This window comes from Coptis chinensis, chromosome 2 (genome assembly GCF_015680905.1).
Source record: "Coptis chinensis isolate HL-2020 chromosome 2, ASM1568090v1, whole genome shotgun sequence".
NCBI classification, from domain to species: domain Eukaryota; kingdom Viridiplantae; phylum Streptophyta; class Magnoliopsida; order Ranunculales; family Ranunculaceae; genus Coptis; species Coptis chinensis.
The window spans coordinates 97,703,441-97,847,619 of NC_141457.1; the positions used below are offsets into that span (position 1 = coordinate 97,703,441).

A 144,179-nucleotide genomic window follows, 5' to 3' on the forward strand; every position below is an offset into this window, starting at 1 on the left:
TCCCCAAGATGGAATGTCTGTGTGGCAATGCCTTTTCCTAGTTTTTTAGTATTTTCTAGGCTTCACAAAATCAAAACAAAAATTCAAAGGACAATGCTTTTATTATAGGAAATTTTTAATTCTTCTTGCAGATAACAATACAAAACTTAAGAAAAAAATTAAGTGACTAGCCCTGCGCTTCTCTAGTGAATGGTTTTAATGGTTCCAATATATGTGCTTTTCTGACAATATTCGACCCTTCTATTGGAGGCCAAGAATCCTACATACAAAGAAAAGGATTTTTGTGGTAGTCCTAGCTTTTTTGATGCTTTGAATAGCTGATCCCTAGAGGGCTTGTGCGAATCACTCTGCCATGGCACGATCCCCTTCACATGGGTTACGAGGGATTGACTTTCTAGAGGTGCTGAATTCCACTTAGTACTTACCCAATACTCACAATCTCACAGACTCAACTAGGTCCATAGTTTAGTGCTTAGCCCATATCCATACAAGTAACCTAAATATTTACAGCATTCGGATTTCACTGAAAGCAAATGTGTAGCCTAAACCGAAATAACAAGCCTTAACAATAACTGTTGGACTAAAGCCCATGTCTTGCCTTCCTGAGCTTCATTCTAAATTTTCATGGCAAGTACAACAGAATAAGTACAATGGTGGTTACCTACTTACTTGGATCTAACTAAGTAGATGTGTAATGTGTTGTCTCTATACGCACTGAAAAGTGAAACATAAACCGAGTGGTTTTGAGGTTATATGCAGGATGCAGTATGCTACACCAATTTTCTAGTTGAAAAGATGAAGGTTTCAAAGCATTTGTAGAATGTAGGTAACTTGGTATGCAAAGAAGATGATAAACTGGCGATTCTTTTGGTAGTCAATGACAATGTACAGTAACTACCACCTATACTCACAAAATTACTACAGACAGTTCACAGTTGTACCTACCAACATTAGTAGGTCAAGTACTCAAAATACAATCAAAGACCTAAGTACGGAAGGAGTAACTTGGCTTGAAATGGACGTATAGTCTTGTGAATATAATGTAGATGAACTGATGGCCTGGTCCATTTTTTATGTCTATTTTCCACCTTTGTGCTCATTTGGTTCTACCAAAACCATTATCGATCTACAATGCACCAGCCCATGTACTGTCTTGAGCAGATAGATGAAAGTGGACTTTGTTTTCCTTCTTACCAGAGCTTGATAAAACTTGTACAGTTAGGGGATCTTGCTAACCAAAAAATCCTTTGGTTGATACTAAACTTGTAAAAGAGGTGGGGTGGGGGGAATGTAAATATACTCAGTTATTAGAATCACTAAGTTATTCCTAGTAGGCTAGTACTTTCAATTGAATCACCTTAAGAAAATCGTTATTGTTTGTCAGAACTCCAGAAGGATTTGAACGAATCAGTCGAATAGATTTTGTATCACACTGTTTGCCGTGTCTTTAGTGCTTTTCTTCCCCCAATATAGTAGGTGCATTGATCAGGTGTTTGCATTCCTCAAATTATGATTCACTGAACTGCTTGGGGATATTTTTCATTGAATTCCATGTGAGGTCCCAAAATTATATGAAATCCCATAGCACTGTCTCGATGCATCAAAATGTGGTCCAATGAAAGGTTTAGCAAGGTTTTAGCTCTCACCAAATACTTGCCTTTTAGTAGCCTGGTAAAACTTGTAATGGCCTGGTTATGGCATGTAGTTGCCTATATAGTGGCCTGGCAGTTACAATTTTTCTTAGTGGCTTAATGTGTTTGACTAAAATAATAAGATATGGAGACTGTTCTCGTACATAAACTGGTTTTAGAAATTTATGCATGTTGTTTTATTTTTAGTTTACAAGTTTGCTTATTGTTAATTGATATATTTGCCTAGTGATGGCATGTAGTTGCTTGTATAGTGGCCTGGTAGTTCATGTTTACGGTTTTTGTTAGTGGCTTAAGGTGTTTGACTGAATGAGTAAGAGATGGAGACTGTTCTCGTACATAAACTGATTTTAGAAGCTCTTATGCCTGTTGTTTTACTATTAGTTTGCAAGTTTGCTTATTGTTGATTGATATATTGGGCAGGAACGCCTGGCTGATCATGATTTGAGCTGACAAATAGATAAACACTCAACGGTAAAAAGATTACTAGCTTTCAATTTGTTGATTGTGTGTGTGTGTGTGTTTCTTTTGCAAAAGTTAGGGTACTAAATATTATGATTGCTAGGAATTTCTAATATCAAGACCCCAATCTTAATGCGACACTTAACTATTTCATTTTAGTTTACCAAGTATCTAGGTGGCTGCACCGAGCACAAGTAAGGAAAGTAGGAATTTCCCCATTCATACGCCTAAATCCATTCCCACGCTACACTTTTGGCACCTTAGGTTGATTAGTGCATGGTTATACTGTATGTTTGTATTTGCTTTAACCACCAGGTTGAGCCAAAATCTATGAATTGCTTGATTTTATCTTGCTTAATCACCTTTTTTTTTCATGTGTATGTAGTACTTGTGTATTGAATTTCTGACATTGAGTATGGATAAGCCTTGGATGACTATGGATAAACTTGCTGATGAATATGAGGAAGGGGTCAAGTATTTTATAAAATGTGCTGGAGAGCATGCAAACCCAGACAATCTTAATTTCATAAGATGCCCATGCCTGAAAGAAACAACACTAATATTCCTAATTAAGTATATATCATAAACTTTTTATGTATATTTTTTATTTATTTTGATTTTTTTTTGATTTTTTTTTACTAAAAAAATAAGTGCATATTGTACATATCTATATCCTAACAGGTGCCTTAAATTACGCGTGTTTCTATCCCCCCAAACAAAAGCATGCTTTGTTCTCAAAGTATTAAAATAATAAGGGTAGGAGAATATCATGGAAACGCGTGAAATTTTGGAACATCTGCAAAACAAAGTTAAAACATACTAATATAGATAAATAAAACAGACACAACTCTATATGAGTTCCACCCGTTATGGGGTTAACAAAGATCAAATTGCTTGGGACATAAGCATACACGAACAAAAACAAAACTAAACTTACCTCATATCCAGCATTTAGGCATCATCATCCTCTTCTACATAGAAGCGAGGTTCTTTTGCGTCCTGCCACGCCATGATAACTTGCCAAGCCTCTCTCCATGTATCATCAACCCGTGCTAACCTGTTAAGTGTTACTCGGTCTGATCAGGTGTAAGGAGCAACCTATTGAGGTTGTACCCTCCATCCCGCCAAGTCATAACACTAAAGCGAGCGAACAACGCGCAATTGGTGGGTCTCATAATTTCAACCCCAACCCAATCCGTGTAGCGGGTACATAAATCAGGGAAAAAACAGCACATGATACGACAAACCAAAACAGACATAAGAAGGTACTTATGCCTCATACTATGACCTCTAGCTAGACTAGCCACTAAAACCCTGGGAATGTCATATATGAAACGTCCCTCAGCTAAAGCAAGGAAAACATCACCAATGGTATTATGCACAGAAGTAAACTGCCAATCCCCTAAAATATTCATCATAATGAAGAACATGGTAAGGCCTACTTCAGGGATAGGCTACCAAGGACTATGTTATACTGCCCTCGGTCCATAACACGAAAAACCCCTCCCCCATAAATCTCATGAAAATACTCATAGTTATAAAGATATGCATTATTAGTCAGATATCCTCATGAGTTTGTAGGAACAGGCATAGGCATAGGCATAGGCATTCCCACAACAAAAGCAATAAAAAACTTGCTAAAATCCATTGTCGATCGTATCATTAACTACAACAGAGAATATTTGTTCTCCATCTGGTTGACAAAAGAATTTTGAATTATTATAGAAATATTCAGTAAGTTGAGGTGAATATGAGTCATCAGGAAGTAGATGTTGCCATCTTGATTACACGATTCTATCGCGGAATCATCCTCCATAGGTGTCGCTTCGGAACAAATCTTCAAAAGATTGCTCCGGTATGAGTGTAGGAGAGTTCATTTCAACAAATACACTCTACGACTGTTGGAAACAACCTCGAAAAAATCCACAAAAAATCGGAAGTGAAATTGACTGCAAAGGCTAAGGCGCGGGACGTGCTCTTGAATGGTTGTGGAAGGGCGCGGGGCGCGCTCTTGTCTTACTCGACTTCCAGGCACTTTAGCGCGGGGTGCGCGCTTGGAATTTGCCTATGAATGGCGCGGGGTGCGCTCTTGTCTTGGACGATCTCCAGGCACTTGAGGGCGTGGCGTGCTCAGGAATAGGCAAGCTAGGGCGCGTGGCGCACTTCGTGTACCTTGAGTGCTCTGACTTGAAAAGTGGAAAAGAAAAATGAGAGATAACAATAAGAGGTGCAAGGTGAGAGGTGTGGTATGGAGTGTAGAGTGAACTAAGGTTTTATAGAAGTTTAGTTTCTTAATCGAGTTCCACAAGTTGCCCAGATTGTTAAGGCAACTTGATGGAAACAGAATATTTCTAAAACCAAAATAGAAACAAACCAGATTCATTATTCCAAAAACAAACCTAATAGTTTAATGGTTTGAACTTAAAATAGCAACTTTCCAATTCCATTCCTCAAAATTTTCACCACTACACACTAGCTAATCCTAGCTACACCAATTTAGTAACATTCTCACATAATCATATTCTCACAAACTTGCAACAAATACTTCCAAAATGGTGGATAGAAGAAACAAAACAATGTTGAACAGTTAATGCCACCCCCAAATAGATCGGGAAGGTGGGATTCATAAAAAAAAACAACAGCATGCCTGGATAAAAATTTAATTAAACTTAAAATTATACTAACAACCAACTATTCAACAACAATTACATAATTCAAAATGAACTACTTAACTAAACAACTAAAAATAAAATTCTACTAAAAACAGAGAAAAATTCCTAAACACAAAATTCCTAAACTACGAGCCACGAGATGAGGATGGTTCCGAGTCATCAGTCTTGCATCGACGATGCTCATGCCTCTCAGACTCGTCAGAAGTAGAACTCTGATAGGGTGGCAAACATCGTAGAACTTCCACTTGAAACTTCCGACTCTCTAGATATGCGTTTGTGGATTCCTCACGCTCCTTATCACGCTGGACTAGGATCTCCATGGTAGCCTAGAGCTTTCGGTTACTAGCACTGAGCCCCTCAAAATTCTAATGGATGTTCACTTGCCTAGTCTGCAGATCCACACAAATGGTATTAAGAGAATGCATGCCACGATGAAGCAATGCCGTGCGTTCTCCATCAGAAGTAGCCTCCTCCATGGTATCGGCCTCAAAACATGCCGTATCTTCCTCATCATCATCCGAATAAACAACCCTATCCTCAGGCAACCGCCACGTTTTCTGAACACATTCCGAATAAATCTTTACATCTAAATGCAATTTCAACATAATCCACTAAGATTTCAGTTTATCTCCAAAATACAACATGATCTTAGTAATCAAAACAGGGAACAATGCAAAATGTTCTCTAACGCTTCTAAGCTCAGAAATCAAAAAATCGAGGATGCAGAACTGATACCTCTTCTCCTGAAGAACCCAAAGAACGTGCAGACAAGACGGGCTGATGTCGCTGACCTTCGAGGTGCCGATGATGTTCTTACCAATCCACTGAGGTACAACCAGTTGGTTGGTTCTCAGAGACGACTGTCGAACACAATACGATTTCACATTGTATTGTCCCTCCAAGACAGTCTCTCTCATTGATGCCTCGATCCCACCCCACTGCGATTCCTGCAATGTAACTATGGGGCGGTTGTTTGGCTCAATGCCTAGCAACCTAGACAACATCCCCGTACACACTTCTCTCCTCGCACCATTCACCTTAATAAAAACCTTCCTACCCTCAATTTCCCGCTTCTTGTAAAAATTCAAAACCAAATCCGGGTGGTAAAAATCATTCTTCCTATACCACAACATCCGCCAACTCCTATGCCTCATCTCATCATTATAAAATGGTGCAAAATGGTCCGATGTAAAAACTTGTTCCGAGAGAATTTTTCGTTTTTGGGCCATTTTTTTTTGTTTTTGATTTTGAAAATGGGGTTAGGGTAAGGTGGAGGAGAGTTATTGAAACAAGGAATTGAATTGTGGTTTGAAGGCATGGGGGTGCGCGATGGATGTTGGGTTTTTGGTGGCTTAATGGAGGTTTTTATTTATAAGAATCGGTGGTTTTTATTTATTTATTTATTTTTTGGTTTGGTGTTTCGTTAATGGAGGCTGATGGAGCCGTGAAGAAGATGAACGGAGGGTTTCACTCTCTCTTTTGGGTTTTTGGAGACCTACGTGCAAGGCACGTGACCGCGAGGTTTTGGGCCCAAGCCCAACCAAATTCGAAAAATACCCATTTTGTCCTTATGCGTGCAAAATTAAATGAAATTCTCGATTTGTTAACGGTCTAATTTTTTTTTGAATGAGCTACTAAAATCGACAGCAAAGATAGTACAATCCAATGATCCATAAAAAACTCAAATCTAACCGTGGTTGACATATCAGAAAATGGAAAACGCTTCAAAGTGCGTGCATGACATAAGTTATGTGATCAAATGAAATCTAAATTTATAGATATTGTCAATCCGAATCAAAATACGACTAAACGGCATAAACAACAAGAATAGAAAGTTGGGAGATCAAGAAACGGAAAGACCAAACACCCCACCCCAAACAAATGTTAGACACCATGGATTAACAAATTTGTTTAAAAACGTGGGTCTTTTAACGTCAGATTCCCGAGACTTGCCAAATTACTATTTTTATGGTTTTCTTTATTTTTTTACTTTTTATGAATACAAATTAATATAAGGGAAAACAATAAAGCAATAAAGACATAATTCACACCATAGAGAAACATGACTCAAAAACCGAGAAAATATGCAAGAGTGGGAAACGTGAATTATATTAAATGTGGACTTGGCATCTTGTACTTACAGCCACACACTCCAGAGGGAGGGCCCAGTTACCTGAATGGTGCCCTTACCAAAATATAAGATTGGAATGGAGTACACCGAAGGATAAAATGAGTCTTTTATACCCATCATAACGCTAACATGTCATTCATGACACATTCAATGAATACCTTGGGTCATTCCCGCCACATTCAAAGAATACTCATACCTACATTCCCGTACACTAAAGGAATACAGCCCACCCGCGCAAGGTGAATGCCTTAGTTCCTCTTTAAGGCGGCTTTTCACATGACATCATTAGTCATAAATATTTCTTTTCATCAAAGAGGCGTGGAGAGATCTAAAGATGTGGGTGACACATTAAATTTTCACCGGACACTTTTACACCAGATTTTAACACTCAAGAGTTCTCATTTATTATAATATTTTCATTACAAAACAAACATCGTCTCAAACAATAATTCATTACTAAAGATTTCAAACACAATAACTAATAAACTCACCTCATTATCAATTATATAAATCATAGATATCAAAAGGTTCAATTTGGAATAACGCATTAGTTAAATGTCTCGTGAATACATTTTAAACAACTACAATCACGTACACAATTAAGTACTAATATTTTTCACATATAGTTATTACAATAACTAATAACTAATAACTAATATATAATATAGTGTAGTGTAGTGGCTGCACTTTTGCTCAAAGCTGCCTACGTATCTAAATCTTTTAAGATTAGAATAAAGCCTTAGTAGTTCTTATCAGCCACATTGTCAAAGTCAAAGAACAATAAGAATTCATGTTTTAAGGTTGCACACTTCATTTCCCTTTCATTCCTCATTTGTATATATATTAAACACAAACTTTAATATAATATGTCACGTGAGATAACAGAAATCTATATTAATATTTAGTGTATATGCAACAATTTTACTTAGAATATAATACAAATGTAAAATTAAGCAATCAAGATTCAAGACACTCGTATGTCTAAGTAAAATCATTTATCTCATTACAATAAGAAAAAATAGGTATAATTTACAATCAGTTATCTCAACAATTGTACCCCACTTGATTATTTGAAAACTAGGATAGATATACTTACTTTTTCATGTAGAACTCAAAGTCCCAATATCATTCTATTTTGGAGTAAAAATAGTTCAAACTTGGTAAAAATCCTAATTTTCAGCAAATTAGATTTCTGATGGACTATCTTCTTAATGACACAACGCTTTTCACAGATGTCCAAATCTATCGAGGCTTTTTGCGTTGAAAAGCTAACACATAGAATTTACTTTCTTATGTTTTACAAAAATACTCAATCTCATTCTAAATGTGCCAAAATTAGGCTCGAACACAGTACACAGAAGCTGATTTCTAATGCACTATTTTCTGCCAGTCAAACTTCCAGACGTCATAATTAATTCCACGGGTCTTCAAATGAGATGAGGCCAATTGGAATGGAAAGAAGACTTCCAGATCTTACTCTTTTATGTTTTATAAGAATTCTAACTCTCAACCTAACTATTTTAAAACTGGACTTGAACACAGTGCACAGAAACTGATTTCTGATGCACTGTTTTCTGTCAACCAAACTTCTAGACATTATATCTATCTCCACAGACCTCAGAATGAGACGAGACCAATTGGGTTGGAAAGAAGACTCATAAAACTCGTTTTTTAATGTTTTGGCAAGAGTTTGAATCTGACCCTAACTATGTGAAAACTCGATTCCAAAACAGACACACACTGGATTACTGCAGTCAGAAAATTCTGACTTGCCAACTTCCGAAGGGTGTAACTCCTACATAAACCGAAATGCTATAAGGCTTTTTGAGTTTGAAAGAGGGCAGATAACACTTACTTAACGTGCTTTAAAGAAAACCAAAATCAATCTCTAAACACACTGAAATTCGTCTCCAAATTAGACAAAATTCATGACATGAACATGAGCAAAACACACTAGTTTTGCAACAAAGTGTACACCTATATATGAGTAGTTATCTAATTTAACAGAAGAGTTCATTACTCAGGTAAGACCTTTATACTAAAGAAAATCAAGAGATAAGTTTAAAACCAATGTGGAGGTTAGGCTTATAGCCTTGTATAAGTCTGACTTGTAGGTTCATTCAAAACCAATATATATAAAGGTTACACTAAATCTGACACTAATAGTTTTGTATAATTATTAAGCGGCAACAAGTTAAGGGTGTATCATGCATACCTCCTGTATAATCAAAATCGTACCCTTTCTAGAGTTTCATTATAATTCCATCCATAGACGTCATGCGTTATAACTTCTTATATTTTGAATATTCAACTTCACAATTTCAAATAACCAATTCTTAGCAATGCAAATAAAATCAACCAATATAATACAAAGTCTAACCACCAAGTAAGCATATCAATACATATACACATAAATTTAGCTAACAGGATACCAGCGTGGAATACCGACATTAATTTCTACCCGTGAAAACCATATCAAGAAATACTCACACCACATGTTATAATCACTACTTTGTGACTATCACAAGAACAAAACCTAGGTGTGAATGTATCTGAATAAGAAATAAATAAAAATAAACCACTCACTAATGTAGTTAATTTATGTGAAAATCTAACTAAGTTAGGTCCACTCACCTTTGTTGTGTTTACGAGCGGCGTGAAGTAATAAAAACTTGAGAATGAATAACGCCCGTAACAATCGTCAGAAAGCAATTATAATAATCTTTGCCGTTTTTTTTTTTTTTTTTCACTCTGTGTAAAACTCTCTCTCTTCATGTTTAAAACTCTCCGTGTAAACTCTTGTGTAAAACCTTTTTTTTTTTTCAAAAACCCCTTAAAAATAGGGAATGGGGTTGATCTTCTTTATCTTATCTCTTTCTAATCTTTCTAATCTTTTATCTTTATTTTTATTTTATTTTATTTATTATTATTATTAATATAAATCATATATTATAAAAATAATAAATAGAAATACTTGGGTGTTATACAAAGAGACATAGAAATAGTGGAAGAGGAGAGTGACAGTGGTGGCAGTTGTGGAAGTGGCAGTGGAGGAGCACTCCATACTAAAAATTTATTTTCAATTATTTTTTCAGTTTTTTGTGGTGTTTTAATTTTCCTAGAGGAAAGAGATAGATTATGAGTTAAAAATAAAATTAAATGTGTCAATAACTGTTTGGGGTGCTATGTGGCTCAATAGTGGCCTGGGTGATTCTACTAGCAGTACCCGCTGGTGAAATTTTCGAACTCTTCGAAGATAATGATATTGATTTGGACTTTTCTCCTTTGAAAATGTTGCTCGATCAAATGGCTCAATAAAGACAGTGACAGTCCGTTTGAATTCAACAATGAGATCAGTATGTCGAATGCTCCTCAATTTTCAGTTATTAGTTTGTTCGCACTTCGCAACTTAGCCACCTCATCTGGCCCCAATAATGGGGGACTTTAATGGGCTACAGAACTATGGCTCTCATACTCTCGGAAAAAAAAATGGTTAATTTGAGATATCCTTTGTTTGATAAGTTTGTTTTTTTTAGATACCCCCTATTTTTAAATTCATCTGAGATAACCCCCCTAACATTTTCCGTCGGTGAAGTATTTTACATTGAGCAAAACACCCCTCTAAAAACTATTTGAGATACCCCCTAGTGATTGAAAAATATATATTTACATAGTATTTTACATATGAAAATAAATATTTACATATGCATATTTAAATTTATTTTCACATGAAAATGTATTTATTTACATACGAAAAATGTATGTTTACATAGAACAAGTTTGTAAATTAAGCTAACCTATGATAATATATATTTATATAGATCCATATATAACACTTTTTATACAATAATTTATACAACACTATTTTCTAAGTTGAACTAAGGGCTAATACTTTGTAGATATGATCCACAAAATTTCAAAGTCTCAAGCCCTTACAAAAACTAATTTAAAAATATGAGTTTATTTTAACAGTCAAAATTTAAAATTTTGCAACCTTTTTTTGACATCTTTAGAAATTTAAAGGAGCTCATTTTTTGTATTAATATTATCCATGGTAGAAAGATGACATCTACAAAAAAATCAAGTCGTAAATAAGCTTGTAGAGAAATGAAGGCCATTGTATGAATTGTTGTATAAAAAAATATTGTAAATGGATCCTGTCACTTTACATAGTAGTTTAACTATGACTTTTTATATTCACATATGAAAATATGTATTTACAAAGTAGTTAACATTTGCAGATGTATATTTGCATATGAAAATTAACTTTTTTCAATTACTAGTGGGGGTATCTCAAATAGTTTTTAGAAGGGTGTTTTGGTCAGTGTAAAATACTCTATTTATAGAAAACGTTAGTTAGGGGGGTATCTCCAATGATTTTCAAAACATGGGGCTATTTCAAAAAAAAAAAAAACTTATCAAACAGGGGGTATCTCAAATTAAAAAAAAACACAAGTAATTGGGTTGAGCCCAATTATCAAATTTTTTTTTGCCTCAAGTCCACCCTAAATTTTAATTATGGATTTAAGACAAAAACATGGGCTGACGTCAACAATGTAACGATAGAATTTCATTAATATGAATTTAAATCGTGAATTTAAATTTATACAAAACAATTATGTAAATATAATTTTACATACTTATTCAATTACGAAAAATATTGTGTAAATTTAAATTTCCCATATAAATGTACATTGTCATATGTAAAATACTGTGTAAATGTACATTTTCATATGCAAATTTGAATTTACATGGGTAAAGAAAATTGTGTAAATTTACATAGTCATATATAAATACAAATTTACATATGATGACGTCAGCCCAGTTTATCTTAAAACTGAAATTATTAATGAAGATTTGTCATAATAAAATCAAAATTATTAATAAAGATTGTTGAGGTCAGCTCGATTTTGACCTTCGACCGAAATTCAGTTTGGTCTTAGACTTATTGCGAAACTATTGTTGAGCTTTGTCCTTGGTCTGTAATCCCTGGAAAAAAAATGGATATCAATCACATACCAAAAAAAAAAAAAACTTATCAAACAGGGGGTATCTCAAATTAACCCAAAAAAAACACAAGTAATTGGGTTGAGCCCAATTATCCAATTTTTTTTCGCCTCAAGTCCACCCTAAATTTTAATTATGGATTTAAGACAAAAACATGGCTGACGTCAACAATGTAACAGTAAATTTACGTACGTAACTGTAAATTTATATTTACACAAAACAATTATGTAAATATAATTTTACATACTTCTTCAATTACGAAAAATATTGTGTAAATTTAAATTTCCCATATAAATGTACATTGTCATATGTAAAATACTGTGTAAATGTACATTTTCATATGCAAATTTGAATTTACATGGGTAAAGAAAATTGTGTAAATTTACATAGTCATATATAAATACAAATTTACATATGATGACGTCAGCCCAGTTTATCTTAAAACTGAAATTATTAATGAAGATTTGTCATAATAAAATCAAAATTATTAATAAAGATTGTTGAGGTCAGCTCGATTTTGACCTTCGACCGAAATTCAGTTTGGTCTTGGACTTATTGCGAAACTATTGTTGAGCTTTGTCCTTGGGCTGTAATCCCTGGAAAAAAAATGGATATCAATCACATACCACCCATGTTATGGATTTTGTCTAACATTTCCTAAAACGAAAAATTGGACTATAGTGATTTTTTTCAAACTTAGAAACATTTTGAACTTCTCAGCTAAAATTGGTAATAACCTTGTGTCAAATTTTCCTCAAGTGATATCAATAGACCACAAATAGGCCCCAAGATAACAAGAATCACTTGAGGAAAATGGCTATTGGCCAACCTACTTTCATAAGGAGAGTAAGTATATAAGGATTTCTCCCCTCCCCATTTCAAGACATTACATGAAGAATTTTTCCAAAAGTGTTTTCTCAGTGTCTTCCATAAGTAATTTTCCCACCAAAATAGTCTTCATTCCATGTAATAGAGATTTATCTAAACAATGTGTTTCTCAAGGGATTCGTATGTGAAATCAAACACATATAGGTGTCCAAAGTCCAAACTCCAAAGGAACACTAAGTCTAGACTTCATCAATATTTGATACTCAAGCACCAAATGTGTTGGATTTTTTTCTCTATATATCTCAACAATATAAAAAAAAAAGTCTGGGGTGCGAACAACAATAGATTCTGTTTCTGCACGGTGACAGAAGTGTAATTTTGCAGTTTGTTTTGGTTTGTTTTATTTATTTTTATTTTTTTGAGTTTTTAAGGACAGAAATGTAATTTTGCAATTCTAAAATTTGTTTTTATTTGTCAAACGTGTCCCGTCAGTGGGCCCCTGTGTCGGTAGAAAAGCTTACCCATGATAATTTCAAAATTTTAATATCATTAATTGTAAGGGCAAAGTTGTAAGTCTATTTCTAAAAAAAAGTTTGTCAATCTATGGGCTCCGCTCCACTCAACATTAAAAAACGTGCCACGTGCACAAAGCTGATTTTTGTGCACGTCGGGGGTTGGCTACGTCGACATACAGAAATGACATACGCAATCCTACCTACCTACATAATGAACTAAAAGCTGATTTTATGGGGATGTGATCTCCACAAAAAATCAGCTCCTTCGAACATTTCTAACTCTACCAAAATTTGAGTTCAAAATTTATCTGACGGTCCAGAATTTTAACACTCTTTCGACAAGACTAGACCTATCCAATAAATGGGGATACGTTGGGCCCTCACGGAAATGGCTCCTTTTCATGGATGGATAGTGGGCAATGGCAAGGATATAAGCATATGGAGGGACAACTGGCTACTGAGGAAACCTATCTGCGATTTCTTCCAGGAGGACAGAAAGGAGATTATGAAGCTTCAAGCTACTCTGGCTGATTGCATACATGAAGAGAATTGACATTTTTCTAACAACATGGCTCAAGTGCTAAATCACATTGGCATGGAAGAGGCAGAAATTCAGCAGCCACATAGCACCCGAGAAGATGAAAGAATATGGATATCAACGCATAATGGACAATTCACAAGCCCGTATGGTGTAACTTCATATGGAGTGCACATATCTTACCAAGGACGCAAGGAATAGCGTGGAAGTTGGCTCATGGTGCCGCGAAGAAACGGATGAACGACTAAAAAGAAGAAAATTCGGTGGCCTCGCGATGTAGCATAGCATCTGTAGGGAACAAGAGGAAACTTTGGATCACCTTCTATTCCATTGCGACCCGCAAAGCGGGTGTGGCAAGATGCAGGGGTGCCGATCTCACCTGAGCATGGAATCTCGAACGATATTCAGCAGCAAGGTAAGCACTATAGCTCATTGATTCGGATATGTGGAAGGCATGCTCCCGACCCGGCCCTAGTGAGTCTATGGAAGAATCGCAACAAGGTAATGTATGACGACAAGAGTTCCAACTTCGAGAGAAATCGCTTCTTGTTTGAAGCGGCAACAATAAGGGCTTATCATAAGTCCTCGGGACACATGAAGAACTCGATGAGAGATTTGAAGGTACTTCGAGCTTTCAAACTCAGCCACAAACTTCAAAAATCTCCAAAAATCTTCGAATGTTACTGGAATCTTCCCCCGCCTGGAGTATTAAAGATGAATGCAGATGGAAGTTCTAGGGGTAATCCAGGTATCTCAGGGTGGGGTGCTGTTTATAGAGATCATAATGGGGCTTTCCTTGGGGCTGCAGCGGGGGGATTAGGAGTTTCTACCAACTACATGGCGGAGACATATGCGATTGTGGAAGGAGTCACAAAAAAGCTATAGAAATGGGATGGAGGCATATATGGGTGGAATCGGACTCTTTCCGATAGTCCAAGCTTTCCAACAAGGTAATATGCCTTTGGAGAGTCGTGGCACGATGGCAGCTATTGCAAGCGCAAGCAACATGGATTAATATCACCTCAATCTGGAGGGAAACTAATTTAGGAGCAGATTGTTGTGCTAGACATGGAGCAGGGCTAACTAAAGGGCAAAGTGTATGGTGGCAGTCTTGACCTCCATTCGTGAGACATCTTGAGAACCAGAATACTACGTACTTTAGATTTACTCACTAAGAACTATTGTAGTGAGAAGGGTACATGGTTGTTTTATCCTTCTTAGTCCAGTCATATTAGAATGTTCTTATTTTTTCTTCTTGTAACCTTTATTCTTTTAAGTTAATCAATTACCTTTTAGCAAAAAAAAAAGACCTATCCGATTGAGCTGATTTTTTGTGGAGATGCTATCCATTGTAAGGAGATAATATCTACCAAAAATCATCTCTTAGAGCAATGTGCAAGTCTGCTTTTGGATTGCGTATGTCGACGTAGCCAGTCCGTTTATATATATATATATGTCAAGCAGACCCACACCGGCTACATTGAAGGACCTTTGTAACGCCCGTATTTAAAATACATATTTATTTATTTATTAATTTAATTATTTATTTAATATTTGATTGGATTGGATTTGAGATATGTGGGCCTGGTTTCTGGGCCCGAGTCTGTGTTGGGCTTGGGTTTCAAACCCAAGTATATAATCACATTGTTCTAGAGAATAGGGTTTTGAGAGAATAAAAAAATAATAAAAATGGAGGCAGAGATAGAAGTAGGATTTGTGGAGCTTGGGATTAAGGTGAGTAGTTATTTTTACTATTTCACTAAATCTACAGTTTTTCGTGTCTCGGTGTATACGGACATTTTCTCTGTCGAAGGTTTATGTCTGTTATTACTACTAAATTTCCTGTTTTTATTTGGCGTTTTGTGTATTGGGTAAATTTGGTTGGAGTGTTAAACTGTGGAATACTTAATAGAACTGTTGAAGCTTTGACAAGCGGTAATGGCGTCGCCAAACTGAAATAGAGAAAACGTCCTGATTGTTGGTTTACTGGGCTGTTGGAAGCTTGAACCACTGTGTTAATGGCGACCAGAAATCGCCCATTTTAAATTAAACTTTGTTGTTTGGGTTTTGTTTGGGTATTTGAATGGGTTGTTGGTAATGGGGGCGCCAGTCTAGAGAACAGAGAAATCATCTCTGCCTACTGTTTGAACTTGTATTGTGTTTATTAGGTTGTTATGTTGGTTGGATGTTTGATTGGGTCGCGGTAGTAGTGTGGTGGTGTTCTTTGAAGCTCTGGAGGAGAAGCGCCAATGGTGGCGCCGCACGCCCTTCCTTAGTAAATAATTCGAACTGTTTTTGGAGGGATTGTGTTAGTTGATTTAGGATGGGTTGAAGGGGGGTGTGTTTGAGTGGGTGAGGGCGGTCGAATAGGGGCTGTTGGAAGCTTGAAAGAAGCCATTAATGGCGGCGAGAAACTTCCAGATATAGTTTGGTTGAAGAATTCAGAATGTAAGAATTAGAGTTTTTGGTTTTGTTAAAGTTGTAAGGGTTTCTATGAGGATTAAAATCGGTGGGTTTGTGTAGTGTGGTGTGTGGAGGTTGTGGTGGCCGGCGTGCGAGCTGGTGGTGGAGGCTGCTGGTGAGGGAGATGACGAATTGGGCTTCGGCCTGGGTTGGTTTCTTTGGGTCGGACCACACCAGTTTCAATTGTTTTGGTTGGGCCCGATTTTGTTTTAAGTTGTTGGGCCGGACCAGTTCACTTAAGTTTTGGACCAATTTGGTTTAGTTCAATGGGCCGGTTTGTTTTGTTTTGATTGGGCCCGGTTTTGTTTTAAAGTTTTTGGGCAAATTTCTAATATTGTTTAGGCCAGTCCTTAGGACTTAAAATAGAGATCCAAATGGGTCTTTCAACATTTAGACTTTCGGGTTCTAAGGTTTGGGCTTGGCCAGTTGGGTCCGAACCATTACCTTGGTTATGAGCCCATGAGCCATGCACCTTTGCCCTTAGCCATGAACCATGGCTATGACTCTGAACCTGTTGAACATATAAATGACAGTTTGACTTCGACCATGATGTGTTGACTTTGACCATGACGTGTTGACTTTGACCGTTGACCGTTGACTTTGACCTTTGACCGTTGACTATGGAAGGTTGACTTTTTCCAGATTTTCACATATTTAAGAATATGGACAAATGTAGCAGTAAAATATTATCGAAATTGTATAACCTTGGTTGGTCATTATCTAATTAAGATTTGATGTGAGTAATGTGTAAAGCATATAATATATTGGCACATAACAAGCGGAGAATTTTTAATAAGACTTTGATATATATGTTTTTATGAGTATTAAATTATATACGGATTTAGATTCATGGACTTTGATTGTGGACTGTTGATTGTTTAATCGTGTTATGTTTTTATATATTAAATTGTATGGACAAATCAAATGCTAAAATACTATGGAAGCTTGTATAAATTTGGTTGTCATTATCTAATTAAGATTTGACGTTGATATTGTGACATTATATAATATGTTGGGATATATATATTAAAGGCAATAGTTTTGGAGAAATAAATGTATAGACACTCCATTATTTTATCTATGAGATGCTAGTAGAGTATTTGTGGATATTTTCCACGGGAGTGTGGCGTAGTGCAATAATATATTGGCACGTGAAAGAATGAAAGTGGTTATGAGATATAATTGAGATATTTCTAAATATTGTGGCGTAGTGCAATAATATATTGGCACGTGAAAGAATGAAAGTGGTTACGATATATAATTAAGATATTTCTAAATATTGTGGCTAAGTACAATAAGGTATTTGACCTGCACGTGATATAGTGGAATTATTATGAGTCATAAATGGATGACACCTGAATAAATTACGTAACGAAAATCCTAGAACCTGACTACCACAACTCATGTGATTTGCTCTGTATGGGCGTATGTGATATGATTGGCCCTTGTGTATGGTGTATATATATGAGATGTTGATTGACCCATGTGTTGGGAAATCGTAGCCGAATAGTGGCTTGATTATTCCGTTCGCAAAATTAGAACGAGACGCGCGATATTTTATGCCGAATAGTGGCAGTACTTGCATAATGGCTTTCGTGTGAGGGTTACCTGGTGTGCGGCATCCTGCTCAGGGTAGTTTCGCACGGAGTGGTTCATTATGTGAGGGGAGGAATGTGAATGTACATGTTCGGCGTTGGGAAGCGATTGTGGTAGACTAGGAAACTATGTAAGATATAGATACGACGTGATTTTAGGAACACACAAAGAAAGCCTTGATTAACATAATTATGGTAATATGTTGATTAATGATATATCTTTAGATAGATGATTGTATATGGTTTGGCAGAAGGGTGGGTTAAACTAATTACTTGTGCAGAGACGACTCACTCTGTAATTGAGCATGAAATGAGGTAAGTATGGAATATGTTTGGCTGGTTATAGTTTAGCTAGAACCTAAGGCGCCTCGTGGAGGAACTAAATGCCTTTTTATTATGCGCATGGTTTGTTGTGTGGATAGTGGAAAGTTAAGGCGCCTTCGTGGAGGAACTACCTGCTTTACTTAGTGTAGTTAAGAATGTCGTATTAGTTGTTAGAAGTTAAGGCGCCTCCGTGGAGGAACTACCTGCCTTACTTATTGTAGTTAAGAATGTTGTATTATTCGTTGGATGTTAAGGCGCCTCGGTGGAGGAACTAACTGCCTTATTTAGTGTTTATATATATGTATAAGTATATATTATATTTTTGAGCTACTCACACTAGCATTTTTATAATGCTAACCCGATTTGCATGTCTGCTTATCGGGTGTGTTCATTAAATGAACATAGTTGATAAGTCCTGACAGGTTTAGTGTTGAAGAAGATTGGTTGCTGCTTGTAGTTTGCGTTAGCGACGTATTTCAAGATAGGCTTTGTTTTCCTTTGAGGTGATATAGATTTTCCGTTGAGATAAGATTATTTGCATTTTCATTTGTTAATTTTTGTAATGAAGAGGATTTTTGTTTAAGTTAAAATTTTTATTGGTTTTTAATTATCCGCATATTTAAACTGTTTATGGGTTTTTGGAAGTGGAGAGTGTGTCACATCTCGGAGATCGAAGAGTCGGGAACAAATAATGTTTTTCCGAATTCTATCGAAATTCGGGGTGTGACAACCTTAGTCCGAAGGCTTACATTGCCCAAGGGCTCATCAAGCCCGAAGGCTTACCAACCCCAAAGAAAACCTAGCCTGTATGCTCTCGCAAATGTGTCATTTTGAGTAGGCTCAACCGCCTCTACTTTATCCATAAAGACTTGCTTTCTCTCCTCGGTCCACCCATCGTAGTAGCACCATATCTATAGCCCGAAGGCTCTCTTGGCCCAAAGGCCCATCACACAATTACACAAGAAAGAAATCTTAACTAACACTTAGTGGGATTCGAACTTACAACTTCTCCCATGAAGAGAACGGTACACAACCAATTGAGCTAAAAACATAACCAAATATAAAAAACATCTTAGGCCCAATACTTTTTTGTTTGTTTATTTTCTCTCTCTTTTTCAAACATACAAAATGCTTATTCAGATAATCATAGCTAACTTCAGATGTCAATACTAAATTTTATGTTAGATCCAGTCCAATGTATGCCTGACTTTGTTAGCCCACATTCCCAAATGTTATGAATTAACGCATTAACTATACTCGTTGCCTATAGCTTCATGGGCTTAGACAAATGATCTATTGTTGTCCCATAATGAGCATGAAGTAATTAAAATTTTATTAAATATGATTTTGGATCCTATTGTGGACGGAAGATTGAGCCCGATTTTTAGTATCTTTAGAGCATCTTTAGGTGAGATATTATCATAGCATCAAAACACCAAATTTTCAAAAATTTGGTATTTTTTTCATCTTCAGGAGAGACACATGTTGATGAAAACACAAAAAACCAAACACCAAACCGGCCAAAATTTGGTTCCAGCTTTGGTGTTATATTAAATCTCTCTCGCGGTTTTTTTAACACCGCATGGGCTTGGGCTAGAGTGTGGGCTTCAATCACGCAGTTTTGCGAAAACCGTGCTAGAGATTTGGAAGGAGAAAAAAAAAAGAAAGTTGATGTGCGACATATCACGCGGTTTATGGAAAACCGCATAGGCTTGGGCTTTTAAGATGAGTTTCAATGGCGCGATTTTGAGAAAGTCGCGTGGGATATATGGCGCGGTTTATCCAAAACCGTGTCATTTGATGTCAAATATTTAATGTTTCTCCTGAAGTTGGTTGGTGTTTTTTTGGTTTGGTGTTTGATTTGGTTAAAAAATTTGGTGTTTTTTTGGTTTCTCTCATAAAGATGCTCTTAGGTGAGACACTATCCTAGCATCAAAAACCAAATTTTCAATAATTTGGTGTTTTTTCATATTTAGGAGAGACACATGTTAATGAAAACACCAAAAAAACATCAAAGCAAACACCAAATCGGCCAAAATTTGGTATTTGCTTTGGTGCTGTATCAAATCTCTCTCGTGGTTTTGGAAAAACCGCGTGGTTTTTTGAATATCGCATGGGCTTGGGCTAGAGTGTGGGCTTCAATCACACGATTTTGCAAAAACCGCGCGAGAGATTTGAAAAGAAAAGAAAGAAGAAAGTTGATGTGCGACACATTGCGCAGATTTTGGAAAACCGTGTGGGCTTGGGCTTCTGTGGCGCGGTTTTGCGAAAGCTACGTGGGTTATACGGCGCGGTTTATCCAAAACTGTGTCATTTGATGTCGACTATTTGAAATCGCTCGTGAAGTTGGTTGGTGTTTTTTTGGTTTGATATTTGGTTTTGTTTAAATATTTGGTGTTTTCTTGGTTTTTCTCCAAAGATGCTCTAATCAGCTATGGTTTATTGTTTTTCGATAATATCATATATATCAAACTTCTTTAAAGATAAGACTAAAATACTACAAAGGGAAATGTAATATGTGCAGTTAACCAATTGGAACAATGTACTATTTTTTGGACCAATTTATGCAATGTACTATCTCAATTGGGGTAATTGACACAATGACTCTATTTCAGGCCAAATTAGATTGTCGGAGTGATGACGTGTCAGGTGAAGAAAAAACCTTAAATTGAAATTGACAAGAAATTCAAGATCACTTCAGCATCAAGTGAAGTAATTGACAACGACTCTAATTCAGGCCAAATTAGACTATCGGAGTGATGATATGTCAGGTGAAAAAAAACCCTAAATTGAAATTGACAAGAAATTCAAGATCACTTCAGCATCAATTGAAGTAAGTTTTGACATTTTCATTGTATTCAAAACTTATTTGACCTCTCTTTACAATTTTGTGTTTTAATTTAGAGTTTTTTTAATTTAAGGTTTTTTCTTCACCTGACACGTCATCACTCCGACAATCTAATTTGGCCTGAATTAGAGTCGATGTGTCAATTGCTCAAATTGAGATAGTGCATTGTATAAATTGGTCCAAAAAATAGTACATTGTTCAAATTGGTTAACTGCACATAGTACATTGCCCTTTGTAGTATTTTAGTCTAAAGATAACTGCTCGAGTTACAAGGTTGCCAAGAATTTTATGTTTCCAATTTTAGCCTGACACATTTCCTAATATTACAAGCAAAAAAACAAGTTCCAATAGGTGAATAGCAAATAAACAGAAGGCACAACCGTATTTTAAGTTTCTTTTTCTAGAAATACCCCTGTTCAATTTTCTCATTACAAAGCATGCCTAACTTTTGTTTCCTACTTTAACCTTAATGTTTTTTTCATATTACTTTATTCAATACACAATGACATTGAGTAAATTGGATAGAAGAGAAGGGCAAAATGATATCACCACTTGGTAGATGTTGGGTTTACACATTGGGGTGTTGGGTTAAGAAAAGGTAACACCTTTTTTATGTAAGAGCATTTGCAATGCAGGTGACTATTCCCCCCCCCCCCCTTATCACCGCCACCTCAGCACTTATTCACCCCATTTTCACCAAATCGGTGAAAACCAAGGTGAAAGTTGTGCAATGCAGAGGTGAATAAAACATCTCGGATGGGATGTTAGATTCCATTTGGAGGTTTTTGATTGAGACGGAATGTAACATCCTGTCTGGTAACTCAATATGAACAAACGCGAACAGGCTCCATTTTCACTTTCTTCCCAGCCTCCATTGTGATTTTAAAGCCTCCATTAACAACCTTTCTTAATGACTTCTCTACCCCCCCCAATGCATCCCCACCAACCTCACCACACGAAGAGCGTAGTAGATGGTTTGGAAGTTTTAAAATTTCCAAAAAAAGGGGCAAAAGGTTAGTTCGCTGCTTAACTTAAAAAAATGGGTGAGGGAGACCTAAATTGAACTTAGGTTCAATTTTCCACCGCGTTGGGAAATTGAGGAACACCCACCATTAGCATCAACTTCGGTCCGACACGTAGCCAATCGAGTGGCGGAGTCTCAAGTAAGTTTTAGAATTTTTTTATGTTAATTATTATTATTTAGGTTAGTTTATATCAAGTTTGTTGTTGTGTAATTAGTTTGAATTTGTCGCATTGTTTGAAAAAAAATTTAGTTGTAATTATATCGTATTGCGTGTTGGTTGATTGTAGGAAGTACACCTATGGAAAGTGTGTTGTGCACTTTCAAATGTTGTGTCGTGGTGGTGTTGTATGAAGTAAAAAACGGATCCTAATTTTGTCACGGTTACCAATATTATAGTCGCCACACCATTTGGGAATTTTTTGAATTCTAATTTGGGACAAAGTGATCAAGCGTTATTGTTTGGGATAGTTGGCGGTGGTGGCAAACTACCCACACATTTCATTTCCCATGGGGTGAGCTTGGGATTACCCTCTTGATTTCATAATGCTTACGGGTATCCCAATTGGTTATGGAGATGTCGTTCCTTCTGATGATAGTTTAGAGGTTTTTACTACGGCGATGAATTTCTTTGAAGGTTTTGATTTGGATGAAGATGATAAGGAAGACGGGTTTTGAGATTATCGGCTGAGCAGTTTAAGGGAGGAGCTATAAATATGAGTTGGTTTACTTCGAGATATTTGAATAGACTCAAGGAGAAGCCGAAAGACTATCATATTGGTGAGGAGTCGATCCACGAGTATGTACGTGCCTTCCTCTTCTACTTTGTTGGCGCAGTATTATTTGGATATGCTGATAGTTATTTACGTATGGGTGGATGACCGCTGTCTCAGACGTAGAGAGGATGTGGGATTATGACTGGGTCAATCCATCTTGGCATACCTTTACCGCTGGCTAGACCTCGCAGTTGAGATGAAAGCCGCTAAAGGCAATTTGGGCAGCTTTATTTGGATTATACCGGTAGGTCTTATTTATTAAGTTATTGTTTCATTTCATTTATTTATCTAATTGTTAATGTTGAGATGTTTATGTTGATATTGATATTGTATTTATTCTATTGATTTAGTTTTGGTGGTACGAACATTTTCGTGTGATGCATCCTGTGTTGAAGAGGTTGGAAGAGGATGAGACTCATGACCTGATTCCACGTATTCAAGCATGGGGGCTTCATCGTAGGCAGAAGGGTTATGGGGATCTATCGCATAATATTCACAACACTCGTCAGCAGATTGAGCTTTTAGGAGCTACCCGCATTGAGTGGCAACCCTGGGCCGAGTCCTTCATATTTCAGACCCCTTATGCGGATATTCTAGATGTTCCCGAGAACACTGAGTACCGTAGACTATCCTATATATGTCATAGAGCAAGGTTTCTTCTCAGTGGCGAATGATACTTGTAGGGTCAGTAACTGCATGGTACCTTGGGGACAAATGTTGGTGGCAAGTATCTGGAGAGATTGCTATACCTTACCCACCACCGATAGATATGACAACCTCTGATATTTTTCCTATTGCTCTTTCACACTATAGAGCAAACCCAAATGATTGGCTAGACGCATTAGCTTTCATTTTTACGGGAGACTATGACTTGTATTGGAAGAGGGTTGGTCGAGGTCTCTTGCTAGGTGCATTGTACCGGGGTACCAATTTTGAAGGGGTTACTTCTGAAGCATTGAGGCCCGACATTCATTTCCCAGAAAGAGTGGAGTTTCCACAGTCACAGCCCAGGGTATTTCATGATATTCACATGCCGCAAAGAACTCCACAGATATTTGATGAGGATGACCTTTAGCACTGGAGCATGATTACTTCTCAGGGGCAAGATATGAGCACACCTATTCCACCAGTAGATGCCACAGTGGTAGCAGATTTGTCAATAGAGTTTGAGCAGTTAGCCGAGGTTAGTATGATTTGAATTTATTAATGATTTATTATTATTATTATTCACTATAACCCCTAACATGCATTTGTTTTGTTAAACAGGATGAAGTAAGGTCGGAGCTCCTCAACTACAGCTCTCTTAGTTATGCCATGCGTGCGTCCTTCATGGAGTCCTCTTGTCGCAGTTTTGAGTGCTTACAAGAAGAGCGGAATAGAACTTTGCAGTTTAGATACGTGTGCAAGAGTTGGAGAATGCTGCAAGTGCCACACCTCAAACTCAACCTCAACTAGAGAGGCGACAACGATGTAGGGGGGAGAGCTCTTCGACCGAGCCTTCTCGTAGGGGGAGGAGGTCTCAGTAGATATTTTTTTGTAGTTTGTAATAACTGTGCGCCATTACTTGTCTTATGGCGTTTGGGATTGTTGTTTGTAACGACTATTGATTTAGCAGGTTGTTTTTTTGATGAGTTTTGGATATGAATATGTCATTAAACAAAGGAGGTTATGTCCAAAAATTTTTAGAAATTATAAGTTAGTTTTTTTACCGAGTTTCTGTGTTAGACTTGGGTGTTGTTTATGATTGTTGTTTGTCTTATTTATAATTTCCAAAGTATATTAGCAGGTTTTGGATATGAATATGTCAATAAAACAAATGAGGTTATGGCAAAAAAAATTCAGAAAATTATAAGTTCGTATGTTTCCAAAGTATAAGTTTGTATGTTTCCAAAAATTTCACATTCGTTTAACTCATTTCACTCATTTCACTCGTTCCAACAGTTCGTAGGTTAGGCTAGACCTTGCATTTAACTCATTTCCTATGTTTTGGTTGAAATAGAAAATTTTGATGGAATATCACTCATTTTTGCAGGTGGTTTGGTCCTGACAGGTTCTGACAGAATAGTGTATAGTGTAGACCGAGACGGAATGTAACATCCCGTCTGGTAGTTTTAGATCGAGACGGGATGTGTCGATGTTCATGGTTCCTTCCCACTGCGCCTTTTACTATTCCATACATTGGATTTCTGAATGGTGGGCTATAAATTGGAATTATTGAGGACACATTTGGATAGACATTTGGATATAATGTGTTGTCACTTGGAGAGTGAAAAAAAATCTGATAAAATGCGTTGTCAATTGGAGAGTGGACCAAAATCGAACTATCACATGTGACCTTACCTTTCATATTTTAGATCAAACAAACAAACATCTATCTTCTTCCCCACAATCAAGCTAAAAATAGAAAAAATGTTAAGAGAAGAAAGAATTGCATTTAACCAAAGGTTATGGGGAGGATCTAGTAGTAATAGTTTGTCTTCTGGTTTTACCGGGTCGTCTTCTGGTACTTCCGCTGAAGATGACTACATGGAAAGAGTAAGAGATGAGCATAATGATATGATGAGGCGAAGGAGGAGGAGGAGGTTGTAGTTATTATCCACTGTTGGGGCATTAATGACTCAAGCAACCATTGAACTTGAAGATGTGGATACAGACAAACGCGGTAGATCTGTGAAGGGTAGAGAGTACACGTTTAGAGATGGTGGTGATTTCAGTAAACAAAAGATAATGAGGGATTACTTCACAACACCATGTAGATGGCCTCCTCATAGGTTTAGACGAAGGTACAGGATGACAAGAGAGCTTTTTATGTATATGTTGAAAACTATTGCATCATTCGATGATTACTTTAAAGACAAGGTGGATGGATTGGGTCGGCAAGCAATTTCCAAAATACGGGTTACAAAGGGACTGGATATTTTATAGTTTCGCAGCTTGCACAATTAGCAACTAGTTGTTCTTTTGATTCAACGGATGAGTATTTACAAATTGGAGATTCCACAGCAAATGTATCTATGAAGCGTTGGTGCAAGGCAATAATCACGGCGTTTGAAGAAGAGTACTCGGAGGCGATTAACCGAGGCGCATTAATCGCTAGTACATTAGCTGAAAATGTGGCAAGGGGTTTTATAGGAATGCTTGGATCAATCGACTGTATGTATTGGGTGTGGAAGAATTGTCCAAGTGGATGGGCTGGAACACATGTAAGGTACAAGAAGGAACCAACTTTGGTACTTAAAGCCGTTGCAAACAAACACTGTTGGATTTGGCATTGCTTCTTCGGATTACCAGGTTCGCATAATGACATTAATGTGCTTCATCGTTCTCATGTTTTTGAATCATTAGAGCAAGGTGAGGCTCCTGCTGTTGCATTTAATGTGAATGGTAATGACTACGATATGGGATATTATCTTGCTGATGGTATTTACCCAAAATAGGGCACATTTGTTCAAGCCATTCGTTATCCAAAAAATAAGCATGAAAAGATCTTTACTCAACGTCAAGAAGCTGCAAGAAAGGATGTTGAGAGGACGTTTGAAGTTTTGCAGGCACGATGGCATATTGTTAAGGCTTCTGCGTGTTGTCATAGTGTTGTTCTTGGAGACATAATGAAGGCATGCATTATAATGCATAATATGATTGTTGAGAATGAACGTGAAAGTGGAGCTTGGAATTGGAAATGTCAGAGGAAAGAAGCAATACCTGATCTCTTTCTGGAAGAGGATGGTTTTCATTTTGTCTATCAGATGACTGAAGCAAGAAATAAGAACAGAAATGAAGTTACACATACTAATCTTCAAAAGGACTTAGTTGAGCATGTTTTTAATTGAACTGGCATTGAAGAAATAGAAGATCCGGTACCAATTTATGATCCAAATTGGTTGGATCCAGAGGAGAGAGAAGGAGGCGAAAATTAAAATGGAAATGAAAGTGTATTTCATATGTATTCCCTATGTATTTCTTAACATGAACTATGAAGTTCCAAAGTATTTCCTATGCATTTCCTAATGTGAACTATTAAGTTCCAACGTATTTCCTATGTATTTTCTATGTAATTCCAATAAGTTCTTATGTGTTTAATGAGTTGTATTTTTATCTCACTGTTTTTAATTGTATTTCTATAAAAATAATTATATTGGAAAGAACATACATAGTGCATTAATTAAAATCAACAGTGATATAAAAATACATAGTTCATTAATTAAAAATACAATGAAATAAGAATACATAGTGCATTAATTAAAAAGACAGTGAAATTAAATACATAATGCATTAATTAAAATACATAGTGCTGTAATTAAAATAAAATACTAGATATTACATACGCTTAGTTAGAGCTAGAACCACCTCTAGCCCTTGCCCATTCAGCACGTATTTCAGCTTGTTGTTGCTCGATTAAAAAAGTGGTATCGAGATGGAGGACACTTGTATCGGTCGCTAAAATCTTAGCTTCATATTGCATCTTAATTTAGAAACCGGTTTTTTTCCAATTGAACTTGATTTTTTTTCCATTTAAATCCGATTTTTTTCTTCTCTTGCCATCAAAGTTCTTTGACCATATGCAAGTTCCCTTTCCCTAAGTTCTAAGCATTTTTGTGTTTCATTTGCATCCTGTGAAAATGTATCCTCTAAACGTGTAAAGTAACCCTCCAACATACCAACTGATTTTTCTTGGTTCCTCTTGGACTTGGCTTTTTCTTCGATCCAAGAGGATGCTCCATTTCTTGAGGACGCTCTATTTCTTGAGAACCCTCCAATTCAACTCCACCAACACTTGGTGAATTAGAAGTTGAATCTTCATTATCATTTTTGTGACCTTTTTCCTTTGTGGGGCGGCTTGACCTTGCCTCAAAAATATTACTCCACTTTGGATTATCCTTGAGTATAACGTAACACTGATCAAGTGAAAAAGCCGTTTTTTCTTGTAGTTGGTACGTCATTCTTGCATCGGACAACTAAAAAATAAAATAGAAATAATTAGACTAAAATAATCACTAAAATAAGACTAAGATAATTAAACTAAAATAATAATTAGACTAAGATAATAATTAGACTAAAACTAAAATGGAAATAATTAATACACTAAGATAATTAGACTAAGACGGAAATAATTAGACTAAGACTAAGATAATCAATAAATTCCAAATTGACAACGTTGTAATTACCCGACTTTGTATTGTTGTACCACTTGCATGTCGAGCCTCCACCGTGATTCACAATTGCCACTTAACTTGTTCATCATTTTTGAAATATATTTCCATCTACCACTAATTGAATCGGAAGACCTATCCGACCCACGTGCTTGATTGAACTCGTTTGTTACACGATTCCAAAATCCTTTTGCATTTTGGAAAGCACCAACAATGGAGTCTTCACTAATTTTTATCTAAGCAAGACATAGAGTTTGATCTTCGGACATGCTAAAGTGAGTTTTTGCTTTTGCTTGAGTACTACCACTTGCTTGAGATGCTTGAGTTGATGCAATTTGATATTTTGTTTTTTTTGAAGAACTGATTTTAAGGAAGAAGAAATATGATATATGATTGTTGGAAGTATGAGTTGAAATGAAAGAAATGTTGTATATATACCAAAGTTTTTTATTTTGACTGTTCTGACTTTCTGACCGTTGGTGAACTAGCCATTAGGTCTCCGGACGGGATGTTTGATTCTGTCTGGAAAAAAAGAAATATAGCGAGACGGGATGTTGGATTCCGTCTGATGAGTTATGTAATCCAAACGGAATCCAACATCCCGTCCGAAGTTAACAAGTCAGCCACTATCTCGGTGATGAGTTTCACCTTGAAATCAACTGGGAAAAATATTCACCAGATAATCACCTCTACATTGCATAGCAGTTTTTGGCCAAAGCTGGTGAGTCACAAACCCCTTGCAAATGCTCTAATGAGTCCGAATTTGTTCACCAGTAGATTCTACCAGCACCGTAATTGCTCCACGTGTTAACACTACAGCTGGTTTTTGAAGTAATTTAACTACTTCTTATTAAAATTATTGTATAAATAAAATTTAACAAAAAAAATAGGGTCCTATTACTGACGGACCCCAATTTGTGTTGGGCAGACCCCGAGTTGGGCCGAGTTGGGATGGGGTCTGCCCATTGTGTTGGGCGCAACTCATAAATCATACACCCCCAAACTAAATACCCAAAAACCGGCAAACCGGCAACCCCACAAACACAAACATTCCATTTCGATTTAGCAATTTCTGCTTCAAACCCTCGATTTTGCGCTCGACCAAAACCAACAAACACAAACACTCGATTTTGATTTCGCGATTTCTGCTTCAAACCCTCGATTTCATGCTCGACTAAAAACCACAAACACAAACTCTCGATCTCAATTCAATTAACAAAGTACGGAATTATCTCTTCTCTTCAAACACTCTTTGTAACTGTCATCACTACACCGAGAAACTCAGTTGGTGTCTTTGAAACTATACTACTTATATATCTCTGTTTCAGGTAACTGTTCTATCTTTCTATTTCTATTTTTATTTTTTATAATGTTATGTTTGATTCAATTCTTTTGAATTCTAGACACCCATTTTGTTATATGTTTTGAGCTACTTGTTGCTTTCCTTAGTACGCTTTTTGATAAAATGGTTGAGAAAACTGTGGTTTCTTGGGCAACTATGATTGGTGCAAAAGAACCCCCGAAATGATTTTAACAAGCCCCGAGATGGTGTCTTTACTGTTGTTATCCTTATTGTATGTTTCTGATTACCTTATTAATCTACTTTATTTACAATTATGGGTAGTTATGCTATTGGAAGAATGGCAATTATTTGACTATTTAGAATTTAATATGGTTTTAAGTAATCCCTTTTTGCCTTATACTAGAAGGCAAAAAGGAGGGCTGATCCAATAAATTAGCACCTCCCAAAAAAGCGAAAGATAAATTTAACAACTAGCATGCCACAAAAATCTACCTAAACAATATTAGATCTAGTGAGGTCGACGGAGCTAGGAAGTAAAGACTAAATAGTGAAAAGAAGTGGCAAGTACCTTCGCCAAAGAACTTCTCGCTATCACCGAAAGAAGTCCAATCCTTTAGTATAGTAAAACCCTTCACTTTCCATGAGCTTTAGCTTCAATATACCACCATCATTTACCAGGTCGATCCACTAACCTATTATGCCAATCAAACTTAGGTTCAACATCATGTGAAACGAGGTTATTTTTAATGATGGTTAGTGGTTCCTAAAGGATTGGAACCTTTTGTGAACATATAAAACTTAGAACCATCATTTACCAGGTCCAATCCTTTAGGAACCTATCATTGACGAATCAATCTTCGTTTCATGCTTGGTTTTCTTAAGTCGGAGCAACCTTTATTTTCACAGGTTTGTTTCTTCCATCTTCAACCAAACATTTCACACTCTCTAAACTTTTCACTAAAACTCCTTAAACACACATCTCAAAATTCTCTCCCCAATTCGGGTTCCAAACCATTTATGATTGTAGTTGATAATTGTGATGTAGATTACTTATTTTTTTTTTTTTTTTTTTTTAATGTGTATTCTGCAAAAGATTTGAACTTTTGATGATTTATTAATGTTCACTGTAATGTGTATTGTATAAAATGGACTAGTTTATGGTTTAATTCAACTATTTTCTGTTATAGAATTCTTTGTGTTGTTAAATTGGAATAAGGAGAGTTAACTAGCTATCTTATTATATGGCATGGGTTATTTGATGGAATATTATAATGAATGTATTCAAGCATTCATTCATAAGAGACTTACTATTTTTGGCACTATATACTGGACAATACTATGTGAGTAATTGTAATGTATTACAATACAAACAAACGTACGTACTGACCTGGAAGTGTAGTAGCATATGAGTCCACCTGAATTGGTGGATATTGAGTGAAACCTTATCCAACAAAATAGTTCTTGTAGTTACTTGTGTTACTAGCTAGCATGATAGATTATGTTTATTTAAGACTTCAAAGTCAGTAGGGGATGGGACCAAAATGCATGTGTTTCTGTAAGTAGAACTCCTAGCATGGAAGAATAATTGACTAAAGTGGATGGTTCGTGAGAAATGAATAGTTTTATTGAACCACAAGTATTTGTGCTGTTAATGGAATCAAACCTATTGTTTGTGTTCCTTGGTGGTTGATTTACTTTGTTGGTGTTCTGGTTAATAAATTGTTGAAGTGAATTGACATTGAAACTACTTTTTTTTTAAAGTAAATAGATGAACTTTTGACAAAAACAAGAGTGAAGGCTAGTGAAATTGGGATTCTAGTAGTGAATAGCAGCCTATTTAAAGTAGGGGATGTAGACCTTGCCAAGAATCTCCTAAAAGTAGGTTCCCTTTGAATTTTTCTTTTTTGTTTAAGAATTCCTCTTAATCGCGGAAGCCATCATCATGCATGCATGCATGAGAGGGATATTGTTGTCACAATTGTGCTTCCATGCTTGGTACGGCTTTACCGGCTATATATGAAATTATGGAACAAATAAGTATAGTGAATGCCTCCTATTTTTAACTCCTATTTATTTTGTAGCAATGCCTCGAACAAAGAATGTGAATGTGAAGAATGTAGCAAAAAGTGTTTTCACGGGTGCTAAGAAGTTGTTAGGTGGGGGGAGTAGTAGTTCGGTCATGAGGAGCCCGAGAAAAAAGAGAGAAAGGGCAACAACTACCTCGGCATCAGTCCGTAGAGGGGATCGGAAAGCGGATGATCCCAGTAATGTAGTAAGTGGTGTAGAGTTAGGAAATCAAAAGAGAAGAAAGCAAACAATTATGAGTGATGTAGATTTAGATTTAGATTTAGATTTAGATTTAGATGAAGATGAAGATGTAGATGTAGATGATGTAAATATGGATCGTGGGAAGAGTGTAGATGTAGGTGATGATGAAGAAGATGATAGTGAAGAAGATGACGAAGAGGGTGTTGATGACGCGGAGGATGAGGAGGACGCGGAGGATGAGGAGGAGGAGGATGATGATGACGAGGAAGTCCCTGAAGTCCCTGTACCTGTACCTCTAGTGAATATTATGAGAAAGTCCAACAATGACTTGGAGTTCCAGAGAGGTGTTTATGGAGGTGGCCCTCGTGTGTCACATATGTTATATGACTATGCGGTGCACGTGGCTCGCGATATTTGGGAGGGGCAAGTAATATTATTATATATTGTCTATTAGTATTTAAATTTTGTATTACGAAACCTTGTGCATACATTAATACTAAGTTTTTGTTGTTTTAGGCGGAGCGAGGGGTGTTGAAGTGTCATGGCACCTGAACAAGTTGGTACAATGGGATATCGTCGGAGAGTGTTCAGACTGTTCTAATTTTCATGTGGAGCTTCAAAGGACCGGCTTATGTACTCTGGTCTTAGGTGTATATAAGCATCAGGATCCTGTGTTGGTCTCTGCGTTTGTGGAGAGGTGGCATCCGGAGACCAACACGTTTCATATGCCGTGGGGTGAGATGACAATCACGTTGGACGATGTTTCCTAACTCTTAGGAGTTCCGATCAGAGGCAAAGCAGTGACTGGGGACACTGATTTGACCCTGGAACAGACAAAAAGACTCCTCCACCAAGGTCTTGGCATACCCATGGACAAGATAGATGCGGAGATGAAATCCAATAAGTTCACTTCCAAAGTTAGGATGGATTTCTTGATGAAGCAGTTTGCTGGGAAGGTGACGGATGAAGATTTTACGGGATAAAAATGGGGTTGTTGTGAAGAAAGCGCCAACCCAAAAAGAGTTGCGATTTGTCGTGAGAGCTTATTTGTTGTTTTTCTTTGGATGTACCGCCTTCACCGACATCGCCCGAACTGCAGTTCCCGTTTGTTATCCGAGATCGCTTATGAAATTTGCCGAGATTAGAGACTACGCGTGCAAAGTTTACCGGGCTTACTTGTACAGGGGTTTGGGACTGCCACAAGTGCCAAGGTGAAGGGTGTTTCGTGCTATTTCACTCTCCTACGTGTATTAGTTTTTTTTGTTTTTCTTTTCAATCTCAATTTTATATATCTATTACAATATTAACGGGTGTCTATATTAATCTAGGCATGGATTTATGAGTACTTCCGGTGTTGAGGCCATTCCCAAACGATGACTATCGGGTTGAGCATGTCGCTACACTCATAAATACTCGCCATTTCGGTCTTTTATGCTAGCACAACAGCTGCATTGAAGCATACCCGAGCGATGATTGATAATATGACTTGTACCGATGTAAGCATTTTTGTATATAAATAGTTTTATTTATTAATTGATATTATTAGTATGTGGTTAATGATTAATTTCCTCGATCATATGCTATTTGATAGGTTGAATGGTATCCCTATGCTGAAGTCCGAGCTATCGGCCGGTGGATGAAATAGCATTTTTCGAGGGATTTATATGCTTTCTTGATAATGTCGAAAGCAAAGATAATGTTTCGAGGGTTGTGCGTCAGTTGGGTCATATGCAGTTTGTACCTTCAGATCCCCCAAGACCAAAGACCTCGACGCGAACTACTTCCGGACGCGGGTACGATGTGAAATTTAATGTTGTGTCTTCCTATTGGAGTAAATGGCAGAATCACTTGATACAACTTGAACATCGAGGACCCATTCCGCCTTATCCATGGGAGTGTGTTAGTAGATACATGAGTTGGTAATGCGAAAACAATAGCCATATTCGAATGATAAACCCCGATCATCTTAATCTCTACTCCCTACGAGTCTTCCATACCATAATCTCGGTGAGTTAATACTTTACAACGTTAGTTTTTTTTTTTTTTTGTTTTGTTTTGTTTTGGTATTTTATAAATGTAAATGTATATACTAATGTAGTTTTTCGTTTTAATTTTTTGACAAAGACCCGTCGTTGATGAAATTTTCGCTTGCTCAATCAAGGCCCGCAATTGGGTGGAATTTGCGATTCCGTGACGATGCATGGAACGAAGTTCATGGAGGCATACAATTTGACCGGTGCAAGTTCATTGGCGGACGATATCGTTAAGGAGCATTGGATTTAGCAATGTTGAATTTTGTTAGTTTAGGGTTTTTGTGGTTGAGCATTGGCAGTCTTGTTGGAAGTCTTGTTGGAGTCCGGGGTGGAAATGTGTTATAGAGCTTGAGAGATTGAGTGTCTTTCTTGAGTCCGAAATGTGTTATAGAGCTTGAGCTTGAGTCTAGGGTTTATCAGGTTGTTATCACGATTGACTAACCATTTTTGAAGTTTTAATTTCGCATTATTGTTATGTTTACTTATGCTTTTGTAACAAAGATGCTTATAGAGAAAAATCAAGTGATAACATTTTATTGTTCTTTGAAACTTCGAGATTTTTTGTGGGATATGTGGAATACTTGTTGAATCTAAGTTTGTGTAATCTAAGTTTCATATTTGACTTCGCAGGGTTTTGTTAGTCCGTTTACGAGATTACGGATATGACATTTCTTGTGTTGAGTCCTCCGCCTTTGTTATTGTCAAATTTTTGGAATATCTTCTTCACTTTCTCCACTCTCATTTCTCTTATGCCATGTATAAAACATTGATCAATTGCCAAAACATTAAACATCCATTTTTTGCCAAAACACCTAAAAACACGTTAACATCTAAACTTGAAAAAAAAAAATCCTGTTTTTGCCCTGGACGGTGTGGCGAAGTTTTAAACAACGACATGGCCAACCGCTTGAGACTACTGTCCATCTAAGTGGCCACACCGCAAAAAAATGCAAAAAACAGCAAGTCATATTTTTCCAAGTTTTAGTTTCAACGACATGGCCACACCGTTTGAGACTAAGTCAAAACAGGCCACATCAAATCAAATGCCAAAAAACAGAGAAATTTTTTGCCAAGTTCAAATCTCAAACGACATGGCCACACCGTTTAGTCTCAAACGGTGTGGCCATGTTGAGACTAATTACAACGCGACATGACTACACCGTTTGAGACTAAGTCCAAACGGTGGCACACCTACACCGTCCAAATGCAAAAAAAACAGCAAGTCATATTTTTCCAAGTTTTAGTTTCAAGCGACATGGCCACACCGTTTGAGACTAAGTCCAAACGTGTGTATTGGCTCATTCAAATGCCAAAAACAGAGAATTTTTTTTGCCAAAAGTCATTTTTTCCAAAATCAAACAAACATACATACATCGATACAATTAATTCGACAAAAAAATACCATCAAATTTAAGAAAATTGTATCAAAAACAAAATTACAATTCCAACCACATGAACATTAATTACATAGACTTATTCCTAGTCAACATCTATTATTGGTATTTCGGCCCCATCATTAGTGTGCTCGTCTTCCAATACTAAATTGGGAATGTTCAATGTCGTAAATTGCGCTTTGTCTTGCTTGTAATACAAGATCCCAACTATCGCAATTAAGTGTCGAGCTCTACGCCATCTTCGCGATCGGTTTTGGAACCGGACAATCATCAACAAGTTCAACATGGACAAAATGACATCCCCTCAGACGTAAGCGGTACCCAACACTTTCTTTATTCTCTCGAGATTTGCTTGGGTTCTCAATGGCAAAATAAGATGGCAAGACATACTTCCTAAATGTACGAGGGCGACACATTAAATCTCGAAGCAAATAGATATCCAAAAGGGCATGCTCATCCATTTACGAGGGGTGCCCAACCGCATTCATGGGAAATTGTAGGTTTAATGCACCTAATCTCACCGCGGAGTGTACAATGTACGATTATAGGGGAGGTTGTCATTAAGTTCTTGTAACAACTCATTTCTCATCCACGACCACTCTTCCCGACTTCTTCCTAATGCAATGCACATTGCTCACCAAGAATTGCCATCACCCACGTGGTCATCCACTTTAACAATATATTTGTGCAGTTCTTTTGGAATGTCCAACCCAGAATGTCTCGGCCCCCCCGGGATGCCAATGTCTAACTTTTGAGGTGATTTTTTAGAAGAGTTATTCCGTGGTGTGGTTGTTTTAGGTGGTAAAGGTGATTTTTGAGAAGAGTTATTCCGTGGTGTGGTTGTTTTAGGTGGTAAAGGTGATTTTTGAGAAGAGTTATTCCGTGGTGTGGTTTTTTTTTATGGCAAAGGTGGTTTCGGAGAAGACTTCTCTGCAGGTGGGTTTGGAGTAGCTTGGAATTTATGAGAAGGCTTGGAATTTGGCCTACATTCTGATTGTTGCGACGAGACCCACTCTTCATGCTCACGTTGGGAATGTTCAAAACCAGATGAATCTCGTTTTGAAGAGTTCTCATCCTCAGTTGGAAGCTTTCTCTTGCAGCTACCCTTAGGCCGACCTTTGGTTTTCGCCTCCTCATGAGGTGGTTCTAGCCATGTAGTTTATGGCATAGCAATCTCCATAAGTTTTCTAACCATAACCCTCTGCTCTTCTTCAGAAGCCATTTCATACCTTTTCATAAACATATCCATCGAAGGTCTACAATCGGGACCAACACCCAAACACACACTTGGAAAAAGCAGATGAGTTTTCCAAAAGGGATCGATAGCACTCAAAGATATGGAACGTTCTTGCTTTTGAAGTTCAATGATTTCGTGAGCACATGACAATCCATGAGTGGTGCGCAAATAACACCCACAAATGAACTCAGAGTCTTTAGCAACACGGCTTACACAGGTATCTAGTTCTTCATAAAGCAAGTCCAAACATTTTCTTGAGACCGGGTTTCGAAGTTCACGAAATAAAGGAATCCGGTGGTGGTCTTTGGGTTACAATCGGACTCTTCTCGAACGCATTACTCTAATCTCGGGCATACCGGATCTCTAAAATCGGGTGGATCAAGTAAAACATACTTAGAAAATCATGTCGTTTTTGTGTTTCCTAGAACACGCTTTCACCCGAAAGCATGAGACCCTTCGACTCTATTGGTCGCCAGTACTCCCAAAGTGAATGTGTTGATCCGTCCAACAACATACGAATCGATCCTTGTAAGGCAACCAAGTTTCTCGCAGATAACTAACAAAATTGGAGTACTCAACCCTATAATGTTTTTCCAAAAGCGGCAATTCTACGGTTGAAGATATCCTCGGCCCCTCGATTTCATTACATCGTTCCACGAACCGGCCTTTATCTACTAGTTCTGGTGGGAAAAAATCATTGCATTTCGGAAGGGCGCATACGAGAGATATGTCATCTACGAGATGCTTGTGCGCCGTCGAAACACAATATCAGCGGCAGACCCATCAAGGCCAAGTCCCCTGTCGGACCACGATCGCGGATGGATGGCCTTTCTTCACCCAAAGAAACCGTTAAACCGACGAAAGCCCACTCATAGTCTATCATTTGTTTGATTGGAGCAACACTTGACAGGACCGTGAAAGACTTCTAGGTTAAAGTCACCCCACAAACCGCATAAAAGTCCACCGATACTTATTGGTTTTGTAGATCGCGTCTATGATGAAAACTTTTGGAAAAGTCCGAGCCATTTTAACACCGCCCTGGATGGGCCCATAACAATCCCGTTATCTCATCCGTATTCATATCCTCTCTCACCTCCTCGAAATAATGGTTTTCTCGCTAACAACTCACGCAATCTCGTGATTTTGCGGCGCAATCGTTCATATCCAATGTCCTCACCTTGTGCCCGGCTTTGTAGACTTGATATATGCTAGATAGGTTATCAGGAAACCTATGTCCGATGGACTTCAAAACTTCTTTTAGGCTTAACTCCATTTTGAGTCATCTCGACAAGAACTTCGAATTGTGGAACAATCGGTCGAGTAGCAAATGCATGTCCTTCAAGGGTGTTCGCTAATGGATGGTTTTGAACACCATTAAGAATCGACAATTTTCCAACTATCGACAAGCGTTGGAAAATACATCTTAACTTAAATGGATATCCACGTTTCATGGTTCCCATATTTCTCTTATTAACTTTTTCTCGCTTTTTGTGTGAACGATACGCCCGAACTCTCGCAATCTAAATCCAAACCTTGGTAATTTTCGGTTCCGTTAGCATTCTGCGACTTCCCAATTACCACAACCACATTACATTGTTTTCCCGGCGGTTGCCCAACCAATTACGCCACTACGTGTATGAAATACCTAAAGATATGAAAGAAAACAACAATCAATAAACTAATATAATTTCATTTAGAAAATAAAAACAAGTGAAAACAATGCCTACTATGTACCTCTTCCGTAGTAAATATTTCATTTGTATCCATTGAAAGCGGTTGAACATCATCCACGCCATTCGAAGTTTCGAGTTCTCAAATGCACCGAAGGATCCTAAATAAAGAACAATTGTTAATTGATGTTTGGCTTAAGTACCAAATGCCACAACGACATGGCCACACCGTTTGGACTAGGTCCCAACGGTGTGGTAATATGTCGTTGAGATTTGAACTTGAAAAAAAACTTATGCATTTTTTGCCATTTGAACGGTGTGGCCACACCGTTTGGACTTAGTCTCAAACGACATGGCCACACCGTTCAAGACTAAGTCCAAACGGTGTGGCAACACCATTCAAATGGCAAAAAAACAGACAAATCGTTTTTTCCAAATTCAAATCCCAAACGACATGGCCACATCGTTTTAGACACAGTCCAGACGGTGTGACGAGACCGTTTGGTGTGAAATACAAATGACCTAGCCGCGTTGTTTAATTACTACATGCTTACATGTATAATTATTACATGTATAATCACTGTACACATCAATAATTCCTACATGCAAAATTATTACATGCATAATTACTGCATGCATAATTATTACATGTATAATCACTGTACACATCAATAATTTCTACATGCATAATTATTACATGTATAATTACTACATCCATAATTACATTTAATTTAGATTTACCTTATTCTTATTAAATGCATCATCATCCATTCCTCTATTTTCTTCACTTTGAACTTGTTCTACATTTTCTTTTTGAATGGGGTCACTTGGAACTTGTTCTATATTTTTTTCTTGAATGGGGTCATGATGCATTACATTTTCTTCGTCATCTTCATGTTCTAAAATGGGGTTGGGCTCTTCCATTAGTGTTTAGTGTTAGGGTTTAAGGGTTTATGGTTTTATGGTGGAAGAGAAGAGAATAAGAAGGGGGAAAAGATTACAACAAGTCAAATTCACTTTGGTTTGGGGTCTGCCCAACACAAAACAACTTTTGAGACCAATGGCACATTTGTAATAAGTGTTTTAGTTTTTGGGGTCTGCCCAACACAATATGTAGTCCGGCAGTAACAAGTACCAAAAAATATATCTATGGTTTTCTTACTAATAGTCTACAAAACCTTTGAGCGACTTGCCTCCCTCCCTGGTCTTCTTCTCCGCCAAAACACATCGAAAAAAAAAAAAAGAAACCCACTTTATTCAAGCCCTTTCATCGTCCCCACAGGAAAATCACTTATGTTGGTTTGGATGCTACAACGATTTGATGAAGTTGTCCTCAATGTCGAGGAACTTTAACTTGATATATTAATTCTTGATTGATGTAGGATACAAAGAATAGAAACTTTAACTTGGATACTCAGGCTCCATTGCAACCCTTTAAAAAAAAATAGTGGAAATATGATAAATTTTCTGCTCAAGGGTTGTTAACTCTTTTCTCATAGAAGATTTGAATATGCATGAGGCACTGGAACGTGTGGAATTCTCATTCTAAGACCTACGGTTTCAGTTTTCGCACTGCCGAGTTTGTGGAAACCCGCATGGGTTGATCCGCAAGTATGGTCTCATGTGCTGCAGGCAGTGCTTCTGAGGCAATGCCAAGGAAATTGTCTTTATCAAGTATCGCTAAAGGGTGGAGTACGTCGACGTATTGTGCTGGTGCCTGGTGGAGATTGTTGTGACATTAAAATGTATTTTTAGGGGTGAACTAGGACCTTAATAGATAGACAAAAATTTTGCTTGTAGTTGATTCAGTATGTTTAGATCTTTAGATCTGTCGGACCAAGATTTATATATGACAATCAGTTGTACTAAAGATTCTCAGTAATTCTAGTTTATTATGATTATTGTTCCCATCCTTTTTTTGCTATTACGTTATCCTTCTTCTTCTGGATGTATCAAATAGGATTTTACTGGGTTGATTTGTTGATATTGGCTCATTGATTCATTGAGTGATATAGGTGTAGTAGATTCATCTTAAAAAAAATTGTAGAGTTAAAGATTAGATTTTGCATGGACGACTATAGAATTGAAGGTAGGCCTACAAGGCTGGTTTTGTCGAGAAGAAGATGGAGGAAGTGACATTTCCTTTTGGGTAATTAAATATTTTAATTAGAAAATAATAAAGATGATTTAATAACCAGTTGTAGTGTTAACACTGCATGTGGAGCAATTACGGTGCTGGGAGAATCTACTAGCATAATTGATGGTGAACAAATTCGGACTCTAAACTTTATAGGTTACCCACTTTATAACTCTATACGGAAAACAAATCCCTTTAAATGATTTCGATTCTTTTTGATAGAGATTATAAATTATCAATTTCTAAAATGAACTTAATTTATTTTTTCGAAACTCAACTCAATTCTTTAATTAATTTTGAAAAAAGAAAACACACACACTCTTACAAAACGTTCTCTTTCCTAACGAATTTCTAAGGACATTTCCAATGGGAGGTGTAAAATTACACCTCCACATAGGCTCTATCTAGATGTCATTATGATTTTACAACTCTAATTGCAAATTATTGTATAGTCCATAAATATCCACTCTCTATTGTTTCCAATGGAGAAGTGTAAAAAAGTTTAATTTTAAACTCGGATGACACTTGAAGTGACGTCCCTCTTTAGGGATGACACTCCAAGTGACGTCCAAATATTTATTTTGTTCAGACATGTGTTCAAGTATTGCCCGGGCTATTTATCAACTGATAGCGAGATGGGGAATTCTCAACTAATAGCCTATTACCTACGGTTTAGCACCCCATTAGATAGAGTTTTTTTACACTTGGAGTGTAAACTTTCTACTCCATATGGTTTACACCCCCATTGGAGATGCTCTAAGGGGTTTGATTTGAATGGAGCGTACATATGGGATAGTATATATATATAAAAAAAACTAAAGGACCACAGGCATAATATCTTGTTACAGATTCCAGCATACAATTGGGAAGATTGCACATTGGTAACTGATGGTTAGTCCATCTGGAGCTGATCTCAACCATCTAACCACAATACTAATGTAAGTATGTAACCTCCAAAATCAGTACACCAAAATAAAAAGTACACTTAAAAAGACTTTAAACCATTTAGTAACACACTAGCACCTAGTTGTTTATGCCAATCGGACCAACCTTAACAAAAATACAACTATAGTTTGTTTGACTCACATTTCAGATGTCCCGCACCTATCAATCCAGATAGCTCTATAGAATTTTCTCCAGACCAGAGAAGTTCTTGTCTGAGGCATATTATTACAAGGGATTCCAAATATTCTAGATGATCTTTTAAAGCTACAAAAAGTAAATTGATATCACAATAACCATTCTTTTTGAACTTATAAAAGCTAGTTCCCTGTCACAATGATGTTACTGAGCGCCATTATATGATTCCTTCAATAGTACTGTTGGAGTTTTGAGACTAGAAATGAAAACATTAAAAAACCATAAATTTTTCTGGTATGTATTAGCCATTGAGGTCTCTTAGCCATTAGGCCATAATTATTTTTTTTCTTTTTTTTTTGGTATGCATTAGGCCATAAGAACGTGTCATTGTGTGTACAATGAGTCGTTAATCATTATTGAATGGAAACTTCCTCCAAGAGCCTGTACCTTCGAACCTTACCTCTAAACACTTGCTGTTTTAGCATTCCTGCCTTTATCATCCCTTCGGATTTCGTCCTTCTTAACGACTCCTCGGCATGATAAACACGCTTCTTTCCCTCAATGGATTGATCAGAATGGACTCTTTGTTTCTTAATTGGGCTGTTGACATGTAAAGGAGTATTAGTCACTCTTTTTTGTACCTTCATGGAGGTTACGTGACTACTATTGTTGCCATTATTCCTCTTGATTCTCATCTTGTTCTCCTCCTCCCCTTCGCTGTTGTTTCTTCTATACGTAAAAGAAAGAGAACTTTGTGTTCTTTCTAACTTACTTCCGTCTTTGTTCAAGCACCAATTGCAGACTTCGTATGTTTCGGCTTTCGGGTAAAGATTGCTACAATATCTGCAGCACAACGCCATCTTTAAGCTATATCATTAAGGTGACTAAAACTACAGACAAATTCAAAATAAAGGAGGAGTGTTTTTAATTTTTTTTGTTACCTATGTTGGGATCTGGATAGGCAAATTCGACACCGAAAGAGTTCTTGAGACAAACCATAATCACCGCACATGCAACACTCCAGAGTTGGTGCTGAAACATCGTGATCATGGGCTTCTTTGCTTGTCATCTCTGCTATTGTTGTGTGTGAAAGAGAAATAGAGGGAAGCTGAGAGCAATAGATCGAGCATGAGCATGGATGATGAGCATGGCACACGGCACAACAAACAATGGGACTGGGCTTTCAATATTTAGTTGGATTTCATTTTCAGAGTGGGCCATTTGTGATATGGAATTTAACAATTTTCCTCCATCAATGCCGTGGAAGTGGGACCCTTTAGAGTGACAATTTACACAAACAAATACGTTTCTGGGCTTTCTGCCTTACTCTAACGTATGAATTATAAAAAAACGATTATCACATCGTGCTGCTCACGAAAGTAAAAGGAGAAGAGATTTGCTATTTAGGAAGGAGCGCTCCGACTAAAAAGCATATCAATGGGACCAGCCATTTTGCATATCAAATGAAATTGCAATTGTCTATGGCATAGCTAGTCTCTAGCTAAATTCAAAATGTATGTTCCAACGGTCAAGCATTAATTACATTGCTATGCGATAAAAATGATTGAGATTGGTGCACCTGTACACTATTTTGTTTTGGGTAAATTCTCCAAACTATTATAATGTTAATGTGTTTCCAATTTGACCACAAATAACAACACCATATATTTTATCAGCGACTAGTAGGGATTAAGTCAACAACTTTTTGTACACAATGACTGGATTGAGAACAAAATGACGTTATCATATCGCCGTTTAGGAAATTTACCCTTTTGTTTTTCTGGTAGACGTACAAAATAGTGAAATCACATTGTTCATCCTTTGTTTTTAGTGAGGCGAAAACAAATTTCTTCAACTTGCCCTCGAGCGCTATTTTCGTTGAAAGTTTATTTATTGATTGGGCACATATGTCACAAAATGGTTGGGTTAATTTTTCTTATTGACTTGGTCTAATTGGAAATATCTACGATTCCACACATTTTTTTTTTTTAATTTAGGATCCCACACTTACTGTAAGCCTTATTGCATGTTTATAGTTCGTTCATCACAATCATTCATGTTGTTTGAATGCTTGAAATAGCGTATTATTATACCGTGCAGTGACACTGAGAGAATCTCCTAGTATCATATTGGTGAGGATTGGTTACGAACCTAGGATTAGATTACAGATCACGGTACCCTACCCCATTGATGCTGTCTGGAGACATTCATTTGTTGCTTTGTCTAAAACGTGTTATTACAACTAATTTTTTCCCTTTGGCCCCCATTATGAAATCATGACACCAAGAAACTCAACACGGGCGTACGTACGTAATAAGATACTGTGAAGAGAATTGCACGGCTGTATCAAAAGGTAAAACTGTAGAAGATTAAAACCCAAGCAAAGTTACCTTACAAAGAGTTAGAGAGGTGACATAACTGGTAAATATATGATTTTCGTCTCCGAAATCCAAGAGTTGAACTCAACAATTTGCTACTCTTAACGAAAAAAATACGAGGGTGGGTCGTGTTGGGAACTTAAATACTTAATGATGGAGTTATAGCACTGCTTAATACATTACGAACAAAAATATTATTTCTATGTGATTCTTAATCACATTATTCCCACAATTTTGTAAATTCCATCCACATCAAAATCTAGAGTTGGTGTAATATGATTTGAGCTCCATGCTGCGGTTGAAGTGTCATGACAGTTTAGGAGCATGACTGTAGAAGTTTGGTGTTTATGGAACAACGACCTGATGTTCTGTTTGATAGGGGATGACTGCACTTTTCTTGGGTTAAGAGTTGCCTACGTATCAAGTTTCTTGGAGTAAACTTGAATCAAGTCTTACGTAGTTCATCTCTCTCTACTTATGGATGTTTGAGCTGATTTTCCTTATTTGCTCCAGGCCGTTATAAAGTGTAGATCCACCTTGTATACTATCTTGATGATTCGCCATTACTCTGATGTTACAAAGTAAATGTCTCCTTGATTGTTGCAAAGTAAATATCTCCTTGATTGTTGCGCTGAGTGAGCTCCAGAATTGCGCTAGTTGATTTGCTTCCATAAATGGCTGTAACTAATGCTGGGGATGACTTAGGTTTGGGTCGTTGGTATGCTATGATGGATAGGTACGAGCAGATGGATTTGTACGACCTGGTGTGTGGACACGTGTACTGTAGTGCAAAATGGAGGGTACTTACACAGACCGTTTTTATTTTATCCGTTCTTTGGACATTTGTGGTGTGAAAAAAAGGAAGGGTAAAATACAACTTTAAAACACGTGTTGGACAGCTGGTTGGTTTAATTGGCTTTTGAAAAATATACGGGAACTGTTAGGCTGAATTCGTGGACCCAAAATTGCGGCAGTTTGTGGGCGAGTTATCATTGCATTTGTGGGAATACAATAAGGTTTGTTTTTCTCGAGGTTTGCACAGCCAAAGGGTTTTCGTGTGGGAAAGGCCTTTCAGTTCTTCATTCTACTAGTTTACGTGAAGAAAAAGCAGAGAGAAAAAAAGGAAAAACAAACCAACCTGTCTCGTCTTTTTGTTTTCCAGGTGCGTTTCTTTGAAAAACTTGATCTTTGTTTCTTTTTGATTTCATAATATCTATGACCAGTGATAGTTTGAGTGGGGAAGTGGAGATAGATCAGTGGAGAGAGAGAACGGTAAGTGATGGGGATGATGAGGCTAGAGTTCGTAGTGGAGTTGGGGCTTCATCATCATCTTCAATGAAGATGATGGCTGAGGAGTTGGGGCCTAAGTCGCTTTACACTGATATGAAGGAGGAGTTTGATTGGGTAGATGCCGACCTAGCCATATACGACCTGAGTGGAGAGAGGATGTTGTATAACAGTGAATATGTTCTTCCGGATGGGGGAGTGGTGGTTTGTTATGGGAAGTTGAAGACTGGGATGAGGTCGCCGTTTTCCCGTCTTACTGTTGAGGTTTTGAATTTATGTGGAAAAGCCCCTTGTCAGTTCGTAGAGAATAGTTGGAGGGTGTTCCATGTGTTGGATTTGTTGAGTGAGAGGGGTTATAACATTCATGTAAGAGATGTGTTGGAGCATTTCTCTGTGAAGAGATCGTCTGTACTGAACTTTAGTTTACAGGTCGTAAAGGGGAAGTCTGCTGTGATTGTGGGGGGTAAGTAAAGAGGAATGGGGGGCGTAGGCCATTGTTGGTTGTGGGTAATTACACCCCCTCTGGGTGTGAGCTTAATACCCGCTCTGTAAAGTGGGATAGTAGGTAACTATTTTGTAGGTCGTATGTAAGTATTGTGTTTGATATGTTATACGTTTTGATATTTTTGTTTCCTTTTATGCAGAGGTTTCCATTCGGGGTCATCCTCAGCTAGACGTTATAGAAAAATTTGTTTGTTTGAGTTGGGAGGAGAAATGAGCTATCTTGGGGGAGGTTGCCCACTACTTTAAGAATCGTGGAAGGGAGAAGATCAACCGGAAGAAGGTGGAGCAAAAGAAGAGGGCTCGTAAGCTCATTTTTGACATCTCTGATTCTAGCTCGGACATTGAGATGGAGAGGGAGAGTTAGAAGGTACGACCTATTTTTGGAGTGAGAACGGCTGGAGGAGCTGCTGATAGCCGTTTTGCTCCTAGACGTTTTGAGGGAGGTGATGGTGGTCATGCTGGTGGAAGTGGTAGGGGAGCTGGTGATGCTCCTGCGCCTTTTCGGAGGCCTCAGCTGAAGAGGCGCTCTGAGGTGGCTAAGCCTGAGGGGGTGAAGAGGTCTCGAACTGAGTCTGAGGAATGACCTAGTGCTGGGGAAGATCGTACTTCTTCAGGTCGAGATCCTTTGAAGATGATGAATCTGAAAGAGCTAGAGGTTGATGTGGGGATAGCTGATGCCTGGGGCAAGAAGAAGGCTGGTGAGACTGAGCCAGTTGCCCAAAAGTGCAAGGGATCGGGGAGTGCGGCTCCAAGTGACAAGAGTGGTGATGACGTCTTAGATAGCCTTGTCACCTATGAGGACCCGGTAATTGGGCTGAGGAGGTTTGTGAAGAATAGAGACTATAGTTTTAAGTCTTCCTTGGTTATTGGAGGACTGCTGGAGAGCATTGACTTGGATGGAGATAGGCACCAGCTAGAGACCGGGAAGGATGATAAACCATAAAAATGAATAGTTTACCTTCGAAATGAACGATGAAACTCAAAACGTAAGTAAACTAAAACTATTTTATGAGCCTATATTTTATCAAAGATTCTACTCTCATATCCTATGAGATATAGTGGAGTAAAGTGATTCGTTCCACTCCTAGTCCTTCCGCATGCTGTGTTCTCTACGTATAAGTACTCTTAACTAAAAAGTCTAATGAGAGATTTACGAAATGGCAACTAGACTACGATGCAACTACCCACAAGATGCAACTAGTCGACTATCAGAACAACTATGGGAATGCTACGTTGATTCTATGATAAAGAGTTAGAGGGGGATTGATTCCACCTTAACTCGACTTAATCCTAGTAACGACGAATCGTCGTAATCCAAATTGAACTGCTTCGTAGAACAATATGGTTACTCCTAATCCCTAATTACACATGGCATTTCTACCAATTCATAACTAGTATATGAACGATTAAACCCATTCTCATGGTGAACTAATCGTTTCTAGATTGGAAAGGAAATTACGACGACTCTACGATAATCGGAATCAAGCTTTCATCAAGGCTTCTCAACCCCCTCAATGGAGGTTTAGCCGAGAATCATCACGCTATCATTCCCAATGGAATTCAAACAAGACATGATAGAAAGATTGAAACTTTGCTTGTTTAAACCCAATTCAAAACTACTAATGCAATAATTGAATTAAACTAATAATGACAATTACTTAAATCTATGAATTGAAACTAAACAATTAATGGAAATGAAACTAACTTATGGAGAACACTATTTTATTAATCTAATGAATAATAAAACAATGATCCAAATACTAAATTAATAATCTAACTAATCTAAGTCTAGCTATCTACGTAATAAGGGAATTTAGATCTACACAATTGTAATGACAAGAATCGAAATTGACAAACTAGCTATTTTATTAATCAAACTAATTAAGAATAATGATTCTAAGAGTTTAATCTAAAACAAGAATTGAATTTAAACTAAACTTAATTTTATTACATGAAAACTGGATCTATAATTATCTATAGTTTTAGGTCTAACTAGCTACCATTAACAAAGAGTGAAGCTTTGGTTTTTATACTTTCAGATCCAAAAATCGTGCATGGGCTTGGAGCCATGTTTTGGGCGGAGAATCGGGGCCAAAACCCAATTCTTTTCAAATTCAAAAAGGCCTCTTCAGTGCAGTTGGCTTCAATAGACTTTTGTCCACTTTTGCTCCTTTGATTGGATCGAGGCTTATACCATTGGAAAGATCTTTCCGATCCGGTTGTTTTGACATAAGGTAGGCCCATTTCGAGGTCCGAGTCCAAAATTACGACGCCCGAAGTTCTAATCGACTTGTGTGTTATTTTTACGCGTCGACTTTTCAGCTTTTGATCGGGCTTTAGAAAGGCTTTGTTTTCTTGAATCTTGGCCTTTAATCACGGAACTCCTTAGTAACCGACCTTTGCTCCTTTATTTCGCTAAAGTGGCACATTTACGCACATAATGGACTTTGAAGCCCGAAATGCATAAAAAAAATGTCGGTGTTAACTCTTAATTATTACTCACATAATGGTCTAATAGTATGACTCTTACGGGGTTAAAACTACAGTTTTGGTCTCTTATCAAACCACCCCAAACAGCATTTTGCTTGTCCTCAAGCAAAGATGAGAAATTAGAATAAGTGACCAAAAATGGAGTTCTAACTACTCGTTTCATTTGAGTCGCGATTGCATTGACCATATATCAACAAGGCCTTAAACCACTAGGAATTCCTAGTGGGACGAGTTATAACCTCGTGAGAGTTTTCCGATGAAGGTACTCACAAACTTCATCTATACTACAACGACTAAGAAATAAAACTATTGTTTCCTTATTCATGCTCTAAATTAACTATACCTCTCACTAGCAATGCATATAGAGTAATCAAGTCGAAACCTAAGCTAATATATCCATAATAATCAATCATCTACAATAAACATATATACAATGAGTAATACTATGAAATGCCTAGCATGTTCGTTTCTGAAACTCGGGATAGCGTCCTTAAGGTTCTCACAATAATAGTTAAGATACAACACTCTAATTTTTCCACTCAAGTTCCACTACTCTAGTGTGCAGTGTGCACACTTTACCTTACAATCTCAATGACAACAAGGAAGCCGGAGTCGATCAAACACATCTGCCACTTACTATCACACTAACCTATTCCTAATTGAGCTAGAGGTCTTTATTAGGTGTCAAGGGGATTAGGAGATGGTTTAAGAAGGAAAGAAATGGATATTCAAAAGGACAAGTCCGAGATAATAGAGTCTTCATATTATGTAACTAGAGAAAACCTTGTTATTTTCTTTTGCTTCTATACTTTGTTTCCATCCTTAGCCATTTTTTTCTTTTTCTTTTCTTTGGCTTTTTAACTCCCTTTTATTCTATTTTTGGAGTTTTTATTTTATTTTATTTTTTTTTTTTTCTTTTCTTTGGATGGAAACTTCTTTTATTTATTTTCGGAAGCAATTAACTAACTTTTGTATACACAGGTTTTTCTCTTATTCTTTCTTCCTCATTATATTCTCAGACTTATCTAAATTGGGTAGGTTGAATTTTTTATTTTGTTTTGTTTTGTAACAGGGTAAAGGATTTGTGGTTTATGAAAGGCTAAAGAAAGGTTCAGAGGGGCGACTAGCGAAAAATAATTCATAGGTTTGAATTTTTGGCTATATCGATCCAAAGAGAGCCTAAATTCTCGCTTAGGATATGGTTTAGTGATAAAGCAAGTGGACGTGTGATTTCTCTATCCGGATTTTACTTCTCCCTTGTGTCATTTCTCAAATGTTTCGCTCATATAAGGCTTTAGGCTATATTCTCACAGGATTTGTAGAATAAGTACTCTAGCCTAGATTTTTAAACTTCTCGCTAACAATCATCGATACTCATGTAATATATTTATAGATAGATGCAAAGATTATTACCTATATATTAACCTAAGTTTCTAAAAATTATTCTAATGCAAAATCTATTGAGACTTCTAGATTATTAAGAGTATATAGAGAAGGAAAACAATACCAATATTCCTAAATGTATAGCATGAACTTATTTATTTATATTTTTGAAATTTTGAAATTTTGACTAGAAAACACATGCATATTATACATATCTATATCCTAACAGATGCCTTAATTACACGTGTTTCTATGCCCCCAAACAAGAAGCATGCTTTGTCATCAAAGTATTTTAAATAAAGATGGTAGAAAAAAATACCATTGAAACGCGTGAAATTCGGGGAACATCTACAAAACAAAGTTATAACGCATACTAATATAGGAAATAAAACCGACGCGAACTCTATAATGAAGTTCTACCCATTTGGGGTTAACAAGAATGAAATTGCTTGGGACATAAGCGGACACTAACTAGAATTAAAACTGACCTTATCTCCCGATTACTCATCATCTTCCTCATCCTCTTCTTCTATAAAGAAGTGAGGTTCCTTCGCGATCCCCGCCATGCCATGATAATTTTCCGGGCTTCCCGCCATTTATCATTTATTATTGCTAACCTATTAAGAGCCACTTGGTCCGACGGGGTGTAGGGTGCAACCCGATGAGGTTGTATCCTCCACCCTTTCCAAGTCATTTACGCGGAAAGATCGAATAATACTATTTGTGGGTCTTACAATGTCGGCCGTAATCCAATCCGTGAAACGTGTACAAAAACAGGAAAAGAAACATAGCATAACGGGGAAATTAGAAGGGCATAAGAAGGAACTTATGCCTCATGCTATGGGATCAAGCTAAACTAGACATCAAGGTTCGGGGAAGGTCATGACACATACATTCCGTGGCTAAAGCAAGGAAGACGCTGCAAGTGGCATCATTCACGTAAGAAAAACGCCATTCCCTAAAATGTTTAGCATGATCCAAAATATAACAGTTCCTATGTTCATGGACATGCTACCAAAGCGCGACGTTATATTCCCCTTGGTCCTCGATATCGGAAAATGCTGCGCCATACGACTCATGCAAAACTCATAAGTGTAGACATACATATTATCTACCCAATAACACCATGGGTCTTGTATTTCAATTGGGCATAGCAAGTCCAAGCACAAATGCTAGCAAGAACCTGGTAATTTCCACTTGTTCTCCATCTGGTCTCTCAAAGAAAATGCAGTTATCGTAAAAATAAGATGCTAGTGTTGGAGAATAAAGTGCATTAGGTCTTACCATAAGCGGTTCCCCCGCATTATGTGATGTAATCCGAAACCAAGCACCGTAAGTAGTGCTTTGGAACAAATCTTCGAAAGACTGTTTCGGTATCAATGTAGGAGATGTCATCTCAAAATTATGCTCACGAAATAGCTGCGAATGATCCGGGAACACCCTGCAGAAAAACTGGAATTTTTCTGGTCCATGGAAGTCATGCAGGGCGAGTCGCGCTCTACTTGAAGCTGAGTGCGCTCTGAAGTTTTAGAATTCCAGTGTTTGGAGCGGGTCACGCTCACCTTGAAGCCGAAAAGGCGCTCGACAAAAATTCTGAAAAAATGCGGCGCGAGTGCGCTCCCCGAAGCTTGGCCTCAGGGTCTTCAAGATCGGAAATTGAGGCGAAGCGTGGGAATCGTGGGAGTGAAAGGTGAGTGATGGAGGTTAGGTGTAGTGTGAGTTGTGAGTGTAGAATGAATGAAGTTTATATAGGTTTAAAGTTGCTAAAACGGATCGGGAAGTTGCCAAAAGTTTTCTGGCGGTTTAGGAAATCCTAAACTTTCCAAACCCAAAACGGAAACAACTCATTTCCTTGATTCTAAAACAAACCTAGTATCTTTTAGGTTGAATTTAGGATAGAATCTACCTATTTAATCGAGATTTCATATACTTATTCATAGATTTGCCTAAACGGCCATATTTTCACCTTGACTCATAATAAATTCTAAAACAAGGGTCATATAAAAATCATCTTTGGAATAGATAACACCACCCCAAACAATTTGGGAAGGTGGGATCAATATTAAACAACCATACACAATGAAAATAACCTCATTATATTAAAATTTTCATTCAAGTACATTTCACTACAAAATTCAAATTACGGAATTAAACTTACATTAAAATAAATAACAATAATGAAACTACAAATAAACATCAAACGATACTATCCCTAACCACTTGCATCTTGGTAGAGGGGGGGCACCTTCAAGAGATAGCTCTTGAGCTCCCGATGGGCGGCACCATTCGCCTTTTCGGCGACGGCCTTCGTGCCTCGATGGTGTGTCCTCAAAAAGGAGAATCCCGTGAGGTGGGAATCATGCAAGCATGTCGGCCCGGCGGCACCGAAGCTTCTAGCTCGGCCCTCATCTGTTCCCACCGCTTTGTCCTCCCGGGATCGGATCTCGAAGTTATGATGGATAGTAGCCTGTCGAGTCCGGAGGTCTTCGCAGATAGTGTTAAGTGAACGCGTGCCCGCGATGAATTACGGCCATGCGTTACGCATCCGATCAACACCTCTCCGGGGCATCCGTATCAAAACAAGTCAAGTCCTCCTCATCCTCCCGAGGCATTCTCATTTCCCCATCCTCCTCGGCATTCTCATTTCCACCATCCTCCTCGCCCCTACCCTATCCTCGGGCAACCTCCAAACTCGTTGGACACAATCCTTATAGATGCGAGGATTTGATTGTAGGGTGATGTAAGACCTATCGGACACCGAGTCGCCTCTCAACTTCAACATGATCTTGGTTATAAAACACGACTAGAGGTGCAAATGCCTTCCCTACTCCCCTAATCATGCTAAGTAAAAACTCCAAGATCTGAGAACTTCGTACTTACGCTCCCGGAGTATCCATAAAATGTGGGCAGTTCGGGCCGATGTCGCCGACCTTCTCCTTGCCGGGGCGTTCCGACCCAATCCACCGAGCCGCAGACCCGGCTTGTTGGTTATGAGGGATGCACGGCGAACACAATGCGATCTCGCATTGTAGTTCCCTTCGATGAATCGCCACGCATCAACGGCTCTACCCCATTATATTAGGACTCTGTAACATGACATTCAGATGGATTCTAGGCGGAATGCCTAGAATCTCGCCAACAACCCCGTAGTTACTTCCTTCCTCCTCTTCGCCACCATAACAAAATTCTAGTCCCTCCAACTCCCCCGCGTGTTGTAGAACCGTTGGACTAAGTCATCGTGGTAAAAGGCTTTCGGTCGAAAGTACCACAAGCTATTCCATTCTCATCGATCATTTAGGTCCACCGTAAAAGCGGCGCGTGAAGTGGTCGCCCGATAAAAGCTTGCTCGCAAAATTCGGCGTTGTTGAGCCATTTTAGTGTTTGGAATGTAGTGGGGGTTTAAATGGGATGTGGTGTTGGAATTTGAATCGACCGATCTGAAGCAAAACGGTGGTGGGTGGCGACAGCTTGAATTTGTAAATTTTCGTGGGTTTTGGTGATGTAAGTTGGTGGATTTGGTGGTGGTTTTGGTTTTAGAGGAGATTTGAATTGGATTTTTTGATGGTTGGCGTGGGTTAATTTGGTTTCTTTTTATTTATTTATTTTTTTTTTAGGTTTGGAGCTTTGGTGGTCATTAATGGTGATTTGGAAAGATGAACGCGATTGTTTGGGGAAAGGTAAGGGCGTGGAGAAGCGGCTTGCGGCCGTCTTGCGCTGGTTGGGCCCAAGCCCAATTCGAAATTTTTGAATTTTTCGATTTTTTGTGAAACTTCAAATCAAAATTGCCGCTTCGTTACCGGTCCGATTTTTGCGAATGAGATATGAAAATGATCAAGAGAGAATTTCCAATCCAATGATCCATAAAACACTCTATTCTGACCGTGGATGACATATAAGATAGTGGAAAACGCCTCGAAGTGCGTGCATGGCGTACGTTATGCGAACGACTGAACTCTAAATTAATGATTATGTCAACCCGGATCGAAATACAATTAAACGGCCTAAGAAACTCTAATGGGACATAAAACATTCTAGGACAGAAACACAAACACCCCACCCCCAAACAAATTTTTTACAACAAAGCTTAGAAAATTTGTTTTTAGCGATGGTCTTTTAAAGTCGATTCGAGACTTTCTAGATTACTATGTTTATTCTTTTAATATATATATATATATATATATATATATATATATATATATATATATATATATATATATATATATATATATATATATTTATTTATGTCTTTTCTTGTTTATTGTTTTCATTATAAAAGTAAATATATATATATATATATATATATATATATATATATATATATATATATATATATATATATATATATATATTTCCTTTTATAATGAAAACAATAAACAAGAAAGACATAATTCACCCCATAGAAACATGGAGGATCCCGATTTTACCACACACTCCGTAGGAGGGTTACCTTAATGGTGCACTCACCAATATATAGAAATGAAAGGAAATGCACCAAACACAAAAGTTGAGTCATTTATAGTCAGATACTCGAGACTTTATCTAAACATATGTATGAACATGCAGTTTATCATATATCAACAACCGAAATAGTTGTGGATCATTCCATAAAATAAATATCACAGAAAATATATCCAAACACAATCAAGCACCAAGATTTCCTATGACGCAACCTAGTGAAATGAAAGCGAAGTCGGATAACCCTATTACGTAACCTAGCATGCACCTTCTTTTTCATTTTTGAACGAGAGGGTGTTCTAGTAAATAAGTGTGGAAAAGTGAATGGTTGCGGAGAATATGGTGGATATGGATAAGTTGTAGAAGAAAAGCATGTAAACAATGAGGATGTGGGTTTAGCACAAAACTCATTCATGGTGTGTGTAGGGATTTGTTTCAAGTCTGAAAATGAAGGTGTCAAATGCTTTGTTCTTACAAGTATTTGTTTACTAGGTGGATTTAAAAAATTATGAAGCCTGAAGAAACAAAAGGATCGAGTGCAAACTTCGAGATTCCTTTGAAAGGGTGGAAGGGAGTCGAGGTGGATGTTGTGCAAAGTAGTTCTTGATAGGGTGAATCATCACCTGCTCTAAGAAACTCATCGAATTCCTCATCTAGATTGGTCATATCCACGTTACTATGATAGTCATCTACATCTTTGAGAAAGTCATCTATCTCATCCTCATCCGTAATATGTGTATCGACTAGTGTAGGGATGAAAATGTTGGAGTCTGAACTTCCAAAGGAAAGAAATTTGGGCATATGATTATCAGGGAACGTGTTGTTGAAATAATCTCGAGCAAAGCTCTCGATCATGCTAACCTCTCCTTGCCCAGACGAATCGGGTAACTATGTCTTTGTTTTAAAAACATTGACTTCAACAGCAAGATGGCCAAAAGACATGGACATTGAACCATCGCTGACAATTAATGAGTGCATTGGCGGGTTGCCGGAAAGGGCGCCCTAAGATGATCGGGGACAGAGTCGTTAACAACTTCTCGTATCGAGGATGACAAAATCAGCCCGGATAGTAAAAATCCTGAATTTTACGAACATTTTCGACCACACCCTTAGGATACTTAATAGACCGATTAGCTAATTGCAATGTCATTTTAGTGGGTTGCATCTCGTCTAGACCTATTTGTCTATACAAATAAAAGCGGGAGTAAGTTAACTACTAGCCCCGTGTCTAATAATGCGATCGTCCGTATAGGAATCTCTAAGGTGCATTGTATAATAGGACGACCGTGGTCCTTGTACTTAACAATTCCATTATGTTCGGATAGAGTTGGGAATTGTTACTGTTAAAAAAGCGTCTTTTGGTATATTTGTCTTACGCCTAGTAGTACACAACTCCTTAAGAAACTTAGCATGGTGTGGTAGCTTTTAATAGCCGAGGAAGGGAAGGTTTATAGTTAGATTCTTCAAAACGTCCCCTAATCTCCTCATAATTAGTATCCCTAGTTAACACGGCTAATTTTTTTGTGGAAGCGGTGGTTTCGTCTATATTTAGCAATGGTATCACCGGATGTTTAACCGTGGCTTTCTATTTCTTAGGTTATGTTGTGGCGGGTACCTCTACGGTGGTAGGCTCTTGAGTTTCTATTTCGGTATTTAGTAAAATAGCGGTGTAGGGTTACTCTTGGTGGGGTAACTATAGGCATAGTTACTTTGTTATCAACCACTCTGCGAGCGGAGTGGTGATGGCCTTTAGCTCACCTACATTTTCATATTCATTACTAGTATTATCGGTTACCTCAAAGGCTGTGTTTGTTGTTTTAGGATTAGATATTTCGTGGACGGAAACACACCTTTGGGTTGGGATTTATCTTGGGCCAATTTGTTGGCTTAAATTATTAACGGATTGTAGAAGTTTTGTTAGTTAGATTGAGCCATGGTTTGGAAAAGTTTTTGGCTCACTTGTATGAAGGTGTCAAGACGATCCGGTTGTGTGGGTGTAGTAGTCACGGATGGTGTGAATGGAACTATCTCGTGAATTATTTATGGGCAGATTTTGATAGTTATTATTTCTTAGGAACGATACCTCTATTAAGCGTTATAATTATTATAACTACCTTGACCTTGTACTTGACCTTGTCGAGGTTGCACTTGGTTGTTGTAATTATTAAAATTACCCGACCACAATCGCCCTTGTCGTGGTGGAGCTTGGATAAAAGCGTGCATTGGCTTAACATATTGATTATTGTACCACGGAGGTGTGGCGTGTTGGTTATTTCTCAACTGAAGTTGGGATTTTTTTGTCAAGGGCGTTAGGTTCACTATTAATGGAACAAGCCTGTTCATAGGCTATAGGACGATAGAAGTCGGGATGCTCAAGGCTCCAAGTGAAACTACATGGATTTGAATTTACATTCATGACGGGGATATGCTTTTGTTGAGCGAAATGGCCTCTACCTTTTTAGTGAAAGTGATTCGATTAGAGTTCTAAGCTCGGGATCATGTTTAATTTCAAACATACCGTGACGCCTTAAACTGTATTAGAAGAACTAGCGGGGAATGGTGGATATCGTCACTACCCCCGTTGTTATTTCGCTTAGTTTGATCCTCTAAAAATTTATAAGCCTCCAAGGCTCCCTTTAGAAACTACCCCATTCATTATGTCAAGGACTTCTTTATGGTGGTGTAGAAGTCCTTTGAAAAGGCCGCGAACTAATGTGTCTTTCGCTAAGTTATGATGTGGACACTCTATAAGGAGATCGGTGAACGATTCCAAGCCTCGAAAATGATTCATGAGGATTTTGTCGAAAAGAAATGAATCTTGGAAAGCATCTCATCCGTCTTTAGGGGTGGGTAAAATGTTCCATAAACAATTTGAACAAGTTTAGCCCACGAGTCCACGTAATTAGGCGTTTGGGGAGTTAACCAAGACGCGCCTTATCGGCTAAGGTAAAAGAGAATACCCTTAGTTTAATTTGTTCCGCACCAACCGTAGGATGGTGGAATGTTGTTAGGACTTGTTCAATCCGCACGATGCGATAAAGTTTTTCATGGTCTAATCCATGAAAAGCGGGTAACAAATTAAAAATATTTGGGGGATTGAAAATTTCCTAATCGGTCCGCTAGAACGATGCAAGATTTGGGGCTATATCGCTCAAGGCTTTATAAAACTCGAGAGAGGAGTCTCTCCGCCGTCGGGCATTATGTCGGTGGGTGTGTGTGAAAAGGTAGCTAGAGGTGTAGTAGATGGTATACTAGATAGAATCGTTTGTTGGCGTTGTTGTGTTTTGTTCGACCGGACCTTAATCTCATACAAGGCTAAGACCAAATTTAGCTAAACACATCAACACTCCAAACAATTACGATATACTAGTATAAACCTCTAACAAGAGATCGCGAGGTGTGGAAGAAAGGAATACCGACAAGCGTCCTTGCTTTCGCTTATGAATAGCGTCTTGTTTCTGGCGTGTTAGGTGTATATAACAAGTTAGAACAACGAAAAACTTGAAAAATCAAAGTTGAATCAAAGCGTAGAAATCAGGAAAAATCTAGCTTAGAGCGCTGGCTTCGGCTTAGAGGCATGGTGGTCAGCTCCGTGTAACTTCAAGTTCTGTGATTTAGGGCGGTCAGGCTCCACAGGGGGGCGGTGCTTTCGGTGTTATAGTCTTTTGGTAGTCGCTCCGTTTGGAGCTTGAATTGCTTCGGTGTACTTTTTTCGCGGAACTTTTCAACGCTGAATCGGAAAACCACAGTATGAATCAAACAAGGGTGGGTGGGTGAAATGGGAATTTAAGAAAAGTACTTACACTACGAAATCAATGCAAAAGTGAAATTAAGATGGTAGCGGCGCCATTTGATAAACCATAAAAATGAATAGTTTACCTACGAAATGAACGATGAAACTTAAAACGTAAGTAAACTAAAACTATTTTATGAGCCTATATTTTATCAAAGATTCTACTCTCATATCCTATGAGATATAGTGGAGTAGAGTGATTCGTTCCATTCCTAGTCCTTCCGCATGCTGTGTTCTCTACGTATAAGTACTCTTAACTAAAAAGTCTAATGAGAGATTTACGAAATGGCAACTAGACTACGATGCAACTACCCACAAGATGCAACTAGTCGACTATCAGAACAACTATGGGAATGCTACGTTGATTCTATGATAAGGAGTTAGAGGGGATTGATTCCACCTTAACTTCGACTTAATCCTATTAATCCATTTAATCGTCGTAATCGAATTGAACGCTTGCGAACAATATGGTTACTCCTAATCCCTAATTACACATGGCATTTCTACCAATTCATAACTAGTATGTGAGCGATTAAACCCCATTCTCATGGTGAACTAATCGTTTCTAGATTGGAAAGGAAATTACTTAACGACTCTACGATAATCGGAATCAAGCTTTCATCAAGGCTTTTCAACCCCTCAATGGAGGTTTAGCCGAGAATCATCACGCTTATCATTCCCAATGGAATTCAAACAAGACATGATAGAAAGATTGAAAATTTGCTTGTTTAAACCCAATTCAAAACTACTAATGCAATAATTGAATTAAACTAATAATGACAATTACTTAAATCTACTTAATTGAAACTAAACAATTAATGGAAATGAAACTAACTTATGGAGAATACTATTTTATTAATCTAATGAATAATAAAACAATGATCTAAATACTAAATTAATAATCTAACTAATCTAAGTCTAGCTATCTACGTAATAAGGAAATTTAGATCTACACAATTGTAATGACAAGAATCGAAATTGACAAACTAGCTATTTTATTAATCAAACTAATTAAGAATAATGATTCTAAGAGTTTAATCTAAAACAAAAATTGAATTTAAACTAAACTTAATTTTATTACATGAAAACTAGATCTATAATTATCTATAGTTTTAGGACTAACTAGCTACCATTAACAAATAGTGAAGCTTTGGTTTTTATACTTTCAGATCCAAAAATCGTGCATGGGCTTGGAGCCATGTTTTGGGCCGAAGAATCGCCCAAAACCCCAGTCTTCAAATCAAAAAGGCCTCTTCATTTGTAGTTGGCTTCAACAGACTTTTCATCCACTTCTGCTCCTGTGATTGGATCAAGGCTTATACCATTGGAAATCTTTTCCGAGCCGGTCGTTTTGACATAAGGTAGGCCCCATTCGAAGTCTCGAGTCCAAAGATACGGCCTTCGAAGTTTCACTGACTTGTGTGCTATTTCTACCCGCGTCGACTTTTCAGCTTTTGACCGGGATTTAGAAAGGCTTTGTCTTCTTGAATCTTGGCCTTTAATCACAGAACTCCTTAGTAACCGACCTTTTCTCCTTTATCTAAGCTAAAAGTGGCACATTTCGCACATAATGGACTTTGAAGCTGAAATGCATAAAAACACGTAATCAGTGTTAACTCTTAATTATTACTCACATAATTGGTCTAATAGTATGACTGTTACAGGGTTAAAACTACAGTTTTGGGCTCTTATCAAAGGACTTGGGGGTGAACCTGAGAGATATGGATCACTCCCTTTGCTTTGTAAGTGTCTCTCCAACCTGAGCCTTGTCTTGTTCTTTGATGTTACTGCTTTCTGATTTGCTTGTTGTCAGGTGCTGGCTATGTATAGGAAGCTGAAAGAGATGACCCTTATCTCCGACCTATACAAGAAGGACCTAGATGCTGCCAAGGATGCCTATGACAAGCTTCTGGCTGTGCAACAGGTGGAGAGGGCTAAAGTTGTAGGGTTAAGGGTTCAGGTGCACGAGCTGGCTGGGAATATGACCCTATTGCAACCATCTCTTGATGCTTCAAAGCTGGTGGTTTAACATTGGGGGGTGAATGCAAGAAAGCGCAAGGCGTTGCTGAACGAGCCCAAGCTAAATATAATGACCTGGTTGACTTGGTAGAAAGCGGGAATACTTACATTCTGGTGGATGACTTCTTGGAGCAAGAATGTAAGTACAAGACCCTAAAAAGGTCGGTCGAAAGTGGGGCTGCAACAGTAGTTGTGGATAGTGATGTTGCAGATGTTAGTAGACGACCTGATCTACCATCCGACCTTGGTGCTGCTCCAACCGTTCAGCCAACTGAAGAGGTCTCCACAGAAGTTGTAAATGCAACTGGTAATCCAGCTAGTGGTCTTGTTGGTGAAGAGGGTGGACCACTGGAGCCTTTAAATATGGAGAATCTTTATTGTGTTAATTGATCCTCTTGTCTTTGTTAGCCGTTTTGATGATGGATGAAATATTTGAACAATATTCTATTTCTTGTTGTAGTTGATACTGATACTGATATTGATGACTTTTGATTTTTGATGGGGGTACTGAGGTCGTTTTCTCGAGATAACCTGGGGGCCTTAGTATCTAACCAAATTGTGTAAGTAGTAAAATATTTAAATTACTTACTTGTTCTTCATTGATATTGTCTTTGAATTTTCTTTGAATGTGATTGCATGAATGTGATTGTATGACGACCTGTGCTGCATAGTGGCAGTCTTGACGATTTGTTGGACTATGATAGATCGTCTGATGTTCGAAAGTCGTAATCATTTGGTTCACGACCTGACTAGATGAGCTTAGTCGTCACCTACATCTCCTTGTGTGTGTTGATTGGGTTGTTCCTTTTGGGGGAACTCCTATTGACTCATAACTAGCCTTTGATTGGTAGTTATAGTTGAGCCAAGCTTAACCCTTTTAAAAAGGTCTTAAATTGTCCTTGGGTCCTTTTGGAGGTCCCATATATTTGAATTTGATTGATAATTGCATGGAAATTTCAGTTGAATCATGTTTAACCCTGGCGTTGGTGTTAAGTTGATTTAGAGTCCTTTTGGGGGACCTAGGGTTGGATTTGATTAGTAATTAACCACTGCATGGTAATTGTAGTTGAGTCGTTCTTAACTCCGTCTTTAGTGTACGACCTAACATTATGATGTCCTAGGTCGGGTTGCTAATGCAAGATGTGTGGTACTCATGTAATGCAAATGTGACATTTGTACTCAAAATGCTGATGAAATTTTATTCATATTGACTGATACATCTAGAGAAAGCTTATTGATAAAAACGCTTGAGGAGAGCTGTGTTCCAAGGTCAGGAAAGCACATCACCGAGCTGAGTTTTAATCCAGCATGCTCTATTTCCAATGACTTTGTCAACAATGTAGGGGCCTTCCCATGTTGGGTCGAGCTTGGCTAGAGCTAGTGTCTTTTTGAGGACTAGGTCGCCATCTTAGAAAGATCTTAGGACTACCTTATTGTTGTAAGATCGTTGGATTGTTTGGTGATACCGAGCTAGGGATATTGTAGTTGTTTCCCTTCGCTCTTCTAGGAGTTCGACCTCTTTTGCCAAGATATTGTCATTTTCTCCTGATTCGATAATGTCAGAACATGTGGTTGTGATTGTGAGTTCTGATGGTATAACTGTTTCTATTCCGAAACAAAGTGTGAAAGGAGATTCATTAGTACTGGCTCTGGCTGTTGTTATGTATGCCCATAGAATGTTCTCAAGTTGTTCTGGTCATTGACTTTTCTTGCTCTCCAACTTCTTTTGGAGATTTTCCTTGATTTCCTTGTTGGTAACCTCTGCTTGACCATTGTTTTGTGCATATCTAGGTGTAGAAAATGCTTGAATGATGTGCCATTTTTGTAGAAATGCCTTGACTTGTGAGCCAGCAAATCGAGTTTCGTTGTCCATGACAAAGGTGTGGGGTAGACCAAATCTTGTGATGATATTGGTTCATATGAAGTTGATGACGTGGACTTCTTTGACTTGGACTACTAGTAGGATTGCTTCAACCCATTTGGTGAAGTAATCTGTGGTGCTAGGACGCATTTGAGTCATGTTTTCTTTTGTGGGATGAATGGTCCCATGATATCTAGCCCCTACATATGAAAGGGCTATGGGCTGGCTATGTTGATAAGCTCTCGTGCTAGACTTAATTGGTTATGTCCAAATGTCTGACATTGGTGGCATCTGAGAACGTATTTCTTTGCCTCGATGTGCATGCCTGGCTAATAATACCCTTAGGCGATTGCTTTGTGAGCCAGAGATCTTGCTCCTGCATGGTTGCCACATTCTCCTTTGTGAATCTCGTCAAAGATGAGTTGGCCTTCGCATGAAGTTATGCATCTTAGGTGAAGTCCTCCTGCGGATTTACGAAACAATCGACCGTTGATTACGGTGTATCTAGGAGCTCTAAATTTTATGGCACGAGCATTTTTTGTGTCTGCTGGGAGCTCCCATGTAAGAGAAATTTTAGAAATGGGCTTATCCAAGATTGAGTGATCTCTTCTTCGGATGAAGGTTGAAAATCTGTGAAGATGTTGACACTTTGTTGCTGGTATGAGGGCCTCTCTAGGATGTCAATGTAGACTGTGGTTGGACATGTCTCTTGTGTCTTTCAGGCTAAGAAAGCCATGCTATTTGCATGTCTGTTATCCTCTCGAGGAATGTGTTCCAAGGAGAATGTTTTGAACGAGCTGATGATGTCATTGATGACCTGAGTGTTTTGGCCAGGTTTGCTCCGTTTATTATATACTCTTTGGTGATTTTCTTGACGATTAGTTGTGAGTCACTGTGAGCTTTGAGTTTCTGGACTTGTAGCTGTTGCGCCATGTGGAGGCATGTGATTAATGCTTCATATTCCGCTTCGTTGTTGGATGTTGCAAAATCGACCTTAATTGACTTTTGTAGCTGTGTTCCTTCTGGTGAAGTTAACACAGCCCCTAGTCCACTACTGCTATTGTTGCATGCTCCATCTATATAGAGGTGACATGTGTCTGGGGTTGATGGTTGATGAAATGAAGTGATTGGCTCGGGTTCCCAGTTGATATCTTCGATGGAGAAGTCTGCCAAAAAATCAGCGACGACCTGACCCTTGTGAGACGTTCTAGGAATGAAGTCTATGTGATGCTCTCCGAGTTCTTCAGCCCATATGACCACACAGGCTATTTTGTTGCTAGAACTTAACACCTGTTTGATGGGTACATCTGTGATGACCTTGATAGGTGTTGTGAACTTGGAAGTAAGGTCGGAACTTTCTAGCAGAGTATAGTAGAGACAATATCGTTTTCTCTATCGGAGAGTAATACTTTTCTGAATCTGCCAATGTCTTGCTGGTGAAGTAGACTGGCTTTTCGATTCCCTCGTTCTCATGAAAGAGAACCGAGTTGATAACAAAGTCGGTGGTTGCAAGGTAAAGCCCCAGTGTCTCTCCTTCAGTTGGTTTGGACAGGACGGGCGGAGTTGATAGGTAAGCTTTCAGGTCATTGAAAGCTTTGTGACATTCGTCTATCTATGTGAATATTGCACCCTTCTTCAATATTTGCAGGAATGGTCTGCACTTGTCATATGCACGTGAGATGAATATGTTGAAGGCTGAAACCATGCCAGATAACTTGTAGATTTGTTGTTTGGAAGTTGGTTATGGCATCTCAAGGAGAGCTCGTATCTGTTCTGGATTTGCTTCGATGTGCCTTTGTGAAACGAGGTAGCCTAGGAATTTCCCTGAAGCTACCCCAAATACACATTTTGCTTGGTTGAGCTTCATTTTGTTTTGGCGCAATCTTTCAAAGGCTTCTTGTAGGTGAGAAATGTGATATTTAGCCTTTTCACTTTTGACTACCATGTCGTTTATGTAGACTTTCATAGTATCGCCCAGCAAGTCTTTGAACATCTTTTGACAAGTTTTTGGTAGGTCACACCTGCATTCTTCAAGCCGAATGGTAGGACGTTGTATCAAAACATTCCTTGTTCAGTTATGAAGGACGTCTTTTCCTGGTCTTCCTCTGCAAGTGGTATTTGATTGTACCCACTCTATGCGTCCATGAACGATAGGAGTTCGTGTCCGCAAGTTTGATCTACTAGTATGTCAATTCTTGGTAGGGGGAAGCTATCTTTGGAGCAATGTTTGTTAACGTTTGTGAAGTCTATGCAGAGTCATACCTGGTCGTTCTTCTTAGGAACGGCTACGATGTTAGCTAGCCACGTCGGGTACTCGACTTCTCTGATGAATCCCACATTTTTGAGCTTTTCTATCTATTCATTGATGGATTTCTGAAATTTGAAGCCAGTTTTCGAGGACGTTGTTTGATAGGCTTTACATTTGGATTGACATTTAACTTGTCGCAAGAGACCTGTGGGTCGATTCCAGGCATATCGATATACGACTAAGCAAAAATATCTTTATTGAGAGATAGAAATTTGACAAGTTGCTCCTTGAGCTTGGGGTCTAAATCGGCCCCTACATAGACAAACTTTGGATCATTATTTGTGCCCAAATTGACTTTTTCTTCTGGTTCTATTTGTGCTTGCTTCCCTTGAGCTTGTCTGCTTCTGATGTTGGAAGGCTGGAAGCTTGAGGATCTTGCAGCTTTGGGTTTTCTTTTGCTTGGACGACCTGAGGTTTGGTCGTGGTTGTTGTGCTGACTTGATTGCATCTATAAGCCTCTAGTTGGTTCCTTCTGAGCTCCATGATGCCTCGGGGTCCGAGGAACCGCAACACTTGGTGCAAGGTGGATGGAACTGCTTGGATCTTGTGGATCCACCTGCGCCCTAGGATGGCAATGTAGGATGACTTGACATCAATCACGCTGAAATGTGTTGAGGTTTTGACCATGTCCTCTTTTTCTCCAATGGACACTGGTAGGATGACATTTCCAATGGCATCTGTGCGTTATCCATTGAACCCATAGAGTGGTGCATTTGATTCTATCATAACCGAGTCTGGCAGGTGCATGTCTTTGTACGTTTGATAGAAAAGGATGTCGTAGGAGTTGCCTGGATCGATGAGGACTCTTTTGACTGTCCACTCATTGATTTTGACGTGCACTACCAGGGCATCATTGTGGGGTAGGCACACCTTGTCTAGATCGTCCTCCGTGAATGCTATGGAGGTCGTTGACTGAGAGCTGGTAGGAGTGATGACTTTAACTTTGTGGGAGAGGTGGCAGATTTATTATAATGCGCCTACCCATCTGCGCTTTTCCCGACATGAGGTTTCGTTATTGGAGGTGTTTGTAATCATGTTGATTACATTTTCCTCGTTTTGGTCGGAGGAGTGTCTCTTGTTGTGCCTCGACCGACCTAGGGATTTAGATCGTCGGGCTATTCTGCTCCTGCTACTGTTGTTAGCACGTCGTTCATGGCTTCGGCTCCTACTTCTGTGGCGATTGGCATTCAGCTTATGCCTAAGGTCGCTTTCCGGCAGAAACTCTTTCAATTTGCCCTCCTCAACTAAGTCTTGGAGGTAGTGCTTGAGGCTCCAACATTCATTGGTGTCATGGTGGTGGAGCTTGTGAAAATAGTAGTATGGGTGTTCTGGTATGGCGATCACCTTGTTAATGTTGGGTTTGAAGTATGACGCTGTATATATCTTCTTTAGGATCTGGCTTGACATCCTGGAGAAGTTGGAGAATTCCCTTTTTGTGTAAGAGGGCTTGTGGGAGTTGGATCCCTTGTTGTTGTTATTGCTGCTGCTGCCCGAGTGGTGATTGTTTTCTTTGGGTTCTCGTTTGTCGCTTACTGCGAGAACTTCTTTGCCCTTGTGCTAGGCCAGCCATTCTTCATACTTAATGTACTTGTCAATTCTGTGATATAGGTCCTCTAAGCATTTTGGTTTGTTGCGCATCAGAGATCCTGCTAGGTCGGAGTCATCCAGGAGAGCGTTGGTGAATGCAGAAGTTGCAAAACTGTCCTTTAAGCCTGACTCCATTGAGAGGAGCTCCTTTTTGAAACGTCCTAGGAAAACTCGGATCGTCTCGCCATGTGCTTGCTTTAGTTGAAACAAGGAGTCCAGGTCGGCTTGCTTCTTTCTGTTGTGGACAAACTTTATTGTGAACGTCTCAGCTAGCTTGTCGAAGTTGCTTATTGAGTTAGGAGTGAACGTATAGAACCATTCTAAAGCTCCGTCCTTCAGGCTGGCTAAAAAGAGTTTGCACTTCAGGTAGTCGTACTCTGGAGCGCTGTAGAGTGTGAGAGTCTGGTTGAAATGAGCTACGTGCTGGCCTGGACACGAGCTACCATCGTACAACGGAAATTTTGGTTGGATGAATTCTGAAAGAGGCTGCTTGTCCTTGATTTTAGTGGTGAATAGTGACACTTTGTACGTCTGGAGTATCTTCTGAGTGATCTGGATCGCACTGGCTCTGTCGTTTGACTTCTCCAACCTTTGGGCGAAGTCTTCTAGTCTTTGATTGGTGGTGGTGGTGAGGGCTGTGACGGCATTGTTCTCCACTGCGTCTGGAGTGCCGTTGTTGGCGTTGGAGGTAGCTTGCTCGCGCATTGTTTGATTTTCATGTTGCAATGTGATGAAGGCCTCCTGGAGCGTCTTCATCTGATCTGCTAATATTTAAAGTGAGGGGTCCATAGTGGTTTTTCTAACCAACTTTGTGGGCTTGAGAAAAGAGTGTGTGTTCTTTTCTTAAGAAAATGAACCGGCAGACGGCGCTAATGTAGAGGTTTGGTGTTTAGGGGACAACGGCCTCATGTTCTGTTTGATAGGGGATAGCTGCACTCTTCTTGGGTTAATTGTTGCCTACGTATCAAGTTTCTTTGGGTAAACTTGAATCAAGCCTTACGTAGTTTATCTCTCTCTACTTATAGATGTTTGAGCTGACTTTCCTTATTTGCTCCAGGCCGTTATGAAGTGTAGATCCACCTTATATGCTATCTTGATGATTTGTCATTACTCTGATGTTACAAAGTAAATGTCTCATTGATTGTTGCGTTGACTGAGCTCCAGGATTGCGCTGGTTGATTTACTTTTATAAATGGCTGTAACTGATGTTGGGGACAACCTGGGTTTGGGTCGTTGGTACGCTCTGATAGATAGGTACAAGCTGATGAATTGGTACGTTCTAGCGTGTGGACACATGTACTGTAGTGCAGAACGAAGGGTACTTACAATAACTATATGAGGGAGATAGTTCAAATGAGAAGTGCTGGAGAATCATAGCCAGAACCATCTTTACTTCTATTAAGGTGAAATTTTGGCCAATACAAGTCATCCAAATGGGAAAAACGCCAGTTGATTCTTGGCAACCTTAGAAGCTCCTTCAGCAAATCTATCGGGGTTGAATTCATCGGCATCATCACCCCATAAGTCATGGTCATGATGGATAAGAAGTATCGGTAGCGTTAAGTCTACACCAGTCACCAGGTGGGAGGGAGATGTCGCCTACTTTAGTCTCCTTACAAGTATGTCGATATATCTCAACTGCTGGTGGATATAACCTCAAGACCTCATATAAAACCATGGTCACCTGCAAAAAAAATTGGTAAATATTAGGATTTGAATCATCTGTAGCTATGAAGGGTTATATTGACTAAAAAGTACTTACAATATTGAAATGACTTATAGTTTCATGCATGGTTGGGTGGATTTTTCTGGCAAATACGAGTAACTTCTTATCTGGCCTTCTCTTGCCAGCTTGGATGCATAGCCAATACAACTATCGTCCATGTAAGCAAGGACAATGTGGTTTCTTGGCCAGCGAAGTAGAATTGCTTGCATTCCTATATTACTTCATCAATTGTCAAACCATTGTACTCTTTGTTACATACTCACATTATCTTGAAGCTTGTTCTGGTGATTAGATTGCAATAGCAAGCTCAGTAAGTAGTCAAAACCTGACTCTCCACTGTTCATCATCTGTTCTTTTTTATGAATCATTTCTTTTAACATAGATTTTATCTCTTTATCCATATTGTATCTCCTTTCGTTCTTCTTCGTTGGTATAAATTTGCGCACGGGCAGATCTAGGATTTTGAATCAAAGGGGGCTGCTAGTATAAATTTTAACTAATAATGTTTTTTTTGGGTGAAATCTCTCCCCAGATCCGCCCGTGCGCAGAAACACATGTTGTAGCTGGCCTTAGATTTCTACCTCAATTAATTTTACAAGTATAACTCAAGATATTGTATGTTATTCTTTGGTTTATGATGAGGTGAAATTTACTTAATTACTAACCATGTATATGTATTGTAAACAATAATTCAACCAAAACAAATAGATGGAGATGCACCTGAATCCAGAAAACTATAGGCTTATGGCTTCAATAACTAAGCCTGTTTTAAATGAGATCAGTAACTCTTTGATGCTGTCGAGATTTGAACCCCAAACCTCTTGTATCATCACCCAAAAGTCTTACCTACTTTGCTAGTCCGCACCTGTCTAACTAAAGTACCTTGTTTCTTTTGAAGTTGGAATATCCTCTTGCCTTCCTTGTAGCTGCTTCCGAAAGCTGTTCTTGAGATGATATCACCAGTAAGATTCCCAAATTCTGGCCATATATCCAATTCACAGAAACCTTGTTCACCAACCAAGTTCTTCCAGTGCTAGATCATATACTCGCAGCTAGTCAAAATTGCTGGCAGGTACCATCCTCTGCATTAAAATTTTAAGAGAGGTATACCATAGATCCGAGCTACATGATGTTGTATGGAGATAAAAGAAAACAATAGAAGACAAGGATAGAATAACAGGTAATAACCAAGGCGCAGATTAGGCTGTCCTTAAGGAAAGATTTCGCCCCTTCCAATGGTGCGTAAAGGCAACGATGGCGTCTTCCTCCACAGGATTCAATGGTTAGCTGACGGCGACTTTGCACTAGAACGGACTACCCTCTAGAACAGCAATATAACTCTCGGGCTGGCCGGGGCCGGGGAAGAAAAGAAGAAGAATAGGTGTGAATCTCTGTTTCTGAAAAGTGGGATGAAGACTGATAAAGTATTCACGATTTCTGGTTTTCTCTTGAATTGGATTCGCTGGTGTATAGAGGCAGCAGCACGACTTCTATCTCTCTCGATATAGAGGCAGGCAGAACAAAGACGACCACGGTATACACGAAGTTCTCTCTCTCGGCGTCTCTCTCTATTCTCAGGATGATCTCTCTATGAACACAGGCGGTGTTTATATAGAGTATGATCGATTATCAAAGATGGAGAAGGACACCTCTCCAAGTCGGTTTCACAAAACCAATTCAAGTAGAACTCTAGCTAGCTAAACTTGCTACAAAAGCAAAAACAAGTTTAGGCAATTGGTAATTCAAGTACCACTCAGACAATCAGAAAACCCCAACCCCGACATTTCGGCTTCGGTTGGGTTCGGGCGGTAGGTGGCGTGTGTGTGTTTTTGGGTGAGTCCTCCCTCCTAACACAAAAGCCTTTGTACCCTAAGGGCGCGCCTTTATGCTAGAGGATCACCTCATATACCTCACTTGCTAGTGGTGGTTCACCAATGTGGGACTAAACAACACACAAGTATTTTGAAATACTCATTAGAGATTCCAACAATCCCCCACTATTTCAAAATACTAATAGTCCCCCACTATTTTGGAATAGGATATTACAAAAGAAATGGGTTAACAAAATGCCAGAGAGAATCGAAAAAACAATGCATAAGATACCGGTGCTTTTCGGCTTGAACCCGGTCATAGGGTAACATGTCTTATAATACGTGAAAGTGGTGGATTAAAAAATCTTTGAACCAACATTCCCTTGTAGTAAAATAGAGGACATGCACCCACATTGCTCTTTCATTATATGCCTGTTCTGCGGTGTTGCGCTTTTTTTTTGGCCCTTGCCCGTGTTATGTGAATGCTCTAGAGTACTTGCCTGAATACTCATAAGAACCGACCCAGTTCTACATTCACGTAGGTGGATATCCATCAAGTGTACATAGCATAGTTTAAAATACACTATCTCATAAAAATAATGGACTATGGATTCCATTAAGAGTAAAATGACTCATCCTTTTCTCATTGCTATTCAAGTTATACAAAGTATACAATAATGCTATCTAGCCATAGGGTGGGACGTCTCAAAGAAAGACAATAGCATACCAGAGTTTAATTTGAGGTGACTTGTTTTTCCCTTTGAACCTACTTCATGGGATCTCCAATCACATAGGTGGGGTTGCCGTCAGTGTCGCCCTCTATCTAAGGCAAAAGTCCCATCCCCTTCGATGTATCAACCACTTGTCTCCTGTTAAGTGGTTTTGTCAGAAGATCGGCCAAATTTAACTCGACCTCACATAATCTAGAGCCACAACTCCAGATTCCAAAGAATGCTTTATAGATTTGAGTCTCGCATTTTAATATGCCCTTTTCCCATTATACAATTTGCTCTTTGCCTTTGCTATTGCGGCTACCGACAAATACAATGCATGCGGTGGAGGCGGTTTTGTACCAATAGGAAGATCCAAGAGGTTTCTAAGCAACTTCGGTAAAGACTTGCTTTATCTAAAGCAATAAGCTTCGGACTCCATAGTTGAGCGAGCTATCAAGGTCCGCTTAGAAGATTTCCAAGCGATCGCACCTCCACCTGGGTGAAAATATAACCACTAGTGGACTTGATATCATGAGAATCGGATATCCGGTTTGCATCACAATAACCCTCTATCGGGTGGAGTTTGTCTAAACCGTGATGTCGTAATTCATTGTTCCTCTCAAGTACTTGGCTAGTCTCTCTAAGGCACTCCAATGTTCCGGCTAAGACAATGAGTGTATCCGCTTAGCCCGCTAACTGCATAAGCAATGTCGTCTAGTGCAATTCATCAAGTACATGAGACTACCAATAATTTGGGGCATATCTAGATCGAAGGACACCATGTTGAGCATTTTTCTGAAGTTCACTATTTGCCTCATAAGGTGTCGACCACGGGCTTACTATCATAAAAGTTAAACTTCTTCAAAACTTCTCAACATAATGCTCTTTGTGAGCCAGATAGCCATCACGGTTTCGATGATTTTGATTCCAAGAATCACATCGACTTCTCCCAAGTCCTTCATTTCAAATTGGGAGGATAAAAACATCTTGGTGTTTCTCACAACATCAAGGCTAAGACTCATGATTAACATGTCATCCACATATAGCGGATAATCACATATGTAGTCACATTAAAAGATTTAAAGTAAATACATTTATCAAAGCATCATTTATGTGATATCCATTAGACATCATGACATGAATCAAACTTTTCATGCCATTGTTTTGGCGCTTTGTTTCAACCCATATAAAGACTTAACTAACGGCATACCTTATGCTCATTCCCCGGTACTATCTCATTGCCTCGGGCTGCATCATATATATTTCTTCATCAAGATCACCATTCAAAAATGCAATTTTTACATCCATTTGATGAATAAATAAATTATGAATAGCAGCTAGAGCCATTAGAACTCTTATAGAAGAAATCCTAGTTACAGGAGCATAAGTATCAAAATAGTCAATGCCTTTTTTTCGAGAATCCCTTGACTACAAGTCTAGCCTTGTATTTCTCAAGGGAACCATCTAGTTTCAATTTCTTTTTGAAGATCCACTTGTAACGATATAGGTTTAGCCCAGGAGGTAGATCAACCATCTCCCATGTGATTAGCTATAATCGAATCTAGTTCTCGAGTGTATAGCATCCTTCGTAAAGGAGCATCTCGAGAACCGGATTGCCTCATTATCGTCGCGGGATCATCATCAAGAAGAAAAATGTAAAAGTCATCACCAAAATTGGTGGATTTCCTCTCTCTTTTACTCTTCCGAATTTCTTGTTCAGAATTTCGGGATCACATTGATTGTTGTTCACTAGAGCAACCAACCTCTCAATGCCAATTTTCAAAGGAAACAAATTCTCAAAGAAATCAGCATTTTTACTCTCTATAATAGTGTTAGCATCGACAAGGTTATTATCAGATTTTACTACTAAAAATCCATATGCAAAGACTATTATGAGCATAACCAATGAACATACAATCAACAATTCTAGGTCCCATTTTTTTCTTTTTTAGGTTAGTTCACAAGAACCTTAGCAAGACACCCCCACATTTTTTAAGTATCCGGGTTAGGTACATGACCTTTCCATAACTCATATGGTGTCTTATTCCCTGTTTTCTTGTTGGGTATCCTATTATTCAGAGATATGGCAAGCAGATAGGATTGCTTTCCCCACAAGTTCGGGGAAGCTCGAGGAACTTACAAGCATAGCATTCATCATCTCTTTTAGTGTTCTTGTTTTTTCCGTTCGGCTACTCCATTAGACTTCGGGAGAGTATGGTGGAGTAGTCTCATGAATAATGCCACTCTTGTCAAAAGTCCCGGGAAGGGTTAGACTCATATTCTCCACCCCTATCAAACCGAAGTCTCTTAATCTTACGGTTAAAATTTGGTTTTCAACTTCACTTTGTACTTGAGAAACATCTCACCTACCTCATGCTTGTGTTCAAGTAAATATACCATGGTGTACCTAGAGAAGTCATCTATGAATGTAATATAATAAAACTTCCCCTCTAAACATGGTACTTCAGATTCACCAAAACCATTATGAATAAGAGTTAGTAATCCGGTTTTATCTCTAGACACGATTCTAAGGGGTTTCTTCATTGGCTTTAGTCTCAAAGATATATTTCACATTTATCATTAGAAAAATCAGAAATATCGGACAATAAACCACATGCTTTCATCCTTTTCATATAATTGGACATTCACATGTCCTAATCTACCATGCCATATATTAAAAGAGTCAAGCAAGTAAAGCGTAAGCATTCATTCTTATTAATAATAATGTTGTCAAGTACATTTAACATGAAAAGACCACTTTGTTATTACAATAACCTTTACCAACAAAACCCTCATTCTTTGTCGAACAAACTTGTCACTCTCAAAAGTCACCTTGAGCTTTTCCCAAGAAGTGACAGAGCGATTTAATCTCGGGAACATGAAGAACATTACTAAGTGAAAGGGTTTTCCCCGAAGTTAACCAGGAAGAACCTTGCCTGTTCCCTCAACAGGAACAGACCTAGAGTCACCCATATAGACCTTTTCATCTTTCACTAGTATGTAGTCTGAAAAAGGCTTCAACATCACCACAGGGCGTGGCGGGTGGCAATTTAATCTAGTACCCAGTTCCTCTTCCCCTGGCTATGAACACTTGTGACACCACAGCGACCACAATATCATCTCCCTCAACTAGATTAGCATTGGGAGGATCATCGGTGTCTTTCTTGTGTGCCAAGACCGAAAAGCCCTATGTCCGGGTTTACCACAAACATAACAATTTCCATTGCGCCCGCACCACTCATTTTAAAAAAGAAGTGCCTTTGACCTTGAAATTCTTATTTTTTGTTGTACTTCCGCTTTTAGAGGTTTTGTTAGATTTCTTTGGGATTACCTTCAATGATATTGGCTTTAGAATGGAATTCCTTAGACAACACCTCATCCCGAAGTCTTGTTCTTTTCCTCTATGTGAATGTGAATGATTACATCCTCAAAGAGTCATCCTTTACGCTTTTATGCTTCATACTATTTTTATAGTGTTTCCAAGACTCGGGGAGTTTCTCAATCAAACATCCAGCAACAAAGGTTTCGGGTAAATTAATACCCTCAGTTTTCAAATCATTAATCAGCACATGAAAATCATGGATTTGAGACGTTACATCTCTATCCTCTCTCATATGGAACTTTAGAAAAGTCCCAATAGCATATTTTTGAGTACCAGCATCCTCTATTATGTATTTCTTGTTCAAACTCTCCCATATATCATGTGCATTCTTATTTGAACAATAAATATCAAAAATTTCATTGGACAAGGTACTCAAAATAGCATGACGACATACCTTATTCCCATTGAGCCAAGCAGCTTGATTTCTTTCGAAATCATTAGAACCCTCCACGGGTGTCAGACAAGAAGATACTTTGCATAGTTGAGTACATCTAGGGCTGTGAACACCCTTTCTCTCCATCTCTTGAAGTGTGAACCGTTGAAGGATTCAATCTTTGACACATTAGGTAAGTTCATGAGCATTCGGTAGAGGTGCGCAAAGATCTCTCATAGACGAAGTAACTTCCATGACTCCAGAATTGGTTTCTTTGATCAGCGTGGTGTCAACAGGTGATCTTTCCTTAAGATTGTTGTATGCAGATAAAAGAAAACAATAGAAGACAAGGATAGAATAACAGGTAATAACCAAGGCACGGATTAGGTTGTCCTTAAGGAAAGATTTCGCCCCTTCCAATGGTGCGTAAAGGCAAAACGGTGGTGTCTTCCTCCACAGGATTCAATGGTTGTTATTGTACCGACTTTGCACTAGAACAGACTACCCTCTAGAACAGCAATATAACTCTCTCTGGCGGCTGACAGGAAGAAGAGAAGAAGAATAGGTGTGAATCTCTGTTTCTGAAAAGTGGGATGAAGACTGATAGAGTATTCACGATTTCTGGTTTTCTCTTGAATTGGATTCGCTGGTGTGTAGAGGCAGACACTCTCTCTTGATATAGAGGCAGCAGCAGCACGACTTCTGGTATACACGAGTTCTCTCTCTCTGCGTCTCTCTCTCTCTATTCTGTGATGATCTCTCTCTATGAACACAGCAGTGTTTATATAGAGTATGATCGGTTATCATAGATGGAGAAGGACACCTCTCCAAGTCGGTTTCACAAAACCAATTCGAAGTAGAACTCTAGCTAATTAAACTTGCTGCAAAAGCAAAAACAAGTTTAGGCAATTGGTAATCCACTACCCACTAGCAATCAGCTTTGGAAGCTCGAACCCGAGCGACTGCTCGGTCTTGGCGCGCGGCAGTGGCTTTGGGTGAGTCCTCCCTCCTAACACAAAAGCCTTTGTACCCTAAGGGCATGCCCTTATGCTAGAGGATCACCTCATATACCTCACTTGCTAGTGGTGGTTCACCAATGTGGGACTAAACAACACACAAGTATTTTGAAATACTCATTAGAGATTCCAACACATGAGCATTGAGCAAAGTTAGGAACTCAAACTTTATATTCACTTGGCTTCAAGTCATAAAACCATCTTACACATGCAATCCTAAACGTGTAAAAAAATGTTTGTAAATATCTCTTCAATCTTCATATGTCCTATTTCCACATGCATAGATTAAAATATGTTGGCGCAAATGAGTAAGAGATGCACTGAAATGAACCTTCAGCTTCTCCATTTGGAAAGCAGGATTTATTATCTTTCTATGTTTTGCCCACTCCTCTCCTTCCAAAATAGCAAGCCCCCGGTTAGTACCAGAATAAGAGCGTTTGCTGGTGGCATGCGGAAATGACCAAACTTATCAGCCAAGATATCCTTCATCAGCTAGTTAAAAGAATCAAATTGGCTGATATTATGACAATACTAGGTAATATAGATATTATAACATGTAAAATGGGTGAAGAGAAGAACAGATAGTAGATAGTGATGACTGATGAGATAGTAAGGAAGTCTTCGTATTGATTATCGAAAAAAGAAAAGAAAAGGTATTGGTATTAAATATAGATGCTAAAAAATAGGTTAAGAGAGAGCAATGGCTTAATTTTGACTTTAGATCCTATTTATTTAGGAAGTTATAAATGGGTGCAACGTGGTGACAAAATAGAAGGGCTCTATCCACGCTTGAAGCGGGTAGGCACCTTCAAAGTAAATCTCGGTGATGTGCAACTTAATCAGCATCAATACAATGGAACTGGCGTACAGCAAGCTAGCTAGATATGCTTGGGGCTCAAGTAGTTAGATGAGAACTAGATTAAAACGGGAAGATTCATTCAATATTTTCAACTCATACGAAATATTTTAACATTTATGTCCACACCATTTCACCTGCACTGAATATTTTATAAGCCCTCGGTTAAATGCACTGTATAAGCACTATGATAATATCTTATGTATTAATAATCAACCTCTAAACCACAACAGGGATAACATTGTCTGTCATGATACACTGTGGTAACTGACCCATTTGCTGCTGATGGTAAGCCCATTTCGCCAGCAAATGTGCCTCTCCATTATGTCTCCTGCTAATCCACTTAAATTTACAAAATGAAAAAGAAGAGCTTAAGTTAACTACATAGTCTCTTAAACTTTCATACATCCAGGAGCAAGTATGGCTATTAAGTGCCTTAATAACCTCTGAGCAATCCCCTTCTACCCAAACAACATTCCACCCAGAAGCGAGAGCAAGCTCTATTGTCACCTCAGCAGCCACCATCTTAGCTTCCTCTACTAACCTGGCTTGAAACCTTCTGATTCCTACCCTTACTACTCTACCTTCAGAGTCCCAAGCAATTATTCCAGCTGCTGCCCCTCCTGTAATAACCTGGAAGGAAGCATCAAACCTAATGTTAATACAATCATTAGGAATAACATAAAACATAGATTCAAATTCAGATTGATCAAACGGAAACTTAGGATGGATAGAATTTTTATTATGTAGGTTGCTTGCTGCAAGTCCAGTATAGCACTTGTAAGCCTCCACCTCACTTTTTCTGATAGTTCTTTCTCTATTTGGAGGTCTTTGTTCGAACTTTGCTTCATTTTTTGTTTTCCAAATGTTGTATAGCAGATAGCAAGCTTGAACCCCAACTTGGGATATGTGTTGGCTCTTGCTATTGCTCCAACTTAGGAATTTAGTAACCCATTCTTTGCCATTATTCCTGTCCTGACTCTCCATTCTCAGACCCAAGCCTGAGGAGAACCACAAAGCTCTAGACCTTGTCACACCCCGAATTTCGACAGAATTCGGAAAAACAATATTTGTTCCCGACTCTTCGATTTTCGAGATGTGATGCACTCTCCACTCCCCAAAAACTCATAATCAGTTTAAATACGCAGATAATTAAAACCAATAAAATTTTAAATTAAACAAAAGTCCTCTTCATTACAAAAATTCACAAATAAGATTAGGTTACAAATCTCTTTTCAATAACTCTTTATTTAAAATTACAAATGAAAATACAAATAACATTGTCTCAACTGAAAATCTATTTCACCTCAAGGGAAAACAAAACCTATCTTGAAATGCGACGTTAACGCAAACCACAAGCAGCAACCAACCTTCTTCAACACTAAACCTGTCAAGACTCATCAACTATGTTCATTTAATGAACACACTCGATAAGCAAGCATGCAAATCAATTGATATTATAAAATCTTTGGTGTGAGTAGCTCTAAAATACAACATATACTTATACATATACATACACAATCCATAAGGCAGTTAGTTCCTCCACTGAGGCGCCTTAACTTCCAACAACTAATACGACATTCTTAACTACAATAAGTAAGGCAGGTAGTTCCTCCACTAAAACGCCTTAACTTCCCACTAACCACACAACAAACCATACGTATAATAAAAAGGCATTTAGTTCCTCCACGAGGCGCCTTAGGTTCTAACTAACTAATAACCAACCAAGCATATTCTATACTTACCGCATTTCATGCTCAATTACAGAGTGGGTCGTCTCTGCACAAGTAATTAGTTTGACCCACCATTCTGCAAAACCATATGCAATCATCTATCTAAAGATATATCATTAACCAACATATTACCATAATTATATTATTTAAGGCTTTCTTTGCATGTCCCTAAAATCATGTCGTATCTATGTCTTACCTAGTTTCCCAGGCTACCACCCCTTCCAAACGCCGAACATGTACATCCACATGCCTCCCCTCACATAATGAACCACTCCGTGCGTAACTACCCTGAGCGGGATGCCGCACACCAGATAACCCTCACACGAAAGCCATTATGTAAGTACTGCCACTAGTCGGCATAAAATATCGCGCGTCTCGTTCTAATTTTGCGAACGGAATAATCAAGCCACTATTCGACTACACCAGAAGGGCCATTTAGATTCACTAAAACACCAGAAGGGCCAATCACATTACTTACGCCCGGAGGGCCATTCAGATTCACTGAAACGCCAGGAGGGCCAATCATATCACATACGTCCATCACTAGGGCCAAATCACATGAGTTGTGGTAGCTAGGTTTTAGGATTTTCGTTACGTAATTTATTCAGGTGTCATACATTTATATCTCATAATAATTCTTATTCTATCCCATGCCAGTATACTTAATTGTACTAAAGCTCAACGTTTCTCGTTATAATACAATCCACATTATCACGTGCCAATACTATTCATTGCACGATATCCAAGTATCTCTATATCAAATCTCGAAACTTATTATTTCACGTGCCAATCATATATTGCACTACACCATATGGAATATCTCAAGCCTTCATAAATACTACCATTCATTTAAGTAGCAGCTTATAATAGTAATCAATCATGTAATGTATTCGTTCAATATATTTATGTGAACTCAATTCACCATCAAAGCCCAATACTAAAGTCCATGAATCTGAGTTTATGTATAGTTTAATTCTCATAAAACGATATATATATATATATATATATATATATATATATATATATATATATATATATATATATATATATATATATATCTAAGTCTTATAAGAATTCCCCTCTTGTTACGTGCCAATATATTATATGTTTTACACACTACTCACGTCAAATCTTAATTAGATAATGACAAACCAATTTATACAGGCTTCCATAACATTTTTGCATTTGCTTTGTCTATACAATTTACAACATAAAACGTAGCACAATTATACAGTCAAAAGTCCACAATCAAAGCCCGAAACCAAAACCCGAAAGTCTAAATATTTAAAGCCCCCATTGGATATATTTTTAAGTTATATGGACCGGCCCAAAAACCAAATTAGAAACTGGCTCAAAACAAAAATGAGTTCGGCCCAGAGAATTAAATTGAACCCGGCCCAAAACTTAAACTAAAACTGGTCCAAAACAAAAGATTAATCCAGCCCAACAACTAACTAGTGTTTAGGCCCAAACACTTAAATCAAAACCAACCCAACCAAAACAAAATAACATCGGGCCCAAAGAAACCAACTAAGGCCCAACCCCAACTGACCAAACAGGTCGTCTTCTCCCTCCATCAGCTCTCTCCTCCACCACTTCCAGCTCGCGTCGGTCACCACTCCTCACCTGTACCGCCCCCTCATCCCAGCGGTTTGACTCCTCTCGAAAAACCCCATATGCCGATACTATCCAATTTAAATTCCATCACTCCTCCAACATCGCGTTTTGACGCCATTAATGAACACTCAAGCTTCGACAACACCTCCCCACGCTCCAGCACTCGATCATTCACTACCCCATCACCAACCTAACAATCAAAACCTTAATGCAACCTCAATATCACCCACCAAAACAATCCACATAATGAATAGAAATATCGATAACCCTTCCTCCACTGGGTCGTCCGCCATTAACGACCTCCAAGCTTCTACGAGCTTCGACAGCACCAAATCCAACCTCAACAACCAATATTATATCCAACTAACACACCATATATTTAACCCAATACAAGTTTAAAAAGTAACAGAGACGATCTCTCTGTATTGCGCCGCCATTAGCGCTTCTTCGAGCTTTGCCAGCACAATAATTTTTTTTTTCAATAATTAATAACAACGAACCATATATAACATAAATCAGTTTAACAATAACGACACAGGACGAGGAAGAACGAACAGTAAAAATGAGTGAAAACATTGAACATCAAGGTTGTTTCCGTATACACGTGAAGTAAAAAAACTAACTACTCACATTAATTAACAGCTCGACGAATCCCTCCTAGTCCAAATCGTCGCGCTCCAACGCTCTAGCCAACGAGCTTTTATCTCCGCCTCCATTTTTTATTTTATTTTTATCTCAAAACCCTATTTTCTAGAAAAATATGAAGGGTTAGATAGACTTACCCCTTACTAGTTGCCAATTAGTGTTACCCCATTTTGTAAGATCCAACGACGATTTCTTCATCAAAAAAAAAAAAAAAAAATCATCTCAGAGGCCGTTGGATCTTGCAATTGGGGGGGTATCACTAATATTTTGAAAATTGGGGGTAGGGGGGGTAAGTCTAACTAACCCAAATATGAATATATACTTGGGTTTGAAACCTAAGCCCAACACAGACTCGGGCCCATAAATCAGGCCCACATATCCCAAATCCAATCCAGCGAATTTTAAATAAATAATTAAATTAATTAATTAATAAATAAATACGTATTTTAAATACGAGCGTTACACCATTCACAGTCAAAGAACAGATGGCTATCAGTCTCTAGAGTCTTGAAGCATAAGGGGCAAGAGAAATCCCCCAACATCTTCCTATAAGCCAATCTATCCCCCATTGGTAAAGCATACATGTACACTTTCCAAATGAACATATGGATATTGGCTGGCAATCTGGTTTTTCAAAGGAACTTCGCAGTATGGGAGTTAAAGCTGGAACTCTGCCCTACAACTGTATTCTTAGTTAGATACTTGTAGGCAAATTTCACTGTGAATCTCCCAGACTTATCCTCACTCCAAACCATCCTGTCCTTTCCAAGGCCCAAAGGTCTGATCATAACCTCCTTGATTCTTACAACTAGAAAATGAAGGAATAAGGCTATAAGCTTAGCCTCATCCCATCCAGTTCTATCCTCATGAAACAAGTCAGCCACATGGATATCTTCAAGCCTGGGGTCCTCCATTCCTAATTCTCTTAGAGTCTTAGGTTTTCCATTACAGACAACCCAAGGATCATCCAAGATGGATGTGGAGGTACCACTATGAATCCCCCAGACCAACCCCCTACTAATGAGGTTGAAGGTTCTATGTATGCCTTTCCAAAAGGAGGCATACCCAGGTGGTTTCCAAACATCCCCAATCCAGTTTTTTCTATATATGCTGGCAAGGGTTTTTGTCCATATAGAGTTTATATCAGTAGCAGCTTTCCAAGGAAGCTTGGATAGCATAGCTAAATTCATATCATTCATCTTCCTGAACCCCAATCCTCCTTGAGACTTGGGTTTACATAAGTTGTTCCACCCAATGGTGTGCACACTTTTTGAATATTCAGTACCATGCTAAAAGAAATCTCTACATGCTTTGTCTATTTTATTACAGATAGACACAGGAAGCATATAGGTGGAAATAGCATATAAAGGGGTGGCTTGTACCACAGACTGGATCAAAGTAGCCCTACAAGCCTGAGATAGTACCTTAGCCTTTCAACCTTTAATCTTATTATGAATCTTGTCAACCAAGTAGTCAAAGTCCTCTACCTTCTTTTGAGAGAGCATGATAGGGATGCCTAAATATTTATCTTTTGGGTCAAACATTCTCATCTTCCAGAACTTTTTCAGCTTGATTTTATTTCTGAAGTTGATATTTCTACTGAAAAATATGCTAGATTTATCAAAATTAATCAGCTAACCAGATGCAGCACAATACTTTTGAAGGATGTCCTTGAGGTGACCCCCATTCTCAAGATTGCCTCTAGTAAACAGGATCAAATCATTAGCATAGAGAAGGTGGGAGATAGGGGAGAGGCTCTCCTTATCTTAATCCCATGGACTTTCTCTTCAACTTCAGCTTTTGCAATCATCCTAGATAGGGCCTCAAACATGATGATAAAGAGGTAAAGTGATAGTGGATCACCTTGTCTGAGGCCTCTTTCAGGGATAATTTTATTAAGAGGGCTCCCATTAAGCAAGACTTGGAAAGATATAGTGGATAGGCATTGTTGGATCAGAGTTCTCCATTTTTGCCTGAACCCCAGCCTCTCAAAGATATTATCTACCAAGGACTATTCCACCATATCATAGACTTTTGCCATATCCATCTTTAAAGCAACCCACCCATGATTCTTATCTTTCATGTTTTTTATGTGATGAAACAACTCACAGGCCAAACCAGTATTATCTCCTATATTTCTCCCTTTAATGAAAGCCCTTTGAAAGGGTGAGACAATTTTATTTAAATGACTCTTAAGCCTATTGGCTAAGATTTTTGAAATCACCTTGTAACAGAAGTTGCAGAGACTGATAGGCCTAAAATTTGCCACAGTCTTAAGATTATTGATTTTGGGAATAATAGCTATATAGGTTTCATTAAAAGTGGGGTTTAGCTCCCCCTTAGTGAAAAAGTCCTTCACAAAGGCAACAATACTATTGCCCATAATGTCCCAAGTGTTTTGATAAAAACACCCTTGGAACCCATCAGGCCTAGGGGCCTTTAAGCTTCCCATCTTCCTGACCACTCTCCAAATATCCTCATTTGTAGGAATAGCAATTAGAATCTCATTTTCCTTAGCAATAATACAAGGTTGAAACAAGTTGAGAATATTGTCATTGGTTTAGGGATGGTCAGAGTTGAAGAGAGCTCTAAAGTAGGAATTAATGTTTTCCCCCACTTCAACTCTCCCCACACTCCATCCTCCCCTATTCTTCTGAAGCTTCTCAATCTTGTTCTTCCTTCTTCTATAGATGGTTGATAGATGGAAAAATCTAGTATTTTTCCCTCCATCTTTCAACCAATGATTAGTGAATTTCTGTTTCCAGAAACTCTTCTCCTTAGCCAACCAATCAAACAGCTCAGATTTTAACCCCTTAGTTCTTTCATAGTTGGTTAGGGAGAAAGGTTTGTTCAAAACATCTTCCAACTCTTTATTCACTTTTTTAATATTAGTGAAGATGTTACCAAACACCTTCTTATTCCATATAGTGAGATGTTGTTGTGTCATCTTATGCTTAAGGATCACATTAATATCAGGCATACCATTAATAATAGAATTCCAAGCAGTATCAATCACAGGCATGCAAAAATTATTAGAAAACCACATATTATAGAATCTAAAAGGTTTCTCATGTTCTGTTCTATTGTCATCCTTAACATTAAGATTTATCATGATAGACAGGTGATTTGAAGTAGCATTAAAAACATTATTAACTTGCATGTTTGGAAAGAGGAGAATCCAGGCATCAATAGCCATAGCTCTATCTAATCTCTTTATGATATGGTCTTGCGAGGCTTTGTTATTACTCCAAGTATACTTAGGGCCATTAAACCCTAGATCAATTAGCCCAAGGTCATTAATCAACCCATTAAACTCAACCATGCTTTTATCAAAAATACTTTTACCTCCTATTTTTTCATCTAGAGATGTATTGGCGTTAAAATCCCCAAACAGACACCAAAGCCCAGGGACCAAGGTGGCAACATCCCTGAGCTCAGTCCAAACTTTATGTCTATTGCAAGCTAAAGGTTCTCCATATACAAAGGAAAAATACCAAGAATCATTGCAAAGGTAGTGATTAAGTTTACCTGTCACTTGGTTCCGAGTTGCCCCCAAGATTTCTAGGTCCACTCCTTCTTTCCAGAGTACTGCAAGCCCCCCACTCAGACCCACAGCTGGAACACTGAAGCAACCCCTATACTTAACCATCCTACTAATCCCTTGCATCCTATCACACCCAACCTTAGTTAGTTTCAGACAGACATATTATATCAGGATCAAACCTACCTATTAAGTCCTTTAAATTTTGAATTGTCGTGGAGGAACTGATTCCCCGGCAATTCCAGGCTTGTATCATGGCTGACGAGGCAGCTGTTGTGGGACAGCTACCGCGAACCCTGGAGGAGAACCCAGACCCCCACTACTTCCAGACTCACCACTAACACTGTTTGTTTTAATATCATCACTTAAACCCCTAGCATAACCTCTTGACTGAACTGAACATTCCCCCTTGCTCTGTTGCTTACCTTTGGAGGACCTCTTTCTTAGCACTGATGAGTCATCAATAGCTATTGGCTTAGGCTATAGGAACTTAATTTGAGAGATACTGTCCTCAGATTTATACCCACCACCCTCCAAGCTTCCTTACACTAGATCCACAGGCGCATTTCCTATTAACACCTCCTCTTGCACTTTAACATTCTGAACCCCCAAATTTTGACCAACCTCTAGTGAGTAATCATCTTCTCCCTATTCTGTAAAAGCATCCGATGGTATTTGATCCTCTGGAATATCTTGTCCCGAGATATCAGATGGAATAGTAGAATCCAGATATCTATTTGAAATAGAAGGCTCCGTCGATTCCACAGTGTCACTTGAGATACTTATAACTGGAGCTTCTTTAGGAATAAGCATGTGTCCCAGACCTCTAGCCCTCAGATCATCAGCCTCCCTTTTTGCCTTCTTTGATTGTTTTGCAACCATCCTTAGACAATATCTTTCCCATTCACCATCATCCATTGTACCAAGCTTTTTGTCAAATCTTGTAAGCTGCTTCCGTTTTGTTCCCACGCCAACCCCTTGTTCAGAACCATTACTCCGTTTAACAACCCCCTTGCTTTTTCCTCGGACACCAAAGTTTTAAAACCTCGTCCACGTGGAGGTAGTCCAATAAATCTGAAGTTGGTTTGTTCTGGTCCAACTGGTGGAGTGGTTTGATTAATCCCATCGAACTTGGTATTCTCAAGAAAATGTATGATTGTCTTGGAACTAGGTGAGAGAAAAAATGGCGAGGCATGATCATCCATAGATATGCTTCTTGTTCCCAATGAACCCTCCTTCAGATCTAGAACCCCTAGCCCTACATCTGTTTCTTCCAGAGAATCCAATCTCTCCTCTTGGGCCTGATGAGATCCATCCATATTAGAGTCCTTATGATGGTCTAGGTCCATCTCCGAAATACATAGGCACCAGACTACTAAGGCCTCTCCAGGTTTCTCTGGCCCATGATCCGATACCAAATTACCCTCTTGGGCCCCTATCTCATGGGCTAGGGGTGAACATACCATTCGTTGGTCCACATCAGCCGAAAGTTGGCCTTCCATCACTGTATCCCCAACGGTTACTGACTCAGTATTCCCCAACTCTGATCTTACCATTCTAAAGTCTGTCAGACCAGACCGCATCACCTCTGTATCCTTTGTCCTGTTCTCCAATCCAGTAGCAACCTGAGATGCCCTTGGCGGTATCGATAGGAGCCTCGCCCCTTGCCAGAGTCTTCTACCCGGTGAACCTCTGTTTCTAGCTGGAATCTGATCCAATCTAAATTTTTGAGGGGTGCCCGAGATAGTGACCATTACAGGGTAAGAGGAAGCAGCTCCATTATAGAACATATTGGCTCTAAGAAGGAAGGAGAAGTTGTTCTTGATATCCCTAGGGAATCCTCCCAACTTCTTCAGATCCACACTATGTTTTTATCTTATATTACAGTAATGTAGATCATGTCCAATTATCACAGTAAATGCACTTATGCACTGGTGTTTGTTAGAAATAATTATTCAATTATCCTGAGGCCAAAATCAAATTTGAGTTGGGCCTAACGACTTGGGATTTTCGTTGGTCGGGTTCTCACGAGGTATGTCCTCAGTCCGAAATAAGACTGAAAATTAGGCAGGCCCGGCCCAATATTGTATTTGGAATTTTTGACTGAAACCTAACGGGAGTTTGTGCAGGCGCAGAAAGAAAGGCAGTGGCCTCTGAAGTAGGTTGGCATTGGACTGACTTGATCGAAGATGAGGAGTAGCCTTCAGAACAGGTGGTTAGCCGAGATACTCATATGGTTACCAACCAAAATTTTGTTCCAATTATGGTGTGTTTGCATTTTGCAACGCCTGGCTTAGGTTACTAAAGTTGGATACTCATTTTATCAATTTACATTTCCATCATTCAATCCAATTCAACCACTCAAGCATTATGCTTATTTGTAATCACATTTTAGAAAATACCCAATTTTACCATGCAGAATCTACCACATATAAGTTAGCGTGTACACACTCTTAGAAGCCCAAACTCGTGGAAAACATTAACAGATGCATGTTGTTGGGAAAGGATGATATCATTAGGTAATGGTCAATAGTATGACATTTTACTAGAAGATTTTCCAATACCAGCAATATTTCGACAAATTTGTTGAAATTTAGGAATATTTTGACCAACTTGTTGTACACCTATAAATTGAACTTTGTTCTAAGGTTAGGCTAAGTTGGAGAGAACATTGTTGTAGTGAGGAGAAAAAGAGAAAGTTACAAGTTTTCCTGTTGGGAACTTTGGGGATTTTTTGGAATTAAAGTGAGTGTTTTTTGGTATTATTGTGATAATCTCTATAGAGGAAACTTCTCTCTTTGGTTGTGGATGTAAGCAAAACTCGCCAAACCATCTAAATTCTTGTGTCTCTTCTCTTGTAGTTTGCAATTGGTAAAGAGTCCTATTATTGATGGACTCCATTTTGTGTTGGGGAGAATTTAATTTAACTGTCAGAATTGTGTTGGCAACTTGGAGTGTCATGCACTTCCCAACACCAAAGCCCAAATAAAAATAAACCGGAAATAACCGGTTCCAACCAGTTACACCCCCAACTCAAAAAGAAACCCTTCGTCTCTGTGAAATTAATTCACTAAAAACCAAAAATTAATTCGGTCTCCGCGAAATTAAAGATTGATTCAGTACCAGCTGAACTCACTACTACACCAAAAAGGCATTTACTAACAGTACCAGCTGAACTCACTACTACACCAGTATCACTAGCAATGGATACAGAATAATCAAGTTGAAACCTAAGCTAATATATACATAATAATCAATCATCTACAAATAAACATATATACAATAAGTAATACTACGAAATGCACTAGCAGGTCCGTTTCTGAAAACTCGGAATAGCGTCATTAAGTAGGTCCTCACATAAATGTCAAGACAAAAACCACTCTGATTTTTCTACTCAAGTTTCACTACTCCAGTATGCAGTGGGCACACTTTACCTTACAATCTTAATGACACACAAGGAAGCCAGAGTCGATCAAACACATCTGCCACTTACTATCACACTAACTTATTCCTAATTGAGCTAGAGGTCTTTATTAGGTGTTGCGGGGATTAGAAGATGGTTTAAGAAGGGAGGAAATTGATATTCAAAAAGGACAAGTCTGAGATAATAGAGTCTTCATATTATTTAACTAGAGAAAATCTTGTTCTTTACTTTTGCTTCTACACTTTGTTTCCATCCTTAGCCATATTTTTATTTTTCTTTGGCTTTTGACTCCTTTGATTCTATTTTTTTGGAGTTCTAACTCTTTATTTATTTTTATTTTTTTATTTGGATGGAAACTTTCTTTTCTTATTTGGAGCGACTAACAAATTCTTGATTTCAAAGGTCTTTTTTTTTTTTCTATTCTTCATCTCTATTCTCAGACTTATTCAAAGAATTAGGTAGATTGATTTTTTTTATTATTATTATTTTTATGTTTTTTATTTTTGTTTTTTGTTTTGTTTTGTAACAGGGTAAAGAGTTTGTGGTTTATGAAAGGCTAAAGAAAGGCTCAGAGGGGCGACTAGCGTAAAATAATTCATAGGTAAGCTTATACCGAGAGGGCGACTAGCGTAAAATAATTCATAGGTAAGCTTATAAGTCAGAGAGAGGAAACTCTCTTTCTTCAGCCATTATTTCAGGTGTAGTGTATGATATGATAGCTAGAGGTGTAGTGAGTGGTATACTAGAAAGGTGTGTTTGTTGACGTTGCCGGATTGATTACATTAGGTGTTTTTCTTCGGCCTGACCTTAATCTCATGCAATGCTAAGACTAATCTTAACTAAACACAATAACACTCCAAACAATCCAAATATGCTAGTATGAACCTCTAACAGGAGATTTGAGGTGTGGAAGAAAAGAGTACCTGAATGCCTCCTTGCTTCGCTTATGAATAGCGTCTTGTTTACGCGTGCTCAGTGTGTATAACAAGTTAGAACACTGAAAACCTTGAAAGAAATGGAAGTTTGAAACAAACCTGTGGAAATCGGGCAGTTTCAACAGAGGGCGCATGTCGCGCTCAGAATAGGCCTAAGTAGGGTGCAGGTCGCACTCCAATTTAGCTTTGGTAGGGCGCGAGTCGTGCTCAGGGAAAAACTCAAGGTCCAGGCGCTTCACCACGGGGGGGCGCTCGTGTTTTGCCTTTGCAGGGCGCAGGTCGCTCTCAGCCAAAAAGTTGAGTTCCAGGCATTTGGGCGCGGGTCGCGCTCCGTGTAATTCTGCAAGAAAAAATTTCAGTGTTGAAATGGACAACCACAGTGAGAATCAAACAAGGGTGGGTGGGTTATGGAACTTTGGAAAACTAACAATTCTAAAGAAAACAATACTAAAAGGAACTAAGATGGCAGCGGCGCCATTTGATAAACGATAAAATTGACAATTCTACTAGTTTTAATTTTTAGTGCTAAAAACAATATTAAAGGGAACTAAGATGGTAGCGGCACCATTTGATAAACGATAAAATTGAATATAACTCTACCTACGAAGAAACGATGAAGTCTAAACGCAAGTAAAACTATAATTATTTTACGTAACAGTTCTTATCAAAGATTTCTACTCTCGATACTATTGAAGTAGAGTTGGAATAGAAGATTCGTTCTACTCCTAGTTCTTTAGCATTCAAAGTTTTCTATGACTATCAATCATACCAAAGTCAATGAGAGTTTTACGAATTATACTACGATACAATTTATACTAACAAGATAATGGGATTCAATTACGAAATGCTACGGGTTGAATCTATGATAAGGAATTAGGGGGGATTGATTCCACATTAACTCGACTTAATTTACTAACGACGAATCGACGTAATCCGAATTGAACTGCTTTCGCAGAACAATTGGTTCTTTTTAATCCCTAATTGTTCATGGTAATCTCTACCAACTAACATGTAGCATGTGAACGATCAAACCCATTCTCATGGTGAACTAATCGTTTCTAGAATGGAATGGAAATTACGACTACTCTATGCTAACACAAATCAAGCTTCATCAAGGCTTTTTCAACCCCCTCTAATGGAGGTTTAGCCTAGAATCATCATGCTATCATTTCCATATGCAATTAAACAAGTCATTATAAAAATATTGAAACTTTGCTTATTTAAACTCAAATGGAAACTACTCATGCAATAATTGATTTAAACTAATAATGACAAATAAGTAAATCTAAGAATTGAAGCTAATAATTAATGGAAACGAAACTAGATTATCAAAAACTAAATATTTTATTGATCAAACAACTAAATAACAATCATTCAATACTAAAATTAAAACAAGAATAACAACTAATTAATTAATTGAAAAACTAGATCTAGAACTAAGCTTTAATGGCTACTTTCTATCCTAACCTAATTATGGCTTAAGAGCTAAGTCTTGTGTGTGTAAATAGAGGAGACCAGATCCACATTTTTCATACATGGGCTGAGGGTCTATGTTTTGGGCCGAAAAATCGAGCCCAAAGCTCAATTTCTTCAGTCCACAGGACCCTTTCAGCTGGCTTTGACTTCAACAGGCTTTTTGTCTACTTCTGCTCCTCTGATTGGGTCAAGATTTGGACCATTGGAAAGCTCTTTCTTAGCTGGTTGTTTTGACATAAGGTACACCCAATTTCGAGGCCTGAATCCAAAGATACGGTCTTCGGAAGTTCTGCTTAACTTTTTGTGATGTTTCTGCCCGCGTTGACTCTGACTTTTCAGCTTCTGACCGGGCTTTATAAAGGTTTTTTCTCCTTGAATCTTGCCCTTTAATCACAGAACTTCCTAGCAACCAACCCTTGCTCATTTATCTCGCCAAAGTGGCACATTTCTGCACATAATTGACTTCAATGCCTGAAATACATAAAAACACATAATTAGTGTTAACTCTTATTTATTACTCGCATAATTGGTCTAAAAGTATTATTATTAAAGGGTTAAAACTACAGTTTTGGGCTCTTATCAGACTTAATGCATAACAGTTATTTTTGTTACTAACTAAAAATTTGCCCTGTTACAAAATAGCAGTTATGGTGTAGGATCTAGTTATGATAAAATGTGGTTATAAGGTCAGGCATCACGATCGGTATCAGGATCTGCCTTTAGGTCGGAGTCAACAAGATGTTTCGAGGCAGCGACTGGACCATTGTTTTGAGGTAGGGACCATTGTTTCTTCTGAGCCTTCTTGATCAACTGGTTCTTCTGGCATTGATCTGTTGGTTATAAGCCTTGTTCTGATTCATCTCATTATGATTTGTTGGTTCTCACTAAGCCAATACTTCTCTTTGATCTGAGCTAGGAATCGATCTTAGTTCTGTGCATGTTCATAGACCAGTATTTGAGTCTATTTCTAGGTTGGTATTTTGATGTTCTTGAAAGCCTGCTTTCAAACCAAGCTAAAGGCAGATGTCTCCTTTTCCCTTTCTTTGCATTCTCTCTTTAGCATTCGGTCCCCTTATTCGCAAGGGTCCCTTCTCTCGATTTGATAAAATTGCTCTCGATATCGAACTTTCGGACCCAATGTTGTGGAAAGAGAAAGTATTTACTCACATCTTGTTTTCAAAGCATGAATATTGGACTGCCAATCTCATCACATGACCACCTATTCTTTAAGCTTACACAACCTAAGGTTTCCTTGAAAGAAGCACGAGCGTCACGCCTTTAGTTAGTAGCAAGCTTCTCAATAAGAGTCCGGCAAGACGGATTGACTATTTACCCACTAGGAATTATACACAGAGAGGGGCCTCCCCTTATGAGGAGTTTGGAGTCTTCTGTTATGATAAGGAGGCTAATACCGGTTTGATCCCTTTTTTCTTAGTCTATTGGAAGATGCAGGAATCGCAAGTTCTAGTATTTCCAACTTTGGGAATTGATTCCACAAAAACATTGGAATTTTGGATTGGATCAGTAGTCGTTGGCATTGTTTCGAGAAGATGGACCGTGTCCCAGAGCTAGTAGTCACTATGGGTCTCTTGCATGAGGTTGAGCTAGAGTGGATAATCCTTATTTTGAAGCTTTTGTGTCTGGTTGAAGAGAAAGGCAACAAGTTACTTGATGTAGTTTGGGGGGTGCCCAACACAAAATATAATTTTTGGGTCAATGGTAAACTTGTAATAATTTATTTTTTGGTCCGCCCAACACAAAATGGAAGGTGCCCATAGCGAGTACCTTGGTAAATAGTTTATATTGTTTTACTACTTGTATTAAGAGTTTTTTAGTTGTTTTTCATACATAGTTGTCGTAAGTGGGGGAGCTAAAGGGCCAGGGCCGGGCTCACCCTGGATTTTGGCATAAAGCATTATTAGTCTTGGTAAAATTGTAAATTTCACTTCCTTAGGCTAAGTCCAATGGTTTGGTGCGCTATCCCACCAAACCAAAATAGTATAGTGGATAGTGTTAGCGGGTTAGCATTTCCAAAACCAATGGTTTTTTTACGTACCGCCCATTACCAATACCAATGGAATGATTTTTTTTTTTTTTTTTTTTGACTCTCCACTCTCCGGCCGTCATTCTCAAAAGCGTGTGGGAAAAAATATTTTAAAAAAAAATTTAGCCGCCACACAGTATGGCGTGTGGTTTAGATTTCTTCTAACCGCCACTCATACTGGCGTGTAGACTTGACGTTATTTCGTTAAAACTGGCACTCTAGATAGGTAAGCTTATACCGATAGTGTTGACGGATTAGTGTTTTGACGCACCATTGGATCAGAATTTTCCTGGTGTTTTGTTGTACCATTGGACTTAGTCTTAAGGGCTTAATACCCAATCTTCTTTGAATAATCAATTTTGTCTATAAAAAGTATAGGCAATTCTAGAATACGCCTATGCACGGTACACATGAATCTGAGTATTTACACAGTATTTCGTGATGAAATACACATTCACTTTTTGATGCGATGAGTGGCCTCGATTGATTACACCATTTTATTTCCTGCACACACTAGATTTTCTCAAAGTATAATCTCTACTACTTATAACCTGTCACTGGGTTCTAACAATTTGTCATTTTCTGACACGTGTCATAATAGCCGTTTGAAATTTTTGGGGGTCTCGCATTGCAAACACGTGGCCCTACCACTATAAATTTTGGAGTTTTCCATCGATTCTACTATTTGGTCTTTTTTCAGAAGCCCCACTATAAAATTTATTATTATTTTAGTTTTTTAACCTGTATAAAACAACAAATTAAGACCTACCACATATTAAAAAAATATTGAGGTTCACGTGCAAAACACGTGCGCAATTGCTAGTAGAGTTAGTGTCTAGACTCTTAGTTTAGATCTGTAAAGGTCTGACAATAATATTGTATTTTATTATTACTTTAGTTACTTAGTTTTGGAAACACGAGCCGAACCGCACATGGGTTATTACCTTGTGGCTACACTTCAACTGAAAATATGGTTTTGCTACTGTAAGCTTGTCCTATTATATTTTGCATGCTCTTTTATCCGGGCCAGGTAGCATTCCGGTTTGAAAAAAAAAAACAAAAAAAATAAAATGAAAATATATAGACAATTAGATGCACCTTATCCATACAAAATAAAACAATTGAACTAATTTATGTAATTAATTATTGGGTTAACTAGTATTACTCTCCTAAGCTAATTAAGGTTCCCCCCATTAGATGGGAAATTAGAGTCTTTTCCCTAAATACACATAAAAAAAATTCGGTCAACCCATTTTGACTTTTTTTTGTGTGGATTTAGAGAGAAACCCTAATTTCCCATCTAGTGGGAGAGAAATCCTAATTGGCTCATCTAGTAGGGAGGGAGGATAATACTAGTTAACCCTTAATTATTTTGCTTACTACTGTGAAGTATAATAGATGTGAGATGATAGTTCTTTCAAATTAAAAACTTTCGTTACCTAAACTATTTTGATAAAAAAATTCATAAAATAAAAGCAAAACAAGTGTATATTGTATATCGGCTCACTCTAGAATAAATTTCTAGCTCAGCCACTAGTTGTCATGGTTTGTTGCTTCTTCTGCATTTGATCGTAATTGATGTTTCTGTTGTATTGAAATGGTGCGCTCTATAATTTTTGGGGGTATAACACATCTCCTATAATTAGTTTCAATTTGGTCACATCACCTGCCCGAGTTAATTTAGCGCTTCATGGGTTAGTAGTTAAGCCTGGGAACTCATTCTTTGAACGTAATTGTTTCTTTTGATAAGGATGAGGTTTTTCGAGAGATACCACGGGCCTAATGAAGATCCAATTAACACATATTGAGTAACTTCGAACAGTTGGGAACTCAAGACAACTTCCAGTTAGTTTAGCGTCGTTTGGACCTAGATCTGATCTAATGCGCCCAGAGTTTTCCCAGCATTTTGGTTAATATCAACTGTACTGCCAGAAACGACCAAATAGTTTGGAGTTTGGACCCAGCTACCCGCCTCCAACTATCCATGCTGCATTGTGATTACGCAGCCAACCACGGGTTGTATGTCGTTGCATATCACAATGTGAAGCAGACGTGAAAGCAAAGGGCCCTCTATTGCATGGGGGATGCAGACTCGGAGAAATTTGGCAGCGAGCCATTTCCTTAATCAACATAGCTATTTTTTCATGTCTATACTATTTTAGCTGAAACAAGGCCTTCCAAGTATCTAGAAATAAAATGACAAGCATCAAGAAAGACTGATTTTACCTTATGGACTCACAAAAACCAGTTTTTTTTGGGTAACTCACAAAAAGCAGTTGTAAGGGCTGTCGTGCCATATTTGTGTTTTTGAGTGGACCTTTATATTTCGGTAATTCATGCCACTAATCTGTTTTTAGAAAAGGGGATCAATGATTCATTCACTTCAATGAACACCACCTAAATGAAAAGTTTGAAACTAATCAATTAGAGAATGTCTAATCCAGATGTGAATGGAAAGTTGGAAACAAACAATTGCCTACCGACCAATAAACCAATAATTGGTACTAAAGCGAGTTTTGGGGTGAACGAGAGTGTGGACTCAAAATTATTGAATGAGGAAGAGACTAATAAGCCAGCAAAGACCATAGATCCTCATTCCCTGTCATACCAAACCACAGCAGATCGACCATTGCAGTAAGCATATGGGAGGTAATGAGATGGAAACGTGGCATAGTTCCCACCACCCATACCTCATTTCACTGAAAACATGTCAGTCTGTCCCAATATACAGCGTTCGTATAAAGAATCATCTGGGCCAGATTTTGCACACTTTTGATATATTAAAATGATGATGATTATCTTGTTTGGGATTTGAAGTAGCATGTGTAAAATTATCTGAAGGAAAAATTTAAAATGTCTGCTACAGCCTACACGCCTGCATGTAAATTTGTAAAAAGAAATCCGCAAAAGCATCCAAATGAAATTTGAACTCATTAACTTACTACACACAGTTGCTTCCTATAGATTCCTAAACACTAATGTAAGATCAATTCCAGTGAAGGGGTGTTATATGGAGGTGCTAAAAGGTGCTATATGGGATATTTTTTAGCCCTTTTAGCATGCCCAACTAAATTTGGTATGTCAAATTCAAAAATTCATTCCAATGGACACTTTTTAATAGCTGTTAAGTTCGGGAGACGGTTGTCATGTGTCTGTTAAGGTGTAATAGACGGTAGAAAGTTTGCCGTCCTTTTAATTAAAACGGGGGACAGATAACACAGTTTCTGCCGTCTGTACACAACTTACCAACAAATGGTTGAAATTGTGTCGTTCGTCTCCCGGAACATAATTATGTCAGCTGCTATACAAAACTACAAATTTAGCTGGATTTATCACACCATCCAAATTTAGGTGGAAATGACATTTTAGTGTGCGGGGTGCTATATGACTTTTAACAACCCTATATAACATCCCCATTGGACTTGCTCTAAACACTTAAGCTGTCTTACTGCTTAAGCTTTTATAGGCATGCCATGCTATAAAATTGTTAGAAAAAGCCCCCAACAATGTAAGCATGGCATCAAGCACCATTAAGAGCGAGTCCAAAGTGACAACAATGTCTGAAATCATTTCCTTATTTCAACATTGACAGTGTGTTTGTGGCTACTCTGAAACAAGGCCTAAAATTTCGATATCGGTTAATATATCGGTGTACTCAAAAACCGAGATATATCGGATATATCGGTTTTTTGGTGACCAGTCCAAACTATTTAAAATATCGAAAATATCGGACATATAATATCAGAAATATATTGGAAATATCGGATTTATATTTAAAAATGGTCAAAAAGTCAACCAATATATATCGATTATATCGGAAATATCAATTATATCGGCGATATAAAGTTTCATATCGGAAAAAAATAGATTCAATATTCGGATAGATATATGTTAAAATATCGATATTGGTGTACCAATTTACCGAGATATATCGGCGAGATGTCGGATATCTCAGTGATATTTTGGGCCATGCTCTGAAGCAAGGGCCAACTGGCCATGGGACTTTTGCTTGGTATATCATTGTAATCACAGTGACTATCACTATAATGATTTACTATTAAATTACAGTTATTCTTTTCCATGTAAAACAACTTCCTTCCCATGTTTTTTTTTTTTTGCTAAATTTGTTTCAATGCTCTTGTTAGGTGAGAAAAAGATAAAAGAAGCCACCAATAGTCCAACACTACATACACATACAGTGAATATGTTTAATCTTGTCAAAAATTATTATGAAATTAAAAAAAATTAGGCCATTAGAATAATTTCTAAACGATTTCTGACGAGATTGTACATCTTTAAATGAACTGATTTTTTGTGAGAAAGATTTCTATTGTGTGCAGAATATGTCTACAAAAAATTATTTTTTAATTTATTGTATTTAGTAGTGAAATTTTTTTAAATCACTTTAAATGGAGTCCATATATCCATCCCCCATCTACTTAAGTAATATGGCGACAATGGGCGATGAATTCTACAGTTTCTCAACTAATTAATCTTAGGTCCAGTGTCCCACCGGTCCTCATCCCTATAATTCAGTTATTTCCCTTTCAGATTCTACTGGGACTCGGGGAACAAATTGGTACAAAAGGGTTGTCTCTGAGCAACCGCTATTTAAATAATTGTTCAGATAGAAAAATACTGATAGAAGTCGTAGAACTAAACCAAACCTTTAATTACTGAAGGTGGAAACCTAACTAACATTGCTAAGACGGTAACTAAACTGCCATAGAGCGGTGATTTTCTAAGCACTATTGGAGCATTAGCTCTCAGGACTGGCTGCTTTAATTATCATTTGATTCTTCTCTAAATCACAAGTTTTGTTCATTTGAGATCTTTCAAAAGAACATTGCACCAAGTTGTTCATTTTCGTTCTCCATAACCAAAACACCCGCATCAGATCCAACTGAAATGCTTCCTCTTCTTCAAATTAAACTGATGATTGTGAAGTCTTGGTTGGAGACGGTTTTTCTGTGTCACTGTGTGCGTAATACAAACTACTCTTGGATGCACCATAGCTCATCTAACTTCAAATCGATATTAATGCAGATTACATACATATACGGACTGTAGTCTGTAGGGTAGGATCATAAAATCTTTCACTTTCATGTCATCTTCTACAAATGCTCGACAATAGACTTCAAGAGACGACTTCACCAGAAAAATAATATAACCAATCACTGACGCATCCATGTAAGGACTTAAGCCCACATGGCCCAGTACTGAACTTTCTTGAACTGGACAAACATTTCCACTTGTGTACCACATTGGGACCCCTTTCAGTAGTTTTTAGAGTTAAATATTACCACTTGGTAATGATCTATGTAGATTTCGCTCCATCCGAAGGTGTAAAACATTGCACGTCCATCTGGGTATTGCTGGTGGAAAGACTTCAGATGCTGCTGACGGATTACTAGAGACTAGAGCATCTAACAATGTCTCCTGAATAAATGGGAGACTTGGTAAGTTTGTTAGATAAGAGTTCGTTATTCCAGTAGACCACGAGTAAATAAAACAGAGGAATGTTTATTGGGATTGTAAGAACAACTGTACTTGTAGTAAAGCAGAGCCAGAGATTGGGTTTCAGAGAAAGAGGACATATCAAAGTCATAATAATTACAGTATTCTTTATATGGAAAAGAAAATCTAAAGACAAAGTGAAAAGAAATGTAGTTTAAAGTTAAATGAACCCCAAAGCCGTAGTAAGCCCATCACTCCACAGCCTGTAAGACTTCTGGATAATCTCAATAATCAGACAGTTTAAGATAATTCCAAGCAACCCCATGTGAGATTCGGCTTCTTCTTAATCTTCATGTTCATCACTTCCTTTTCTTTGCTGCTACTGTCTTCTGTATTTATCTGTTTTAAAGACTCTTCCCTAAGAGAAAGCTGCTCATTCTTCTACATTTTTGGTTTTCGACATGTGGGAATCGGAGAGTGAGTCTGTGAGAGGAAGAGAGCATGGGAATGGTGTACTCGGTTTGAGCAAGCACGGAGTCTCGAACGATGGATTTGAGCGAAGAGAACAGTCATGGTATGTTACATATATATTCCTCTTACAATCTTTATATCTGAATGAATATGCAAAGTTCATCAGGTATATTTCAGCCTAACTACCTGCACACTGTTAATTCAATTTTCCTTCATATATTCTAGTGAAATTTATCATAAGTTAAGTATCTATTAGCAGTTAAAATAACGGTTCCACTTGTATGCAAATAGGTTTGTCACTTCTGATATACCAAGCGACTTCCTAGTTCAAATTGGAGGTTTTAGTTTTCATCTACACAAGGTAGTTACTCATCTACTAGATTTTATGTCTTCACTAAATTGTCAAAATTCAAATACTAAAATGTGTGATTTTCTGAAACTATTTTGTGCAAGTATCCCCTGCTTTCTCGATGTGGAAGAATGAACAGAATCATATATGAGTCCCGAGACGCAGACCTGAATGGGATAGACTTAGATGATCTTCCAGGTGGGCCTGAAGCATTCGAACTTGCAGCGAAATTCTGCTATGGCATAGCAGTTGATCTGACTGCTGCCAATATCTCTGGATTGAGATGTGCTGCAGAGTACTTAGAGATGACAGAGGACTTGGAAGAAGGCAACCTCATATTTAAGACAGAAGCTTTTCTCAGCTATGTGGTGTTATCTTCATGGAGGGACTCTATCCTAGTACTGAAAAGCTGTGAACAGCTGTCTCCATGGTCGGAAAATCTTCAGATTGTCCGTAGGTGCAGTGAGTCGATTGCCTGGAAGGCCTGCACAAACCCAAGGAGTATTAGGTGGGCTTACACTGGGAGACCAACTAACGTTTCTAGTCCGAAATGGAGTGATATGAAGGAATCTAGTCCCAGTAGGAATCAGCAAGTCCCACCAGATTGGTGGTTTGAAGACGCTTCAATCCTCAGGATTGATCACTTTGTTAGGGTCATCACTGCAATCAAGGTAAAGGGAATGAGGTTCGAGCTGATTGGAGCTGCAATAATGCACTATGCAGCCAAATGGCTGCCAGAGTTGACAAAAGAAGGGTCAGGAGATGAAGGGAGCAATAGCAGTAATAGTAGTGTTTATAACTGGAAAGGTGGTCTCCACCTGGTTCTTGCAGGCAGTAAAGAAGACCCACCAAATGTTCTTATCAGAGAGCAACGAACGATCATCGAAAGCCTTATCAGCATAATCCCTCCACAGAAGGATTCTGTCTCTTGTAGCTTCCTTCTTCGGCTTCTACGGATGGCAAACATGTTAAAAGTATCCCCTGCTTTGGTCACTGAGTTAGAGAAACGGGTAGGAATGCAGTTAGAGCAGGCTAATTTGGCCGACCTTCTTATACCCTCTTACAACAAGAATGAGACCTTATATGATGTGGATCTTATTCATAGACTATTGGAGCATTTTCTTGTTCAAGAGCAGACAGAAGCTTCAAGTCCAAGCCGGCAGTCATTCTCCGAGAAACATGGTTATGAAGCAGCTCAAAGGGGTAATGCGCCCAGTGGAAAAATGAGAGTAGCCAAACTTGTTGACAGTTATCTGACAGAAGTTTCTAGAGATCCAAAGCTCTCCCTAACTAAGTTTCAAGTCTTAGCAGAGGCCTTGCCAGAATCCGTGAGAACTTGCGATGATGGATTGTATCGAGCAGTAGATTCATATCTCAAGGTAAATATAATTTAGGGTTAACTAGTATTACCCCCCACTAGATGAGCCAATTAGGATTTCCCCCCACTAGATGAGAAATTAGGGTCTCCCCTAAATACACACAAAAAAAAGTCAAAGTGGGTTGACCGAAATTTTTTTGTGTGTATTTAGGGGGGAGACCCTAATTTCCCATCTAGTGGAGGAAATCCTAATTAAATCATCTAGTGGGGGGTAATACTAGTTCTCGCTTTAAGAAAGGAAAATGGCAAGCAGTTTTTAGGTAACAAAGGTACCAGAAGACTAGCTCCGGGAATTGTCCTTACCTATCACCCCCGAATTGCCAAGAAAGTGGTATACAAAAATGCATTCCAATTATTGGATAGTCCGTAGGCTGTCCCTTTCTGTGATCTTACTTGTTGACTCCTTGCATAGGGAAGTCTAGTGTCCAAAGTTGTACTGAAATTACAGTATCCATGTTTTCTAGTTCTTTAGAATTTAGTGTTTAATTTTATTCAGGCCCATCCGACACTCTCTGAGCATGAAAGAAAGCGGCTCTGCCGTGTGATGGACTGCCAGAAGCTTTCAATTGACGCCTGCATGCATGCTGCCCAAAATGAACGTCTCCCTTTAAGAGTGGTGGTGCAAGTTCTCTTCTCTGAACAAGTGAAAATAAGTAATGCCATAGCGAACAACACCCTTAAAGAAACTGGGGCATCCGAATACCAGCCGATGGTAACAACGCGAAAAGCGCTTCTTGAAGGGACCCCACAGTCATTCCAGGAGGGATGGAGCACAGCCAAAAAAGACATAAACACACTCAAATTCGAGCTGGAGAGTATGAAGGCAAAATACCTTGAGCTCCAAAATGACATGGACACATTGCAGAGACAGTTTGATAAAATGTCAAAGCAAAAACAGTCCTCGGCATGGACCAGCGGTTGGAAGAAACTGAGCAAATTAACCAAGATGACCACTTTAGACAGTCCGGATCACGGAAATCAGATTCCAGGCAACCCCGGAGACCAAATAAGGAAAGCTCCCAGAAGGTGGAGAAACTCTATTTCCTGAACACTCACAGAGGCAAAGTAGGCTATGAGAAACAGAAAAACAAGTCATATTTCGTGTTTGTGTCCTTCCTGATAACTTTCTGCTTGTTTCCTTCCATTGCTTTTTCTCTATTGAGGGATACTCAGATTCTATTGTCAACTGGTACCTCGATTTGCTTTGTGTTTCATTTAGTCAAGCAATTGCTTTTTGAACCTGTTTCTTAACTCTTTTACTTAGAGCATCTCTAGTCTGGCTCCGCCAATTCAGAATTTACCAAAATTCCATGTCTAGATAAAGGCAAACCCAGTCTCAACCACGCTATTCACATGGTATTTGCAAATTTGGCATTCAGTTTGCGAATATGATGCTACATTGGGAGCATAGTACAAAATATCCCGATATATCGTGATATTTGGAGATATTTATCCAGATTTCAAAAAAAGATATATAAATATCACGATATGTTCAGAGATATATACGACTGCAAATATCAATGATATTTCGACGATATTTATGATATTTGGAGATATTTTGTGATATTTGGAGATATTTAGCGATATTTTGTGTATATAATAATTTTATTTAATATTTACCATTATATTTCAAATAAATATAAATAATGTATCATAATATATTAAGAAATATTCACAAGATCCACAATATTTGTCGATATTTTGGATATATTCACGATATTTGCATGTGAAACAATGTCAAATATCCCCAAAAAGGAGGATATATCCACGATACATATCCAAAAATTGAATATCGATAAATACTCATATCCTGATATTTTGTACTATGATTGGGAGTCCCTTGGTGTTCTTTTGACTTTCCAAGTTATAGGGTTACGCATGGGGTTTTTTTTTAACAAGCCCCGTCCACTTTTTTTTAGGCAAATGAAATTTTAAATAATTAAAAAATTAACTTGGGACTCACTTTTAACAAAAAAAAATAAAATTTAAAATATTTTAAAACAAAATTGGGTCCCACTATTAACTAGATTTGCTTGCTACCATTTAGAGTTGGGACGGTTTGTGAATGGCTATTCGCATTGGTGGAAGCAAATTTTGGGGATTTGAATCCACTATGAGGAAGCGATATTTTGAATTCAAATGACTATATCTACAAAATGCAAGAAATGGGCATCAACCCCCTCATTTCGTTTTAGTTATATGTAAACTTCCTGCTTATGGACGTACCCACAAAACCTCTTTATTACTCTAGTCCAACCAATTAACCTCCCTGCTTTCTATAATGGATGCAAATCTCGGTCTAATTTTTATCTCCACACTTATTTGTTTCCTTTTTTGCCCTTCTCAATAAATAACCACCGTATATTCTTTTTTTGTTGAGTTTGCTCTAATGAAGAAGCCAACGAAAACACTGATTTTAACTTCATTTCTTTTGCCATTGAAGAGAGCCACTGATATTTGATTCTTATGTGAAAATACTCTTTACCACATACATATCCATAATGATATTTATAAGCCAATGAGACATTTTAGGGACTTTGAACCAGGGCGTTATTAGAACTGGATGATTGATGAGAGATCAGTAGATTGAGTGTAATTTGTTTGATGAAATGTTTGTAGGAAATAAGTTGGTGTTTATTTGATCTGAAGAGGTTAGTGAAGTAGGAGATCTTGCATGGGAGAGAACAATCGCTTTAATCTACTCAGAAGTGATGGATAAGGAGAAACCAAATTAAATGCAGAGACAAAATTGGAGAGTTGAAATTGTCTGATGCCTTGACAAAATATATGTAAATATATATTTACATAGTAATTTGACATATGTAAATGCAAATTCACATAGTTTATTTAATTTACATGCAAATACAAATTGGACATATGCAAATTTGAATTTACATATGAAAATTTAACTTTTACAGAATAGTTTGATATAAGCAAATTAGAATTTACATATGAAAATTTAAGTTTACATTGTGAAACAAAACAAACCTAATGAAAAAATGTATGGAAACTTTATATTTTCATAGTTGTTTTAACCTATGGAAATTTGTATTTACATATGAAAAGTTAGATTTTCGTAGTAGATTACTAAAATAAAACAATTCTAATATTGGACGTATGCTATGAAAATCTTAATTACACAGAAAATTAACCTATGAAAATTTTAACCCGCATATATAAGATGTAGAAGTTCTTTTTGTTCAAGATTAACATGAATTTTCACAAACGTTTTTTTTTTTTTTTTTTTTTTTTTGTCATCTGACAGGTGACACAGTCTATGCAAATCGGAATTTACATGTGCAAATATGAATTCTAGCTCATAAACTTTTTTTTTTGACATGGCTATAGAAATCTGACAAACTGACAAGCACATCAGGGGTGACAAGCATATCAGGCTTATTTTTTGCATTACATCCAGAATTCAAACAAAATTAGTATCCAAAAGTTACATTCAGAATTCAAAGACAAACTGACATTACATAAAAGATCAAAATTTTACATCCATAATTCAAACAAAATTAGTATTCCAAATGATCCACCAGACCACCAATAAAACACAACACACCATTTCATGATCTTCTTTCTTTATAATGTTTTCTTAGTTTCCACCACATAGATATCAGATATTTTATGTATCTATTCTCTTCCTTTCTTTTAAGTTGTATATCGAATTAGGCTTTCTCACTCCATTGTCCTCTTCCTCCCCATTCAACTAAGTCTCTCCAATGTCCAACAAAAACCATAAAAAATGTGTCAAAAAAGAGTTTCTTTCGTCTTGGCAATATGAACATCTCTAATTTTTCTTTTAGACTTTTGCAGAAATGCTAGCATAGGCAAAGCAGTAGAACGGAACACCTTGGTAGAGTTAGTAGGTTTTATTTTTATCTTGGAAGGAAAGAGGCGGCGAGAAGAAAGAGAGAAGAGAGAAATTTGAGATCTAGGTTTCACAGGTCAATTATGTGTGGGGTTTATAAAAAGATGAGGTTTTTATGGTTAGTCCATAGTGGAGGGGTTTTTATGTAGACTACTAGGGAGATTAAACCCAAAACCTGCTACAAAATGTGCCAGTTCGTTCCTTAATGGATTCAATCCCTTTAATCAATGGGGAGGGGAGGGTACGCTGAGGCCATATCAAAAGGCTGGTGAGTAAGGGCACCATATCTTCATACACAAAAGATGTTGTAGACTTTTAGTTCCGTCTGTAGCTTCTTGATTTTCATAGTCATCCCCAATTTCCATGATAAATTTTGTTGTACTTTTTTCTGCATGTGTTCATCGTGAAGGGTGTTCCAGAATTATTTTTCCAAAATTTTCCCTCTTTGTAACGATAATGCTAACATGTATATATTATCGTACGTTACAAACTTACAACCATGAGCATCCCCAATGGTTGTGGCATAAACTATATTGACAATTTTTATTTTTATTTTTTCGTGCCTATGTGATTGTGTCAAATGCTAAAAAAACCCATGTTACTTGTCAATTTTTTTTTTGGCTAAATTTGGCAAGAAAAATAACCGATGACTTTGTGTTAGTTTTAGTCATGCACCACGTGGCAAGTCTTTGGTTAGTTTTATTCACCAGAAGGCTTGTCGTATCGCAAAAAACTTGCCGAAAGAATTATGACTAAAATCAACTTTTACCGGTGTGGTTGTGGTTTCTGTGTTATAATCATAGTTCGGGATTTCGAAATTATCGGAATTCTGACAAATCTAAAAATTGAAATTCACAATATTTCCACCCATATTATATTTGGAATTCTTAAAAAATTGGAATTATCAATATTTCGACTCTAAACTGTTTTTTCCGGTTTTTTTAAAAATCAAAATATTGGGCAGAATTCTGATATTTCGTTTGGAATAATGAACACTAGTTATAATCAGATATGAAGTCATATATAACACAACCACTAGGGATGCTCTAAACTCCCTGTGAACTAATAATTTGAATCAGTAAGGACCACAAGAAGTATAGATGCTATGTTTGAACTTTGCAGTGTCCTACCACGTAAAATTGATGGTTGTTCTTAGCTTACAGTCAGTGGCGGAGCCAGAAAATTGGGTGAGGGTGAGCCACAACTAGTCACTATAAAAAAAAACTAAAATAAAATAACACCCAATTTGTCGAATTTTTGTTTTCCTTGCATGTTTGAACTTTGCAGTGTCCTACCACATAAAATTGATGGTTGTTCTTAGCTTACAGTCAGTGGCGGAGCCAGAAAATTGGGTGAGGGTGAGCCACAACTAGTCACTATAAAAAAAACTAAAATAAAATAACACCCAATTTGTCGAATTTTTGTTTTCCTTGCATATTTTTTAAAAATATATAAAAAAAACACAATTCGAATCCCATCACAAAAGACATGTAAATTTTGGAATTACAAAAGACTGATTGCTTAATAGATTGATTTAGGAGAAAAAAATAAATACACGGACATATATTTAGCTTTGGAAAATTAAGAACTTAAGAAGAAAGTGCCTAGAAATATATGCTTTTTACAAATATATATGTTTATGGAAACCATTTTAAAATTCCACAAATGAAAAAAAAAATGAATTCTTTGGAACTGTAAGGAAAATAGTCCAAAAGGCATTAGGAAAAAAAATAAGCACTTAGGCGCAATAAAGAATATTGTACAATATTTAGACATTTTTTTTTGGCTAAAGGGTAATTAATATTAATAGCAAAAAATGGTGTTACAAACTTACAAAGCGTTTACAAATTCTAGATTGGGAATATAATTCCAATATTTACGCTTTCTCAAAAATCTATAGTGGGTAGGCAAAATTTGGATTTTCAAGCTAGCTTGTTATGCCAACATGGTTTATGATCTCACCATTGTTTTAAATTTACATGTTTAGACATTAGTACATTTTTTTTGTCGTCACTTTAGTGTTTATTTTAATTGTTTTCATTTTCATTCAATCCCGAAATTCCAATCAATGCCTTAAGTAGATTCAAAAGTAATAAATTCACTACAATTGACAATCAAAAAAAATTATGCAACAAATTAAAATTGTAATGGACTCGAGTAACTGATAGATCGAATTCATTACATACAAAATTGAATTATAATTAATAAAATGGGGATGGTTATATGAACTCCACTAAAACGAACTCCAAATGAACTCCACCACTTAACTCAATGAACTAGAAGCTGATTTTTGGTGGAGATGTTTTCCACACAATAGAGATCATCCTCACAAAAAATCAGCTCATTTGAAGATGTACAACCTCATCAAAAATCATTTAGAAAGTTATGAAATTATCCAACGGTCCAGATTTTTTTAATTTCGATACAATTTTTGACAAGGTTAGACATATTCAATTGAGCTGATTTTTGGTGGGGGTGTTCTCCATCGTGAGATGTACACATCCACAAAAAATTAGTCCTCAGTTCATTTTGTAAGTTCATTTTTATGAGTGGAGTAACTTTGGAGTCGCTATAAGGTGGAGTTCATATAACCATCCCCTAATAAAATTCATTAACAAAAAACTAAAAAAATAAGAGATTGGGGAATCAAGGTTTAGAAAAGATACCAATAAACATACATATGAATTATTGGGACTGAGACTTGAGAATGTTATTACTCCTTTTTTTCTCTTTCATCTTTTTTGTTTTTCTAAACAAGGAAAAACACCTGGCAAAAGTGTTGTTTCTCAAAATACATAAAATTAGAGATCGAGAGTGTAACGCCTGCATTTAAAATATTTATTTATTTATTAATTAATTTATTTATTTAAAATTTGTTGGATTGGATTTGGGATACGTGGGCCTGATTTATGGGCCCGAGTCTGTGTTGGGCTTAGGTTTCAAACCTGAGTATATATTCATATTTTTCTAGAGAATAGGGTTTGGAGATAAAAATAAAATAAAAATGGAGGCAGAGATAAAAGCTCGTTGGCTAGAGCGTTGGAGCGCGACGATTCGGACTAGGAGGGATTCGTCGAGCTGTTAATTAATGTGAGTGGTTATATTTTTAAATTTTTACCGAATCTACGGTACTGTCAGAGTTTTGCTTCGGGCTCAATATATTTTTGGTTATGCTTACTGTCGATAATCTTTTCCTCATGTCTTATTGATAAACTGTTAAATCTGAAACTATGTCGTATTAAACTGTCGAAGCTTCGAGAAGCTGTTAATGGTGGTGTAAGCCCCACAGCAAGATTTCGGCCTGTGTTTCGTATAAACTCTTTTTGTTTGTGGTTTTGAACTCTTGTTGGGTTGTGGTGGTACATTGTCAGGGAGCTGTTCAAGCTCTGAAGGGGCGTCAATGGTGTCGCCCAGCCCAAGGAACGGAATTGTCCTGTTTTTATTTGTTTGAACTCTGTTTTTTTTCGATGTTAAACTGTTGTGTTTTGTTATTGATTGATATTGGGTGTGGCTGTGAAGCTTGCACTGTTCATTAATGGAGTCTTCGCGATTTGGTAGAGGGTGAGTGGTCAGTATGGGTGCTATCGGGGGTATGGGTGAAGTGGATTGATTAAACTGTGATTGGGATGGGTTGTTGGTGATGGGGTAGCTAGTGTAGAGTGTGTGAGTGCTGGAGATGGGTGCTGGTGGAAGCTTGAAGCAAGGCGTTAATGGCGCGCGATGGAGTTTTGGGGCAGCGAGGGTTTGGAGTTTTTATGGTACCAAAGTGTTGGGTTTTTCATCACGAGTCAAACCGCTGGAATGGAAATTGGAGGAGGAGGAGAATACGGTGGTGGAAGAAGCCGCGAAATGGAGTGAGGAGATGAGGAAAACGTATTCTTTGTGGTTGGGCCTTGGGCCGAACCAATTAGTTACTTGGGCCGGTTTAAATTTTTGGGCTTTAGTTTTAGTTGTTGGGCCGGACCAATTTTGTTAAGTTTGGACCAGTTCTATTGGTTTTGTTTGGGCCAAAAATCTATTTTAGTTTTGGGCCAGTTTTTATATTTGTTGTTGGGCCGGCTCACATTAGCTTTCTTTGGACCAGTTTTTTTTCTATTAAAGTTTTGGGTCAGTTTCAAGTTTGTTTTGGGGGCCGGTCTATATAACTTAAAATAGATCTAATTGGGTCTTTAAATGTTTAGACTTTGGGGCTGGATTCTAAGGTTTAGGTTTGGGCTCGGCTAGTTGGGTGCGAACCATTTCCTTAGTCATGAGCCCATGAGCCATGCACCTTTGACCTTAGCCATGAACCATGGCTATGACCTGTTGAACATGGAAATGACGTGTTGACTTTGACTTTGACCGTTGGCCATTGACCGTTGACTGTTGACCGTTGACGGTGGAATGTTGACTTTTTCCAGATTATAACATATTTAAGAATATGGACAAATGTAGTAATAAAATATTGTCGAAAATTGTATAACTTTGTTTGTCATTATCTAATTAAGATTTGACGTGAGTAGTGTATAAAGAATATAAATATGGACACGTAACAAGAGCGAAAATCTTATAAGACTTAGATATATACGTTTTTATGAGAATTAAACTACACATGAACTCAGATTCATGGACTTTAGTATTGGGTTTTGATGGTGAATTGATAAATATATTGAACGAATACGTTACATGATTGATTACTATTATGAGTTGCTACTTAAATGAATTGTAGTATGTATGAAGGCTTGAGATATTCCATATAGTGTAGTGCAATATATGATTGGCACGTGAAATAATAAGTTTCGAGATTTGATATAGAGATATTTGGATATCGTGTAATGAATAGTATTGGCACATGATAATGTGGATTGTTTTATAACGAGAAACGTTGAGCTTCAGTACAATTAAATATACTGGCATGAGATAGAATAAGAATTATTCTGAGATATAAATGTATGACACTTGAATAAATTACGTAACGAAAATCCTAGAACCTAGCTACCACAACTCATGTGATTTGGCCCTTATGATGGGCGTATGTGATATGATTGGCCCTTCTGGCGTTTCAGTGAATCCGAATGGCCCTTCGGGCGTAAGTAATATGATTGACCTTTCTGGCATTTCAGTGAATCTGAATGTCCATTCTGGCGTAGCCGAATAGTGACTTGATTATTCCGTTCGCAAAATTAGAACGAGACGCGCGATATTTTATTCCGAATAGTGGCAGTACTTACATAATGGCTTTCGTGTGAGGGTTACCTGGTGTGCGGCATCTCGCTCAGGGTAGTTACGCACGGAGTAGTTCATTATGTGAGGGGAGGCATGTGGATGTACATGTTCGGCGTTGGGAAGTGATTGTAGTAGCTAGGGAAACTAGAAGACATAGATACGACGTGATTTTAGGGATACACAAAGAAAGCCTTAATTAATATATAATTATGGTAATATGTTGGTTAATGATATATCTTTAGATAGATGATTGTATATGGTTTTGCAGAAGGGTGGGTCAAACTAATTACTTGTGCAGAGATGACCCACTCTATAATTGAGCATGAAATGCGGTAAGTATAGAATATGCTTGGCTGGTTATTAGTTTAGTTAGAACCTAAGGCACCTCGTGGAGAAACTAAATGTCTTTTTATTATGCGTATGGTCTGTTGTGTGGTTAGTGGGAAGTTAAGGCGCCTCAGTGGAGAAACTACCTGCCTTACTTATTGTAGTTAAGAATGTCATATTAGTTGTTGGAAGTTAAGGCGCCTCGGTGGAGGAACTAACTGCCTTATGGATGGTATATGTATAAGTATATATTGTATTTTATGGCTACTCACACTAGCATTGTTTATAATGCTGACCCGATTTGCATGTTTGCTTATCGGGTGTGTTCATTAAATGAACATAGTTGATAAGTCTTGACAGGTTTAGTGTTGAAGAAGGTTGGTTGCTGGTTGTGGTTTGCATTAGCATCGCATTCCAAGATAGGTTTTGTTTTCCCTTGAGATTAAATAGATTTTCAGTTGAGACAATGTTATTTGTATTTTCATTTGTAATTTTAAATAAAGAGTTATTGAAAAGAGATTTGTAACCTAATCCTATTTGTGAATTTTTGTAATGAAGAGGACTTTTGTTTAAGTTAAAATTTTTATTGGTTTTTAATTATCCACATATTTAAATTGTTTATGGGTTTTTGGAAGTTGAGAATGCGGCACACCTCGAAGATCGAAGAGTCGGGAACAAATATTGTTTTTCCGAATTCAGTCAAAATTCGAAGTGTGACAGAGAGCTTTCTCATGTTAGTTAGGGGAAATGAGTTTTTATTTTGGGGTCAGTTACGGTGAGGGTTTAGTAACAAAACCGTTTTCATATATATTGTAGTTACTTTTTTTTTTAGTATTATCGAAAAAAATAATAATAGAAAAAAAATATTTTTTTTTTAAAGAAGTTGAGGGTGAGCCAGGGTACCTTGCCCCCCTGGCTCTGCCACTGCTTACAGTACATCAATGTCCAACCTGAAAATGCTGGTAACTTGGAGCCAACTAAGTCCGGTTCCTCTATAACCGGGTACAGAGATGGAATCTCTGTAAATGTTATAAATTTTGTGCCACCTGTCTACTTTAACAGCCCCATAACTTATGTTAGTTTCCCTTCTTATTTCATGAATTTCCATTTTTTCTCCCTTTAATATCTAACTAAAAAAAGTTCATAACTTAAATAAATAAAAAAAAAATGACCCATCTCAGGAGGGGCAGATCCAAGGGGGCGGGGGTGGGCTGCAACCAGTGTTCATGATTCGGAACGGAATATCGAAATTCTGCCCAATATTTCAGTTTTTCAAAAAACCAGAAAAAACAACATAGGGTCAAATATTGATGATTTCAAAATGAGTCGAAATTCTGAATATGACACGGGTCGAAATATTATGAATTTCATTTTTTGGATTGGGCGGAATTCCGATAATTATGAAATCCCGAACTATGGCTGCAGCTAGGGGTGAAGACGGATAGGTTCGGATTCGGATATGGGTGTATCCGCATCCGAACTTATGCACTCATATCCGAATCCGAATCTGATAGATGTACAACAATAGTATCTGAATCCAAATCTGATGTCCGAAGAGTCCGAATTTGTGGACAAGTTAACAGCACATTTCTATTGGTTAAATCCATTTTCGGTCAGTAACACAATTTTTTTGGGCAGTAACACAGTTTTTTTGGGTAGCCACTCCACCAATTAGAAGCTGAGGTCTTGTGGACAGCAAACAGTTGCATGTCCACAAACTTATTCTGATGTCCGAATCGGATATCGAATAATATCTGGTCCGATAAAAAATATCACAAAAATTCAAAATAAGATTAAAATTAATAAAAATCCAAAGTTAGATCTGTTTATTCATTCAAATAAGGAAACTAAATTATTAACAACACAGGAGCAATTGCCACCTCCACTTTCAGCAAGTAGTAACAATTACCATATTCAATAACAATTACTAAATTATTATTGAATATGCTGGTGGTGGTGGTATCATAATTCTATTTTAAAAAACATTTGGAAGGATTCATCGTTGAACTAGATCTAGACTTGATTGTTATTGTTCTTGTTACTAATAGGTTGAGAATTTGATAGAGGAAGAAGAGGTAGGTGTATTTGATTCACACGGGGAGATGGAGAAAAGAGATGCTCTTGTGCGCCGTGGTGGTGTCGTGTAGTGGTGGCGTTGCCTTTGAGAACTTCAGAACTTGAGGAAGAAGGGGACGGAGTGGTGTACTGGTGTATTGAATGAACCTAGAATTTCACACTTTCTCTTTCTAAAACACTGACATTAATAGTTACTACTACTGGGATAATGCATGGACCAAATTTTATAATAATACCTAAGTAGTTAAGTAAGTGTGCCGGTATATAAGAATGAAATATTGCATTTATGTTATAAGAAATCGGATTGGATCACTATACCAAAACAGGACATCCCTAACAGTTAGAAACCGTTACTAAAAATATTTGTAACGGTTTTATATCGTCATCTGCCACAGCGTTGCTAATTCGTTATTAATATTCGTAACGGTTTATAACCGTTACATAATTATTTATTGTAACGGTTTCTAACCGTTACTAAAATATTTACTAACGGTTTTCTTTGCTCAATTGTATTACTCTTTAGCAACGGTTTTATAAAATTAGTAACGCTTTTTGGTGTTACTCTTTTTTAACATCAGTAACGGTTTTATAACATTAGTAACGCTTTTTTGTGTTACTCTTTTTTAACATCAATAACGGTTTTATAAAAATAGTAACGCTTTTTTGTGTTACTCTTTTCTAACATTAGTAACGGTTTTATAAAGTTAGTAACACTTTTTTATGTTACTCTTTTCTAACATTAGTAACGCTTTTATAAAGTTAGTAACGCTTTTTTGTGTTACTCTTTTCTAACATTAGTAACGCTTTTATAAAATTAGTAACGCTTTTTTGTGTTACTTATTGCAAAGCTTAGTAACGGTGAAGAACCGTTACAAAACTATTTCATATGTAAAAAAAAAAAAAATCCCCCAAAACCACCCCCCCCCTTTTTGGGAGACTACTTAACCTGCATAAAGATGCCCCCACTTATTGGGTATTTTACAATCGTCCATAATATAAACAAGAAATCTTACAAGTACATCCAATCACATAATCTTTTATTAAAATAACATCACCAAAACGTCTTTCATAAATAAGACTTGCCACGAATGAAATACACACTGTTTTCCAAATCAATGGGACTTGTCCTTAAACTCAAGCTCTCATATCATTTGTACAAAACTAGCACCTTCAGTAGTTGTAAGCATCAGGGGATGACTTTGGGATGGTATCATCAGAAAAGTCCCTTTCATCCTATACACCAATAGAAATAAATAAAAGGAGTCGAGCAGTAGAAAACAAATATGTATATATAGATATATACTTATATCCTATTCTTAAGTAGTAGCTCCTTATACTCAAACTAGGGAATTCAGAAAATAGAGTATGGTAGCATATTTCTTAAGTAGCAGTATGTTTTGGCCCTTCCAAGAGATCGGAAAGTTCAAGATTTATTTTCACCGGGTCTAACAACCAAACTCACAAAAATGTGGCAACCTGGTCTCATACTCCTAACAATATGAGCAATTCAAACTCCAATAAACTGTTCCATTTGAGTCTTCAAAGATCCTACTTTTGACAATCGCTTTTGTGCCTTCCGAAAAATATTTGACTTAAGGAGGTGTTCTCTCGTCTCATATACAACCCTACAGACTCTATTAAATCCATGGGAAGAGTAAGAGAACAGTTCTATTGATTATTACTAAAGAAGCTCATGGAGTCCAAAAAAAGCTATATGCTGAAGATTATTGACCACTACTAGTGTGTATCTACGGGTATGATCATACTATTTGCAACAATTCTTTAAGGTTAAATAGCTAAACAACTGCTAAGATATACTGACAGATAACAAACGTCGGACAGCATACTTTTGCAAACATACTACATGCATCCTTTTATGCACACGCAAATGCAATATGACAATTGAGATATTTATATTCAATCTAAAGGACATTAACCACTCAATGTGGGAAATCAAGACTCTTACATCCATCAAATAATAGCTCAAGCAATAAGAAAGTACAAAAGATGAAGTGTAATACCCATGAAGCTAAAGCTTATGACTATTGACTAAAATAGTTGTTAAATTCACTAATTAAGTACTGAAAATGTCGTCACATAAATGTAAAACCGAATATAAGAATTATCCCTCATAAAACAAATAGAGACTTAAACTTACCTGCATTGAAATGGCTAACTCAGATTGGCATTAGGTCTTTGGAATCGCCTCTAGATTCTCTAGGTCCTTTCCTTTCTGAATCAAACCTTTGCCCTCGCCTCCTGGCGCTTTGCCTAGAAGTCAATGAAAGACAATTGTTGAGCAGAGATCTTAATCGATAATTGTGATTCTTAGAAGAAATATAATCATAATTAATAACTAAATCATAAGCATCAATATCATTTTTCTAAAAGTAAAACTTCACAGAACAAAAGACGCTGGATTTAAATCGAATAAAGTCCTGAGCCATAAAGGGTCGTTTCTTTTTTAGCATTTCTCACGTTTTATTGTTTATAGTTCCATCACGACGCTCATGTCCTTTTTTCCAACTATCTACCCGTCCATGTTTTCTACTAGGATCTTCTTTATCCTACAAAAATAATCCTTAATAGTTGTTAGCATAAGGTGATAAGAAAACGTTAGTACAAGAATAGACACCTACCATTTTATCCAATTTATGGGCATATGTGCCCCGCCCATTAGTATGTCGATATATGTTCTTTTTGGCATTCTCAGCATTCTTTGCGTTTCTAGCTCTCACTTCAGCGGTACTCTCATTTCTGACAAACGCAGCCCAATGATTTGGATCCTTGCCATCTGGGCATGCTGCAATAGCTTCTTCCACGCTCCTGCACTTACGCAAAATCTCTTCCGAAAGGCATACTTTGATGATCTGAACTTTTGGGAAAAGTCCTTTTCAACTTCTCGGCGTGCCGTTGCTTGGGGAACATTAGGCTCAAATTCTTCCTACATGAACAAAGTGATGTTTGTTCATTTCATATTAAGTAAATTTCCACACATAGGGCTAGACAACATGTAGATATAGGATTGGAAAAACATACTAATTATCAAGAATAATGGATGCTATCATTGAAATTAAAGTACATGTAAACCATACCATTAATTTGTTCCAGACATTATCCTTGAAGCTTCCATCTATTTTTCTCCAATCTTTGTAATGAATTGGAATACGAGCTCGAACATAAACTCCAACTGGGTATTCCATTTGGCATGGTTAGGACCCACAAGCGACGCCATCCTCATTGAACTCTATAGGTAACTTGGTAATCGTTGGTAAAGCTTCCGGGTGAGATGTATGTGAGTCGGAAGTTAAATTATGAGATGGAAGTGGGACTGAACTCAAGGTCGGGAAGCAAGATGTTGTGATTGACCGATGACATTATTAAATAGCCTAATATGACAAAAAAATTGTTAGAACAGAGAGGTAAAACTAGGATACCAAAAAAAAATGAAAAAGTTCAAAAAATATACATTTATAAAGGCCACTCTTGATAATAAAAACATAACTCTCACCTAATTGCACAAACAAACTTCAAAATAGAAAAAAGTAGAAAATGAGAAGTTTGCATGCAACTAAGAATCTTAAAAATATCTAAGAATCTTAAAAATGTGATAATGCAACTATTACAATCAGGTTAGACTTTGCATCAAAGGCTGCAAATTAGGTTGGTCCTCAAGAATAGATTGGAAGTCGGTTGGTGCATCTAGTTCATCAACTCGACTTGTCAATCGCCTCGTGAATTTATCACTACCCCACCATTAGGATTTCTCAAATCCTTTGAGTAAAATACTTGACTAGCCTCGGAAGCAAGAATCACCGCTCATCAATATATCGATCAACACTCTTTAGCCTATTGAGATTAACCATCACCAAATTAGAATCTGGACAAAGTTTACAACCATTGGTCTTGTCCTCCACCTTCACCCAATTGCAAAGTAAAAGACAACATCTTTGGAAGGTCGATAGTCCGGCTCTATTATCCGTTCGATAACCCCATACCACTTAGTCGATGCATCAATGGGATTTTTGTCCTTCCTACTTGACGTAAATGTAGTGATTGCATTCATGCAAACACCACTGCCTTGTGTAGCAACCGTTTCATCATGCGACCTAGTAGAGAACACAAAACCATTAACACGATACTTTTATACGCTTTAGCTTTGAACAATGGTCCTTGGACAAATCGCCATAAGTCACAATTTGTGTCTTTTTCAGCCAACAACCGTGAAGTGAAAAAAAAGCGACAATTAGAAAGTTAAAAGTACAAATTGTAATATCCTAGTAAACTAAATACATGAATAGAAGAAAACAATACCTTGTCATATAACCACACAATGAACTCGGTTTGTATCTCCACTTCGCCTTTGCTATCCATTTTTCTACCACGCACTTGCTTGCAAGGCACGATACTCACCGCAATTTGTTTATGCAGTTTGACATGACTATTTATTACGACTTTCTAGACTAGTAATTTCAAGTCAAATGTGTCAAAAAAAAGAAATCAAACCTATAATGTTCATCAAGCTTTCGACGCCTAGTCTAAAAAGAACCCATCTACGGATTTGTATCCATTGTTCCTTGCCTAGGGTCACAGTTTTACCCTCAAGTATAGGCCCCTCATCACAATACTCTCCATCTTCATCTAGAAACACCTCACGAAAGTAGCTTTTGTGATTTCCATCCCGTGAATTTGGCATGTACTCCATAGCATACCTAATGATTCGAAACAATATAGGACTCCGCATAAGAGCCTTCAACATAGCGTTTATTGCTTTCGGAATATTTTTACACTCCTTCATTGCCCTATTAAAATAAACAAATCCAAAATTGTACTTAGTAGTTTCGATGATAATTGCCATTAAATATGAAATAAAGGTAAAATTGTACATACCGCTCAAATGGATACATCCACTTAGGATACACGGGTCCACAAATCAGCCCTTCATCGACCAAATGCACCAAAAGGTGGATGCCGATATCAAAAAGCGGTTGGAAAATACTTTTCCAAAGACACACAATGCCTCTGCTACCATGTATTTGGCAACTTGGATTTCCCTTCGGATTAAGACTTTTCGAACATAGGAGATTAAAGAATAAGCTAATCGGTGAATAGCTCTACGCGAAATCAACGATGTTTTGGAAAAGCGTGTTGAAGCAAAACCGAAGCAAGTAACACATAATCACGTGATAGTCGTGTGATTTCATTGTAAGCAAAACCAGAGGACTCAAAGTGACAACATTTTTAAATTGATTTAAAACCTCGAAGGAAGCTTCAAGTTCTTCAAAATTGTGCAAAACTCAAGTTTCTCATCTTTATTCAAGACAAATGGGGCCATTGGTTTAACAGATCTCCCCGTGATTGGGTCCGTTTTGCATCCACCGACCACTATGAATCCTCATTTTCTTCAAATCCTCTTGCACTGCATCTTTGATCCTTTGTTTTTCTTTCTTGTCAAGAATCGTGATTTATTATGTGTTCTCGCCACATTCTTCTCATCGTGCATCACATCAATAACATGTCGAATCTTATGTTTCGCCAATATTCCATTTCAAAGAGAATAGACCTCTTATACCATGCTTCAAGAACTTCATAATCTTCATCATCTCCAATAGCAACCACATCTACATCATCTACACTCCGTTTGGCACCTTTTAATACTTTACCGTGTACATAATGGACCGACTTAGCATTTTCTCAATTACTTCTCCCTTTAACCTTGGTGGAGGGGGTTTAACTCTTTTGTCTTAAGTCCTAAGTACTGCCCCCTGCCTAAATGGGTGATCGATTTAAGAAACATCCGTAATTTGTATAAACGATCTTCCTTGCATTCCCAAGATGCATAGACGGAGTTTCATCACCACAAATAGGACAAGCTTTGTAACCATGTGTTACACGTACCGATAAGTTACCATTTGAGGTAAATCATGAATCCCCACATCAACATAGCCCTCAAAGTAAAGTGCTCTCTTTTTGTACATGTCATAAGCTGCCACCCCTTCTTTCCATAACTGTTGTAACTCATCAACTAGTGGTTGAAGAAATACATCAATGTTTTGACTCGGTGCTTCGCCCCGGTATTAATAATGACATCATATGGAACTCAGATTTCATGCACAAAGACGGAGGGAGATTATAAGGAACTATGTAAACAAAGCCAACAATCAGACCCGATGGATTGAACTCCACGTGGATTGAATCCATCGGTTGCAATCCCAAGCCAAACATTACGCCCTTCCTTAGCAAAGTCCGCCAATCATCTTTACATGTCTTCCATGAAGTGAATCGATTGGGTGTCGATATAATTCCAAGAAGGTGTCACTCTATCGTGCCATGTCATTTCACGCGCTATCCATGCTATTGTGTACAACCTCTTGAGTCTTGGAATCAAAGGAAAATATCTCAATACTTTTTCGCCTCTTTTGTTTCTTTTCTTCCCCGTTTTCCCTCCTTCACTTTGTATCTAGGTGTTTCACATTGAGGACATACCGTTAAGTCAGCTTGAGTCTCCAATATAACATACAGCTTGTTTTCGCATGCATCTATACACTTGGCTTTCATTCCCAAATCTTTTAACATTGCCTTCATTACGCGGGGATACTTTAAAGGCAACGTGTTTCCTTCCGGCAACCATTTTCTTAACATGGACAAGAGTGCGGTCACTGCTTGTTTCCGACCAATTATATTGCTTCTTCAAGTTTTGTAGGTCCACCACCGCCGAGAGAGTTGTTATAGGAGCCTCGCATGAAGGGTATAATTTTTCTTCCGCTTTTGTTTATATTCATTATACCTTTTACCCAAATCTGGTTCAAGAACATATGGTGGTTCCAAATCTCCACCCTCACTTTCATCGCCTCCATTCAAATCACCGCTAGCCCTTCATGTATGCCATAAGCAACGCCAACAAGATTCCCCATTCCGAGTCCTTCAAACCTCATCGTTTTCTTCTCAGATCTCGGTCTACCATTCGATCCTTATATGGGTTCTCACCATGTAGAACCCATACACGGTATGTTGATTCTATACCATGCAAAATCAAATGTTTTCTCACTATATCAAACGGAAACCTTTTCCTATTTCGGCACTTATTACAAGGGCAAGGACACCTGGTCGATGTAGGGTCCTTGTCACTAGCAAATTGAATAAAATCCGACACCCCTTGCTTGTATACAATCCCAAATCTGTCAATTTCATTCATCCAATCCTTTGGAATTGGTTGAGACATACTGCAAAATAACTCCTTACACTACACCGTTTAGAATAAAATAAAATCTACGCAAAATAGTTTAGAGGCAAAAGGATGAAAGTGACTTTGAGCTTGCAATATGACATATCTGAGACACAACTATTTACTTAACTTCATTATACCAAATCAGGGAGTTCCTTCAATATGCAAGTCTAGTATAGGTAATATCAGAGTATCATTTTTTTTTCGGTAGAAATATCGGCAAAGTATCAAACCACTAAGGTAAGTATACTCAATATTTTAATCCAGTCACCATAACAAATTTGACAAGGAAACACTAAAGAAAAATACAAACACTCGAGTTCACTCATGACAATGACGACAAGATATTTGTCCAAATAATGACATATAAGAAAAGATCTCTCAAAGTCAGTTTTAACACCATCGATTAGTTTACTTACCACAATCATTTTACTTGAAAAAAAACCATAGGATAAAACAATGATAATAACATGTAAACAGATAATAACCACAAAGATGCATTTCCACAAACAATCCAGAGACTCAAAAGAAGAGTTCAAACAACATAGTATTCATATATTGAATAGTACTAATAGAGCATACCCATTACATGCCTGATTAAACCAACAAACTGAAACAGAGAACTAACAACTCCCAAAAACAATTGTTTTTTTATGCCTGATTGTTATGTAATTTGCGTTTTTCTTGGTTACAAAATTATTTGCGTGAGTTTCTAATGGGCTTTGAATTTTATATTGTATGAACTCAAATATAAATATTTGCGTGGGTATCCTGCTATGAATTTTATATTTGCGTGTGCTATGAATTTTATATAATATTTGCGTGGGTTTCCTATGAATTTTATATTGCCCAACTATGAATTTCCTACACTATGGGGGCATATGTGTGAGCAATGTCTACTTGCAGGCCCAAGTCCCCCCGTGTACTCATAGTTTAAATCCAAGTCCTCATTGCAAGAGATCAATTATCTATCACAAGTAAGGGAAGAAAAAGTAAAAGGGACAAACAAAGTAAAATAGTAAAGTGAAAAGATGGTCTTAAGTCTAAATACACTAAAGAACACCCACTGTAGAGAAATCTATTATATGGTCTTGCACTAGGTCATTGAATTTCGATTACAAAAACATCAAATCCTAGGCTCTCTCGATCAAAGTTTCTTTAGAAGAAAGGAAACGTACATATGGGTGTTGTTGGGGACTTTGGAATATCTTTCTAGTTCGCTAAGCAAGTAACCATGAAAAAAGCAAGAAAAAATAAACTATTGCAAACCGGGGAACTTATGGTCAAGATGGATGTGATGGGTGTGAGCTTAAAGTTAAGAAAACCCTCTCTTCATTGAAAGGTATCTCTACTACTTAACCCCTTAAAATGTATTTGCATATATAAAGCAAATAAGATATGATACATAATATGGTTGTACTCAAAACAACAAACCATATGATAGTGGGTATAGGTTAGAATATAATAGGTAGATTGAGCAAATAGTATACTAACACAGGCTATTGTATGGCTAAAACCGACATGTAAGGACTTCGGAAGCTACACAGGGACCGTGAATAGGACATATACTCACATCGAAGCAGAATTTAGGATATCCTTGTGGGCAAGAATGGGATGAGATTCGCATACTCCCAATTCGATCAAGTAAACAGGAAAGAATTCCCAATCTTTGTCCGAATGAGGGAGATTCAATACTTGCGTGGGTTTCCTTCTATGAATTTTTTTATATTTGCGTGTGCTATGAATTTTTATATAATATGCGTGGGTTTCCTGCTATGAATTTTATCTCTCAACTCAAATATTTTGAACACGCTTTTTCAGCTTTTTCTTTTATTTTTGGGCTCTCCTTAACTGGTTTGATGGTGTATCTACAAGGAAAACTAAAGGTCTCATTACACTAGGCTTTCAAAAGATATTTTAGCATAACAAGTTCAAGAATGCCTAAGGTGCTTGTTTGGCATGCTTCAACAAAGACATACTTCAAAATAGTGTGTGTCAGTTTACATGGATGGATAACCAAGAAAACTTATTTGAAGAACACAAGATATCAAATAAAAATCAAAATTTTTGTTGTATTTCAAAATAAATAACATACCTTTGAAGCAAACTAGCACCGAAATTACTTTGCGGTTGTGGATTAAACACCTAGAGGAGTGTGAAAAAAAAAGCATAAAAGTGGAAATTAGTTAATGAATAAAAAGCATAAAAAGCATAAGAAGAAGGAAAAGGAAGAGAAAACTGGATTGGATGTCGGTGGCGGCAGAAGTGTTGTTTGGTTGAGAGAGAGAGGGGATGTCGGTGGCGGCAGAAGTGTTTGTTTGTTTGGTTGTAAAAACAGGGGATGAAAAATATGAGCGAGAAGAGAGAAGAGAGAAGAGCGCGATTTTTTTCTAAGCCAAAATTCTAATTTTCGATTTTATTTAGTTTCTATTATCTTTTTTTTTTTTTTTGCTAATCTATTTTTTATTATCTTAATAACCTTTACGGTTTTATGTCAAAACAAAACTTTATAAATACGTTACAAATTAATTCTCAAATCCGGGAAAATTAACTAACACATTATTTGCAATTTTAACGCTAAATAAACGTTAGGAACTTAGTTACGCCTAAAAAGCGTTAGTAAACAAAAAAAGTGTGCGTTACTGATTTTCTGTTTTGGTGTAGTGGATATTATCGATGGATATCACTTGAATCCACATTTGTATCCGAAACTTCTTCGGATAAAAAAATTTATCCGAATCCGAATCCAATATCTGAAATTTTCGGATAATATCCTATTTTTCGAATACGAATGCAAATCGGATTCGCACCCTTAGCTGAGCTGCAGCACACCCAACTTTTCTGTCGAAAAAGAAAAAAACTAGTTATAATAGTGTATAATTCACCTAAAAAAAACATTTATAGTATATGTTAGTTATAGCTGCCCCCTTGAATGGCAATCCTAGATCCGCCCCTCCATCTTAGTGACTTAACATTTCTTCTTTTTCCTCTAAATCCAGTTAACCTCCACCCCATAGCCCCATTCATATCATATTTTTTTTAGGATTCATGTCAATTTTAAGTTAAAATAAACCATACTAGTCATTTGATCATCTGGTTTGAAAAGTTGGGTGTGCTACAGCCATAGTTCGGGATTTCGAAATTATTGGAATTCCGATAAATCCAAAAACCGAAATTCATAATATTTCGACCCATGTCATATTCGGAATTTCAAATAATTTCGGAATCATCAACATTTCGGCCCTATGTTGTTTTTTCCGATTTTTTGAAAAACCAAAATATTGGGCAGAATTCCGATATTCCGTTCGGAATCATGAACATTGACTGCAGCCCACACCCACCCCCTTACATCCGCCCCTGCTGAGATGAGTCGGGGGGGTTTTTTTTTTTTTTTTTTTTTTTTTTTTAATTTAAATTATGAACTTATGATACGTGGGGTTTTTTTTAGTTAGATATTAAAAGGAGAATAAAATGGAAATACATGAAATGGGGTTTTTTTAGTTAGATATTAAAAAGAGAAAAAAAGAAAATACATTAAATAAGAAGGGAAACTAACGGAAGTTATGGGCTGTTAAAGTAGACAGGTGGCACAAACTTTATAACAGTTACAGAGATTCCATCTCTATACCCGGTTATAGAGGAACCAGACTCTTGGTTTTAAGTGACGGATTCCAAATCGAATTTAGAAACTACCCAAAAATATCAACTTGGGCCACATCAACTGCACATCATACAAATTTTGAATGCTCAAATATATATATATATATATATATATATATATATATATATATATATATATATATATATATATATATATATATATATATATATTCTCTTAAAAGTAACTACTTCAGTTAACTTTAAAATAAGTACGTAAGTAAAACTTTACCTATAAAATGAATTTAAACCTATTTTTTTTGTGGATATGATGTACTCAATATTAAGATCATCTCTACAAAATTTCAGCTCATTTGGAAACCTCTAACATTGGCAAAAAACAATTACAAAAATTCAACATTTCTGAACCGTTAGATTTCTTTTTAAAGATGACAACAATTTTTATCTATGTTAGAGGTTTCCAAATGAGCTGAAATTTTGGGAAGATAATCATTATGGTGAGTGCTTTATGATAAGCACCCAAAAGTATATTATGAAACCCCATTGAGACATATAAATTTGGTTAATTATGTGTTTAATAATCATAAAATAAATATGTTTTCATACTTTTGCGGTGTTTGCAAAGAAACATGGAAATTTTGGTTAAACCTAAAATAAAGCACGAGAGGCAGTATATCTGAATTCTCTCAAAAATCCACACAGAAGCATCAAACTTCCAAAGCTCCTACCTCTTGAACCCGGGACTCGAATGCGACCACGAGAGATGCTCGGACAATCGTATGCGATGAACTCTACGATAGGGAAAATTGTAACATCTTGTCCAAATACCGGACCGCCAATGGATCTGCACATGGACCCCACTATGGGGCCACAAGATTGGATGAATCATCAATCATGGAGCATGTCAAGACAAAGATAACAAATTATTGGTGCAAAGTTGACACCTTGCATGTAATAAATTAGATTAGGTGTTAATAGTGAAAAAAAGGCAAGGTGTCACTTTGTTTTAATGTGGTGGATAAAAATTCATTAATGTGGTTTGATAATTCACGTGGGAGGAAATGAGATTTCTCTCAAATAGAGATGAAATTAGACAAGGGTGGGGGACACTCCATTTACTCCCTTGACTTATTTTCCTCACATGGCATTATTTTAGTTCCTTAGTGAAAGAAATAAAGTTAGTTTTAGTTTTTATTAAAAAAGCTTGTAATAGTTTTAATGGAGGAACACTTGTTTCTTCTAGAAAATAAATAGAAGTGAGTTTGATTGTTCATCTTTCTCCTCTCTCTCTCTCTTTTGTATTTTTCTTAGTTTATATATAAATCCTTGTCCCAAGGATCATGAGCTAACTTCCCTTTTGGGGAGTTAATCCAACTCATGTGAGGGTAAACCAATTGTTGTTGGTTTGGTAGGTTTAGGAAGAACAACTAACTCTACATCCTATCCCAAAATGGTAGTTGGTGTAGAGTTTAGTTAGGAATCAAGCAATGAGCTTAGAGATAAGTCATTGTTTGGTTTCACTTGCTAGCATGTATGAGCTCTTTAGTGAGCCATGCATGCTAGGGATCAAATCTATTTTTCCGTTAGGGACTTGTCTATGAGTCTAGGAAGAATCAAAACCTTTTTCAAATCAACACTAATGATAGTTTCACATGAGGAGGATTAACTCTCCACCTTCTCTTTCAAATCTCTTTCGGGTATTAAGTGAATGTTTTCAACGTTAATATTTTTTCTTAATGTTTATGTAGGAAGGAAAAATCTAGCATTTATATTATGACCTTACTCCTTAGTTTCCCTTAATTGTAAATTCCAATTTGTAGTTGTTCTAAGCTTTAGTTTAGTTCGAATCTTTATTCCAACTCTACAAAACGAAGATCGTGAGTAAGGAACCTTGAGTGCTTTTGCATCAATTCTTAGAGATCAAAACTCTAAGTAGTAGTAAAGAGCATATATCACTTTATAACCACAAAAAATTAGGTTTGAATTCATTTTGTAGGTGAAGTTTTACGTACGTACTAATTTTAAGTTAACTTAAGTAGCTACTTTTTAGAGAATTACATATATATATATATATATATATATATATATATATATATATATATATATATATATATATATATATATATATATATATATATATATGTATAAAAGCTCGCGCATATTCTCTCTCCTCACCATATCACTCTATTTTCCAATCCAAGCAATATTAGTGGCTCCTAAAAAAGAGGAGGTCCTAATAATTAGAAACATCTCCCCAAGTTTGTTTAAATCTCTCTAATCCATTCTTAATTTTCTATGGGATTTACTTTGAAGGAGCCTACCCGCTTCAAGTGTGGATAGAGCCATTCTATTTGATTACCACGTAGCACCCATTTATTACTTTCTTAATAAATGACTTAATAGGCAACACCTGTCTAAACTTTAAACTAACCTCTTTTCTCTCTGTTAAAAAAAAAAAAAAAAAAATCTCTTTTCCCTTTTTATTCCTTTATTAAACTTTTCTCTCTATTTCCTGATTTTTTAAGGAAACATTTAATAATTTGTTTCTCTCAATTTCTCAAAATAACTGTGTTTCACAAATTACCTTGAACAACAATATACAAGAAGAATTTGATTGAAAGATTAAAGCTAAAACACATTTGTTATAACCCAATCTTTATTATTTTGTGGATTTGAAAATGCTATTGCAGATTTAAAAATCAAGAGATGATGAGAGAACTTGAATTCGATTAGTTCCTTCTCAATTAGTCAGTTAGTGGTAATGCTCAATCCATTGTTGAGGATGCATATTGCAGATGGTGGGTTGTATTATTTATTGGGTTGTAAAATCATTCATACGACAATTAATAATTTCGCTAAATTTCTTGCCTGAGTAAAAGAATAAACTTGATTAATTTTAAATCTCTCTCATGTGTAATTCTTATGTTGTGATGAGTAAGAAAAAGTATGTTAATTATCATTTAAGAAACACTTATCCTGACTCTTTCATCTCACCACTCTTTTTGTTGCAATAGAAATTGAGTTTATTTTGAAATTGTATTATTTATTTAATGAATATAACACACAAGATTCACTTTCTAAGTATGGGTTGAGACGTATGATTATGTAAAATGGGTGAAGAGAATAACAGATAGTAGATAGTGATGACTGATGAGATGGTGATGAAGTCTTCGGATTGGTTATCGAAAGCAAAAAAAAAAAAAAAAAAAGGTCTTGGTATTAAATATAGATACTAAAAAATAGGGAGAAAGAGAGAGAAATGGCTTAATTTTGATTTCAGATGGTATTTATTGAGGAAGTTATACATGGGTGCTACGTGGTGATCAAATAGAAGGGCTCTATCCACGCTTGAAGCGGGTAGGCTCCTTCAAAGTAAATCTCATTTTCTATGGCCTCCACAAAGTAAAAAAAAACAAATATCCAAAATTATAATCACCTCCCCAAAATTTCGTCCAGTTTAAAAAATATCGGAATAAAACACCGTAAAAAATTGGACATAACAAAAAAACCTTACGTATTATAAATCTCATTTTTCTCTCTTCTTTTGATAGCTGTAACCAAGAATCATACGAGAGCCAAGGAAAACAAGAATTATTACTACCCCAAATACGTTTTTTTTTAATGTATAATTAATTGCTTCAGTTGCCTTTCTTCTTTAATTTCCACGTCTTACCCAACACCAGATTATTATTTTTAGTATATTCATCTTAAACCTGGAAAGGAAAACAAGCAAGCTAGAAGGTTGTTCTATCAAATGGTGGACGTTGGAATGTCACCAGATGTGCATACATAGAATATATTAGTGGTTGCTGCTTGCAAAGAAGGGAAGGTCGGGGATGCAAATAGACTAATAGAGATGATCATTCGAAATGGTAAAATGCCTATCACATTCACGTACAAAGCTTTGACAGAAGGCTACTGTTTACAGGGTAGAATTGAAGAGGCAAAAGGTGTTTTTGATTCAATGGTTGGTGCCGGTCTTGAACATTCTATTTTTAGCTTTAAAATATTGATCAATGGCTATTGCAAGGTTAAACGAATGGATAGTGCCGTCCAGCTATTTAAGGATATGCAGTGCACGGGGATGACACCATACACCACTTCGTATAATACACTTATAGGTGGATTTTGCAAGGTCGGAATGTTAGGTGAAGCCGAAAACTTGATCAATGAAATGATTGAACCTTCAGATGATGTCACATTTAATATCATCATTCAAGGATTCTTGCTGAAAATAAAGAATGATACTAATTAAGCAATTCACTTTCTGAAAACCATGACCAAAAAGGGTTTCTCACCAAATGAAGGAACTACATTGATGTTACTGGACTTGAACGCATAAGGTGAACCAGATTTCAACTGCATACAAATTCTTCTTTAAACTTTAGTTGTTGCCAAAAGGCTGAGGCAAAGTTGAATCAAATTTTTACCACATACCATTCGTTTCTTGGAGTACTAACCAGATTGTTCTACATTAATTATTTGCGCCTTAATTTTCGATTTATAATCTTCCTCGAAGGAACTAGGTTATTGTGAATTTCTACGTTAGTTGCTTTACTTTTTTTTTACGTAATATCATTTCATGGGAATAATGTATTTCTTCCTCTTTGTTGAATTGTTGTTCACTACGGGGTCTCCTGGACATACATTCTGCCTCTGTTCTCTATAACTTTACTCTGTCAATCTATCGGTTGCATCTCTGCTAGAGTTTTGTAATGTTACAACTTACAACCTATGTTGCAATCATTAACAATCTTTGCTAACATTGAATGATGACAGAGGTTTTGAAACTGCAACGATCGTTGAAGATAGTTCCCCTGATGCCACTTTCATGGCTTTTCTAAATCTGAGCAATGGAAGGAAGGGGCCAATTTGTTTTGGTGAAACATCAATATGCGGAATCTTATATGGTTTATGTACATTCAAAAAATTGAGTTTCTATAAGGTCCCCACCTACCTAATTTGTTTCTTCCATGTTTTAAATACCAATAGTGTTCGACTTTCAAGTTGTTGAATATTTGTTTGAGACCACCATGGTTATGTATTTTCAAATCGTAGAAATGGTTATTTGATGGGTATTTCATTGGCTTCAATTATACGTTAATGTCATTTAAGCAAAGTGAGAAGTATTGTATACTGCCAAAGACAATATTGATTTTTTTAGAGAAGTATTGTATACTGCCAAAGAGAAAATTGAGTTTCTTTAATTATACTTTACATCATAGTTTAGAAATTGAATGCTGGTAAGTTTTTCACGTAGATGCAATTACTTTAGAACCGTCAGAATTTCGAATTTTAATATGCGAGGGCTTCAATTTTGTTGTATTTTCATGGTAAGAACATCGAGCAGTAACAAATCAAAGGCTCAACCATTACCTATGAGAACCTATGAAAGATTAAATGATCTCTGGTAGTATACAATACATGTGAGTACGTGACACAAAGGGGGAGTTGCATTTTTGGACATTGTCTTCCTTGACGACCTTTAGCTTAAGGGAAAAACTTGCCGAATGTTTCATTGTAGTCTGTATATAACCAAATCATTTGGAGGACTTATATTTTTTCTATTTTTATTTTCTTAATTAACTTCACATAGATACAACTTTCTTATGTGAAATGTAAAACATTTTTTGTGTTAACTAATTCTATCATGAGTAATATATATTGCATATTTTCATATCTGAATTGTTGGTTTGCGTCTATTGTAGGTTGCTCCTACCCACTGGAGCGGGTGAACGTGAGCTATGAGAACCCAAAACACAAGATTATTGCTGTCCCAACAAAGGACAATGAGAAATGGTGTGCAACAGTTTAGGTAACAAGATCATTCATCAATAAAATAATATATCGAATATATATATTGTTAGTATCTCTTGAAAAAAAAATATATATAAGCTACAAACCAATGTATATCAGTTTTGTAGCATCAAAATTAATGCAAGATATACCACAATATCCATTAAATATGACGGTTTTAGCTATATTGAAGTATAAGTTGTGTTGGATCTATCTTTCCTAATTAGTACTTTGTAATATTAGTTGGTACTATTATTCGTCACTAGGCATATATATTTGGTGCACTAATGGAGCTAATATACCGAATCTCTATGTTCGCTTATTGTTTATTCAAACATTAATGAGATAGGCAGCCGAAAGAGTGTTATGAATAGTGACAATTTATTGTTCAAGAAAAGACCAGTTATAATGGTATGTCAACTAACCCTATCAAATCCAAGTGCATGTCTTCTACTTGGAATTGTGTAGTATGTGTTGAGATAGTTCATAGTTGTAAGGAGCTAGGTTTCTCTATCCCTTGATTACAACATTACTGAAAGCATTGTTACCTCATTATGAGTGATGGATCTAGGGGGACTCCATTATATAGTAGTAATATATAGCTAATTCAAATATTATAAGTCTATAATGAATGCTTGAATCTATAAGGATTTGTGCCCCCAAACTTAGATGCCTAGATCCATCTTTGGTCATTAGCTTATTTTTTTTACTTTTTTTTTTATTATTTTGATATAGGTAGGAGAGTATCATGATACGCTACAACAGAAGGGGCCTTCAGCAACGCACTCTTTTGCAACGCCAAAAAATTGTTCCTACATGTCACGTATTGCGACGCCTTTTGGGGCTGCTAAAAATTTGGCGTGCTATCAATTTTTTTGTAGAGGGATTTATCTACTGCAACGCCTCTCGCATTGCAGATGGTTGTAATTATATTTTCTAAAAATGGAAAATGCAATATTTTATGGGGTTTTGTCATTTAGAACGCGGCTATCGCTACTAAAGCTTAATGGGTCAATTGTGACGCTACTTTCGTTGTAACAATTTTTTAGGAATGTACACGTTTATCTGGTATAGCCTCTATTGCGATACAAGTGGCGTTGTTGATGGGCCTCTGGTGGGCGGGCCTATTTTAAAATTTCGCTCGAACTAAAAACTAAAAGTTAAAATACCAAAATTATTGAAAACTAGAACTAAAAAAATTGAAATACCAAAACTGAAAAACCCGAAAAAGACTTTCTTTGTTTTCTCTAACCCTTACTTCAACCATCGCCTCCCCAAATTGGCAACGAATCAAAAGTCCAAAACACTCCTCAGTTCTCACATCCATCGACAGTAAGCTAACGATCTCTCTCCCACCCAAGCTTCGATTTTTCAGGTTCGTTTGGTTACTCGGGCACTTTCAGACTTGGTCTTATATTCTGAAACTCATATATCATCATCCTCTGTTTTTCAATTATACTACCCATCTCATTTTCTGCTTCTAATGAGCTCAATATGCATGACCTAATCACTATTTCAAGTTTCCATTACGTGGAAACCACCTTGAAACCTTATGAATGGTGTTATATAAGAGGTGTGTACGTTAAACACTATGTTTTATTAACCATTCACTCATTTATCAAATTCTGAGGCGTTTAAATAGATTGGGTTGTGTCAAAATTCAACGATAGTTTGATTGAGTTATGTTTTTTGCTATTTTTTGGTTTTCATTATATTTGAATTTCACTGTTGAAATTGTTTTAATTTAGTTTTATAGGTTTCTGCTTTACCTGTTTCATGAAATTTCTATATTTTTTTTATATGGAAACTAGAACTGGCATACTGTTGGGTTTTTGGTTCATGTGTGTTCCTTATAAGTTTTTATCGTTTTCTTCGATACGGTTTATAAAGTGTATCATGTGTCCAGTGGTATCTGCATTTGATTGTCTAGGATAATATGTTTTATTTGTTTTGTTTGGAACAGTTGTCAGGCTATTTTAAATGCAACTTTTCTATTGCCCGTATGAATGCATGATACACCTATTTTACATATATTTCATCGTATGATTAGTGTCTTACAAGAGCGTGCTCAAGTGACATTTGAACCTAAGTTTATGATGCGACTTCGTACTGATTCTATTATCTATGCATCACTTCAGTTGATCTGCCGAAAAGTTTCCCGTCAATATCCATCAACTTAAAGTCAGACATGGATATTATGAGTATGCTTCCCCATCAGTAAGCTTTTTTACCGATACCAGTGAGATTTTTGTAGATGTGAAAAATCTAACATACTTGTGCACTTTAATAGGATTGTCTTTTTAGTCTTCCTGGTTTCTCTTATTCCGGAGGCATTGTACCTTTTTCATTCTCTTACAAATTCTGGATCGTGTGCAGGATAAAGGGAGTGTTAGAAAGATTCCGAAAAGTAAAATGCCTATAATTTGCTTGCGAAATGGCGGTCTTCCTATCCCAGATGTTTTAGACATTTCCTTAACAAGTTCAAGTACCACCTCAATGATGACGTTCGTAGATGTCTTTTACTTGTTTTCATGACTGGGCGGAAACATTCTAGGCACTGGACCTAGTATTTGATTGTTATCATATTCTGAGATTTAAAATGTTATCATTTTGGTTTGTGCAAGTAGGAATTGTGTATTAAATTTATTGGAATGTGTGATTGAGTACTACTCTTTTACAGATGTTCACTATTAGTCACAACTTTGGTAAGCTATTATGGTTTCAAGTCCTTGGGTTATATTGTTGGATTTGTTGTTGACAGTGTGATTGCCTAGGAATTAAGTAAGTTCTATGAGTATTTCCATTACCAATCAGTTCAACAGAAGATATGAAAACTATACTTAGCTAATAAGAAGACTTTTTTAAGTTGGTGTTATTTTTGTAGTCCTATAAGATCAATCGAGTCACTGTAGACCTTAAAGTCGTACTTTGCTACCAAGAAAGGCATGCAAACTTGTTGCGAGTATCTTTTAATGCCAATTGAGTCATTTATAGACCATGCTTTCGTAGATACAAACATATATCTCTAAGATTAGACATGTTTTAGTTTTACTGACTCATGTTTTTCTTGGTCAGGCCACTCATTATTTTCAATAACCTCTTTCTTTGTTATTTTAATTTACTGGATGTTCGGAAGAGGTGGTCAGAAGTTTTCAAGTGTTGATTCAAATTGATACATGGTTTGCATATTCTTGGTCTGGAACTAAGCTGCTTTGTAAGTTGCCTCCATTGACCATTCTGTTCTGCTGCCTGACATTTTTGGTTCTAAGACTTATTGTAATCTCTATGCCTGACTTGTTGCAGCCTAGTGAACAAGTAGCAGGCCTGAACAAATGCAATATGAGATTAAGATCGAGTTGTCTCTAACGCCATACGGGTATGCCTTTTACCTATTTTTAGAAGGGAAATGGGTTGTGAATTTTGAGCAGAAAGATCTAGTGTAGTTCGTTGTCCTTGCTACTGTATTGTCTTGTAGATTTCTTCTTGTATCTTTTGGTCAGTAGGTATGAACCATGTGGAGATTTTATGCCTAGTTCACTAGTTCATAGTTTGGTTAGGGGATATATTAAGGACATACAATATTTACACAAGTACGTACTAGGCATGATCTACAATATCTTTTTTGACGAGATTAGTGTATACTACAAATACAAATGTAATGTAATGACCTTAAAGTAATACATGCTTATCTTATGACCCATATGACATCTGTGTTTCTATGTGAGGTACTTGTGTTTTAGTCTTTGGTTGCTTACTTGTTTTAAGATGGTAGTCTGACAAGTATGAGTAAATATTATTAATTTGTACATCTTATAATTTTTTCGATCCAAAGCATATATTATTGTTTGATGAACCTAGTAGGCAAATTACAATCGCTAGCTTCTTGTTATCATTGTTTTTTTCTCTTACCCGAAATTCCATGTTGTTTAATTCAAACTCTATTGGTTAGTGTCTGTTTTTTTCTTTCTTTCTTCCTAGAAGCTTTTGGCCATCGGCAGATTATTGTTTTTCAAACTATAAAAGGTTGGGAATTTAAACAATTGTTACAAGCTAAGTCGTAGTGGTATTTACTTCTTAGGTTCATACGTTTAACTTGAAAAAAATATTTTCACATTCATTGCTTACTTGAGTGCATTTTTGCTTCGTTAATGTTTTAGATAAGTTTACTTATACATTTTTTTCTTAATTTGTTGTACCAGATTGATTGATCAATCAGTTGCCAATAGACTAACGAAGAAAATTACCTGGATGGATCTTGTTCAAACGGCAGTCTACGGATATTTGAGAATTTTGCTAAAAATCTAGTTTTGACGATTATGTGATATGATGTATTGGCACTTTTTTGTAATGGATTATGTTAATTAATGAATTATACTTTGTTACGAATCATTGTGCTTTGAAATATGGTTACTGTTATCTACATAAATTGAATTTTCAAAATTTTGCAAATTCATATGAATCAAAATATTTTGTATAATTCAGGCGGTGCCAGCCATTGAAAGAAGTAGGACATTTCAAACAAGTTTAAACAATTAGCAACACATCTAGTGTAGCAATTGGGTAATTTATAGCGACGTTGAAAAATGCAGCTAAAAAGTTAACTTATAGCGACGCCAAATGGTGCACTTAAAAAGCCATTTGTTTGCAATGCCAAAAAGTGCTGCCAAAAGTAGTTTTTAGCGACGCTAGTCGTTGTAAATAGTTTAAAACCCAATTAAATTATGAAAAATGAAGTAGCAATGCACATATAATATTAGCAACGAAGTGTGGCGTTGCAAAAAGTTAAAAGTTTTTGCAATGCCATTATAGGCGTCGAAATTTAGCTTTTGTGACCACTTTTTTGCAGCACCTTTGCAACGCCATGTTTGGCGTTGCAATTGATCAGTTGCAACGCTTTTTGGAACTTTTAGCGACAGGGTATGGCGTTGCAAATGAGCTTGTCTGTTGTAGTATAGTGTTATGTGTATTTGTACAAACAAAGGCTGAAAAGACATAAAACTCACTCAGTAAACTTCTTAAATACTTCAATTAGTTTAATAAGCTACAGCATAGCCAAATTTTCTTATTTCCATATGGACAAAAATGGATTTTATTAGATGGATATGTATTTTTTTTTTTTTTTTGTTGAATACTTTTGATATGTATGCTAATGACTCCATTGCAAATATAAGGACTTTCTTATCCAAAATATACAATATCTGCATTGAATGATTTACCGATATCAGAAATTGTTACAACATTTTATTATCTATATTATTATTATTTTATCTATTGGTTATTTTTTTATTTGATTTCAAGGTGGTATTCCAGATTTAAATGTAAATGTTGTGCACAAGTATGACTAAATGATTTACATGTTGAGATGGTGTCAAACTCCTTACGTTGATTTGGATCCAAACAAAAAAAAAAAAAAAAAATAAAATACTCCACCCACCAAAGCAGCCAAAGCTTACGTAGCCAAAAAAAAACCACAAAAACAAAAACTCTAAACCCAATAAATTTTGAACATCACTGGTAATTTGGAATGCTTTTAATCCAAGTTCCAACACAATGCGTCTCCTCTCTAGATGTTCTATTACTCCAATCGGTGCACAATCGATTTTTATTATTTTTTGCAACTCACCACAATTAATCAGTTGTTGTCATCTCAAAATGGAAGAGGGCACCCATTATGTACTGAGCTTCAGTGTAGTTTCTCATCCTTCTTTCACGTTCATGTCTATTTTATCGATCTCATTAATTAGGGATTCACCAATTTTTTGTTTCAAATGGTTGAAGGATAAAAATTGGATAAAATTGAAGATGGAAGAAAACACAATTACGTCGTTCATATCACTTTCTCTCAAAGAGCAAGTATTCTCCTAACTTTGATCAATACTTTGATTTTTAAATTTGAGAAAAGTTAAAAATTTGAGAAACAAAGAGTGTAGTTTTTTAGAACTTTGATTTAAGGGTACTGATAGTTACAACCTGCAGATTTGGAATAAACGGTCTTGATGTTTTGGATAATGTGACTTATGCTAGAGCCTATAACACTGATCACCAGGCAAAGGCTTTTGCTAGAAGCAGCTTCAATGATGGTAGAGACCAGGTCCATTACTCCATGGATGTAATTTTTCCTTTTTCAATTCCTTTGATCAGAAAAAGGGGGATCTTATATCCTTCTTTCCCAACCTTCTACATATTTTAGATGGTGACTTTGTCTAGATCCCTTCTAAAGAACAAAATAGACTCCACTCTAAGACTAGGCTACCATCACATTTATGGAGGTCATGCAAACTCTAATGGGTTTAAGTCTATGTATTCTTTGTTTCATTTATTGTCAAGTGTGGTAGCTAGATAGTCCTATGTAAATGAATCGTTTGAATTTAAGTTGGGAGTTGAGATTGATTGAATTGGGTGAGAAGGAAAGAAAAGGCTAGATCAAAGTTCTTTAGAGACTACTATTTAAAATATAATTGTTGGTCTTTTATGAAGCCGGTGGATCTTCAAAGAGAACTTGGTGATGAAGTTCAACTGGCCGTTTTAGCAGGATTGGATACTGCAATCTTTGGCCTAGGTGAGTTACTACTTGATCAAACTTAAATATTAATTCTATGTTTCATTTGGGATACCCTTGGTTATCGATTCCATGATGACCCCTATAAAAATTTTGTGGCATAGAATGGTTCACAGGTTTATATTATGTACATACATCAGGCGATTCATTGTTTCTTTTCCCATCGATGAAGATTCAATGTATCAATTTCTAATTAATAGAAGCATGTAGGATGAGATGGCGTAGACTGCAATGTTAAGAAAACAAATAAAATTGAACAAAATGTGATCACATGTAAGATTGGTTTACCAAGTGATTAGATATAGAGTAGTATTGCTATGTTTCTGTAATAGTGAGCAAGAGAAAGTGATGTCTTATAACCAAAGAATAACTAAATGGCAAGGCCAAATTTAACTAAATGACAGGTCTAAATGCAGAAAAATGTTCAGGATGGCGTAATTTGAGTTTTCCAATTGAGCTTAGTTCCCATATTAGTTGTCTTGTATATAATTGCATTGTCGAGGATGCAACAACAGCCAAAGGGTTCCTACTTGGCTTATTGTAAGGTCGCTAGAGTATATAGTAACATTATTCTCTCTTATCATATTTGTAAATCCAATTCATTTTGAAGACGATACTTTAATTTCACTAAATTTGGTATCAAGGTTTTAGTTTCATTAAAGCATTCTGTCTCTCTGTATCTTTTAACGTGATATGCAATTATTGGGATCCATAACCTCAAAGTATATGATTTTGTTATGCAGGTAGTGATTGTTCATTCAATTAAGTCCACCACCTCACGCTGATATTGGGATAATATGATAATTGGGAATGCCTATCATCACAGTTCATCAGGTACATTTTTTTTTAACTCCTTTAGGTAACTAATTTGTTATTTTTACAATTTATCTCAGTAAAAAAAAAAATTGTTAAGTTTGCTTCAATTGACCATTAAGGTTATTTGATAGTTCTATTTTTATGAAGAAGTTAAGACATTGATTTCAGTAGGCTTAATAGTAAATTAAGTATCTATTGGCCTTCTTTCATAGACCACGTATACTCCACATATTTGTCTTTGATGGTTTGATAATATTAATCCATGAGAGGAGTTCCTGTGTGTTTTGGGAAAATGGGTATTTGGGACAATCTTGATTGATTTAGATATTACACGTATCTATTATCTATTGACATTATGTTCTTTAGTTGTTTATGTAAATTAGTTGACTATGTGTTAATATCACAAGCATCATCATTGTTTAAAGCTCAAATGCCTACCCTTAATTAGTACATTAGACTACCAAGAGTTAACAATAAAATCTCAAGTTGAGATCTATCGTTGTCCGAAATCTGGCCATGTTTATTATCTTTTAAACATATAACAATGTATTTTTTTTTTCTTCCCTTTTTACTACTCTTATTCCAAAGAATGATAAATAGATCGATCTGTGATGTAGATATCAATGAAGGAGAATATTTCTTCTATTCAGCAGATAAGGATCTCAAAGGTTTATATATACTATTATTGGACTGATCTTAATATCCTCAAAAGTTGCGGACAAGATATCAAATGGTGTAATACTCGATCAAAAATTGTCACGTACAGGTAATTATGAGATATTAATAGAAAATCCGAACTTTGGTTTATCAGGATTTAAGAAAACAATGGATATATTTAACGTGCGAACTTACAGGTTATAATGCCTTCAGGCTTACCTTCGATGCTATATATGTTGATCACGAAGAGAGAATATAATGATTTTATTAAACAATCAGGTACTACATTCTTGATAAGATTTTGAGTCTAAAAGCATTGTTTAGGTAACTTTTTGGTGTAGTTGTTCTCTCTTTAAACTTTTCAGAGTAGTCACTTTGTTGTTTATCTTGTTAACAAGGAAAAAGAGGAACCTGAAACAGAACCTTTGTTCCTTGGGACGAAACGATGATTTATGTTCAATAAAAGGTAACCATACAACCCTTATTAACCTATAAAGTATGGTTATGTTAATTTATTGATTTCTCAATTCAATTTTTTTGTTTTCCATAGGATTTGGCCTATTATGTTAAGTATAATTTTACTGAGCTGGTAAACACTTAAGAAGATATTTTGCACTTTGATTTAGATTCAACTTGACATTTGACAATTGTGGCTTTAATAGGAACTAAATACTTAATTACATGGAAAAGACATATCAAGACTGTGTATATTAGTTAATTGCACTCTCGAGAGGTTTTTATTTTTTAACCCTGGCAAGTCTTATGAATTATGCAACACAGAAAATATTGGCCATTTGTTTTGTTAAGTAGCTGCACTAAGCCAAATGCGCATATGTGATTTAATTGATTTTAGTTCTTGCTTGGTTTATTTGGTTGGTGATTCATGGTAGTTTCGAGAGAGATGTGCTAGAGTTTTTGATTAAAGGAGATAGGGTTGTATGCAGATGTATGGCTACTCAAATAACCTATGTGTATCCTTTCTTTACAATTTAAAGGGATTCTAAATAAGATTGTGGATGAGCTGGGAGGGTATATATGCACCAAGTTTTGATAGCATGGACTTCGATGCTTCGCGACTCATTATCCGGATTACATTATGATTGTACTTAACTGAACTTCAAATAACTAAACGTTCTGCACCAAAATTTGTGAGTGAACTTTCAACACATCTATTACATTCAATTTGATTTGTTAAACCTATTCTAGCGACAGCCACTGTATGCCTAAAACAGAGTGCAGAATCGTTTATCTGGTAAAAAATTTGTAATTGTCCTTTTTTGTCAAGACAAAGCCAGGGATGCTATTTTAGCTTTAGCATTTCCAAGTCGAATAACCCTGTTGTACTTCTATGCGGCTCATCTAATTTCTGCTTAAATATTTAAAGTGTTTTTTACTTGATTTTTATGAATTGAGAATTACACAGTACACTTTTATTTTGTTATTGTATGTGGGGTGGTCACTTTTCATTATATATTCACTTTTTTACATATGGTTTTTGTTGTTTAGACATGCATTCTGCACTTCCCTCACCTATGGCTACTATGTGGGTACAAGGGCATCCTTAGTTACATTACTACTTGGACTAATAATTCAATATACGAATGTGTTAAAAATGACCAGCAACGTAATTAATGTTCAAGAACTAAATCTCCTTTTCTTTTTTCTTTAAGTTATTTAGATTTATTCTTTGAAGCTGCCGCAGCGAGTCTTATGAAAACGTACAAAATGTATTGACAGTGTTTTCTCTCAGTAAAATTTTTGCTTCAGTAAGCGTTTTTTAAAGTCTTACTATGATGGACAATGGTTTCTCACTTATACATGTAAGACACGAGATTCTTGCTATTTTTTCATGGTTGACTTATTAATATCTAGCTGCAAACGGAGAGACGTTGTTTCAAAATAATGGGAGAAGACGTACTTTTATTTTGCTACATGTCAATTTTCAAAGGAGAAATTACCTACATTTTGCTTTATGTTTGTGCTTATGTTGTTACTTCTCACCACTTTGCATATAGAAGTTTTTTGGTGTATATGGTTTCTCTTATCTGAGAGCTATAAAGTGATGTGTGCATGTAAACTAAAGTGTTACTACATACATCAAATTTCAGGTGGGCTTCAATAGCATCTCAGTTGCTTGGGAAAACCGATAATGAAATTAAGAATTTCTAGAGAACCCACTTAAAGAAGCATCTCCTTGGCATGGGCTTGACACACACGCACACTCCTTCATCGCCCTAGGGTCCAAATGTTGCCTCATCTACATTTCCTTCAACACGACATATGGCACAATGGGAATGTGTCAGGCTTGAGGCAGAGGCCCGGTTATCAAAGGAGTCTTACTGTTTGGATCTTCTCATCAATCCAACCTTCTGTCAGTTGAGAAACCTGATTGCGACTATTTTCTTTGCATATGGAACTCAAAAGTTGGAAAATCATTTAGAATACAAGCTGCACAAGAAACAAGTCAGAGCCCCAACTTTCGGGTATCATCCTCAACCAAATACAGCGTTGGTTCAGGGGTTAGCGCAGATGTGGAACAAGTCAATGCAGGAGTGTCCACCGAAATTAGCAATCAACACGAGGACATGGAGTATAAGAGCTGCAAGTTAGATAGATACAAGGATAGTGTAGTGGCTGGTTTTGACTCCTCAAGCTCCAATGACCTTATTGATTCTATTGATATGTCATTGTAGTTGTTGCTAGACTTCCCAGGTGGCAATTTTAAGGGCATATTAGCAATTACTCATCAATGTTTCCAATGCAAGCTTGATGATGGAAAGATGTTTAAATTTCTCTTTCTTAATCATACTAAACTTTGGGGGTGGGAAACGTGGTTTGATGAGAATTAAGTTTGTTGTTGTAGTTGGGAGTTCCTTTCCCTTTATGTTGGGAAATTAAGGATCTTTTGTTCACTCGACCCTTTTAAAATAGGAGTAAGTTTGTATGTGGTAAGGTACATATCATAGGAGAGATTTAGAAAATCATTGTAGAAGCTTTGTATTTACACCTCTATTATGGCGTTAATTGGTAAACTTGGGAATATAATTAAGTAGAATGTGGGTGTGAGCAAAAGTATCAATTCTGCTATGTGTCAAGTCCTATTTCAAGGTATTGTGGGCAGATTTATTGGATTATTAACTTTCAAAAAAAATTAACAGTATTAATTGGAAAAGTTTGTACGTGCTGTTCATGAATCAAAATACCAATAATTTGGTATATTTTTGGTTACTATGTTAATTAATTTGGCAACTATATTGTTCAGATTACTTAATTGAATCTAAATTTTGTAATCCAACCAAAGAATAAAATTAACATGCCCGGGTGTTTGATATGAAATATCAAGGTGATACACCTTCCAACATAAACCATTTACCTTTGCCACAACAACAACTACAACGTGACCACTTCCACCCACTATACCTTTTCTTTATCTCCTTTCTTTCAATTTTGTATAACTAGCAACAACACCCAATATTCATACTTATAGCACCAATAGATTTGACTGTTGGGGTTTTTCAACAAATATATCACACTAACCGTTGATTTGAAGTGTGGAGATCTTGACATGCGTTTCTATTTTTTAAAACAAAAACTAATTTAAACTGATGCTCACATGCAAGACATGTTGTAGGGTATTTTAGGTAGATGAAAACTAATAGCAACCAAAAGACCTTGAATAACATCCTACAAACAGTCAACTTTGTGAACTAACAGTCAAGAAAATTTAGGAGGACCAAAACCCCAAATACCAATTATTTAGGCTAAAAAAGCCAAAAAACAAAGAGACATTATGAAGATGACATTATCATTTCTTCTCTTAAAGGGTCGGTTTAATTAGAAGTAATTAGTATCATTGAGAAATAAATAGCAAATTCAACAAAAATATACACTTCAACTGACTATCAAGTAGACAAATAAAAATTAACAAAACAAAGGATCCCGAAATAAAATGCCCAAATAAAAAATAATAACTCTATCTAATGGGCTTTGGATTTTTATTTCAAAATCAAATGCATATATTATTTTTTAAAAGTAAAACTTGGGCTATTGAATCATTAACTACAATGCACATATATTACTTATTCAAATGGAGTTTGGACTATCAAATGGTTAGCTATCAAGGTAGCAGATTGAATATTTATATAAATTTGTGTTTTCATCAAAAATTTGAATCATTAAAATATTCTGTAGTTAAAACTTTTTGGTACATAATAATTCAAAAATTAAATTTATAAAATATTTTAAAAATGGAAAAAAAAATGTACATAAAAAACTTTTGTTCCTCAAATTAGTTAGTATTGAAATTCGATGTTATCAATTCAACATCCCTAACAAAATGAAAGTTTATTTTTTCGGGTCTTTGTTTTCCACTATGTTAGTATTTTTTTTTTCTTCAATAAATTACAAATTCTATTTACTTTGCTCTTGGTCGATAAGTTAACAATTGTAATTCTTCGAAAAGTTGAAGGAATAAGAATGGATACAATGTTTATAGGGTTAACGAAAGTATTCCCCCCGTGATGGGAAATTAGGTCTCCCCAAAAAAAAAAAAAAAAAAAAAAAAACCCTAATCTATTCTTAATTTTTCTATGGACTCCTCAAATTTTTAAAAAAAATAACAAAAAATAAACCTTATACAAATTCTAAAAACCTAACTTTTTCTCCTCAAATTTAAAAAAAAAAACAAAAAAAAAAAAATCGAGATGAATACCATGATACAAGATGAAAACCCCCCCAAATGAGAACAAAAATGAAAAAAAAAAAAAAAAAAAATCTTAATTCTTCACAACCAAAACTTCTCCATTAACAACAAAACCGAAAAAATCAACATTAACTACACCGCCACCAACCGCTGGAGGAGTGAAGAAACCCCACCCTTTCAACTTTCTTAATGTCAATATATTTGTTTGATTGAAGGACTTGCTATATGATTATGTATTTTTAGGGAGGCCATTATTAGATTATTTAGTTTTTATCAATTGGATTTTCTTTGATCAATTTTCTTATCTCTGGATTTCATATAAGAAGTCAGAAGATGTGAGTTTCTTTTTTGTCACACCCCAAATTTCCAGAAATTTTAAAATAGGGAATTATTCAAGATATAATTATCTCAATCGTCACCCTATTCAATCATTTGAAAACCCATGATGAAATGAAACCCTAATAACATATTATCATATTATCAACCACGATATTAAAATATGAGATCAAATTTAAAACCAAAATGAACAATCCTTCAATCACATTACTAAACTACAAAGAAACTAACCAACTTTATTATATCTGTCTTAAAACAAAACCGTACACTTCATAAAAACTTAAACTAGAAGACTCCAAAAGCAAATCCAAATCACGTGTCCTCATCCACTGCACTCCACCATCTATGTTTTCAAGAACACACCCATGTTGCAAAACAAAGCAAACATGGGTCAGCAAATTGAATTTGTTGGTATGAGTAAGACTAAAAATATAAAAACAATATGTTCAATATTTAAAATAAAAGAATATATTATTACAATCATTTCAACTTGGAAGACAAGTTAGTTCTGTTTTCTCAAAACGGCATGTAGTTTCTTCCCAAGTAAAAAAATTCCAAGAATATCATATAACAGTACTCATCATTCCCATTTTTCAAAATAACTCACAACATAAATGTCACTTACATTCCACTTATTAAATGCATATATAATAACCAAATTAAATATGAGTTTGATACACCTTATCTTTAAGCCAACACGTCGTCTTAAGGTAGAATATTTACATCCCTGCATAAAAGATTAATAGATCCCACCCTCATGCAAAACAGAGTTAGACATCACAATAAAATGATTTATCTCAGCCAGTCAAATTTCCATTCATAATCAAACCTCATTTAAGACATTTAAGTCTAATTGATGCAACCTGGTTTGTCCCGCATATTCGGGGAATACCACTTATCATAATACATATATCAAGGGTAGTCATTCACATGCTATCATTACGTCATAACGTTTCTGCGTGCATAACCATAGATCTCAGAATATCACAAGTCATTAATATTTTCATAATAACATATCCAGTTATAGTCATTTCACAATCACATAAAAGATCACCAGCATTCACTAATATTATTCACAGTCACACTTCACATCCATACCATCATACAAATTCACATACTTTTAGTTCATTCAATTCAACAATGTATCTTGTTTATTAATCACTTATTTACTGACCTCACCTTTAGTTCCTACTCCACGATTTGCACTTCATACATTTGCCAAATCACACATACCCGTGTGCCTCTCTCACACCGAGTACCACTACAAGACATATGTCCCAAGCGGGGATATCGCCTCTAGGAATATATTTATATCTTGCAAACTCGTAACTTGTGAGTCACAACCATCTCTGGGCTTTCCATTCGCATAATCACAGCCTCTTATGGGCATTTAATATCTCAAGTCATTCATGACACATTCAATGAATATCTTGGGTCATTCCCGCCACATTTAAGGAATACCCATCATACACTAACAGGTCATTCATGGCATATTCAATGAATACCTTGGGTCATTCCCACCACATTAAAGGAATACCCATCATAACACTAACAGGTCATTCATGACACATTCAATGAATACCTTCCTATCATATGACATCTCAAGTCATAATATATCATTACCAAATCCTGAGGCGTGAAGAGTTCTAAAGGTGTGGTCGACTTATTGAAAATATTATTCTCAGCTCACTTATCATTGTACTAGTATTAATCATACACAACAATTGATCACACGTGCATAGTTATTTTCACGCATCAATGCAAATCAATCACGCATTTAAATATCATGGAACGCAACACGAATGGTCATCAATCAAATACAATTCAAACAGCCACAATCACATACACAATTAAATGATAACATTGTACACATATAGTTATCACAAATACTAATATATAATATATAATATAGTGGCTGCACTTGTACATAAAGCTGCCTACGTATCCAATCTTTCAATATTAGAATCAACCTTTATGTAGCTCTTAACCAATAAATATCAACATCTTTGTATATACATTTAAGGAAAACAACAATTTATACTATATATAATCACATACAATAAATTTCAAATACTCCCACTATCATATATATAAAGTTTCATACCTAGAGATACACTATGAACCTTTAAATCCAAAAACTCACAATCATATATTTCTCTACTTTTGATTTAAAAAACGATCTTATGAACCATGTCGTTTCCAAATAAAACCATAGTCTAAAAGTAGACTACAAACATTATACAAAACACCCAAGATGAGTTTAAGAGACTATTAGTTCATTACTAGACATATTTCCCAAAATAGGTTCATACACATAAAGGATAACACGGTAGGTTTTCTAACCAACTTGTCAATGCTATAGTTTTTCCTACATTCATCCAAATGACATGTAACTTAATTATTTAGAAACTAGGGTATGTAGACATACTTTTTCATGTAGAACTCGAAGTCCCAACTTCAGCCCATCTAAAAGAAAACTTATGTTGAAAATGGTAAAAATCTAAATTTCAGCAAATTGGATTTCTGACGGACTATCTTCCGAATGACACAACTCTTTCCACAGGTATCCAAATACATCGAGGCTTTTTGTGTTGAAAAGCTAACACACAGAAATTAATTTTTTATGTTTTATAAAAATACTCGATCTCATTCTATGTGTACGAAAACTAGGTTAGAACACAGTGCACAGAAACTGATTTTTGATGCACTATTTTCTGCCAGTCAAACTTCCAGACGTCATAATTAATTCCACAGGCCTTCGAATGCTATGAGGCCAATTGGTATATAAAGAAGACTTCCAGATCTTACTCTTTTATGTTTTATAAAAATTCTAACTCTCATTCTAACTATTTTAAAACTGGACTTGAACACAGTGTACAGAAACTGATTTCTGACGCAATGTTTTCTGTCAACCAAACTTCCAGACATTATATCTATCTCCACAGACCTCAGAATGTGACGAGGCCAATTGGGTTGGAAAGAAGACTCAGAACACTCACTTTTTCATGTTTTGGTGAGAGTTTGAATCTGACCCTAACTATATGAAAACTCGATTCCAAACCAGACACAGACCGGATTTCTGCAGTCAGAAAATATTGATGTGCCAACTTCCGAAGGGTGTAACTCCTTCAACGTAAACCGAAATGCTCTGGGGCTTTTTGAGTTTGAAATAGGACAGCTAAAACTTACTTAACATGTTTTAATCAAAACCTATATCAATTTCTAAAGACACTGAAAATCGTCTCCAAATCAGACAAAATTCCTATCTAGAACAGGAACAAAACAACATCAATATTGGAACTAAGTGTACGCCCATTTAAATACTTATCTAATTTAATAGAAGGGTTCATTGCTTAGGTAGGTCTTTTATACTAAAATAAAATTAAGAGATAAGTTTAAAACCGATGTAAAGGTTAGGCTTATAGCCTTGTATAAGTCTGACTTGTAGGTTCATTATACAAAAGATAACCAATAGTTAAAGAGATTCAAAACTAATATATAGGTTAAGGCCCATGCACATTAATGTCTGACTTAGTTTAACTTAACCTTATTATAACTAGGTGAGCAACAAGTTAAGGTGTACCTCCTAGGTAGTCAAAACAGTTCTTGCTTGGACTTACATAATTTAAGTCCACATATTCCTACGTAATCATCACCCCTTATTTCAAATTTAAATATCATGAAGGTTAGCACAAGTTGTTACAGTTAAATATTTCTTAGATCATCACCGACCATATAAGACACTTCAGTAGCAAATAATTCATACAGACGCTTCAACTACTTAGTTCTTATATATATATAAAGCATTTCCAATTCATAGACACTTCAAATGTTTATTCTAATATCTATAAGCCACTTCAAAAGCAAATAAGTGATGCAGACACCAACCGACCATATAAACTCATTTATATCAAAAGAAATCTCAACATCAGTAACTTAACACAGTATGCCCTTTTCTTTTCTTTTTTGGCTTTGATCAACATAACAATTTTTCACTTCAAATTTCCAATAAATAAATTCAGTACATACATCACTAATATAATTCATATGATAACTAATCAATTAAATTTAAAAATAATAAGGTTTAGACTACTCACCTGAAATTGAATTTGCAAAAGAATACAAATGCTTCCTTTTCTCCAATCCTTTTTCTTCTTCATCCCCTTCTTTTTATTTCTTTCAATAAAAAAATATTCTTTTTAATGGAGGCTAGAGTTTTGTTTTTGAATAATAAGATTTTTACAGAGGAAATTCGCAGGTATCGTTTATTCAAGGTTTTAAGTCTGTTTAAGTTAACCTATGGGCCTCAAATCGGTCTAAAAACGCCCAAGGTCCATACCTATATGAATGGGTACATTTTAACAATATTTTCAAGCCCAAAAATGATTCTAAAATACCCATAAAAGTTCTAACAAACAAATTCAAGTAAAAATAATTTTGAAAAATCAACAACAGCCAAACAAATTTTAGAACAAGCCAGACTTCATAATATAATAATTATTTTCAATTCAAATAATGTAATTTATGTTGTTTAAAAATTGGAGTTGTTATATTTTTAATGAGTCTCATTATTAGAATGTTGAATATTAAGTTTGACTATTTTTAATTAATATATATAAACAGGAGGAGGGGTTCAATTAATTGGCCTCCAACACCGGATGCAGAGGAAGAAAATAGTTATCACGAACAACTTACTCTCCAAGAAATTATCAACATCAAGGTAGGTAAACCAAACTTTTTATATTGTCAATTGATTCTGTAAAAGTAAACTAAAGAAATATGTTTCCCTGTCTTTTTTTTAGCTGATTAAGAGTGGAGAGAAGGAATGATTAAAAGAGCTGTTAAGGGAAAGACTTATAGAGTGTGGTTGGAGGG

The 144,179-nt window shown here is 36.9% G+C and overlaps 4 protein-coding genes and 2 pseudogenes across 4 annotated transcripts; 2 read left to right on the forward strand and 4 right to left on the reverse strand.

Annotated features, from left to right (window-relative positions):
• The first annotated feature begins 39,268 nt into the window (after window positions 1-39,268).
• LOC147519420 (small ribosomal subunit protein uS14 pseudogene) lies at window positions 39,269-39,689 on the forward strand (annotated as a pseudogene).
• A 1,312-nt stretch (window positions 39,690-41,001) lies between these two features.
• On the reverse strand, window positions 41,002-42,269 carry LOC147519421 (uncharacterized). Its single transcript, XM_086591017.1, has 2 exons — window positions 42,043-42,269; window positions 41,002-41,944 (listed from the first exon to the last, which is right to left on the reverse strand). Exons 1-2 carry the CDS (start codon window positions 42,168-42,170, stop codon window positions 41,515-41,517), a joined length of 558 nt encoding a protein of 185 aa, XP_086447143.1. The 5' UTR covers window positions 42,171-42,269; the 3' UTR covers window positions 41,002-41,514.
• A 1,469-nt stretch (window positions 42,270-43,738) lies between these two features.
• Window positions 43,739-67,448, reverse strand: LOC147519422 (cytochrome P450 CYP72A616-like; annotated as a pseudogene).
• Window positions 67,449-75,262: 7,814 nt separating this feature from the next.
• On the reverse strand, window positions 75,263-76,030 carry LOC147519423 (uncharacterized). The gene has a single exon (XM_086594129.1). It carries the CDS (start codon window positions 76,028-76,030, stop codon window positions 75,263-75,265), a length of 768 nt encoding a protein of 255 aa, XP_086450255.1.
• Window positions 76,031-81,598: 5,568 nt separating this feature from the next.
• Window positions 81,599-82,687, reverse strand: LOC147519424 (uncharacterized). Its single transcript, XM_086594130.1, has one exon. The coding sequence runs from the start codon at window positions 82,685-82,687 to the stop codon at window positions 81,599-81,601; it is 1,089 nt and encodes a 362-aa protein (XP_086450256.1).
• A 13,184-nt stretch (window positions 82,688-95,871) lies between these two features.
• On the forward strand, window positions 95,872-99,354 carry NPH3 (Phototropic-responsive NPH3 family protein). The gene is made up of 4 exons (XM_086591019.1): window positions 95,872-96,489; window positions 96,678-96,747; window positions 96,840-98,114; window positions 98,610-99,354. The coding sequence occupies exons 1-4, from the start codon at window positions 96,377-96,379 to the stop codon at window positions 99,159-99,161; spliced, it is 2,010 nt and encodes a 669-aa protein (XP_086447145.1). The 5' UTR covers window positions 95,872-96,376; the 3' UTR covers window positions 99,162-99,354.
• The last annotated feature ends 44,825 nt before the right edge of the window (window positions 99,355-144,179 follow it).

What these genes read in the sequence shown, in the direction of transcription:
- LOC147519421 (XM_086591017.1), bottom strand. Translation starts at nt 42,170, where the DNA reads ATGACAAGCAAAGAAGCCCATGATCACGATGTTTCAGCACCAACTCTG. An exon ending in CTATCCAGATCCCAACATAG is followed by an intron (nt 41,945 to 42,042) that starts GTAACAAAAAAA and finishes GTTGTGCTGCAG; the next exon opens with ATATTGTAGCAATCTTTACC.
- LOC147519423 (XM_086594129.1), bottom strand. Translation starts at nt 76,030, where the DNA reads ATGGAGAGTCAGGACAGGAATAATGGCAAAGAATGGGTTACTAAATTC.
- LOC147519424 (XM_086594130.1), bottom strand. Translation starts at nt 82,687, where the DNA reads ATGGTTAAGTATAGGGGTTGCTTCAGTGTTCCAGCTGTGGGTCTGAGT.
- NPH3 (XM_086591019.1), top strand. Translation starts at nt 96,377, where the DNA reads ATGTGGGAATCGGAGAGTGAGTCTGTGAGAGGAAGAGAGCATGGGAAT. An exon ending in GAGCGAAGAGAACAGTCATG is followed by an intron (nt 96,490 to 96,677) that starts GTATGTTACATA and finishes GTATGCAAATAG; the next exon opens with GTTTGTCACTTCTGATATAC. An exon ending in TTAGTTTTCATCTACACAAG is followed by an intron (nt 96,748 to 96,839) that starts GTAGTTACTCAT and finishes ATTTTGTGCAAG; the next exon opens with TATCCCCTGCTTTCTCGATG.